The sequence below is a fragment of the Notolabrus celidotus genome, chromosome 14 (assembly GCF_009762535.1).
Source record: "Notolabrus celidotus isolate fNotCel1 chromosome 14, fNotCel1.pri, whole genome shotgun sequence".
Taxonomy (NCBI): domain Eukaryota; kingdom Metazoa; phylum Chordata; class Actinopteri; order Labriformes; family Labridae; genus Notolabrus; species Notolabrus celidotus.
The window spans coordinates 17104732-17222080 of NC_048285.1; the positions used below are offsets into that span (position 1 = coordinate 17104732).

General features: G+C 40.2%; 5 protein-coding genes across 14 annotated transcripts; all 5 read left to right on the forward strand.

Annotated features, from left to right (window-relative positions):
* The first annotated feature begins 3228 nt into the window (after nucleotides 1-3228).
* oafa (OAF homolog a (Drosophila)) lies at nucleotides 3229-20543 on the forward strand. The gene is made up of 4 exons (XM_034701404.1): nucleotides 3229-3985; nucleotides 16238-16372; nucleotides 16461-16641; nucleotides 18688-20543. The coding sequence occupies exons 1-4, from the start codon at nucleotides 3755-3757 to the stop codon at nucleotides 18960-18962; spliced, it is 822 nt and encodes a 273-aa protein (XP_034557295.1). The 5' UTR covers nucleotides 3229-3754; the 3' UTR covers nucleotides 18963-20543.
* A 1508-nt stretch (nucleotides 20544-22051) lies between these two features.
* tlcd5a (TLC domain containing 5a) lies at nucleotides 22052-28899 on the forward strand. 4 transcript variants are annotated; one of them, XM_034701851.1, is made up of 4 exons: nucleotides 22292-22469; nucleotides 25412-25921; nucleotides 26097-26300; nucleotides 26689-28899. In XM_034701851.1, exons 3-4 carry the CDS (start codon nucleotides 26105-26107, stop codon nucleotides 27219-27221), a joined length of 729 nt encoding a protein of 242 aa, XP_034557742.1. In that variant the 5' UTR covers nucleotides 22292-22469; nucleotides 25412-25921; nucleotides 26097-26104; the 3' UTR covers nucleotides 27222-28899. The 4 variants fall into 4 exon arrangements, with proteins under 4 accessions (XP_034557740.1, XP_034557739.1, XP_034557743.1 ...); XM_034701849.1 differs by having other exon boundaries at nucleotides 22052-22469; nucleotides 25412-26300; XM_034701848.1 differs by lacking the exon at nucleotides 25412-25921 and having other exon boundaries at nucleotides 22054-22469.
* Nucleotides 28900-31394: 2495 nt separating this feature from the next.
* Nucleotides 31395-81760, forward strand: arhgef12a (Rho guanine nucleotide exchange factor (GEF) 12a). Its single transcript, XM_034700824.1, is given in 45 exon segments — nucleotides 31395-32803; nucleotides 52436-52456; nucleotides 53374-53465; nucleotides 55629-55694; nucleotides 59455-59553; nucleotides 60695-60744; nucleotides 60972-61029; nucleotides 61114-61286; nucleotides 61616-61693; nucleotides 63091-63210; nucleotides 63614-63721; nucleotides 63892-64008; nucleotides 64229-64330; nucleotides 64514-64624; nucleotides 64726-64824; nucleotides 66015-66057; nucleotides 67377-67482; nucleotides 67601-67738; nucleotides 67830-67862; nucleotides 68426-68540; nucleotides 68629-68737; nucleotides 68824-69027; nucleotides 69118-69256; nucleotides 69346-69378; nucleotides 69490-69641; nucleotides 69827-69973; nucleotides 70818-70903; nucleotides 73004-73129; nucleotides 73337-73418; nucleotides 73421-73450; nucleotides 74613-74713; nucleotides 74874-74951; nucleotides 75098-75173; nucleotides 75281-75448; nucleotides 75671-75758; nucleotides 75856-75933; nucleotides 76029-76123; nucleotides 76240-76443; nucleotides 76542-76778; nucleotides 79697-79737; nucleotides 79739-79832; nucleotides 79835-79875; nucleotides 79878-79928; nucleotides 80053-80128; nucleotides 80517-81760. Coding segments are annotated over 45 exon segments (4431 nt in total). The 5' UTR covers nucleotides 31395-32771; the 3' UTR covers nucleotides 80651-81760.
* Nucleotides 81761-92134: 10374 nt separating this feature from the next.
* Nucleotides 92135-96864, forward strand: LOC117825449 (zinc finger protein 83-like). 6 transcript variants are annotated; one of them, XM_034701304.1, is made up of 3 exons: nucleotides 92193-92211; nucleotides 92311-92370; nucleotides 94909-96864. In XM_034701304.1, the coding sequence occupies exon 3, from the start codon at nucleotides 95584-95586 to the stop codon at nucleotides 96337-96339; it is 756 nt and encodes a 251-aa protein (XP_034557195.1). In that variant the 5' UTR covers nucleotides 92193-92211; nucleotides 92311-92370; nucleotides 94909-95583; the 3' UTR covers nucleotides 96340-96864. The 6 variants fall into 6 exon arrangements, with proteins under 6 accessions (XP_034557196.1, XP_034557195.1, XP_034557199.1 ...); XM_034701308.1 differs by lacking the exon at nucleotides 92193-92211 and having other exon boundaries at nucleotides 92219-92370; nucleotides 94909-95029; nucleotides 95110-96864; XM_034701309.1 differs by lacking the exon at nucleotides 92193-92211 and having other exon boundaries at nucleotides 92219-92370; nucleotides 94909-95025; nucleotides 95110-96864.
* Nucleotides 96865-99304: 2440 nt separating this feature from the next.
* On the forward strand, nucleotides 99305-103106 carry LOC117825448 (zinc finger protein OZF-like). Of its 2 annotated transcripts, none has more exons than XM_034701303.1 (2): nucleotides 99305-99429; nucleotides 101179-103106. In XM_034701303.1, exon 2 carries the CDS (start codon nucleotides 101445-101447, stop codon nucleotides 102726-102728), a length of 1284 nt encoding a protein of 427 aa, XP_034557194.1. In that variant the 5' UTR covers nucleotides 99305-99429; nucleotides 101179-101444; the 3' UTR covers nucleotides 102729-103106. The 2 variants fall into 2 exon arrangements, 1 of the variants encoding a protein (XP_034557194.1); XR_004633846.1 differs by having other exon boundaries at nucleotides 99310-99449; nucleotides 101179-101855.
* The last annotated feature ends 14243 nt before the right edge of the window (nucleotides 103107-117349 follow it).

The following is a 117349-nucleotide window of genomic DNA, read 5'->3' on the forward strand; positions in this document are numbered from 1 at the left end:
AGCATGATTTTGCCTCATGAAAGGTGCAAATACTTCACATGTTTAGCAGTTAAAGTTCAAGTGCACACCAAGGGTTGTTTTTACCGACATGTTGCTCAGTGGTTTCAGACGAAAAATAAGATTCGACATTTTTGTTTAAACTAATATTGTAATGTATTGCTGTTACGAATTCCGTCTCATCACTATCATTTCTCCATCTCTCTTATTCTCCTCTATCCCTCTTTCCAACCCCAACTCGGTCGAGGCAGATGGCTTTCTAACATGAGTCTGGTTCTGCTCAAGGTTTCTGCCTTTTTAACGTTTTTCCTTGCTGTTGCTAGCTAAATACTGCAAGGTGAAATGTTTGGGGGGGATTAAGATGAAATAAGATCAAATACTGTCAGTAAGAGGGTACTGGATTGTATCCTGTCTTGGTGTTGGGTCTTTGTTAATAATTTATCATAGAGTATAGTCCTAAACCTGCTACTGTATGTTTTTAAAAACATCTTGAGATAACTTTTGTTGTGATTTGGCACTATACAAATAAAGATTGATTGATTGATTGATTGATTGATTGATTGATTGATTGATTGATTGATTGATTGATTGATTGATTGATTGATTGATTGATTGATTGATTGATTGATTGATTGATTGATTGATTGATTGGTTTGAGTTTGAGTTTGAAGTCAAATTAACATGATATTCAAATAATTCCTTTATCTGTACTTTCACATCATTTTTTTTATGGAGTCTGTGCATACACTCCTCAAGATTAGGAGGGTTCAGATAAGGAGAATTCCGCAGCTGTGTTGTTTGACTAAAAAGCAAACACATTCAGGAGGTTGACCAGACAAGACTGTGGTGTCTTCTTCACAGGTTTTTGCCGTTAGGAATGCAAACAGATTCACTGTTTCCTTGAAGCAACGTTCAAGAGAATAATCCAGGAAGTTCAAGAAATATAACCATTATAACAAGAGATTGAGAAAATACATCACATTATGGCTAAGTGATATGTACATATAGATTAAACTTGATCTCAGTTTTTCTTTTGCAGTACATTACAAGACAGCATTTGGCATAGTTAACAGGAGACTGCTTATTGTGTCAGGGATTACTGCAGGACAACACAATAGCTAGTTAATCATAAACACCCTCTGTACACTAAAGCTTGTGCCTGTCTTTGCTATCTGCCTGAGTTACTGTTAGCAAACAGCCTCATAGAGCTACTGCACTTTGGACTGCTGTGTGTGTGTGTGTGTGTGTGTGTGTGTGTGTGTGTGTGTGTGTGTGTGTGTGTGTGTGTGTGTGTGTGTGTGTGTGTGTGTGTGTGCATGTGGATGCAGAAGCTAGTGCAACAAGTGAGCACATGACTTTTAACTAAGCTCCAAAACTGTTGTTGCTCCTGATAATAAGAGTGAAGCAAGGAGTTAGGTTTACATGTTTGCAGACAGCCCAGGAGGGTTTAAATCACATTGACTTTGGGGAATCTCATCTCATCACCTCCAGATTTAGTCTGCAGATCTTTAAATGCTCTAAAGTAAGATGTAGACTGAGAATACTCAAGGACTAAACTCCATCACAAAGAGCTATGTTTGCCTGACCTCCACTCCTCCAGTCTATCAGGGTACAGGGCCCGGTTTGGTTTGCCAGGCCTAGGCACAACAATGTTTACTCTGCTTTACAGCCCCTCTGTTTGTTTTCTCCTTCACTGCTCTCTCTCTCTCTCTCTCTCTCTCTCTCTCTCTCTCTCTCTCTCTCTCTCTCTCTCTCTCTCTCTCTCTCTCTCTCAGCAGCACTCAAGACGTCCTGCCACATTCGGGGTCACTTGTGAGCCCACCCAGTTGGAATGGAGTGTGTCAGCCTCCAGTGATAACAACACAACTGTTCAGGTGGTTTACTGCAGGGATGACACACTCCCTTTTTGTAGCACAAACACGCGCACACACACACACACACACACACACACACACACACACACACACACACACACACACACACACACACACACACACACACACACACATGAAGTGATAATCAACCATTTGATTGGGCTCGTAGATCTTCTGTCTGATAGGCAGCCTCACTCTTTCTCTGGTTTATCAAGATTTCCCTCGAGGACATCATAAATAACATGCGTCAGGAATATAAAGCAGTGACTGTGTCTTTTTTGTCTTCCAGAGTTGGAACCGGTTCATCAACCATATGTTGTCATCAAAGGTAACAATTATCGGATAGATTTATTTCTGAAGGTACCTCTCCTGAATTCATAAATAAAAGATGTGACAGATAGATTAGATTCTTAAGGTACACTGACGAAACAAACATGTGGGTGTCTAAATTAAAACGGTACAACTTTAAACCCGTCATAAGCTCAGTGGAACTAAAAAAATGAAATTATACAATGATAGAAGATGTTTGGTTTGCTTATTTGGCTGTAGGTGGTAGACTGCTGTGCTGATTTTCACAGTACAAGTCTAACTTTCACACATTTGTGTCACAAATGAGCCACATAATAAGTTATATGCCCAGAAAGTGTTATAAATATCAGTGTCATACCTGTTGCATCAATACTCTCTGTAAATATACATGTAAATATACAATGCAACAATTCTCCAAGTAGAATTCCATATTTCTATTTATTTTATTATTTAACTACTATCTTTTTAATGTAAAGCTACCTCTGCTACTCACCACTGCACTATTATCGTATTATTTTAGCCTGTACATATTAGTCATGCCTATTTGTTGTTCTTTTGTATTTACAGCTGATGTTATTGTTATTATACTTTTATCTTTATTTGTATTTGTCTTATTCTTATGCCTTGTACGAAGAGAGCACAGCTTACCAAGTCACATTCCTTGTGTGTTCAAGCATACCTGGCCAATAAAGCTGATTCTGATTCTGTTTCTAAATAAACTCAAAATGACATAGTCAAACTCCTATTTTATTTCTTATGCATTTATCATATTATTTTGGACTTTTAAAGAGTTGTTAATTTAAGTAAATATTGCCAGAATTCTTCCACTTGATGTTTGCTTTTGATCACCACCAGCTGCAGCTCACAGTTTGCACACCAGCCTCTTATTTATCCCTACAACCCATGAACAACCCACTCAACACTGTGATTTACAAATCCCAACAACACCTCAGTCATAATTGTTGTGGGGGTATTATTAGTTCAGGCAGCTTGCTGGAGTGCAGGAGAATCACATGAGGCCTTTAAAGGGGGATGGGCAGAGTTTTCAGAGGGTGGTATGGCTTTAAGAGTTTACTACCATCTCTGCACTCACTCAGTCACTCTCTCACACACACACACACAACACAAAGTTTGCAGGCTAAGGCGAGAGCTGGTGGGAAACCGATAGTAAGTGCTTGAATTAACAGATGAAGGTGGGAAGAAGAGGAGGAATATTGCGCAAAAGCAGAACGAGAAGCAACGTCGGAACTTCGCAGAGTTTGTTGAAGAGAAAGTGAAATGCGCATGAGCTAATCAACAACGCCGGAGAGAGATACTTTCAATGGAAGTGAGCTACTAAAGCTCCAGCGGAGTCAAAAGCGCAGATTGGAGCAAGGGGGGACTGTCGTGTGATTCCTATGACCGTGCTCGTTAATCTGGAAAGTGGTGTCACACAGGGGACTACATGAGCTCTTTGAATATGAAGGAAAATACTTTACGCACACTCCAGGACAACAGTTAGGGGATATGAACGCTAACTACTGGATTTCGCTTCGATTTTTTCCTCTTTCAGGTTCAGTTTTGCGTTTTTGGGGATGTTTGCGAGTTGTATCTGTGCGGTTTCAGCTCGGATATTGACCCGGCTCTGCGCCCTGGTGCTGGTGGTCGCTGTGGGATTCGGTTCAGAGCTGCGGGTCCGGGTCCGGCTCACGGACGGACTGGTGACCGAGGAAGTGTTGGAGGCGGACAGTGAGAGGGACTTCATATCGCTCGAGTTCAAGCAGGGAGATGGGACGCTCATCACTTTTGTGGCGGACTTCAAACAGGTGAGAGGTGGTCCTGTTGTTTACTGCTTTAACTCCACTGTGGTGCCTTCAGGGGATGTAGTTCCCCACTCAGTCTGACACCATAATGATACGAGGGGTAGTGGTTACAGTAAGAAAGCCTAACATCAATCTATTCTTGTGAACTCAGCCTGAACCAGAACTTGTAAAAAAAATAGTTAATTTACCCCCAACAATGAGGCAGGGGACCCATTAGTGCTCTGTGAGAGATCCCCATTAAGCCAACCAATTAATTGAGTGTTTCAAAAGTCTGTTACATTATATATATAAAGCATATATGGGATGTAGTTAGATATGTAAAGGCAACTTCATTGGTACAATCCTAGTTGACCCTGTTCCTCTTTTACTTGTGAACCTCCTGGAGCTCTCACATGGACAGCTCATGGTCCCTCGTCTTCATTTTGGGCACCCTTGATTTAATTCAAAGCAATAACCCGTTTCCCTAAATGGAGGTTTCAGGACCAAAACTAATCAAAAAAGGGTGTGTGAGTGATTCACATGACCTAAAAACCCCAAACAGCCAAGTCATGTTTCTACAGAGGGCTGGTTTATATGCATGTGACGACTTGATGAATTCAAGACAGAGGCCTGCTGGCTTAGGAGACATGTTCACCTCTAGTCAAAGAGGCTCACAAATCTGAAGCTTAAAGGAAAATGTCCAAAAAGCTAAATCTCCCCTGAGCGATCACTATAACTCTCTCATGAACTTAAGTAGAACTGTTCATTGATCTTTCTCCATCTCAGTGTGAGTTTTGCTGAGGTCAAGACAGCTGCTGCTCCTTAGATGTGGACATCCACAGACCCTAGTGGCCCTGCTGCTCTCAGGTCCAGAGCTGATCATTAGCCACCATATTTAGCATTCTACTATAAGTAGACTAGCAGATCGAGTTTCCTCCTTGAGTGTCAGTGCTATATCCATGATTTTTTGGGAAGTTGACACTGTTTCACTTTTGACAATGACTGCTCTGAGACACATTAATGTCAGCGCTGGAAGGAAAACTACAACTGCTGTGTGGACAGCCAGGGCGGGTTGGTGGGTGGGTTGGGGAGACTCAGAGAGGCGCACAGAGCAAAGGCATGTGTCTGTGATGGTTGCTGTCACACAGAAGCTGACAGGCTGGCGAGATGTGAAGGGGGAGATTTACCAGGATTAAGTGGGCATGTCTGACCTTTTTGATCTGCACGTCTGGTTCACTAACCAAAACAGCTAATTTCAAGTTGAAAGAGAAGAGACCGTCACCCCCAATCATTGGTGACAAACTGATATAAAGAGATGTACACTGATCTGTGAGGAGGCAGGGAGCCTTCTGCTTGGCGGTGCTGGGGCCTCTATGTCGCTGTGTCCCCTCATGCATGCACATATGGTTCTGTTTATATGAATAAAGCCAGCAGAACCTCTTAGATCACTTAACTTTTCCGCTGCCTGATTTATCTCTTCAGTTGTAGGTCAGCCTCTTTGCCCCCCTCCTCTCTTTCTTCTCCCTCCTGCTCTCCTCTCATTTCTCCTGCATGTGGTTTTCATTCAGCTCTTGTACACTATCTCCAAGATTTATGGAAAGTTGGATGAGCTGTCACTTCCAGCTGCCATGAATATACAGTCCAGCACGTGGGAAGTAGAGCGTTATAACAGGGATGTTAAACACTGGAGATTTTAAATTAAAACAGCTGCCAAAGGTGGATAAGTGTTGTTAAAGTTGAAGTACTCTTTTGAAAGACTAATCACTATCAGCCATCATTAATCTTAACTTTTTTGATCCAGCCGAGACAGTTGATTCCTCTGGGATAAAGTCTGTGTCCAAACAAACGATCAGGTCTTAGAGCTCTGTGAATAATCACCAGACAGCAGTTTTCTTTCTTTTTCTCTGCTTTGTGACTACGTGGCAAAGATGCAATGTTAAATGTTATAGCCATTAGACACTGGCTGAGCGAAAAGGAAGTTTAGTCAACCCTATCCAAGCAGTGATTCACTGTGAGAATCAGCCGTGCTGGGAATTCGGGAGGGTACGGATCATTCTGCCGACAGGGAAAATATGATGTGGTTTAGCTTGCTCCTCACACCTATGCGGATAACATCATCTTTTTAGTTTGTCATTGTTGTTGTGTTGTGTCATTTTTATGAAAGAGGGGCATCATTGGAAAGAGTTTATCCCCCTGGTTATCCTGTAATTGCATGTGTAGGTTGCTCAACTGACTTTTTTTCCGTGTAGGAGAGGGGCTTTTTGCTAGAAACCTCACTATGTCATCCAGTCTGGTTTTACAGTGATGTATTTACAGCTCAAAATTATGTCAAATTGCAACAATCTGTTTGCAGTTCAGTGATATCATGATGACAGCATACAATTTTGCAACACAAGACCAACCTGATGTGCTGTGTAGCCTAAAAGAAGACCGCTCTTATGTTATGTGGGGGTTGACTTTCAGTTCAGATCTGCTCTTTTTTTTTCAGTCCTTCAACAATTTATGGTATAACACAGTCTGAAACCTTGAGCTGAGCATAAACTAAAGTTTTGAGTTTAATCCAAGGGAAATATCTCACATATTTGAAAGGCTGTTTTGGGTCCGTCCAGATGCTGAAAGTTTGTCAGAGAGACTAATCAGTTGTACTCACTGTGTCCTGCTTTTGTGTTCAGACTAGTGGGTTTGATTAATGCAGGGAAGTGAGTGACCACAGGCCTCTTGGATGAGCTAACACTGAAGGGGGGTTTAAGTTCTCAGATGCAGTAGTGCACATTTTGTACATCTACTGCTACTTAAGTATATATTAATCAGTTCTGATTAATTCAAAGAAATATATCGCTAAACATTTGCCAGACATATCATGTTCTAACTGTATACTGTCCACACCAAGATGCCGAAAAAAATGTGACAAAGAGCTTGTGTGCTGTGACCAAATGACTATGATGTTTGATTTTTGGTTTCCCAATATCACTTAATAAATTTTGAGACTAGATTTCAACTGATACCAAAAACCCCCCTTCGCTTACTTTGACTAACATCTAATTTCCACAGATGGCCTGTGCTTTGCATTCCATCACCGCTCTGGAGCTGATTTGTGCCCATTCTAGTCATTGCTTATGTTTCCACAAGGGCGCCCTGCGGCATATCTACGTTTCTTCTAGAAGCATCTCCCTGCTCTGCTAAAGATATGCACTGAGTGTATTTCCAATGGAGCCCGGTCCCTGCATGTGTCAAGTTAAGCAGAGCAGATTGACCCAGACAGGAAGTCAAGTCACAGGAACAAAGTATATGATCTGCTCAATTTCAAAATAAAACACCATGTACCAACCTCTGACTGTATATCAGATTGCATATATAAGAAATGATCATAAACATATATATACAAATTAGACACATTTAAACCTGCAAAAACTGAAACGTTATAATTTTGTAGCATAATCACAGATGGTGGAATCTCAAAAGTCACTGGATAATTTCCAAATGGGCAGTAAATCAACCACGGGCAGGCATTGCAATCAAGCGGCAACCTCTGGTCTTAAGAGGTCAAAGAAGATCTTTGCAGCATAATAAACATGTTTACAGCGTCATTCAAAAGACGGTTTAGGTCTGAGTAGCTAATTTCTCTATCGGCAGACACTGTACATGGGGTGAATTCTTTCCTAACTTGGTATTTTCAAAGATATTAAACTGACGAGTTTTGCCCAAATAAGGACATGGCTGACTTGATTGATAGGCGGGCACCCTGCAGCTGTTAGTGAAAAGGCTAAAGAGCCGCCTCTTTACTTCACATTAGCTGGGACAAAGTTTGGTTGTGTTCAGCATTTCCAATATGGCACCTGCTGACAATTGGTATCCAAAACAGCACTCAGGAACAGATGGGTGACATCACAGATACTACGTCCATTTTTTATGCAGTCTGTGATTGTAAACTGCTGATAGTATGTTGCTCTCTGTACACTGAGTTCAGCTGCTCTGAGCTGCACTATGCTTCAAACATGCTGCGTGTAGCAGGGTGCACTATTGGAAAGGAAAAAAAACATGGTGCCTATGGAACACGATGCTGAGTGTTGAGAATGCTGTACTGCATTGGTTTTATGTAGAAAATTAGCACTGCCAAAGCAACCTGAGGCCCATGCTGATCCTGGTATATCCTAACAGCTGTATTTTATAACTGAAGCTAAGGCTGAAGTTATTCAAATAGCTTGTAACAATGAGAAATCATGCCTCTTTTTTTTAACATTCATTCACTATGCAAGGTATTCTTCTGTGCTGGAAAGGTTGAAATTATCAACATCAGTGTTTATCGCATGTGTGACCCCTTTCTGAGCAAATAGGTCATGAGAGCAACATATGTCTCTGGCCTCTTGACACTTGTTGTCTCACACCACCGTCTTAAATGGATCTGCATCATGTAAACAATGTGATGAGAAGGAGCACGTCAGCTGTTTTGAATAGACGGGTCCTTATTTCATTTTGGCCCAATGAAAGTGGCTTGTCTTTCATCCAGGTGCAGTTTTACCCTCAGGTTACTGCACTGTCGTGCATGTTCTGATTGTCTTCAAAGCACAGAGGCTTCATGGATACACCCAAGCTGTAAGAATGAGCTGTAGATTCTTCACACACCCTCATGTGCTATGTCCAAAGCAGAATGAGAAGCAGGTTGGTCGGCCTTTTTATAAAGCCCTCCCCTTGGGGTATACAGTATCTGTTCTCACACAGCCTTCTCAAACTGTGTCAAACATCAGGACTGTTAAAATGGATTTGGATTCAGGCGTTTACAAGCTATTAGACAAACTCTTTCTGCCCAGCGTGGGAGGCTTGTAACCAACCCATTTTGTTCTTTTTGTTTGTGGGAAATCCACTTGTTTGCCAAATGAAGCAACTGCAAGTCAGTGCAGTGCAGTGCAGTGCAGTCACCACATTTTATGTCTTTTTTTTTTTTCTTTTGGCTGCCACACCTCACCTCTCACTCAGGCTTGAAACTCCATCCTGCTTTGTCACTTGCACAAACTTGTCAAGTCTTTGTAACAGGTAAGTGTCACCTGTTCCGGGAAATGTTGCTGTTGCTTCAGACCCTGTTGATGGGGCATTAACGAAGCACATGGGCTTGCCTTGATGCTATTGTGAAAGGTCAGAGCGAGTCATCTGCGAGTCATTGATAGATAAAATCAACCACGGGATTAGCTGTCCCAGATTGAATGAAAATACGACCAGCTTGCCAGAAAAGACATCCGTTTTCTCCTTTGTAACCCTCATAAATACACAGGTTATCAAGCGTTTTATGAGCAGTACCTTAAAAGACCTTCACTCCTACACAGTTTCACTTCACTATATGGTCCCTTTTTGCGCGGGAGTGATAATCTCCATAGAGAAGCTACTAAAGTAAGAGGTCCTATGAGGTCGCTCTACACGGAAAAACTAATGCACTGATACATTTTTATACCAGAGATTACTTCCAGGTAGATTCTTTTTTTATTGGAAGCTTTTTCTGTGTCCTCTCTCAGCAATGTGTGCAGGCGCTGGATCTTTTCAAAGATGAACCCATGCGCTTAAGTCTTTTCTCCGAGCCACCCTTTGTTCCCCGTTGACTCCCAGTCCTAGAAAAATAGCTGCCTCTGTGGCCTTGTTGTGGCCCTTCAAGGCCCCACATGGGCCCCCTTTGGCCTCTCATGGCCCCTGTTGATGTCTTTATCCATTATCCTCCTCCCACCGGCAGGCCAGATGTTCGTCTGTTTAGCTGCTGATAAAGAAAAAAGCTCTCCATTCCCACAGAAGTGCAAGGAGAGGTCGGAGCAGAGAATGACACATCTTGAGAGTTTTTTCCAGTGATCTGAGACGGTGGACAGCAGTAGTTGTGGCTTGCATAGCATGGAGCATAGTTTGATAATTTCAGGATACCTCAGAGGTTTAAAGGTTGCAACAAAATAGAACTAACAAAGGGTTTACTCGGCCAAAACTTGTCCTGCTTTCAATCTAGTGTCCTGAAATGTCCTTCTGTCAAATTTGTGGCTGTGTCTTTTCAGCTGGCTCAAGTCTGGATACTTTCAAACTCATTTATCCACTGTGTTTGACCTACTATGCAACACTTGTCAGCTCACTCAGCTTTAGTGCTGAAGCTGTAAAGGTCCACACCTGGGATGGTATTGCATCACCTCGATTCTTGTAAAATAAACGGCCCTTGTGTCAGTTTTCCAGTCATAAAACACTGTCTCTGTTGTCAAAGTCCTATAAAAGAAACCCAAAAGTTAAAGAAACAAAACTTGTGACAATAAACTTTCAAAGAATACTGTAGTAAGTAGCAGAATGCATTTGCAGCATTTGCCTTTAAGAATATTTTAGATGTAGTTTTAAGTGTTGTATTATTTTTTAACTTCATTAAAGAGCTGTTTGTGTGTCCCCTGCAACAGGATATGATAGCTGTGGGACAACGGTCAGAGGCTCAATGGGACCGTAGCCATCTCCATTGTTTATGCCTTATCTATCTGCCTCATTTCCTTCCCTGTTAGCACCCACTGTTTGTCTCCCTCTCATTTCCTGAATGCATAATTTCCATAAACTGTTTGGGGTGTCTGGATAATTGTATCCAGATTCTGTGAATGAAAAGTTCCCTAAATGTGGCCTGAACATATTTTGCACAGGTTTTAAAGACTAAATGGTGATTTTGAGCTATTCATTTTCTTGTTTTGTGTGTAACTTCCTTAAAATGTTGGAAAAGTAAGTTACCTTCTATTGTTGTCAAAAGAAAAGCCAAGGAGAACACCTTTCTTCCATGGCCTGAAATGTTATTATTGTCCATTCACTACCACTGTTTGCTAATTGGCTCGCTCCATGGACAGCCAGGTGTGACCCAGCCTCGAATGTGACTCCACATTCCTGCTTTTTTGAGACTGTGTAATTAGCTTCAACTCAAGCATTTCTTAACACAGCAGCTTTTCTCCCGCTCCTTTTGTCCGTGTGAGTGAGTCTCACCCTCTCTCCCTTTTTCTCCCAACATGATCTTTAATCCCTGCCTACACCTGGGGCTCCCCTCTGCCACCAAGGCAAATATCCGCCTCGTCTCCAGACATGGTAGATCTTTATGGTGTTTTTAAAAGAGGGGAGGGTGTGGAGTCCTTTTGAGGTATGAAAATACAGATAATTCATTGTTTATTTTCCACATAAAGAGATCAAATTGAAGCCTAATATAGATGCTGAAACTGTAAACTTAATTAAAAAACTGTAGATTTGGCTCAGGAGCAGTGAGAACAAATTCCAGCCTTTCATCAACTTCTTTTTCTTTTTAATAAGATGCGAGAACTTTTTGGTTCATACTTTAATAGATTGACTGATCAAATAATTACAGACCAACCCAAACACCCACACAGACCCACCATGATCCCAAATGAGTCATCAGAGCGTGGCTGACCAGCAGTACTCCCCAGCCAGCCGGCAGCCTTATCAACAGACAGGGTCTTAGAGGGGATTGGAAAACAGGAAGAGCCTCCCGCACAGGGAATAGCTGCTGGCACACTGTTTGTGTTTGTGTGTGGGTCTGTGTGTGTGTGTGTGTGTACATAAATTAGTGTGTGTTTGAATGTCCACCCTTGCATGCAAGTGTGAGTTGGCACAGTTAGAATGGCCCTGCAGTAGAAGTCATTACAGTCTGATATTTAAACTGCTCTTAGCTAGAGAAAATAACTTTCAGTTCTGGCTTCACACAGCTCCCATTTTCACAGCCAGTACAGCAGGTACAAGCTGAGTGAAAAGAAGGTATTTCGTTAGCTGGGTTACAACTACAGTGACTGAGAATGTGCACTGTAAATGGCACCCTTTGACTGACTGAATAGGCTTTTGTGCACCTCCTAAATAACCTGGCCCACCAAAGGTAACCAGCATTGAAACCGCCCCCCACCTTTCTGCTGTTTAACAGGTCATACTGTGACCCGCTAGTCACTTTTCATGAATACAGACTTGTGTTTGGCCGTTAGCCAGTGGTAGTTTGTCTCCAAATGGACTAAGTCCCGGGTGTCGGGGAGCGATGCTGAGGAATCTGTACTTGTGTTGATTATTTATAGCCGTGCTGACATTTACAGGGCTCTGGTCGGGGAAAACTCAAGGCTACACTGTCCTTTGATTATGGTATTACCCCGTCTTTTTCAAGGCAGGGAAATGTCACCCTTTTAATTCTTAATGTCCGCACCTGGTGATTTTCTCTAAATGTTGGTCTGCAGACCTTTAATTTGACTCAGGTCTGTGAAAATGCACTTTTAGGTGGTGACTCATTCTCCAGATGTAGACCTCACTTCTTTAAGGAGTACTTAGGAATTTAAGTAGCCTTACTTTTTATTTTCAGTCTCTGGCACACCAACTTTGATACCTTGAAGTTGAATCTGTATTTTTCTGCTTGAATGTGTCACTAACTTTCACTTAATCTGCTGAAAAGCAGGATGAAATAGCAGTTACTCCTTCAACTACTGCCGCTCGTCTCGTCTCGTCTTTACCAAACAGGTAGCTGTAGTTTGATCAGTACACATTCTCTCCTGGTGTTTAAATACTGCCAGTCATTACAACAGCAGGTGTAAAATCCCCTTTAATCACACCTCACATGTGTTTCATTCTTTTGCCGCATTCTTTGATTTTACTGCACTCCACACAAATGAGTCAGTGTGTGCATGTGCCAGTGCTGGTTTCAGGCAGGCAGAATTGAGTCTTGTCTTGTCCAAACAAACAACTGAATCCAGCAGCTCCTGTCTGGAGTGAGATGTGGAAATGATGTCATTGTTATTTCTTTTTGCGATTAGTGGCCATGCTGATTATTACCTCAGAAGCACCCAAACCGCTAAGGTATCAACACTGGTTTCTTATTGCTATTTCAAGGCAACTAAATGTTATTTCTAGTGACACATGGCTGGAGACCCTCTCCTGCAGACAGACATAACTTTAATAAGTGCTACCTCTATGACTTGATCATTTTCTTAACATAAGGTTGTCAAAAATGTTCATACTTAAAACATTTTCAAACTTTGTCCTCTTAAACAGTCATTTATTTTTTTATTTTTTAGGTTAGTAGTAGTACAGTAGTATTGAAAAGCGACAGAGTTTTTCTTCAAGAAGAAGAAAAGGTGCGAACAGCAGCATGGACAAAGAGCTAAATTAGAGACAGAGAGAGAGGAAAACAAAGTGATGAAAGTGGAAATTAAGACCTTTTTTCTTCCTTTTTTTTTTACAGCTGTTCTCTATTGTGCAGGAAGGTGCCGCTCATTCTCTTGCAGTCTCGCAGTTTCTCTTGGCACACATTTTACCTTTATGTGTGTTGTAGGCGGACTGAGAGCAGAGGAGAGAGAGTCACCAGGCCCCTTTGTGTTGTCAATTAGTCATAGTTGACAGGAAGTTCCAAATCACTATACAACTATATTGATGCTATAGTATATATTCCCTTAACTGGAGAAGAAGGCCAGCTCAGTCCTGGACCCTGTGGAGGTGGTGGCTGACAGGAGAATTATGGCCAAGCTGTCGTCTCTGATGGACATTTTTTTTCTATATATATTCTTGTTGAAATTCTTGTACTGTACACCTTTTTGTTTGCTGCTGTAACTCCATTTGTTATTATGAACAAGCTAGGACGCAATGTACAGAGGCTACAATCCATCACTGATTTGACTCCAGCCATGATGACCCTTTGCTACATGTCCTCCCCCACTCTCTACTTCCTACATTTTCTGCCTCTCTTCAGCTGGCCCATCATTAAAGGCACAAAATGAAAAATATAAAAATAATACAAATTTGAGTGCTTTATCTCCACAAACACACAAAAAATGTCTTTATTAAGTTTTATTATTGCTTCAACAAAAAGTACATTTCCATATTACTGTGCTTCAGAGTTACTGAAATCTGATATATGTGACAAGAGGCTAATCCATGTGTTATTTATTGCTTAATTTTTCTAAGTGGGTTTGTATGAGGTTCTCTAGGACAGTATATTACCCACAGGGGATCCCTGTCATCTCGCCCCCTCTGTTGAGAAACTAGTCAGAGAACCGGTATGGAAGCTCAGCTATCAACCGCTGCAGCTAATTTAAAAAAGTCCAACCAAAACAGTGTAAGTGTGCTCTATATATAGATTTTTCAGCACTTAACATGCTGTCAGAAAGCCACTTTGCATTTGCACTTCTTGCAAATATCAGCTTTTGCTGTACATAAAGCCAGTATTTTGGACTTTGGTAGCAAATATGACACAGATAGCGTTTTGAAGCACCTCTAGTAGTATCATGCCGAAGAGCACTGCAGGTTGTAATTTCCTCACTCTGCATCACTACTTTGGACAGAGTTAGCACACACTTCCATCTATACAACACAGCTTCGCTAATCCACTGCTAACTGTGGCTACATATTTAACTTAAAGACGTGAGAGGAGTATCCTTTTTTTCCTCATCTTGATCAATTAACGAAAGCAAATAATTGCAAACTAACTTGTTCTGCTAAGATTTTCTGTTGTTTTCAAAAGTTGCTTGTTTTTCCCTTATGCCCTCTATAAACTAGTAAACTTTGACACCCTCTTCCATCTGAAGACAATGTGTCACAGAGGTCACAGAGTTTTTAGTCATAGACTAAAAGACTAGTCACAGACTGTGCTTACAGTGGTCACCACCTTAGTAAGCACAGTTGCCTTCTTCTTGCCCCCATTTGGCCTGAATCCAAAGCAGTGTAGCAGGAGTAGACAATCATTAATGTGGACACATAATTACACAAGAGGAGGAGGAGGAGAAAAGCTCAGCGACTACCATTCAGGAACATCCAAAGGAGCATAGTTGATGGAGCTACCCTGCTTCTCTGTAATTACCCAGAGAGCCCTTGGGCAAATCTATGCGCACGCCATGAATACCTTCCCTCCTCTCTGTGCCTACACTTCCACATGTACACACACACTGCGTCCCAGCGTAGCGCCGTGTGTCTGCAGTATGGGAGGTCTTGAAGTCGTGGCCTCGGCGTGTCCCTACACTCAAGGGGAAACTGCGCCCCTTTCATGCCCCCTGCAGTTTTGACATTCTCTTTAATCATCCGTATTATGTTCTTTTGGTTAAGAAAAACTAGACTTTGGGGATGTCATCACAGCAAGGGAACATCTGAGGTATTTAATTTCAATTTTCTCTGTTCCTTCGATCTTTTGAGTCCTTGTTTTCATGCAACGTTGAGCAGCTCACAGAGACATGAGAGGGTAAGATCTGAGGTTAATATCTTATAAAATCTGCAACTCAAAATGTGCTCTCTAATTTGCTCACCAAAGGTCAAATAGTCTTGCATGACTGTCTTGTGTAATACCCATGCTTGTATTGTACCCCTGCCAAGAACCCTTTTCACAGACCTCTAAGTGGTTCTTTAGGAAGGGAACCAGTGATCATGCAAAGCAGTCTATAAAGAGCTACAGAGCGTAAACACTCCCAAAGCCAGGCTGCATTGCTTCTTTGCCAGTGGGTACACTGTTGCATACAGGAAGCGGGACCAAAGAGCTTAAGGGGGACTCAATGGGGTTATCTCTGGGCTGTTTTATCTGTCCCAGAGTTCCTCCTGCTTAGGAACAGCTTCTCCTCCACAGCCTGTTGGCTTCAGATGGCTGTGTGAAAAGCGGAGGAGGGGGGCTTTGGGACTGTCTATCTACAAGCTGGAGCCAAAGAGTGGAGTTGGGGGTGGGCTAGAGGGTTGTCTGTTGAATTGGGAGACAGGTCTGCTGCTCTACTCTCCCCACTACTGGAGCTTCCCATCATGCTTTGCATGCCCCCTCACACAACTCTTTATGGCCTTGGGTTTGGCGCCAGATCTCTCATACACTTGCCAACAGCAACACATTTTTCTGTGAATTCTCCACTATCACTGTTTTCCCACTTGTACAGTTCCACATAAAACCGAGTGGTTGAATGTTTCAGACTTTTACAGCATGAAAGAAACTTTAGTACATGTGTCAAAACGCATGCCATGGGATTTAATTTGACAGTGCAAAATAACCAGAGCAGGACCAGAGATATGTTGCGCAGACATAAAGACAATAAAAAGGGTCAACAAAGTGTCAGATGAGCATAGTAGCATAAACCCGTCTTTGCTTTTAGTAGACAGATGTTTGAACATCCTTGAGCTCCACATATTGAATTACTTTAAGTGTCTGGAAAATTGAAAGAATATTTGTTCTAATTTGTATGAGCCTACACATATAAACAGTAAGTTATTACAGCCTCACCTCATGCTCCACATCTGTGTCTTCTGGGAATTGTCTGTTTATCATCTCTCACCCATGATGTCTTGCAGGATGTGAAAATATTCCGAGCGCTGATCCTCGGGGAGCTGGAGAGGGGGCAGAACCAGTACCAGGCGCTGTGCTTCATCTCTCGCCTCAACCGCAATGAGATCATCCCCAGCGAGTCCATGGCGCGTCTCAGACAGGTACGACACATACCGCAGCTAAGTGGCACTAATGTCTTTTTTTTGTAAACATGTTCTAATTTCGTCCCGTTTAATTCTCGCTGTGTAGAAAAACCCTCATGCCATTCGCTTGGCTGAGGAGCGGAGAGGCCTGGAGCAGCTGACGATGAGTGCAGCAGTCAATCTAAGCCGGGCCTGGCAACTCAGCTCCCACATCCACAACATGTGCAGCGAAGCCCGGGAAGCCATCTACACCAGAGAGTCTGATGTTAAACACTGGCTGGAAAAAGGTCAGAGGTCACCTCGTCTTGGTTTTTCATGGAAACCTGCATTGCTTAAGCTGTTGTTTTGTTCTGCCTGCTCCTCTATCTCCCTTCCCACTGACACGCTCTATCTCCTCGATACTCCCTATCTCCCCTGTTTCTATCACCCGACAGCTCCTTTCTATTTTGTTACAGTGATATCACATGTGTTTGTCTCTGGCTTCTTCTTGATAAGGCTCCATTACTGTTCCCCAAATCTCTGTTTACCTTTTACTGTTTTTCCTAACATTCCTGATCCATTGTTTACTTTTGCCCTGACTGAAAAAGATTAACAATAAACACAGATTTTGAGGTGAGAGTTATATCTCTCTCAATCAGTAATTCCCATTGACTATATAAACCATGGACGAAGTTGGTGACATCATCCATTGGTTTCTAAATATAATTATTTTCTAATGTTTTAGCTTTATTTTTATTCATTTTATTTTATGTCTTATATTCATGATATTTTATTTTTCTGGTATTTATCTGATTTTATTTATTTTATTGTGATGATTTTGTTTTATTTTATTTTTTCTGATATTTCTCTTATTTTATTGTATTGATTTGATCATCATGATTTCATTTTTTTAATATTTTATAGCACTTTCCTTTCTACTTTGACCTATTGCTGTTGTTTTCTGTCTGCTCTTTTGTAAAGCACTTTGGGCTGCACGCTTGAATATATAAAAGGTGCTATATTAATAAAAACGAGTCTAGTTGAGTAAACACACAGCACATTTACACAATGTTTTAAAAAAACAACATTTATTCTGTTACTCTGACTTAAACTGGACTTCTAAAATACATGTAAACATTTTATTCCCACTGAAATCTTATAGTTGTTGCTTTATTTATTTCTTGCATGTATAAATTTCAATCCATCCCCAACTAGCTCAGGCATTCTTTGCATTCAGTTGTCACGCCAGGCTTCAACCATAGACTGTATTAAAAAAAGACATAGTATCTGTGACGTCACCCATCTGTTCCTGAGCACTGTTTTAAGCCAATCGTAAGCTGGTGCCATACTGGAATTGCTGAACACAACCTAACTTTGTCTGAGCTAGTGTGAGGTACAGAAGCGGGCCTTTAGCCTTTTTGCTAACAGCTACAGGGTGCCTGACTGTCATTTAAGTCAGCCATGTCCATATTTGGGCAAAACTTGTAAGTTTAATATCTTTGAAAATACCGAGTTATCACCCCCACCCCCCACCCACCATACACTGTGTGCCGATAGAGATATTAGCTACTCAGACCTATATCATTTTTTGAACCAGGCTGTAAACATGTTTATTATTGCTGCAAAGATCGTCTTTTTTTGAATGTGTGTGTATGTGGTTTCTGCTGCCAGCTTGAATCGGATGCTTGATGAACTGCAATTTTTAGCACTTCTGCATGGGCTTCATATTTTAAGACCAGAGGTTACCGCTTGGCTTCAACTCTGAAATCAATCAGCATATATTATTTTTGTGCCTCTAAAGTGAAAGTTAAACTTGAAACTTAAATCGAGGTGATGAGAATAGAGAATGATTCATGGTTATTGATTGGGCTGGGATACTCCTAATGTTGGATTGGCTGCTCTAAATATCCCCAGACAATTTGTGACATTATTGTACAACTCTCACTCTCTGGCATACACCTGGATTGAGAACATCTCATTTTCTGTTAAATATAATGTATTTTTGCAGTGGGATCAAGTATCTAAGTAGCAATGAAGTCCACATTATTCTGGCTGAGGAGAATCCTTATGACAGCAGTATTGTCCACTGACACCACTGTTGTAGAGGAAACAATGTTGATGGTCATGCTTCACCAAGCACTCCGCACCATTATCAGCGGAGGGAATCACAGTAGCATCTCCTTTGCATAACAAAGCTGCCCTTTTTACCGCACCACCTCCTCTCTTTGTAGCCACTTGGTTCCCCCTCTCAACTCAATACAGTATCTAATTGAGTGAAATCACACAGAGAATGATAGCCTTCTTTTGTTTTTAATGCTGCGGTAATAATGCACCCTCTCATGTCTGTGTCACAGGAGTGGATGGCTCCATATTCGAGGTCCTGCCCCATACAACAGAGGTGCCCAGCTTTCAGGCGTGTCACTCCACTAAAGACTTGTGGCAACCGTGTCTCTGCACATACAGCCTGCGTCTGGAGTGGTACCCATGTATGCTGAAGTACTGTCGCAGCCGAGACACAACTGGAAGAGGCTCGAACTACAAGTGTGGCATAAAGAGCTGCAGTAAAGGCTACCATTTCACGTACTACGTTCCTCAAAAACAGCTCTGTCTATGGGACGAGGAGACCTAACATTCTGCTCTTAACAAGTTATAAAACGAGAAACACGTTTTCCCTCCGTCAGCTAAGCCGGTGCTTCCCCACCAATGCTTTTCAACGAGCATAGTCACACTGGACTTCAGTTTATGTGATGCTAAGCGAAGCAAGTGGGGAGTTCAGGCAACCAGATGTTCAAGCTGAAGCAGGAAAGAATTCAGGTTCAAAATAAGACCAAACCCTATAAGGAGGCACAGAGACAGCTCATCTTTCTAAGATTAGCTCCTGACTTTGAGACATATCATTGTCAACTATAATGTGACTTTATCACGAAGCTGTCACTTGTGTGCCTTTCTTTTGCTGAGAAATTAATGGAGCAGATGATGACAACTAAAACCTCTCAATCAAGCTACAATGTGCACAGAACTGGACAGTGCATTTCTGGTCTCAAGCAGAGGAACAACAGAGTCTGCGTCCCATCAAAAGAGTCGTACAAATGTGATCTTCCATTCTGGTGAAGGTTAATTTTTTTTGGTCGATTGTTTTATTTTCAAATTTCTGTGATACTGTTTATCGCCAGCTAAATGCTTTTTTTGTTCAACAACATAAGCTGGCTAACAAAGAAAATTATTCTCCAGTGCTGGCTTTATTTATTGAGTTGCAAAGTAAAATTATGGAAGACTATTTTTATATTTTTGTGACAAAAAACTCATCCTGTCTTTTTGCATTAGACAAGCTCTTAAAGTCACATGACTTAGCCACAGGTCCTCAGTAACAAGAAGGTATTGGATGTTTATTCCAGGTTCATCCTTACTTTATGCTATTTAACTGTCAAGTTTTCAAGAAGTACATTTATTATAAAGGATGGTTTTATTTAGGTTTCCACATCAGTAGCCATGAGGAGAGACCTCATGCTTATCAATCATATTCTCAGTCTTTTAAAAAGTTAAAATTAAACCAAAGCCAGAGGAAACACTGTCAAAGAAGGGTGTAATGTCTCTTCACTGTGGTATTTTTCCATTTTTGGTTCACAGAAACTGCAGTGTAGCCTTATTAATGATGTCTACTGCCACCTGCTGGTTAAACAATGTTCCAATGGTTCTGTATTTGCCTAAAACCAGTATCTTGGTTTTTGGTTTTTATGTTAATAGCCAAGTGTTTATAATTTATACAGTACATTTTATATCCCTGATCATTATGTCATGCATAAGCGCTTCTTGAACTTGTGGGACCAAATTTCAGTTTGTGTCTGTTCTTTTGAGCAAATAGTTTGAAGTATAATTTTGGTCTGTCTTACCTCCATCTTCATCTCAGTCTTTACTGCCATATGAAATGTTAATTGTTTTTTATTTTCTGTGTTTGTCATGGTTACTAAAGAACCAAATGAGTGAAACATTTCTATGTGGCCTTTTCCAGTGATCAAGTGCCTTAACATTTCCACTGATATCTTTGCTTTGTAGTTATAGGTTAGGTTCTTAAAAATATTTTTCATATGAAAGAGATCTGACTACATTGCAAAACGTTGCCATAAGGAGAAAATGAAGCAATTAGGTGTTGGACCTTTCAAAAGTTGTGTTTCACACAAATTGTTTCAATAAAGTCTTTCTTTGCACTGCAGCAGTGTTGTAAGTAATGATTGTAAACTCTGTTTTACCTGTGTTGGACTTACAGGAATTTTAAATAAAGATAAGATAATCCTTTAATTGTACCACAACGGGACATTTTCAGTGTTACAGCAGCAAAGTGGTTAGTGTAAACAATAAAGAGCATATAAAATAGTAATTATTAAGAAATTATTAAAAAAAATTAAAAATAGATTAAGCATACCCTAAGAAAAGTATGTGCAGAGTTAAATAAGTCTATTTGCAACATATTTACAAAACCAGAGATAGAGTAAGAAATGTGCACAGACTTGTAACATAGGTTAAAAAACAACGTACAGAACTAAGAAGATAGGTTGAAGGCGTATTGAACATGTTTAGGATTGAGACTTATGCATAGCTTTAAAAACAATAAAAAAATTTGATCCCAAAAAAAAAGGATTGAGACTTATGTAATTGCACGTTAATAAATAGGGGATATTTGAAGGGGTAACATGTATTCATTTATTTATTCATTCATTCAACCATGTATTTTTCTATGCTTTGTTGATAGCTAGTTAGTTAGTTTAGTTTAGTTCAGTTTATTTATTATTCATCGTGTCGTGCACCATAAAGGTGCCCAGCCCATGTGGACTTACAAGACACTACAAAAAAGAAAAAAGAAGAGCAGTTACTACTGCACATATCCAACAATGACCTAAAGTAATTCAAAAGCACAGTGGTACACTTCAGACATTTGACATTGACAACAACTAAATCAGACATAGAGTGTGCTCCTACGGTGCTGAATAGCATTTAACACAAACTGAGCAAACTGAAACACTTTGTGTGTAAACAGGAAGTGAAGTCTATCTTCATCAGACATGGAAAACAAATCAGGACAGTTTTCTGATATTTTGTTGAAAAAGAGGCACCTGAGATCATGATGTGATGGACAGTAGAATAAAAAGTGCATTTCATTTTCAACTTCCTCCAAATCACACAAGGAACACTTTCTCTCCTCCTCTGGAACAGCGTGGAAGAGACCTGTCTCTAATGCCAGAGGAAGGATGCCACATCTCAGCTGAGCACATACAGACCTCTGAGCTCTGGTTAGGTTAAGAGTGACATAAAGCTCTGTCTGATAATTTTTTTTTAACAGACAATATGTTCTTAGTTTGGGTTTACACAGCACTTTGTTTTTGTAAGTGTCAAATAGTTTTGTTTTAATCTGACTCACACTACAAGTTAACTTGTTTCTATAAATATATTGGAGACCTACCTTATCAAATATTTCCGCGTGCTCTGAGGTCCAGGTGTAGCTGTTAGAATAATCCCAGTAGAAGATTTGTTTAGTTAGCCTGTTGTCTGGCATATTAATAAATCTATTCCTATTAGTATTATCAGGGGGTACATCTTCCATTTTGTCCCCCAACAGGAATATACAAAATAATCTAAGAAATGAACTAAAGACTTGAATCAACGACCTGAGGAGGGCAGCAATAAGCCTGCCTTATTCTTCTTCTTTGGATAGACAACTTGGATGTAGTTCCTGCTCCTAAGCACAGGGTGGCGCTGATATTCAGAAAGATGATGCCACTTCTATCGCACAGAGAAGGCTGCAACAAGGATTGGAAACACGCTTACTTACGGTTAAATCTTTTATTTACCTGTCACAATCTATACACTTTATTATCGTCTTTGTTAATTCGTAAAGGACTTAACTTTAAAAGTGTCTACAGTTGCATGTACCTCGACTAATAGAGTGATGGGGGGGGGGGGGGGACGAACTGGAGAGGGATGCTTAGGAAAGCTGCTGTTGTATTCACTGGTGGAGCTCAGGGTTAGGGTAGCATACTGCGTCTAGGAGGAAGCCTTGTACAGTCTCCTCAAGAAGCAAATCTCCACTTGACACTGAAAACCGGGATGTAAATGGAGTGACAGCCACATGAGCAGCCTTAAGGTAAAGCTTATTTTATTTCACTGATGTTAAGAACGTATTACACCCCGTTTTGAAAGAGCTTTGTTAGCCCTTTAATGTTAGCTAGCTGCTGTTTGCTAACTGGAGGGTTGGGTAGTGCTAAATGAGGGATAAACTGACACTTTCAGTTCATAAACATGGACGTTCTGAGTTTAGTTTAGCAGGGAAGTTATCATTAATGCGTAGTTTAATCCAGCTGTTAACCGATTTCCGGATAACGTCATCTCTTACATGTTTCCATGGAAACGGTATTTGAATATTATGGGTTTCCATTTTTCGGTTTGTGTTCATTGAAAGGATATAAACTACCTTTAAAACTAACATAACACACTCACATATAAATCAAATATCAGTCCTTAGAACTCACCTGTGTTACATAACTTTATTTAACCAGGAAGGGTTTAAACAACTTTTCCATGTCAACACTAAGGTCTATTGTTTACACAGCAATGCAGTTGTACCTGTTTTGCATGCCCTGAGGAAAACATGGTTATGGAAATGTACCCAAATTTGGCTGTACATGTAACTTGTGTTTATTTTACATTAACATATGTGTATATATATATAGTTTAGCCCAGAATTATTCATACCCCTGGCAAATTTTGACTTAAAAATACTTTTATACAACCTGTAAATTTTTTCGTCTTTGGAAATGATGGCGTCTCCCAGAAGGTAATAAGACGATGTACAAGAGGCATCGATGTGGAGCAAACTATTTCTCAGCTTTTATTCACATTTGAGCTTCCTCTAATTGCTGATCAGAATTTTGCATATCTCAACTGGTATTTTTGCTCATTCATCTTCAGTGGTGAGCTCCAACTCCTTCAGGTTGGAGGGTTTCCTTGCCACCACCCTGCACCAGCTGTGTGTAAGTTGTGGTCACGTTAAAGTGTAAAGTCCTCCCTAGACCATACGTTGAAACTAGAGACGTAAGGCTAATATTAACTAGTAGACAGTAACGTCCAAACTAACCAAAACATTGTCGCAGATATGACGTTTACACTTCCAGCAACCAATAAGAGGAAAGCAACAATTTTGATGCAGGGGTTGTTCTCTTGTGCTCAACTGTCTCAGAACTGACTAACGGCTGAAACGGACTTCTGCCAACCGCCGCTACTGCCACAGAACAACAACAAAAGGCATCTAAATCTTGATAAAGTGTCACGGTAAGGGGATAACTAAAGCCTAAAGCCTTAATCTATGGTGTGTATAATAACAGTGATATCGAGTGGTAAAATGATCAACTACAACATACATTAATATTCTATAGTGCAAATCTTGGTCATCATATTCTTCCAAGGATGTAATCTCTCGCGGATAACGCGTTGCCGAAGTAATCCAGCTGGGAGAACCCTCTGTATTGATGGTATTTCCTCATCCGCCAAATGACCCCACCTTTCAAAATGACGCTCTTAGCAACCGGTACTCTACAGTGGACTTTACACCTACTAGGAGCCAAGTGTAAGAATTAAGTTGTAACTTGGGCTTACGTTTGAACTATCTCAGCTGGTGCAACACCCAAAATGTTAGTAGAGTGTAAACTCCATCCTAAATGAGAAATTACATTCAAACTAGGCTACGTTTGAACTTACGCACAGCTGGTGCAACAGGCTGCTGATCTTTAGCTCCCCCCACAGAATCTCAATGGGATTCAAGTCAAGACTCTGGCTGGGCCACTGCAAAACGTTAATGTTTTTGTCCACTGACCATTTCTTCACCACTTTTGCCATGTGTTTTGGGTTGTTGTCATGCTGAGATGTCCACTGGTGCCCAAGGCCAAGTTTCTCTGCAGACTGCTTGATGTTGTTGTTGAGAATCTTTTTGTATTGCTCTTTTTTCATGGTGCCCTTTACTGTGATTAGGTTCCCTGGTCCATGGGCTGATAAACACCCCCAAAGAATTAGGTTCCTTCCACCATGTTTGACAGTGGGGATGGTGTTCTTAGGGTTGAAAGCTTCTCCTTTTTTTAACGCCATATGAAGGATACATCATTGTGGCAAAACAATAAAGAATGTATTTAATCTGACCATAAAACAGAAGACCAGAAGTCTTTTCTTTGTCCCGATGAGCATTTGCAAAGGCCAAGCGGGCTTTTGTGTGCCTTATCTGGAGAAGTGGCGTCCTCCTTGGTCTGCCTCCGTGGAACCAAGCAGTGTGCATTGTCCGTTGGACCGTCTGCCTTGAGACGTTGCCACCAGCAGAGCCCAGATTCACCAGGATGGCCTTAGTGTTGATCTTGGATTCTTTTTCACTTCTCTCACTATCCTTCTGGCCAGCATAGGTGTCACTTTTGGCTTCCGACCACGTCCTGAGATTTTCCACAGTGTGGAACGTCTTGTATTTTTTAATAATACGTTGCACTGTAGCCACTGTAACTTGAAAATATTTAGATTTGGCCATATAGCCCTTTCCTAACTTGTGAGCGTCCACAATGTGCAACCACAGGTCCTTAGAGAGCTCCTTTGTCTTAGCCATGACTGTCCACAAACCAACTGCAGAGAGGTGCTGTTTTTCACCTGTTGAGTTCATTAAAACAGCTTTTCCCAATGAATCAGGGTAATTAGGATGCTTCAGAACAGCTTGGACTATTTTGAATGGTATACAACTTTGGATTTTCCCACAGACTGTGACAGTTTGCAAAGGGTATGAATAATTTTGGAAATGACACTTTTTGTTCAAATGTGAATAAAAGCTGAGAAATATTTTTTTCCACAATGATGCCTATTGTACATCGTCTTATTACCTTCTGGGAGACGCCTGTGTCATTTCCAATCAAGAAAAACCTTGCTGGTTGAATAAAAATAACTTTAAGTCAAAATTTGCCAGGGGTATGAATAATTTCGGGCTTAACTGTATATGTAGTTTGTATTGTTTTTTGTTTTTTTATTTCATTACTTCCTCCCCCCTCTCTTTTTTCCTTACAGAGCCAGACCATGGGTTATGATCCTCTTTCCTCTCCTTTATAGTTGTAGAATTGATATCTCTGTACAATTGGTCCAACAAAAACAAACTAGATACCTTAGTTGAGTTGTCCCACTTGACATTCTATGTCAGCTTCAACTCCCTCTGCCATCCTGACTTTCATAACTCCACACAAGTGTTAATTTTGTTGCCCATAACAACAAAGAAAACATCATAATAATAACTGCCAACATGACCTATATTCCACTTTGACATCTGTCTGAGGCCCAGCACCCAGTCACTTCTTATCCAGTTTCAAAACTTGCTGCAAATCTTTGAGACATCTTGTTCCTCAGGGGTGGGTCTGTCCGTCTGCATGGTCTCACCTCCTAGCACAAACGTCACAGCAGAAGAAGAGACGTCCCCCTCACCCCACCAGACCATCAGCCGGCCAACTGTAGTGCTATTATAGTTCAAGCAAAGGCTAATTGTTGTTCACTTACAAAGGATCGCACAGTCCAAGTCTTTGGATGGTAATGCTGTGTCTTTCTACTGTAAACGATATAACAGAGCAAGATGTGCCTCTATGCACTTTTCTCTCACCGTGTGATGTGATTCAAAGTTGACTTGATGACTGCTGACAGGGAAGTTTTTGAAAGACACTGGGAGATGGTTTCAGAGTTTTTTCTTGGCTGCTTTTGTCCGTAGAGAAGAAGATGACACTGCTTGTGGTTTTTGCGCTCCTGTCCCTGTCCTGCTGGGTCTTTTTCTACTTCATCTTGTGTACTGTTAACGGGTCCAGGAGCTATGAGTGGAACTGTCGCCTCGTCACACTGCTGCACGGAATCCTAGCTGTCTGCATCACATCATACATAGGCTATGTGGATGGACCCTGGCCTTTCACTCATCCAGGTAGGATACTTACTAAGCCATCAAGGTATTACCAGTAAGAAATCATCACATTACTAAGGTTGCAATAGAGATACAAACACATTATAACTTCTTAAGCTTTCGACTTAAGAGAAAGAAATGTCTAAAACTGGAAATATTTCTTAAGCATTTTAACTAACAAGCACTTGATTCCATTTTTAGCTGAAAGTGTGTTTTTTTTGGGCCAGATTAAATGATTTCCGTTAAACTTGTAGTCATGGATTGTGCTTTTGTAAATGTTGACTTGTCAAAATGTTTACTCTTGAAATTGCTTCAGGGTGCTTTTTCGTTGTTTGTTTTGTGCTTGTGTTTCAAAAGTATTAAATACGCTCACTGAAACCTGTTTTGTGTTTCTGGTTATGGACACCAGGTACCAAGAATACTCCCCTGCAGATGAGTGCCATGCTGGTGAGCCTGGGCTACTTTTTTTTCGATATGGCCTGGTGTGTGTATTTCCGCACAGAGGGAGCCGTTATGCTGGCCCACCACACCATGAGCATCCTGGGAATCCTGCTGACCCTGTGGCTGGGGGAGTCTGGCATCGAAGGCTGTGCGGTACTCTTTGGCAGTGAAATCACCAACCCCCTGCTGCAGGCACGCTGGTTCCTCAAACAGACAGGACACTACAGGACAGTGCTGGGAGATATTGTGGACATCTCGTTCGTGTCGCTGTTTGTGGTGATGCGAGTCTTTGTGGGAGGCACAATGCTGTACTGTGAGCTGATCTCCCCAAGACCAAGATTCTTTATCAAGTGTGGGGGAGTGGCTATGTACGTTCTGTCCTGGGTGTTTATGGTAGACATTGTTCGATTTGCAATTCGGAAAAGCAAGAGATGGCAGAAAGAGCAGAGGGACCAACAAGAAACAGTGGCAGCAAATGGTTATGAGTTAAAGAAGGACTGAGAGTTTTATGTTGAAGTAAACTGAATTACTCTTTGCCTGAGCTTTTTAATTGAGACACTACAGGAACAATACAAATAAAATGCTCAACTAAAATCAAAAAGGGATGTATCATAGTCAAGGGTTTTTAATGTTTAAGAAAGATCTTGTGACATCAGTCTGTGTATTTTGAATACTAATTTTTATACTTATTGCAGCTAAACACATGATTGATGTGTAACAAGTGCAGTTGACAAACAACACAACTATGTAGTTTATGCCACTGAAAACCAAAGCACTTTCCAGAAACACATGACCAGATGTTGCTTTCCCTTACAGTGGAAAACTGCGGCCTACTCTTACGCGATGTGTTCCTTAAAGAGAATCTGAAGTGCTAGAAGAGAGACAGTTTATGTGTAACGCCCCTGGTGCTTGTGAAACAATTCTAGTCATATCACAAAGTTAGGATCAGTGGGATTCTTTTGGCAGATGTGAAAGGCATACTCAGGGAGATGAAGTCATACCAGGAAGTTTGAGTGAGTTCCAGAAAAATGTTTGAGATGTGTTGGATATCTTTGTTGTGTGATTTATTGTAAGTCTTCTAAGCTTTTATGTGCAGCTTATTTAAAAGACAAACAATAATTTATATTCTCAAATGTACATGATAATATCCAAGCAAGGTAGTTTTACACTGGGTATTCAATTATTTCACTCTCTCATTGGAATATGTAAACATAAATATCCTCTAATGTTTATTTGAACTGAAGTAAACAACAGATATGTACGCTGTACTGACTACCCCAAATCAATGTAATTTAATAAAGCCATGTCTCAGAATCTTTTATCAGGTAAAATTGGACGATGAAATTCAATATACTGTTGGCTATTTCTACAGTTGACATTGTCTTTGTCATGCCCAGTAAACTGTTCAATGTCTACATCCAGCCTTAACGTAAATTAGTAACGTCCAAGCTTCAAGAGCCAATCAATAGTGATTATTGGGTTCTGATAAGACGATACTGAGATGACATTGAGATAATTTCTTAGAAAATGTGTCAACTTTGGTAATTTCTAATATCCAAGAAAGATAATTCATTTGGTTTGCAAGTTTAATTAGTTTTGTTCTTGTTTGGTACTTAATATGTGATTTTGATAACATTTGCCATTTTGTATTAATTGTGAAGAAAATATTCATCAAATTATTGTGGTATTAATTACAACCAGATCGTCCAAAAAGAACACACTTTTTAATCATGGGATGAAGGTGAAGTTGACTTGTTAAGTATAGGGGATATTGTAATTTAGCTAGCTTCATGACTACATTTGCTCTATGTTATTTTCTTTAACATTGGTACCTGCAGCTTGAAAGCCTTTCATTATTAACCTTATTTTGCTACTTAACATTTTATTGAAAATGTATGGGCTGCTCAGAGGGTCACGGTCTGTTTACCTGCATCACTATTACATCCAACAACAACAAAAAAACACTATTAACTGGTGTGTGCCTTAGTTTTATGAATGTACTTTGCTAAATTTGTCATTGTTTTATTGTCTTGGGCTGTATTGTGAACCCTCCAAACATACCTGTAGAATTAATGAAGAGCCAATTTCGGTGTGGAGTTGCCTTTGTAATGCCTGCGTGATGTGAAATAAATATGTTATTGATTGTTTTCATGAACAATAAAAAAAAAAAAGCCACTGAGTTAATGTCAAAATGTCAAGTTAATCTAAGGATGATCTCAATTTCCACAGACTGTATTGTAATACTGTTAATGCACTTCTACTGAAGTTACCTAGACTGTCCACATGATGGTGTCATATCATTTGCAAATAACTGTTCAGTGAGGAAACTTGAGGGGTCACTTAGAAATGCTGATGTTTAGAGAGCAAAACAATGAAACTACTGTTTAGCAAAATGATCAAAAGTGGCCAATTTACTTCTGGATTTTTTAAAGATAAATTCATAACTTGAAATATGTTTCCATATGTTGGAGCATGCAATTTGTTGCGAGACATTGTACACAGTCCATTGTGCATGGCAGGTCTAGTAGTATAGTACAATATTTTGGAGCTGATACAAACAAATGCATGTGCACAAATTTCATTCATGACAGTAAGCACAGGATATATAAGGGTTAATAAGGCTAAGACTGATTCATAGAGACTGCACAAAAGAGTTGTCTTTTTACATCCACCTCCTAATATAACTTAATTTATAACACTGTTTATTTGAAGTACAAAAAATAAAGCAGGCATTCACTAATTGAAAAACATTCTCACAGGACTTTGAATGGAATCAATATAGTATGACTGCATTGATTGGGCTGAATATTGATCTCAGTCTCAAAATCTCTTTGAAGATAATTGTCAAAATTATCAAATACAAAGACATGAAAGAAAACATACAGGCAAACTAATTGCTTCATTTTCTTACATCAATTCTGTTAATCAGTCGTGTACACAACTACACATGCCTACAGTCTGTGGCTTTCTAGTTATTTCTCTGGATGGGTTTTGAAAGTTTCACAGAATAGCAGTGTATTCTTGTGGGTGAGGGACAAAGACTGAGTTGTATGCTGTAAATAATGATCATAATGACTGCTCTCTCAGTCCCAGACCAACCACAGACAGACTGGGTCATGAAAACCATTAAATAAGCATACAACAGCACTCATAATTAAAGGTAGTAAAGAATCACAAGGTGTTTACTTTTGTTTGTCGGTGGAAATATGAAGATAATATATGAAGATTTGACTTCTAGGATTTCACTCGTATAATGGCAGAAAATAGTGAATAGAGGGGTAGGATTAGATAAGTTTTAACTTCTTCCTACGACTTTTCGTACATGCAAAGTAAATTGTTTCTCTGCTTGCTAATATTGATTTTGTTTCTTTTGTAAAACAGTTTTCTTTTCTTTCTTGTATGTTTGTATAACTCTTTCTTCTTTTCTACTTGTATGCTTTTTTTGTTGTTGTATTTTTACTTTGACATGTTTGAAAGAAAGTCATCAAATAAAAAAACAAAAACAAAACAAATAAAAACCACAAGGAAGAAAGTGCCATAAGACATTTTAGACATCAAAAATAGGCTACGTGTTATATTATAAGGATGTTGTCTATTTTATTAAATTCCAATTATTAATTTGTGTCTTAACTACTTCACCAACAATCGTATCACTAAATGTAGTGAGGTTGCAACTTACAATTTCTATTTATATTATTGATTAACGTTGCTATGAATTTCTCAATTTGGTCGGTTAAATCAATAATAATTGTTAAATCTCAATCACTCTCATGGTTTAAAGTGAGGTCTCAACAGCCATATCTGCCACAGAAAAGAAGAAAACATATTTGCTCTCATTTTAGAGGCTAACACCAGTGTTTCTTTGCTTTGAAACACACTTAACAGATTTAAATACAAGAAGAGTAATCGATTAATCGACCAATTCATGGAAATACTCTTATATATGCTTATAAATTAGTTGTCTCTGATGAAAGATTTGAAGGGATACTTTAAAATAAACACAATATTAGTTTTGCAAGCAGTAATTGCAGAATCTTTCCCATAGTTTATTGTCAGTATAAGATAAGATAAGAGATAAGATATACTTTATTTGTCTACCGTTTGGGGAAATTATTTTGTTACAGCAGCTTATAACACGGGACAGGGGAATACAACAATGTACTAACATAGTTCAAAAATATAACAACAGTAATAATAGCAATGACAAGGGTGAAATAAAATAAAATGAAATAGAATAGAATGAAATAAAGTTAAAATAAAATAAAATATGGCAACTATTACAGATATATACACACACAATGCACACTTCTATCTGATAAATAGATAAGGTAAGTTAAGTTAGGTATTATGGTTTTATTCTCAGCAATATCCCCCAACATTACACCAAGAAAACATATGTGCTCTCATTTTAGAGGCTGACACCAGTGTTTCTTTTCTTTGAAACACACTTAATAGATTTAAATACCAGAAGAGTAACCGATTAATCGACCAATTCATGGAAATACTCTTATATATGCGTATAAACTAGTTGTCTCTGAAGGGATACTTTAAAATAAACACCATGTTAGTTTTTCAAGCAGTAATTGCAGAATCTTTCCCTTAGTTTATTGTCAGTATTATGGTTTTATTCTCAGCACTCTCCCCAAACATTACCCCGAAACAGAATGAGTTTTCCTATCTCCCGGCGGAAGTGGTTAGTGGAAGCGGTGGGCTCCAACCAACAGCTAGCTGGCTAGGGCGTTGCTAGCGGCAAGAAAGTAGGATTTGGGTACCTCTCCGCATCTTCTATTCTCGTACAAATAACGTCTTGTGGTGGGAAAAACAGCGCTTAATGTTCGCTGTGGGTTCAACAGCGTCAAGGTGTTTTTTGTCGTTGTTTACAGAGGACTGGTGTTACTTTCTGTCCCGTTAGCTGGCCACATAGCTAGCCTGCTCGCATCCACGGGAATTCTACTGAGAAACGACTGAATTCTGGAAACATGGAGTCAGGGATCGCTGCTGCGTTGAGCTAACCAACTCACTGGATTTTATTTCGTCAAGGATACTTCTTGAGGGACATAATACCGGGATATATCGCAAGAGAGTCAACATTCATGCCGTGTTGTGTATATATTTTTCGGTCGTTAGCCGGCTCATTGTTGTGAACGGGAGTTTGCTTAGTTTGCACTCGGAACAAGAGCATACGAAGCAAAGTTTTTTTCTGCTGAAAGAGCTCATCTGTTTTGTTAGCTGGTAGCTCGCGAGATTCAACAGCTAGCTTGTCCGTGAAGAGGGATTTCTAAGAAAAAAAACATAACGTCCTTTTTTTATATATCGACCACCAAACCAGTGTTGTGTCTGTACTTTTATGTCGATATAACATTAGCTGCAGTTGAGTTGCTGGTGTGTAACACGGGGTCGTTTAAACTCAGTATTGAGCGATTCTCATGGTCACGGGAGAGTCGTCCTCACAGTCACAGAAAGGCATTTCTGGAAGCAGGGAATACCAAATTGGACTGCAGGCATTTCCAGCATCTTCAAAAATCATTTAGGATCCAAGGGTCATTCAGCGGAGCTGGGGTGGTGGCAGACGGACTACATCGCTGGGGCCAAGGTGTCTGTTACATTGGAATACAGATTGTTTACACATTTCGCATCGGCGGAAACTGGGATGTGAATGCACAGGATTCACACAAGGAATTCATACATGCACGATAACTTGTGCCAGCTGGTGCAGTGTATGTATTCTTGTTGCCAAAATATTAGTAGGATATCAAGTGACTGTGCAGCTAATACAGACAGAGGCCCCGATTAATTTTTAAGGTCTGCACTGTAGACATTTTGACAAAGAGTATTAGTGCACAGATAGCATTCAGGCAGTATTTTGTCCCCTGTAGTGTTTGGACGTGCCAGCTGTGCCCTACAATTAATTTATTCTCAACAATACCAGTCCCTAAATCCTCGCCTACTTCAGACGAATGCCAGAGAAGGACGCGCCACTAAATCGCCTCATCACACTCTGGAAAATGTTAATCGGATACAATTTGCTGCAAATCTAGATCCGGAAGCCCAATGAGTGACACACAGTCCAGCTTCACTGACAGGTAATGTATGCAACATTTATATTCTGTCTGTTCCACATATGCACTGTATGTTCAACTATTGTGCGCAAAATTATGTCATAGTTTCTTGATTTGGTTATGATGATGTGAATCTCATACTACTGTTTGATGAAAACATGTTTGACATGCTCCAAGCAAAGCACTTTTTACAATGATGTCCTCAGTAATAACTGGTTTTTACAATCTAATTACCAAGGAAGGACATCAGAGCTTTATGGAAACTCTGCTGATATCAGCATGGGTAATGGAGTCCTCTGCAGACAGTAAAGTACTATACTTGTGTATGAAGTGAGAAGGCCACTGTCTGTGTGTGTGTGTCAGGGGACAGCTACCCTATGATCCTTGCACACCTTACAACATCACCATTACCTCTAAGCCTTTAAAGCTTACCTTCTCCTACGCTTATTAAAACAATCTCTGGATTTAGATAAAACCTAAAGTCGTCGAGTAATCACCTTATCTGAGGAATCTGTTACCTTAAACTCAAAGGTTGGACACTGTTGTTAACACCACCTGGCTAAATAGTGTGCCATGGCCTGAAGATCATGCTAAATCAGCAAAGAGGGATCAGTCTGTCCCATCCCTAATCCAGGGTTCTGATTTTGCATCATTAGAAGCATGAATTCCACTTTGTTTTTGTGCCTTCAGAATAAAGAGGTTTCTATTCTCAGTTTGATGTACTCTGGCAGTGAAACAGAGAAGTGAGGTTGCTGTGTTACGTCATGAGCCGTCCCACCTGAATCCCACATACCTGCGATGAGAGCAGGCCAATGCAGGGGAATGTGGTTGGTGGATTTTCAGGGCAGAAGGAAGCTTTATTGCACAAGTTAAGATTTGAAATATCCTCATGGGCTAGGGCATGAGCTGGAGGCTAAAGCCCAACCCCATTTTACATGAACCCCCCTCCCCCCACTGCAATGGCAACAGTGGCTGGCACCAACTGCTTTTGTGGTACTCTTTATTCTGTGTCATTTGAGACGGTATTACCACAACACTTAGCATGGCACTATCACCAGATCCTGCATGGTTAGCATCATGTTTAGCTTTGCTCCAATCAAAAATATTACAAAGTCTGCTTTTTCAAACCACACTGGCTAACTGTATTTGAGAACCTTCATTGCTGTTAATATAATATGCTATATGCTTCATGGTTTATATAGTATTTATCTCAACTCTGCTTCTGGCTAAGAAGGCTTGAAACCATGCTTCATATATCAGGTGTGCCATCATCTTCCTTTTATAGCTTTTGAGGGAGTTTGTTTTGGTTTTACAGGTTCTGTTTCTTATAAGGTACTTTTTTTTCTCAAACAGGGCATGATCCAGCCCATTATTTTAGTGCAAACAAAAAATAGGACGCAAAATAATTTCAAACAGCATGTAGAGCTTGCAAGCTTAAAAAGAAATGGAAATTTGAGTTGGCTTGTTATTTGAATGATTAATTGGACAGCAGCAGTATTTATGGTTGTTTACCCCAGATAGATTATAAGGTTTTAATTGGTTAATGATGCGTTTTGAGTCCCTCCCTCCCCACCTCCTTCAGTCCATCTACATTTCCCCGTCCTCGCTTTCTACCCCATCCACTCTGTGTTATGTTTTGCATTTTGTTTTTCTCTGTTGGCTACGGTAATAGCATGCTTCCAACATCTATTGGGGTTGGGCCGCCAGCCGATGGGTCAGTTTAGTGTGCTGTTAGCTCTTTGTCATAGAGTTCTGCTGATCTCCACGTTTTTTTCCCACCCCCTCTCCTCTCTGAGGCCCTCCCGGGAAGTGGTGCCGGTGACATCACTAATAGTAAACAATAGCTTTTAGAGGGAGCGAACTGGCTGTATGCTCCTGTGCAGGGCAGGTAGATATAGGGAGGCTGGTTAGAGTGTGACTTCCCTGTTTACCTGATTCCTGGTCGGGGTTCAGTTATCTCTACAGGTTGATAATTCAATTAACAAGTTTGTCATTTACTGATTCATTATTATAGATACTAAATGCAATGATCCATTATGTTTTAAATAGGGCAATTTTGCCAATAAGTTATAATGTGCATTACAACTTAACAGCCTAAGGTGATATCTCCAGCATGTTTATTTAGTCCAATTTAAAAGCCCAGCAACCTTAGAGAGCCAAGTGATATTAGCAAAACTGATGTTTGTCTTAATGCTATTGATTTAACTTCCTCCTGATAGATGTTTTGGTGAGTATTTCTGACAGCTGGCTCCACTTGCATGTACGCTTCTACTCTATCTAGTCAGCACTGATGCTGGGGAAGCTGTGTCAGCTGCTCTGGACTGTGCATTATGGGCATCCAGAAGTCATTTAAAGCTCTAATCAGAGATGTGGATGCTTCAAGCTCAGCAAGCAGCACAGAATGGCGCTATCTGTCAGTACAGTTAATGTGTTTCCAGAGGTTGCTGCTTGGTCAAACATAAATGAGCTAATTGGAAAAAAACGTAATATTGGACTTCAGGAAATATTTATGGTCATGTTGTCCAAAAACAACTGGGAGATTATGTGACACTGAAAAGACTTACTTTGCAGTCTTTGTATCAAGATTCTTAACACTTAAATAATGTAGCCAACTCTACTTATATGGAAATTGTGTTATTTTCCTCAGGGCAGTGATGTTTCAAGATTGCAAACGAATCGCACTTTCTCTCCTAAATTTAAGTCAAGAGTAGAGACAAACCTCTCTGAATAATTTACAACCATACCTTATCCCTTGTTACGATAGCTGTGGGCGTTTTCCTCTGAAATCTTTGTCAGAGCATTTTTTAGGTCACAGCACGCTCTCGTCAGCGTTAATATCACCAGGTTTTTGCCAGCTGATTAATGTTTATTTTAGGGTTATTCTAGGCTCAGCATGTGTCAAATGTGGTCTCTCAACAGTGACCTAGATCATTTGAAATACAAACACAATGCCATAGGAGTTGGGATGCTGTGTAAAATGTTGATAAAAACAGAATTTGATGGTTTGAAAATTATACATGTAACTGAAAACAGTGCTAAATCATCCATCCATCCATTATCTTGACCGCTTATCCCGTTAGGGGTCACGGGGGGCCGGAGCCTATCCCTGGGCAGGTCGCCAACCTATCACAGGGCAAACACAGAGAGACAGACAACCACTCACACCAACACTCACACCTACGGGCAATTCAGAGTGATCAATTAACCTGGAGAGCATGTTTTTAGACTGTGGGAGGAAGCCGGAGTACCCGGAGAGAATCCACACATGCACGGGGAGAACATGCAAACTCCACAGAAGGGCACCTGCCCGGCCGGGGATTTGAACCAGGAACCTTGTAGCTGTGAGGCAACAGCGCTACCCACTGCACCACCGTGCTAAGACATAACAAGTGTTGAACTGAAAAATGTTGTTTTTTGAAGTCTTCTAAATTAGATGCTAGCAATACATTTCCAAACAGTTAGGAAAGGGATTTGTTTATCAATATAATGCCTCACCTCTTCTTTTAACAACACTTTGTAAACATTTGGCAACTTGAGGGACCAGTTTCTGGAGTTTTGAAAATGAAATGTTGCCCCATTCTTTCCCTGATCTAGGATTTTAGCTGCTCAGAAGTTTGGGGTCTCCTTTTGTCATGCATTTATAGTACCATAATGTGTCAAATGTTTTCAATAGGTGACAAATCAGGACTGCATGTAGGCCAGATCAGCACCCAGTCTCTTCTACTATAGAGCTATGCTGTTGGTAATTGTGCAAAATGTAGTTTTGCATCTTCTTGCTGTAATATGCAAAGTCTTCCCTGAAAAAAGCAAAGTCTGGATAGTGGCACATGTTGCTGTAAAACCTGTGTGATTCTGAATTAATGGTGCTTTCCTAGATGTGTACACTAGCCATGCCATGGGTGTATATATGCATCTTCTGGTGGTCCCTCCTCTCGTTACAGTGGAGGAAAAGAATGTCAGATTTTGATTCGCCAGCCCCTTGGAAAGCTTCCACGTTACCTCAGTCCATCTTGAACAGTCTTGGTCCCGAGAAATCGCCAGCATTTCTTGATCGTGTTTATATATGGTTCCCTTTTTGCATGGTTCAGTTTAAAACTGCATCTGTGGTTGCAGTAACAAACTGTGTTGCCACTGCAATGGTTTTCCGACATCATTTTGAGCCCATGCAGTGACTTCCACTGCAGAGTTATGTCTGTTGTTTGCAGTGCTGCCTGAGGGCCCGAAAATCACAGCTATCTACTACCAGTTAATGGCCCCCTGTTGTAAAGAGATTTCTCCAGGTTCCCTGATTCATTTAATGATATCTGGGCCAATATTGGGCTTTTGGCAGATTATCTGTATCCTGTGAACAATTTTTAACCAGGAGGAAAAAATGCCACCCATGGCAGATCTTTATAACAGTGTGGTGCCTTGTTCAGGTATGGTGGCAGTGTGGACAGGAATACCAGAGAAGCAAGAACACCTGTGTAGCCTTACGCAACCAAACACAACAGCTGTGGAATAAATCCTGGCTTTTAGAAAGCTGGTTCTTCTACAATTCAAGAACGACCATTAGGAAAAATCGTAGAAACCCATAGGATCTTTTGCAAGGGCACAGTTTTCCGTCTTAAGTCATAAGTGCAAGAGTATTACAACAAAAAAGGCGATATAACTTTCATGCATGCAGTAAAGGGGAACAGTTTGCTGGCATCTGACTCACTGCATCTAATGGTGTCATATCTTATGATGAGCCTAAGTTTTTGTCACGTTCAAAATAGATATGAATTCTAGTGGTTGGTTACCTTTTGGGTCTAGGACATTTCACTACTATTTTATGAGAGAGAGGACAGTAATAAAGTACCAGTAGGATTATCAACACACATGGGATACTGTAAAGTGAGCAGGTTGTTATGTAAGGGATAATGTATGGTAAGCCATTGGTTATCCCTTCAGGGTGGGAAAGACCCTCCACTTTGTGTCGTGGTCCTGCTCACCCTGTTTTGATTCTATTTAGCAACTAGAAGCGCTCTGACTTCTTTCTTATAGATTCGATATGCACGGTGTATGTGATCAGGTTGTCGCCTTTGCTATTCAGAGTTAATAACTGTGGTCAAGGGGTTTTGACCAATCAGAATCAAGTATTTTTACCACAGCTGGATGATTAGGAAGCAGATTGGAACCCCAACACAGTATTGGTATTGGTATTAAGGCCCTACAATAGTTCAAATAACCTGCAGTCTATTGGATGAATGATCCATTATATGATAATCATACTCGTGCTAAGATTTGAATACCGTTATCTCTGGACATTACACTCAGTGGCTGTTTGACAGTTGTTTTAAGTCTCTGCAGCATTATTTTCTCTTGAAGGGATCTTAACTCAAGGTCAGTTGTTGGTTTAACCTGTCCTGTTTTTGTGCTACTTTGCTCCAGTAATTGTGTCTCTTCACCTTTCATTCTCTGTGCGCTGTCACTGTGAGTCACTTATCACAGCACAATAACTATTTAGAATAATACACACATAACTTCAGATAATTGCTTTTGTCTTATTTCATAACAGTAACAATTAACAGGACCCACTCACTCCAGCCCACACTGTGTATTTTCCAAACATAGAGCTATGCATGTAGGTGTGATCAGGCTAATCTCAAAAACACCAAAACTTGAAGCCTCTACTCATAATCACAAACAGACACGTCATGCATTTGTTTAGATTAACATTTATTTAACAAACCAGCTTAAGGAGACCAATGCAGGTTACATGAAACCAGTCTTACAGCAGAAATGGAGCTTAACATTTTGGACTGTTTTTTCAGTCTACACCAGGTCTTCCTCCCACCCCTGCAAAAAAAAATGGATTAAGCTCACTTTTCCATGAAAGTAACATGCGTTTGTCTGACCAATGCAATTTTGGTCAGAGGAGAGTTCATCAACCAACTGACTTGAGGGGGTCCGCCCAAGTAATAATAGATGTTATCTTCATGCCTTGAACATCTGCCGTCACTGCAGCCAGCCACAGATACTTCCTACAGCTGGCAGTCAAAAACTCTGACTTTGACTGATCAGCTCTTTCCTCCTGCTTCGGTTATCCTAATACAATGTTACAATGTCATTTAGCAGACTGTCTAATGTTCTGTCTAATGTTCCATCCGACACATTAAGCCCATCCTTTTAGCATTGTAAACTATTGTACTAGCGCTAATGAAATGATGCACTTAGGTAATCATTTCCTATTGTGCCACCCTGGAGTGATTTTGCAGACAGTGATGCATTAAATGCAGTGTTCTGGTAATCAATCAATCAATCAACCTTTATTTGTATGGCGCCAAATCACAACAACATTATCTCAAGACGCTTTTACAAACATAGGAGGTCTAGACCACTCTATGTCAAATTATGAACAGAGACCCAACTTCAAGACAGGATAAGACTCAGTCTGACCCCACCTTAATCCATCATGAGCATTGCACATTGCAGTATTTAGCTAGTTACAGTGGCGAGGAAGAACTTCCTTTTAACAGGCAGAAACCTCAGGCAGAACCAGACTCATGTTAGACAGCCATCATGCCTCGACCGAGTTGGGTCTTGAAAGAGGGAAAGAGGATAGTAAGAGAGAGAGGTGATAGTGATGAATAGGTTTTGTTGTTGATGACACGGTTACATTTTGTTATGGCTGGCAGCTTTGTCTTCTTTATGCAGATAAAAAAAGACTCATTGCAATATTTTCTTAGTTATATTCACCACCACATCATTATGCAGAGAAGAAAGTAAAGGTATATTTGTTATGAGAAATTTCATTTTCACCAATTATCCAAGAAGACCCGACGGAAATGATCCACTGATTCTATGATGAACTTGGGTCTCTGTGTTGATCATAGTAGAGATAAAAGATAGTTCCTCATCTTGTTAAAGTCATATGAGTGTAAATGTAAATGTAGATAGAAAGAAAAGGAGATGCCAGGGAGGAAAAGAAACAGGCTACGCCCCAGGGGTGGGGATGTCGTAGAAGTAGGTGAAGTCTGGGCAGAAGCGGGTGCTCTGACTAAGTGCTGGGGGGGAGTTGGGGGATCTTTCACCCAGCCCTGTGATGCTGATGCTTGTGGACACCCTCTTCAATCCTGCCCCGTTAGCCAAGAGAGCTTCAGGGCCCAAACATTACTTTCACTCCACAAAGACAGGATCACTACAATGGAGGAAAAAGAGGACAAGGCCGAGAGAGAGAGAGCGAGAGAGAGAGAGAGAGCTGTCTTGCCCCAGTGTCATGTCCCCACATGTCCATGTAAGGGTTTTGTTGCAATGAACTGGGCTAGTGCCTTCAAGCTAAGTGTGGCACTTGTGGGGCAATGATATTCTGCAGACAGCATACTGGACAATAGATAGGATGCTGGCGATTTATCTTGTGTTTATATTTGAGTGCACATGTTCTCAGTATTCAGTATTTGACACACAAGGAAGTTGATGTTCAAGATGAAGCATCTCTGCTGCAGCTGATTGGATGTGATTTATGTTGCATGTTGAGACTCCTCCTTCCTGAGGGTCCCAGGATAGGGATGCCCTAATTGAATCCTGTCTGTGTGTTTGAGGGGCTCATCTGAAGAGAGAGACCAGCAACCTGCTGCACTGTGATTTATTTTGCACCACCTCTCTGCTGATTAAGAGGCCACTAGATCCATGAAAACAACCCTCCTTTTTCTCCTACAAGAAAACAGATTCTGTCACCAACCTGCATACATGTTGACTTCAAACCACTTTAATAGCAGAAAGATAAAAAAAGAAATGAGGAAGAGAGAGTGCAGACAAGGGTAAATGTCTTCATGTTTTCCCTTAGTGATGAATCACTCTGTAATATTTTAAGTGTCATCCTGCATTCAACAAGCTAGGTTTATTTTAAGAGGTTAGCAAAACAGATGGAACATTTTATATCATTGGAGAGGGTAAGGTAGCAGTGGTGTGCTTTTGCTAAAAGTTGCATCAGACTTAGTACTGTCATGAGTCTGCTTCTTAAAGCCTTTAATTCATCTTAGAGATTTTTACAGGACACTTAAATCGTACGCACAGTCATTCCAGTAGACTCTTTTACCTGCCCTTTATTGTGAGTTACTTCTTGTACAGTCTCTCAGTCTGAAGTGATTCTTCCAGACATTCTCAGGTTATGTTTCAGGGCTCATGACCAGCAGCAGTGTGGACAGCGTAGCACGTGGAACCATCTCTTTTCCTTTCCCAGCCCTGGAGGACAGCAGACAGCATAGCGTGAAGAAATGTCTATCCCCCGGCCCTCATGTCAGGAATCCTGATGAGGTTTATTGGGGCAGAAAGGGCACTGTTTTCCCCCTGAGGCTGTAGCTTGAGCTCCAGAGCTATTGCTCTTGTCTCTCGTCTCTCTTAACACACACCACACCACACCTCTCTCTCTCTCTCTCTCTCTCTCTCTCTCTCTCTCTCCCTCGCTCCGTCTCTCTCTCTCTGGCTCTCGCTCTCTCTCTCTCTCTCGCTGTCGCTCTCTCTCTCTCTCTCTCTCTCTCCCTCTCTCTCCCTCTCTCTCTCTCTGTCTGTCTGCCTGTTTCACACAATTAACATTTCATATCTTTGAATCCATGTCTTACTACATGTCTACAGTACTGAGGTTAGACTCCACTCTAAAGCAGAAGGTGGTTTATAGAAGGAGTTTCACTCCCTGCGTGGGTGTCAGCTACTTCTTTTTCAGTGGCAGGGAGTGGAAAGCTGTGACGTCGCACTGGCTGTGTATTTGTGTGTGCACTGTGCACCCACAATATGTGACTCAGGTATATAGATTAGATAACAGTCTGTGTGTCTGTGTGTCTGTGTGTCTGTGTGTCTGTGTGTCTGTGTGTCTGTGTGTGTGTGTTCTCTCCTATTGGCAGGCTGCAGACATGAATCAGGCTTTTCAAGACACTGTATCATTACACCATTCAGATAGAATCACAGAGCACGTTTTAGAGAGGGGAATGAATGGCTGGCTGAGAAGTGAGGACACTGCCAGTTCCATAGGGTTCTAAGCAGGCTGATGGCATGACTCAGCACAAAACCCAGCTGAGAACATAGGGCCGCTGCCTCCACCACCACCACCGCCGCAGAGTTTCACTTCGGTTCTGCCACGTTCTTCCGGACTGATCTTACATTTGAGGATGTTTTTGCAGCAAGCCAGGTTCACCTCCTGGAATGAAACACACCTTAGTCAGATCTAAGCAGCCTGAAGGCACATCCCAAAACTCTCCAATCCTGTCCTAGTTTCAGACAAACCCCACCTCTCACAGTCCCACCAGTTCTTGGGTTTCTTTGCTTCAAGTAGCAGACTTTAGATTATGACTGCATATCTATATGGTTATAACAGCAGCATTTTCTGACAGGAAAAACACAGACTAAAGCTTACCATTTAGCATTCATCTGCCCACTATATTATAGGTACTACTTTTTTCCCGTGGTGAGTTACAATTGTTTGTTTTGAGTTGCCTATTTGAAAAACTGGATTTACTCTATCGGCTTTTATAGATTCAAAAAGGAACTAAGAATAACTTGAAGTGCTTCCTGTGAATCTTGTACGAATTGGTCTAGTTCCTTATTGTTCACTGTTTTCCTTCCTCTTCAGTTTGGGAGATCCTTTCACAGAAATGGCCGTGTCAGAGTCCTACTCCCTCAGGGCTGTTCGTCCCTCCCTCCTTCCTTCACTGCTTTTTTCTCTCTCCGCACTCTGGTCTGCTCTGGTCCCAGCCTCTCTCGTCTTGCTGCCACTGTTGCTGCAGTTGGCCCAGCTCTGCCACAGTTTTCCATCAAAACACCAAACCTCAATGGAGCATTCAAGCCCAGGCCCGCTCCAGGGCTGCCCCTCCCTCCCATCCCACCCTGTTCTGACTCTGCCTTCTTTCTCCCTTTCTCACTGCCTTCAAATTTAACGGCCCCGTCCAGGAAGAGGTCCTCTCTCAGACTTTGAGACTTTCATCGCTGGATCTGAGAAGTTCAATGAGCTGAGGGAAATTGATTTTTAAATGCCATCTGTAGGTTTACAGAGTTTACTTTTCCCTAGATCTTAAGTCTAAAAATATCAAAACTTAAATCCACAGGAGTAGAGGCTTCAGTTGTTAGTTTTTTTTTCATATGTTTTACCAAGTGAAATAGAGTAGCAGAGCTTCTGTGATCCAGTAACCACCAATACCAATAGTTTCTTTTCTAGGGCTGCAATTCAGGAACATCTTGACCATTTAATAACTTTTAACACAATTTTTTGATTATTTTTTGTTTACAGAAATGTCTGAAATTAGCAAGCGTCAAACTCCGGTCTCAAACGATGAAGCCAATGCGGAAGTGATATAAACTGCAATACATCGAAAATCCGCTTGAGGCTGGCTGCAGAAACACCGGAAACCACATAAATATGAATGGGAAAAAGACGATCTTTGCAGCATTAATAAACATGTTTACAGCCTGGTTCAAAAAACGGCTTGGCCCTACAACGCTAATCTCTCTAATGGCACACACTGTACGGGGGGTGAATTTTTTTCTAATGTGACGGTTAAGAAGATATTAAGATTATGAGTTTTGCCCAAATAAGGACATGACTGACGTGACTCCCGGTCGGGAACACACAGCCATTGGCTAAGAGACTCGCACTACGTCACACTCTGCCTAGTTGAGTTCCACATTACCAATATGGCTGCTGCCGTCGATTTGCTTCAAAACAGCTCTCAGGAACAGATGGGTGACATCACGGATACTACGTCCATATTTTATACAGTCTATGGAAATTAGTAAGGAAAAAAAAAAATAAACAAGGGAAAACAGCTTAATTTTACTTACGTTAAATTTACTCTGATTAAACATTTTACAATTTTCCAAAATTCACATGCGCAAAGCTGGAATCAAAGAGTTTTACATACAAATGACAGAGGACTAATGGATGTTCTAAACTGTTCTGAATTTGTATTTTGCCAATTAGCTTATTGTTATTAGCTCTTGTAATTTAGTGTATAGTAGAGTGTGCAACGTATCATCAGGACACTGAACAATAAAGCACTGTTGTCTACTGGACAGAGAATGCTCCGCTTATGTGGAACCATTGTTGTCATTCAACAGTGATATACTGTTAACTTATGTGAGCTACGACTGTGCGTCAGTGAAACCTTTCAGTAAAATAGAACAAAATTGTTGCCCTGGAAGTGAATTCCTTTAAAATAACCCGTCACCATTGCAGTAACTGGGATTATTACCCATCTAAAATCAGGGCTACTGAAGAAGACGTCTCCTTTGCAGTCAACAACCATATTTCACTTCCCAGAGGCATTTTCAAATACATACCTAAGTGTTTCTGCCATAGAGGCATGTGTGGCCTATTACAACTTCAAGCCTAAGCTAAGGGAAATTGAAGCCTTTTAGCTCCATTCTTAACTAATGACTATGACAGTTACTCATTTTGGACAGTAAATCTGGGGTTAAGGTTAAAAGTGCATGCTGTCCTCTGTATGTTTTTTTAAGGAACTATAATATGGTGGCATATCCCTGCCAAATGTCATTAGAACAAATTATATTCATGCACAAGTCCACAAGATGGACCCGTTTTCTTTGCAAGCACGTTCACAACCATATTTCTCTGCTTGTGTTCAATTTTGCAGCCTGTGAAAGGAAAACTCATGGGGTCATTCATCCAGATTGATGGAGGCAGGCGGAGAAAACATTCACTTTTATATAGATCATGACTATTGATCAGCGATTGGTAGCTCAACATTTAATATAATTAAATCAAAAGTATTTATCTTGTGATCAGAGCTGTTATCAAGTTACATCACATAATCTTTTTAACCATGTTACCTGACTTGGGTCATCAATTTTAAGATGACTGGGCTGTATTAGAGTGGTGAATATAATATTAGCTGAGGATTACCATTTTTTTAGAATAACCATCAAATACAACGTACACCTGGATACTATCTGTACATATATTTGTTAATATGACATGACTGGACATTATCGGAGGTGTGAGCCCTGAGATGATGATAATGATAAGCAGTTGCATTTGGGCTTTGTTTGAATTAAACTACCTCCTCTCAAGCTAGCAGATATTTATTATGTTGCAAGCGCCGTGCTCACTTATATCCATATAAATGAGTACTATAAAGGAGATGTGATTTGATACGTTGGTGTTTTTGTCACAAAAACAGTGAAGGAGGCAGTCTGCAGCTCCTGCTATTAAACAGAATGATCACTGTGAACAGCAGCCTGTACCAGTACCAAAGTCTTTACCATATTCATCATCTCTGCTTTTGGCTCAAAGCCCTGCTTTTCTCTGTTGCCATCCTTTGCCCGTTGAGGAGGAATATAACATTGCAATTTAAATTGTTTGAAGAACAAACTTCAGCATATAGTCATGGTGCGACCATAGACTGTATAAAATATGGACGTAATATCTGTGACGTCACCCATCGTTCCTAAGAGCTGTTTTGAAGCAAATCGACGGCAGCAGCCATATTGGTAATGCGGAACTCAACTAGGCAGAGTGTGACGTAGTGTGAGCCTCTTAGCCAATGGCTGTGTGTTCCCGACCGGGAGTCACGTCAGTCATGTCCTTATTTGGGCAAAACTCGTAATCTTAATATCTTCTTAACCGTCACGTTAGAAAAAAATTCACCCCCCGTACAGTGTGTGACATTAGAGAGATTAGCTTTGTAGGGCCAAGCCGTTTTTTGAACCAGGCTGTAAACATGTTTATTAATGCTGCAAAGATCGTCTTTTTCCCATTCATATCTATGTGGTTTCCGGTGTTTCTGCAGCCAGCCTCAAGCAGATTTTCGATGTATTGCAGTTTATAGCACTTCCGCATTGGCTTCATCATTTGAGACCAGAGTTTGCCGCTTGGGTGCGACACGTTTTCTTTTCACCTAAATGGAGGTTGTGGTCGCTTTGGCAGGCAGGAAGTGATGTTTGACTGCTCTAAACAATTGGTGCAATCATAAAAGAGAGGGACTATTTCACTATTGCCAATTACAACCGGGAATACCACCTGCCTACTAGGGCTGTCAAAATTGCTCAAAAATGACGTTTGAATATTCCCTCAAAAAAAAAACAACAAAGGTTTGAACCATTCGAATATCTATATTTGCGCATTATGTCAATAACAGGTGGGCAAACTAATACAAGGAGACATAACTACTTGTATAGGCATTTTTATTTCAGATTTAACATGGCTAAAACACACCTACACATTACAAAACAAGTAAATGACCTAATGGTCTATACCGTAACATTTTTAAGACCGTAGACCTCTTGCTCGCCACTCCTCTCTCTCTGTGAGCAATGCGCTGAGTGAGTGTTGAGCAAGACTTGTGCGAGCAATTAAAGGTCCCGACTCTTGTCCCTAATATAGGCAGGCTTCCTTCAGTGATTGAAGCAAATATTATTAACATTAATTGAAGTTAAAGTTAAAAACGAAAAAGTAGTCCACTTACATTCTTGGCGCTTGTAAAAAAAAAGAGAGGAAAAACTGCATTTTATCCCAGTGTCACTGATTGTCGGGCTCTTTTAGTCCACTGTCAATGTAGGGTCTTAGGCCTCACAAGTTATTTGCCAAAAACACAAGACAGTCCACATGTGAAGAGGTCCGATCTCTTTTTATTCACTGTATTACCAGCTGAGGAAAAGACGCGTTCAGAGCGAGGATCCGGGGACGGAAAGATTTCTCTCTACCATCTGCTTCACGCTGTGCATGTGTGACTCCTGTGACCTGTCCCTGACCCGTCATGCAGTGCGCCCACTTGCAAAGCAGCCGCCGATGTGTTTTTTTCTACAGTCGAATATTAATTTTCACAATCAAATCTCCGCTTTTTGTTTTTTTTATATATATTTGAACTTAGAATATTCGTTGACAGCCCTACTGAAAAACTACTTACGAAGGGGGGGTGGGGGGCAGGTAGATGACTCTGACTGGTAGATGATTCCAAAGGAGAGGGGCCTGATAACTGAAGGTTCTACCTCCCATACTACTTTTAGAATAAGTTAACATGTCAACCTCAACAAGGATGAAATTAGATTGTTTTTATGAGCTCTTTTTGTACATGTGCATTTATTTTTAGTGCTACCACATGAATTGGCCCTGATTACTTTAATAGTTACTAGGGCTGTTGCTAACAAAATGCTAGTTACTACAGAGCCTTGATGTAAGTATTGAGTTTATGGTGTATATCAGAGGCTTTGAATATCATGTTCTATAAACTGAACTTTCTGTTTCCACATTGTAAGCAACGTCATGTTTTTTTGCTTTCACTTCATTTCAAATAGCTGTCACCATTTCTGTCTCTCACAGTAGCTCTGTGTAAGAGTTTAATAACTTACTGTAGTATTTTGACACAACGTACAGATACTTTCAGCTCTAAAGAGTTCAGTATCACTCAGTGATTGCAATGCGACTTTACAGTCAGCAATCGCTCACTCTGAAGTACAGTTTCTGTTGTACGCATGCAAATGTAACTTCCTCCTCGGATGTTCCCACCGCCTGCCTCCCTTTCACTTCTGCTGTGTGTAGCTGGTGGGTCACTGTGTTGCACTTTTTTTCCTGAGTCTTTCTGTCACACCTAATTAAACGTGTTTAGTGTGGGAGTCAACGTGACAGCCGCACTGTTCGCCCAAGCTGAAAAATGTCCCCAGAGAGAAAGCTCCTATTTTAGTTAACTTGAACCTGCCTTTGATTTAACATGAATATTAAAATCATAGCTGTCATGAAATGCATCCAGGCCATACCTATAGTTTACAATGTTTCAGATCTGCTGTCAGGCCTTGAAGCGGTATGAGTTTGTGTTTTTCTGCTTCAAGTGACAAGGTATCCTTTTTTTAATGGCAAAAAACTAGGGATGCACCGAAATGAAAATTTGTGGCCGAAACCAAAAACTGAAACACAGAAAGAAATTATAATGCCAATTATTAGTACCATTGCATTTATGGCTGCCATAAATTTATGGACTGATTATGACCCGGTTGCACTCCCGGCTGACACCTGACCACATTCACATCATAGACCGTATATAAAATATGGACATAGTATCCGTGACGTCACCCATCTGTTTCTGAAGCGCTGTTTTGAAGCCAATCGTCGTCGGCAGCCATATTGCTGCTGTCGAGCAATTGTGACGTAAAGAGGCGGGCTTTGAGCCTCCTAGCAAACAGCTACAGTGTTCCCGCCTGTCAATCAAGTCAGCTGTGCTTCTCATTAGTAGAGTCGTAATCTTAATATCTTCGAAATTGCTGCCTTAAAAAACTTTTTTGAATTGGTGTGTATGTGGTTTCTGGTACTTCTGGAGCCAGCCTCAAGCGAATCCTTGATGAACTGCAGTTTTTAGCACTCCCGCCCGCATTGGACTCATATTTTTAGACTGGAGGTTGCCGCTTGGTTCATATGCTTATTTTTCTCAATAAGAACGAGTAGACAGAAAACCGGACAATGAGTCTAAAATATGTTTCTGTTCAGTTCCCTTGGTGAAGTCTGAGCCTTCACTTTTATGACTGTGTGTCTGTGGTGATTGTGAGCCTGCTCCAAGCATGTTTCACATTTTGCACGCCTCAATACGATCCGTAGCTATTTAACACTCTCAGTTATATACATTGTGTCGTGAAGGAAAATTTGATTCAGGGGAGAAAAAAATGGATTGGCTTTGTTTTTGACATGGAAAACTTTTACATTATTTTTTTATGAGTAATCGATAATTGATCATTAACATTTCTAAAGATCGATCGTGGAAAATATTTGAAATTTACATCCCTATTGTGTTCTAACCTCAGTAGCCTGGATCATTTCTCGTGCGCGCTGCTTTATTCTCACATCCAAGGAATGATCTTTATAACGTGGATCAAGTACAGTTGCGATGAAGTGCTGAGGATCCGAATCGATCTCAGTGAAACAGACTCTAAGAGTGTACTTTTCATTGGTTTCACTTAGTGGTCGGTCTCCGCTTAGAACACTTTAGTGCTAAAATGAAAGGAACAATGAATGCAGACATGTTGACCCTTATCCAGACAAGACCGTACTGGTCGCAGCTTTTGCTTGCGTCATCTCAACATTCTGTTTAGGCTGCTAATTCGGCGATAAAAGTATTTCGGCCGAAAAATGAAAATGCACTTTCTGGCCATTTTTGGACAACATTTTTCGGTGACTGGATTTTCGGTGCATCCCTACAAAAAACCTCCTGTGTGTTTCATTTTTGAAACTCACATAATAGTAAGCATTGTATTTTTTTAGTACTTCTATTGGTATCCCAAATAATTAATGTGCGTTAATCAATGTGCATTAATCTGAAGACTGAAGACCTCTTTTGTGTAATTGACATAAATGTTGGGAGATTTTCTTTTTCACCTTTAATGAGCCAATAATGTGTTTCTGCCAAGCACCAACCTCCAGCCGCAAGAATTGAAGCCAATGCAGAAATGTTAAGAACTGCAGTTTCTTGAGTGTCTGCTTGAGGCTGGCTCTTGAAGTTCTGGAAAACACATGCACACCAATTCAAAAAAAGCCGATCTTTACAGCAGAAATAAACACGTTTACAGCTTTATAAAAAATTAAGAGTTTAGTTTGAATAGCTCATTTCTCGATAGGCACACTGTACGGGGGGTGAATTTTTTTCATAATACGGCAGTTTGGCCGGTGATATTCAAGAATTCCGGCCATATAGAATAACTCTCGGACATCGGCTCTGAAAGCCCTATCTGCTTAAACTTACATTTACCAGCAATAAAACACTGAAAACACTGACACGGTAACCTGGTGATCAATTGATAAATAATGTGATCAAGCACTGGGAGTCAGCGCATCGATGCCAAACTGCTGCATTGAGAAAGAGGGAGAGAGACAGTATTGTAGCGCACAGACCAGCAGGCCTGGACCTTTTTTTCTCAAAGAGCAGTTTGCCTAATCCGGTTTACAATCACATGGACATTATAGAGCGCTTCATGATTTAATGAGCATTAAAGTTTATGTCATGAAAGAAAGACGATTCAGACAAACACTGGTCAGTAATCATTTTGACCTTTGAAGTTGGTGAAATCATGCACTGAGTAATAAGAAAACACTCCACCTTAAAATGTCCGGCAGCTGTCAAATAGGGGCAGTATCAGAGCTGCATGTTGAATTTATTTATTTTAGTCTAATTTCTGTAGTAATATAAAAGGCAGCAGAGCATCCTCTGGCCATCATCCTGTGAGCCCTGCACTTTTACTCTAACCTGAGCCTCCTCTGGTCCGGGGCCAACAAGGCGTGACCTGCCATGTCTGTCTGATGTCCTCTGTGCCCCTCTGCACCCAACTCTGCTCTGAATTCCGCATGCAAGTAACGGGTGAATGTTCGGTAATGTCCTATGCACAAAGGTAATAATCCACGTCCACGCTATCAGTCCCCTTTAAGTCTTTTGGAAGGTGGCCATCACTGAGTATGTTTTGATATTCATATCTCATCATGCTGGGAGGCTAAACTTAACTAAACTCTTCATAAAGCATGTGATCTTAACCTTCTGTAAACTTGTCAAAGGAAGAGCTGACGTAACACACATTTTTCGCGTTTCCGTCATCAGTGGAGAAGCATTTTCCTGATGTTTTTGAGCATTCAGGTCCAACTGTTTTCTCTGTGCCGTTGTCAATCAGTAAAAGTGACGTTCGGCGTTTGGGTGACACTCAAAAAAACCTGCTGCTTCACTGCAGGGTCATGAACGAATGTTGGTATTTAAAAGTGTAGACTCCGAATATCAAACTAGTCCACTTTTTCACATGCAGTTTACAGTGAAAACCCCCAGCTTAAATCATGAGCAATATGGTTATTTGTATTTGGTATTTTTACCGCCGGACATTTTGGCCGATGATGTCTCTATATGTCGGACAACTGCACGTGAAACTGGCTAATAGCTGGTAAATACCAGCTAACATAAACCAATGGCGGGAACACTGTAGATGTTGGCGAGGAGGCTCAAAACCCAACTCTTTAACTCGCACTAGCTCGACAGAAGTTAGGTTGAGTTCAGCAAATAGTTACTTCTCTTTAAACTTGTTTGTCATGTACAAAACCCTTTTAAACCATCAATACATACAGTACATTTTGTGATGGATGATTCATAGTTCAGGATTATAATAACCAGTCTGCATCATCATCCAGCCCTCAGAAGTTGGTTTCCCTGTCACGTTTTCACTTGTTCCTGCTCAATCACACACAAGAACAACATCTGCCTACTCATTTTCGCCAACCCTGAGCGTTTGCATCATACACATGTCCCAGCTCAGTGTGCGTGTGTGTGTGTGTGTGTGTTTATGTGCTGACTTTTCCATCTCTCCAATTCAGAGGTTTCTTAGGGAGTGGGCTACTTAAAGCTAGTTTTTTTTTTTTTCCCGCTGGAAGCTCTGGAACTTATTACAGTCTGAGGCATTTTCATAAACGGGCCATTCAGCTGCCCCTGCATGGCTCTGAATGGGACACACTGTCGCCAGGAGAAAGAGTTAATGTGGGCTAGTTAGTCGTGAGACCTCCCCATTACAGAAGACTGGTGTTCAGAAATGAGTAGTTATTTGTTCGTATGTTTTGTATTTCACTCTTAGTAAGAAAAGATGTTCTTCTGCTGTGTTTCTTGACTAAGATTGCAGTCTTTTTGATTACTTCCACTTTGTCAAAATTACAGATAACATAATAGTAAAAATGTAAGCTTTATTATAATCATGCAATAAAAAAACTCTCCAGTAAGGGCTTTTCATTCTGCACTGATCAACCATCTGTCTGCCTGTGAAAAGAATGAGCTCTACTGACTGTGCCAACCCCACCAGGGAGAGTGTCGAGCTAAGGGGCTACACAGATAATTAGCAAAGATTTCATGAGTGCTCAAGAGGTTTCCTTTTCAGCTCTAAGTGCATTTACAGATGAAATCTATGTGATTAATATTACCCTTTTAACAGCTTTTAAATTGCCTCTCTTAGGCCCCCTTGGTGAACCTTAAACATAGAGGGGAATTATGTCCTCTAAAAGAGTAGCTTTGTCTTTATTTATTCCTCATGGAGCACTGGAGCTAAAGTTGATTGTTTTGTAAGAGTTTTCAAGACTAGCTAGGTCATGTTGTGTAAGAAGCTTCCTCCCACAGATGCTAATTTGCACTCTTCCCTGTTAAGTGCTGTGTCAAAATCAGGAGGAAGGCCACCAGTCTTAGATAAGAAAATGTAACACTACAGTTATATCCTAGAGATATCATACTCCTACTGAATCAGAAGTGCAGGACCTCCTGTAACTTCCTGAAAATCCTAATCTTTTCTTTAGTGGTGCTTACTATATCCAAAACTTAGTCCGTCACTCCATGACTCTGTAAAGTAATCAGGCTCAAAGAAGGGAAACAGGCCATGGATGTGATTCGGATATGATTATTACAGCAAAGTCGTCATGTCGGTGAGGAAGTAAATTTCGCCGCACACACAAACACACTCAGCTAAGATCTGAGAGGGACATTTGACCTGGAAAGGCTTTAATCTGCGGCGTAAGAACTCTGATGTCGGATGAGGATTAACATGTTTACCACTATACGGGTCTCTGCAGAAGCCTCAGATTGGTCTTGTTTTTTAGCCCCCAGACAGGCATAAACAGCTTCTGTTTACCCCAACACATGAAAAGTCTGTCAAATCCTTTCTTTAAGATACTGACGGCACCTTTGTTTTTTCTTGCAGGTTTCCCAAGAAAGCAAACAGGTAAGAATCCGTTTTTTTTCTCATATTTATTGCAACATCTGCATGCTAATAGGTAGATAATCCAGTGGCCACACACACATGCACACATGCACACATGCACACACGCACACACACACACACACACACACACACACACACACACACACACACACACACACACACACACACACACACACACACACACACCAGTTGTTGATGTACACAGAGCTCCAGATGAAGAAGGATTTACAAGGCCTGCTGTGCTTAAACATAGAAGACTTCAGAGTTTGGACCCTCTCCCCTTCTCTCCCATTCAGTCACACACACACACACACACACACACACACACACACACACACACACACACACACACACACACACACACACACACACACACACACGCATAGAAACAGAGCTTGGGACAAAGGGTTCCCTCTTCTGAGGGCGGCCCATCACTGCCTTTCACTGTGAACAGAACAGTGGCCTTTCACAGTTGGGGCCGGTATAGGCAGAGGCAGCAATACATAGCCTCCCAGGGTTCAAGCTGGAGTCTGGCCTTGTAGCACCTCCTCTGAGGAGCGTCCTTTCTCTGGCCTTGCTCCCTGGGCACTAAGCAGAGCGGCTCCACTTCCTCTCTGGCTGTCACATTATACAGTAGACACACTCAGCATGATTCATACACTAGGAGGTCCTCTAGCCACATTATTCTCAATGCTCAACTGAACAATCGCTGCTTGTGTGTTGGTGTAAGTCCTCTTGAATCCTCACTTGCCTGCAGCTTCTGCTCATGAAGGGTACAAGGGTGGAGAGATGCAATGGCTAGTGCCTGTCAAATAAGGTGGCAGCAAAAGAGTACATTATTGTGGATGTGACGGCACAGAATGGATTTATGCTCATGTGTGTGCACCTGTTTCCCATGTTTGTGTCTCTGTCCACAGAACCAGTAGCATTCTCAGTAAAGACCACCCCCCAGACAAGAAACCCAAAAGTGACAAAACCTCACTTCCCTCCAATGAGTTTGACCCTACAGGTAACGTGTCTTTGTTTTGGTCTCACTTCTCACTCCACCTCTATCACTCTACACAACTGTTTATATTTCTGCCCCATAGGGTTCTCTCTCTCTCTCTCTCTCTCTCTCTCTCTCTCTCTCTCTCTCTCTCTCTCTCTCTCTCTCTCTCTCTCTCTCTCTCTCTCTCTCTCTCTCTCTCTCTCTCTCTCTCTCTCTCTCTCTCTCTCTGAAATACACAAAGTCTCATAAATTAAGTCTGCTGATGATGGTTTACTCCATACACAATGCATGCTGGGATGGTGAGAGGTGGTTTGTCTATCTTGCTCTTAAACTTTGCATTCATTTCAATGGTGTGGTCCTGATCTGAGATTACTGTCTGTGTCTTGTTATTGGGATCTAACAACTTTTTTGAACAGGAGTTGGAAACTTTTTGGCATAATTCTAAAGCACAGAAAGGCTTGGTTACAGGACCCTTAAACCGGCATGTTTAATGTCCACATGGATCTTGTACTTTTACATAAATCAGTGCAGTGACTTTTGTGCACTGGAAGTGATTGGGTGGTCTCAATGCATACTTGAAGGGCACAAAAGCCACTAAGCCTGTTATGCACGCCAGTTTCAAGTTTGTAGCAGGGTGAGAAACAGACTAGTCTGATATGGCGACACTCCTTGCGGTATTTGTCAGTAATCAGGGCAGCATGATTTGAGATATGACTGAAGCTTCTGTATTCAAAACAAGATAGAAAATCCTCTCTGCACCACATGGCGGCTTATCTCTGTGTATGATGCAACACAACATAGACATGGTGTGTTCTCGCAGTGGTTACACAAGATATGCACTGTTACCTTTCAGTGTGTAACACTGCACCAAAATCTCTTCCAACGTATTCTCTGCTGGTTTGGTCTAAATTTGGAGTAATGGAATAGCGTGATTGAAGGCACCCAATTGAAACCTCTATCTTTAGATCATTCTTAAGGTATTATTTCTAGACATGGTTCATGTCTGAATTATTGTCATGAGCTTTTGCATGCCTGCATGCTGTTAGTCTGTGTTTTCTAATCTCTTTTTAGATACTTGCAAGTTGCATGGACTGTATTAAATGTCTTTTTCCTAGATTTTCTTCTAGTTGCACTTTTTCTGTCATCATTTCAGAGTGGTTTGGGTTAATTAGAGGTGGGCAGGAGTGGTAAGATAACAGCTAATATAAGTCGTTGCAATAAGTTATGTGCTATAAAAGATATACTTGACATCAAAGATTAAAGACTGTAAAATGCTGTGAATTCAACTTCATCAGCTGTCTCTATGCACAAATTGATTTCATACTAATTTAGGATTACTGTAGTCCTGATATGGAGGCTAAAGCCTGGTTTATACTTCTGTGACGACCCTTAGCAGCAGTGGTCAACGCAGACATGAGCACGACGTACATCTGCTTCAATGTGTCCCTGACACGCAGCAAAACTTTCCCGAAACGCTTCACGGCAGGTGGTCTCTCTGATAGTAGGTTTCCCTGTTTCCGGCCCCGCTATGTGCAGGGATCCCCAAAATGCTGTAATACAGGAAATACAATGCCCCTGAGTGGACCAATCACAGGGCTTACGGTCCACGTAGTTAGATTTTGGAGGAGGTGCGCGTCGGCTACGTGCGCAGGCCTCTGCATAGGTAGAGGTGCTATGTGTAGGCTATGCCATTCGATGCAGAAGTATAAGCCAGGCTTAAGTCTGAGTTTGGTAAGGCACTCCTGTTTTGGGACGTGAAACTGGATTAATGACAAGTTTCCATTGCATTTTAAAAATGTTATCTGCATTAAGATCACTCCAGCTCATCATTTTAATGTAGGATACAAAGTATGGAAGACTGCCCTCCTTTTACTGAAGTCACAATGATTATAACTCTAAAGTGACTCACAATAGATTTGTAGGTGTTCTTTTTTAAAGGATGCCAGTTCATTTATAGTGACAGCACTCTTGCTGATCCAAACCATGACATCTTCTTCAGATATCTGTTTGTTCATTTGATTTTTTCTCTCCCCATGATTTTTTCTCCCTCATGATTTTCTCTTTCCTGTTTTGTGTTTCCTTTCCTTGTGTTGGTTCTTGTTTTTGTTTGTGCGTGCGTATACGTGTGTTTGTCTGCTGCTGTGCTGTCTGCACTGTGGTCTGCGTGGTGGGGGCTGTGAGCAGAAGCTCTGGTGGTGCAGAAGAGTGGCAGCAGCAGTGTGCTAGCAGAGGGGAAGCCTGAGTCCTGTGGTAAGACGCTACCTGCTGGAATGGCTGGTGTGACAGCTGTATTTATACATCCTGCAGATCCTGGTGTGAAGGTGCCTCTAGATGTTTGTTTGAAGCAGAATGATGGCAAAAGGGTTTCATTTCTCTATCAAATATACACCCTTTTGAGTTGAGCACAGGGTACTAAATTTCAGCTTAGCTAAGTATTTGATTTACCTTATTGATAAACACGTAGAGGAATTAACAGAGGACTGCACTTAAGCAGTTTTTTTCATTTATTTTCAGCTCATTATTTTGTCCATAAAATGTATGTACACTTCTATTTTCCAACTCTTTAATTGAGACCAAAATTATAACACAAATAAGACATTTCCTTTGCGAGCAATACCACAAATAAATACTAAAAGTCCTAGCAATCTAGAGCCTTGCACTTGGATTTTTATCAGCATCTTTACTTGAAAACCTAGTTTGATAAATGCTTTTAGCTCTTCTCTGAACTTTGGATTGTGGTAACAAGAACTGTATTTGTTTAGCACAGAAAAAAGGGTAGTGTCTGAGCTCAAGTGCTCAGTCAAGCACCGTTGCAAGATTCGTTGTTATCAGCCTTTCCACCTCTAAAAATCAAGTTTTGGTCTCGAGTTGAGAGAAATTCTGGGGATTTAAGTGCTGTCAAAAGAATTTGAAAAAGTAAAAAATGTTTTGCCAAATTTCAGCTAAATACATCTTTTCCATCTATGTATAAAGGTAATGTTTGGAATCAATTGTAGAAGACCTCTTTAAATAACTAAGATAGATGTACTGTAATCTCATTCTTGGGCCAGCTCCTCGAACTCCACATTTCCATTTAAGTTATAGTAAAAAAAAATGGTTACATGCTAATCTCTAATAAAATATGTGTTGTATGCTTGTAAGGACATGTGCTGTGAGTAGAGCCTTGTGGAATTAAGGGTTTAGTGATGCATACACATGTTAAGAAGGAGGTCATTATGGAACCTCATTGCCCTTGTGCTGTGACAGCGTCTTCCCAGCCCTGTCCAAGTTCTCTCTCCTTCCTCTTATATCATCAGGGACAGCTTTTTACAATTTCTGCCTTTATACAGGCACAAAAACAGCAAGGAATTGACAAAATACTAATTCTAGTCAGTGCATGACCATACACGTAGCGTAATAACCAAACTGCCTAACTCTGCTGGTGTTTGGTGTCTGTCTTGGGCACAGTTTATCAAGATAATCCTCTACTGTCATATTCAACAAAGTTGAGGTGTGTTCTCTGTACATGTGACTTGGTTATCTTCACTTTGTCTCACCTCAAGAACCTTACAGATGTAGCAGACTTTAGTACACCTTTAAATACTCTGACTTGTGGTGTATTTTTGTATGCAGTAATGTAATGGCTTTGCTTCCTTGTTTTGTATGGTGCAGCAAATGGTTCTGTCAGTGTTAGAGGTCTGTTTTTTCTGAAGAGTACTTTCGCTTGCATTTCAGCAAAGTGTGCTGATTACACACCAGTTAAATCCCTGAATAATACATTAGCTTAGATGGATTGACCTGATCAGTGATCATGTCAGCACTCCAGTTCCTCATGGTTTATAATCAGCAACTAAGAATCTCTAAAACAAAGCCAAGCATGGAGAGAAGGCAAAAGATCAACATCTAGAGGCAAATTCACACCAGCTCTTTTAACCCATATGGCCTCAACTGTTTCCTCGACACCCCTGTCCTCTCCCCTATTCCCCTTCCCCCTGCTCCCTGTGCTCCACCAAACCCTCTCTCTCCCTCTACACCCCTCCCCCCAGCATGAAGCTCTTGCCTCCCCTAACCTATCTACATGTATTAGCCCCTGTTCCTCCACTCTACGCACTCCAACCCCCATCCCACCTCTGCCCTTATTGATCCACTCACCTCTCTGGTTGATGCTGCACTGCTGGGAAATCTCAGATACAACAACAAACGAATTGAATGAATGGATCACCTTACTTGGTTTGAGTTGCTTATAATATATGCTTTTTTAAGAGATGTTTTCAATTAGCATGCTACTATTGTAAAATCCTCTAACTTGTTTCATAGCACAGGACAATATTTTTTCTTTCTAGTTGAGCATTTTGCATTCTTTACATCCTGTTTCCTTTTGTGTGTACTATCCCGTCAGTCTAGTCAGTGTCGGCCAGACGTTAGATAAGCTCTAATCTCTTCTCACCACACTAATGAAACCCCACATAAAAAAACCTGAAAAGTAACATTGCTCCTTCTGGCCTGTGAGACAACAACCAGACGTCTGCAGTGTCGGATCTGTTTTAAAGACAAAGCACTTACATTTTTCAGAGGACTTATCATACTGTTTTTGTTGTCTAGTCAGAGTTATATTATTATGTTAAACTTGTGTTAATGTCAAAAGTATGTCAATCAATCAATCTTTATTTGTATAGCGCCGAATCCCAACAAACGTTATCTAAAGACGCTTTTACAAACATAGAAGATCTAGACAATACTCTATGTTAAATTATTAAAGAAACATCATCATTATCATCAATCATTATTAGAGTCAACATGTGTTGTAGTAGAATAATATTGTTTTCCAGTCGTTGTTAGCTATAACATATAAAAGCACAGGTTAGTAGATGAGAATGATAACCAACAAATGCAGCTGAATTGATAATTATGATCTATACTTTGTCTTATCGTCAGAATAAATTAACATGTCAACCAATCAATCTTTATTTGTATAGCGCCAAATCACAACAAACATTATCTCAAGACGCTTTTACAAACATAGCAGGTCTAGACAATACTGTATGTTAAAGTATTAACAAAGACCCAACATCAAGACAGGATAAGATCCAGTCCCCTCTTACTGACAGGACTCAATGTTATCTCATCTTAATCCACCATGAGCATTGCACCTCGCTTTTTTAGCTAGTTACAGCAGCAAGGAAAAACTTCCTTTCAACACGCAGAAACCTTGAGCAGAACCAGACTCATGTTAGAAAGCCAACTGCTTCGACCGATTTGGGGTTGGAAAGAGGGATAGAGGAGAATAAGAGAGAGAGAGAGAGCGATGATACTATTGAGACAGATAGTAGTAGTAGTAGTAGTAGTAGTAGTAGTAGTAGTAGTAGTAGTAGTAGTAGTAGTAGTAGTAGTAGTAGTAGTAGTAGTAGTAGAAGTAGTAGTTGTATTAGCTGTTGCCGCTGGAGTCTAATAAGTTTGTAGCAGCAGGAGGTCTATGGCAGTGACTCATAGGAACCTATATATAAAATCTTCCTAGAATATTAAGATGTCCTGGCCAATCTTGGAACAAGTGTTCTTTACTGTACATTCAATTCAGTGAAGTCAGTAAACGATGCTGATCTTTTTCCTCTTGTTCATATTGGTTGCAGAGTGATGTCATTTTAAAGCAGTTTCAGTGAAAGTAAAGGGAGTCAATATGGAAAGGGACATGTAATTATGAGATCAACTGCAATTTGTATGTACATGTAGGCGATTTCTGTTTTAGGATACATGTTGAACCTGTCCTCAAGGTTCTATTTATTCCCCTTGGTGAAATCTACTTTTAACAACAAGGCCGTAGAGTATAATACCTTCAAAATAGTGTTGTCACAAAGTTGAACCCCGTTTAAAAATACATCTTGTTAATTATTTAAGATATCTGCTGTATTTTTGGAACAAGGTAAACATTTCAAGGTAGTTGATACAATAGCCTTGGTGAGTTAAACACGTTCAATTAAATTTGGTTGACTTCCTGATCATTTTAAAGACACTGTCCTGTACGTCTCACTTGCAGGTCTGGTCCAACGATGTGTAATCATCCAGAAAGATGAAAACGGCTTTGGGCTCACCGTCAGCGGGGACAACCCAGTGTTTGTGCAGCTTGTCAAAGAAGGTAAGGTGATGTCTCAAAACTTGAAAGGAAGAATAAAAAGACTTCTTCTGCTCTGTGCAATTCTAATAGCGGTGTGGGATCTTCTTTCACACACTGACATCAAACTGTCATGGTTCTGTACTCTGTACTCGCAGATATACGGGTAATTGGGACTCAACAAACAGAACCACTCTGACACTTTCTTAGAGGAGTAGAGCCATTGACTGCATACTTCCTCCTCAGTAGTTTTGCAGTAGTTGCAGCTTCTGCTTTATTGTGTTGTCTCTTTAAGAGGCAAATTTGACAGGATACTTGTGTTGTCCCAGAGCCTGTCTCTGTCTCTTACTGACTGAAATGATGTAGGTTGTTCTCAGGTCACAGAAAATGTTACACAGTCTATTCTTTGGTGGAGAGAGTCAGACAAGGAAGGAACTGATCAAGGACTTTTGTTGAACTGTCATCACTTCTTGGCAGTTTTCAGCTCTCACTCTACGGCACGGTTTGGCTCAACTGTATGAGCATTTACTCAGTTTCATCCGGGTATAACTTGTTTATTTAAACCTGAGAGGCAACTACACTGTTCTCTTTAATGCTGGCATATGAATTTGAAGTAATAAAAACTCAAATTGTAAATCTGAAACACAACTAAACATTACCATCAGACATTGAGAAATCATCTAGTCACAAGTTTGCACTCATGCCAGTCTTTCCCTCTACATTTGACAGACCGATCAGCATCATTATCTTCATTTTTAGTGACACTAATTCAGGTTCCCTACCATTAGAAGACTGATGATGCGAACAGAAGTAAAACTGTATTTGTTGTACAAAATACTTGAGCTGTTTGCTGCTGACTTTAGAGTCAGACGTGGATCTCATAATAACCTGTCTCATGCCTAAATCCTTTTGTTTGGGGTGGAGCTGTGAAACAGGTCCTTCTCGTAATATAACCACTGTTATGGTCTTTCAAAATAGCACTTAAATAGTCACTTTGCAACACCAGGTCTGCAAAGCCTTTATACTGTATTTTTTGTTAAGAAATATTAAAGATTGCTCCATAAAGGTGGATGTATCTTCTGTCGTCACTCCTGTTTCTTCTCATTTTATTTCTTTTACTTGTCCCTCTGTTTTTTTAATGATGTTCTCCCTCTTTGTTTGCCAGATGGGGCTGCTATGCGGGCAGGTGTTCAGACAGGAGACAGGATCATCAAGGTATTTTGCTCATCTGTCTCCATGTATTTAAACTGCAGACGTCACTGTTGTCTTGTCCAAGGCCAGTACTTAGGCTGTAGGCTGCCACCTTCTGGTCACTCCATATTCCCCCTCTCTTCTTCAAGGAATTCAGACACATCTTTGTTACAGCTGGGTTTTAAAGGAAGGTTTTTGACTTTATATGTTTTTTTCTAAATTCTCATACTGATTCTGTTGAATTTTTACAGGTTAACGGGACCCTTGTTACCCATTCTAATCACATAGAGGTGGTGAAGCTTATCAAATGTAAGTTTTTTTCATCTATATTCTGTCAATTTGAAATAAGTGTGAGTGTAAAACTGACACTATGCTTTGATGTTTCAACTCTAGCGGGCTCCTATGTGGCCCTCACAGTGTTGGGGCGTCCCCCAGGACTCCCCCAGATTCCCTTGTCTGAGGCAGAGTCTCAAATGTTGGGCGTAAGCATTTCCTCTCCAAACTCACCAGCAGCAGAGCGCCCCTACAGTCCTCTGGACCGCTTCTCCTCCACTCACACATCATGGGTATGAAAGACATAATGTACTCCCATTGACTTCTAACTGTTATTGTTACTTGCGAGGAATTACCTTGAAATAATCTAACCTTGGGGACCAAGTTGTTCCACTGCTGTGATGGCACTGGAGGTAGTGACAGAGGCTTTACAGAGGCGAGATGGGATCACTGTAAATTACACATTGGGACACTAGTTTTACTCTATTGGGGGATCAATATGACAGTACAAAGGCGTGATGATGTTGGAGCTGCATAACAGCGCTGTTGCAATCTCACATTATGAAAAGGGCTAGTTCCTCAATGTGCTTCTCAATTTTCCATTTTGTTTTCTCTCCTGCAGGATGAGAACAGCAGTGTCTGCAACCAGAGGGTGGACGCATTGCAAAAGATCCTCTTAAAAGAGCAGCAGGAGCTTCAGGTTAGCATAACAATCAATTCCACTAATGTTGTTTCCTCATATGACTGTTCCCAATATATTGAAATACTCAACTATGTTTTGGCATGGGATGTAGCCTGGGTAGAAAATGCAGCAGAAGTTGATAACTCATTTTCTTCTATATTGATACAGCAAAAATTTGGTGGGTCACATTTGCTTATTGTGTACACCAGTGATTTTCAACCACTGTGCCGGGTCACACTAGTGTGCCGTGACAGATCGTCAGGTGTGACGCGGGACATTTTCAAATTTCACTTAATTAGTCCAAAAAAAAATTATTCATATACTGCAAATAATTTGCCATGTAGCACATCTGTGCCTGCAGTGTAGTGACTGGCGGAGTAATTAAATACTTATCAATGTTCTGACCTGCGCTATCCACCCACTGGGTGGCAATAAAGCACACTAACGACCTTGTTAATTTAAGACAATAGAATATATGATGCGCTCAAGAGGTGTATGTGACAAGACGTAGGCGTACAACAGCGATGGATAAATGAAAACTCCAAACTGGGCCCTTGACAAAATTCTAACCCGGATGAAGAGCATAATACAGGTGGTTGAAAAGCCAACTTTTAGGAGAAAAACTACAACAGTGTGTGCGAGAGCCCTCAAAGCTAGCTACTCAGTAGCTGAACCTGTAGCCAAATCAAAAAGCCACACACTGTGGCAGGGACAATAATACTACCTGCAAAAGCTATTGTAAATAAGATGCTTCGCCCTGACTCAGATAAAGAAGTGGCCAAAGTCCCTCTCTCAGATAAATAGATTCATATATTGAAAGACTAAATGTGTCATTTTGTAAAACTTGTGGTTGGTGCTGTGACTCTGGATTTTCTTAATTTAAGTAATGTGCCTTGGCTCAAAAAAGGTTGAAAAACACTGGTGTACACTCTGTACAGTTGCCTGTTTTTGTTCACACATTAAATCAAGGAACAAATGGAATTAATAAAAGAAGACCAGCAGGGTAACGCCTCTTTAATTTTGAGCTAATTTGACATCCATGCCCTCACATATAGCCTCTCTAGGGTAAAGTCCAGATAAGTCAATGGTTGCAGAATGTTTTTCAAAGGGGCTCTAGCTTTTTTGAAACTGTCAACCTTGGAAGGTTATTAATATTGCTGAGATTTTCATCCTTTATGGCACAGAAAAGTCTTGTTTAATTATTTAGCTTGGAATCAATGGCATCAGCCCTGGGTCCACCTGCAGATGTGGAGACTTGATAAAACAGATGTTTTACAATTAGTAATTTCTGAAACGTTCTTTTCTCCTAATTCTTAATTCACAGGAGGCATATTTTTGTTGCCTAAATGTAATCACATAACAGGATACATCAGGTGCTAATGGATTGCTGTGATTTTACAACTCTTGCTCTTTAGGCAATGAAGGAGGAGTACAGCAGGAACCCCTCCCCCAAACTACTGAAAGACATCCAGGAAGCTAAAAAACACATTCCTCAGCTGCAGGGTCAGCTCTTAAAGGCCACAGGGGCATCACAGGTAAAGCAGCAAACCCAACAACTACCTTACTACCTCCACATATTTGCATGAATTCTAGGGATGTCCAGGAACACTGTTCTACAAACGACATTCAAGCAGTCTTTGCATAATTTTGTGTTGTGTGTTCTGGGATCGCTCCAGACAACAGTAATCCTAATCTCATCAGAGGATTAAGCTTTCTCTGTGGGAAGCCAATCTTTTGTGTCTGTGTGACAGCTTATTTTACATACAACACTCACTGAACCTTGTGTTTTGTATGACAGCATAATTCTCTGCGGCCAAATTTTTAAATGAATACCAATGAGATTACAGTCCTTAAATATGTATGTGACTTATTTTACTGTGAGTCTTTGAATCTCATCACAATGTTATTAACAAATGTTTTGTTCACATGAATCTGTAGGAGGCTGTTCCAGGTGGTGATGCAGATGATGGTAGCTTGTATGAAATAGAGCACACCCCTGGCTCAAGAGGAGACAACGTTTCAGACCTGTCCTGGAGCAGCACTCCTGTGAGTTGTCACATATCAGCCCAACTCACCAAAGTAATTGGAATTTCCCTCATAACCCCAAATCATATCCTTAAATGCTATCATGATAACCCAATATTGGAAAAGTCTTGAGTTCTTTAGATAATTCTCTTGTAAAACGTTGTTTATTTTTCGTACCATCCCTCATCCAGATATCTCGGGGATTCGGGCTTGGATCTCCAGACAGCTCGTGCCCCAGCCCAAAGAGCACTCCTAGGAACAGTTTAAATTCCTGCCACTCTCCAGAGGCTGAGGATGCCACTGACCTGGTAACAATACTCAAAGGACATGCAATTTCTGCCTAATACAAACACACATTCTGGGGCTTTAAAGGAGAATGTTTTATGGAAAATCACACATTACAACCAACATTTCAAGGTTTTGGATGAATAACTGTAGTAGTGTTGTTCTCTTGGGTTATAAAAGTCAAAATGAAGAATTTGTTATGTTAAGCATTAACTCAACCCTGCGCCACTGTCTTTCCTCCAGGACTCCTTGTCCCCTACCACAGTAAGCAGTCCCTCTTCCTCCCGCCTCGTCTCCCAAATAATCGGAGCTGAGGATGATTACTTTGATTCAGATCAGGAGCAGGTAATTTAATCCCTCAATGTCAGACTTTGTGTCACTAAAAACAGCCATCACATCCAGTAGTAGAGTATTTAAAAAATGTCCCTATGTTTGCAAGGTCTACATTTTATAATTCAAGTTTATGTTACATGAATTAAAGATACAAATTTGACTCGTTTACAAATTTTTGTGCTGATTTTGTTTCAGACAAATGGCCAGTGTAACACCTTTAACAACATGGATCAGCTCAAGTCTCGGCCCGCCCACCTCGCAGCCTTCCTCCACCATGTCATCTCTCAGTTTGACCCTGCTCCTGTGGTAAGACCCTCCTCCTTAACACTTCTTAATGTTCTGTTTTCATGCAGTCTGATGGCCCTCTCAGCTTTCAGATTTTTATTATACTGATCTTATGTCCTCAGCTGTGCTACCTCTACGCTGACTTCTACAAGCAGACCAACTCCAAAGAGACCAGACGGGTGTTCATGGACCTCCACACTTTTTTCATCGACCGGGGAGCAGTGAGTACTGGATTTGTTATTTGTCCCTCCGAGAGTCTCTCTCTCTCTCTCTCTCTCTCTCTCTTTTTCTCTCTCTCTCTCTGTCTCTCTCTCTCTGTCTCTCTCTCTCTCTGTCTCTCTCTCTCTCTCTCTCTCTCTCTCTCTCTCTCTCTCTGTCTCTCTCTCTCTCTCTCTCTCTCTCTCTCTCTCTCTCTCTCTCTCTCTGTCTCTCTCTCTCTCTCTCTCTCTCTCTCTCTCTCTCTCTCTGTCTCTCTCTCTCTCTCTCTCTCTCTCTCTCTCTCTCTCTCTCTCTCTCTGTCTCTTTATATATATATAGATATATATCTATATATATAGATATATATCTATATATATAGATATATATCTATATGGTGAACTAAGATGAGGTAAGCTTGATTCCTGTCAATAAGAGGGGACTGGATCATATCCTGTCTTGATGTTGGGTCTTAATAATTTAACAGAGTATGGTCTAGACCTGCTCTGTTTGTAAAAGCGTCTTGAGATAATGTTTGTTGTGATTTGGCACTATACAAATAAAGACTGGTTGATAGATTGATTGATATATGACTACATCGCCAGGGCATTCAAAATAAAACTCATTTAAAAAAGGCAAGCCTGTTGTTGCTGTCTTTAATTTATGTCCTTAAATCTGAATAACGGTGCACTTTGTCACATTGCTTGTGGTGTCCTAAAAAGGAGTCTGGCTCACTGCAAATCTACCTATGGGTACAAATAAAGTAACCTTGAACCTTGATCCCATACACCTAAAGGCACTGATGCTTCTTTATGACAAAAATCTATAAGATTATCAAAGATTACTGTGTTTTGTTAGGCCACCTATTTCCTGAGTGACCGTGGGAAAAGCCTGCAAACATTTTACAAAAGATTATGCTTTTTGTTTGTTTGTCTTTTATTTGTTTTACTTTAGTTTACTTTTTGTAGCTGTGGGACTTGAAATTACAAACATGAAGAGATGCGATTTAATGTATTTTCTAGAAAAATGAAAACACTTCCTGATCTGCAAACATATTTCCAGCGGGTGTCATACCCGTGGTACAACTGCCATGATTCCACTCTACTTCAGGGTCACATTACGTCTTTAGTTCTTGTTTTGATTGAGAGACCCCCAGCAAAAAAAAGACATACTGTGTATTGAATACACTTAAGTAATTCTATTTATTTCTTTACAGAATTTAAAAGTTGCTGTCCCTGAAACCATCTCTGCTGATCTTGGTAAGTATCATGCTTTGCTCTATCATTCGGCGGTTGTCTGCCCAGAGTCATTTTGAGTCTATGATTAGTCTGTTGAAGTCACCTTCTGTACTTCTGTTTGCTCACCTCACTCGCTCATAATAGTCCATTTGAATTGATCACATACTTAAAGCTGGGGTTGGTAATCAGATTTAGATACACTTTTTGTCATACTGGTTAAAATGATCTTTATGTCCTGATGGCAATCATTACATAATGTGTTCCTAAAAAAGAGTGAAAAAAAACCTGCTATCTACAGCCGGAGTAAACCTGGGAAAACACTAACCAATCACCGTTTTTTGGCTCCCCAAATTTTAAACCATTCAAATCCCGTCCAGCCGTTCTGCCCTCCTCCTGCGCGTACATTTCCCCGGCATGCACTCCTCCGAGTCCCCGTCTCCTGCCTCTACTTCCCCTGACTCTATTTACTGCCCCTCTCGCTCGTCCTCGGGCCTGTCCCCTCTGACCTGATGAGGTGCTTTGCTCAGGACTGTAGTCCGGATCAGAGTCTAAAAAGCTCTCACCAACAAGCAGAATAATTAATGACGTTCAGTAAGTCCTACAGAAAATATATATTTATTGTAGCGTCCGTCCGGACGCTGTAGTGATTACGAGCCGATTCGTGAACAAGTTTAGTTTTACTAACCGGTCACTGTCGGCCGTGATCACGCCAACCAACAAAACAACAATCAATGTTTGAATGAATGAAAAACTTCTCCTCTTGTCTCTCCTCTCTCCCACTCGCACACTCGACACCTCTCCTGATGCCTTCACTGACCGTCAACACTGTAGGAATGAAGAACATCTACACTGAACACGTTTAACAAACAGTAGAGCTGTTACAGTATTATATGTGTTATAACTTTTCTCCTGATATCGTGTCACCGGGACAAATGGATAATGCTAGCATGATAGTTGTGAGTACTAACAGCAGCCATGTTTGTTTGTGTTTTTAACTTTCACTATGATAATGTTTTGGTGAGGACCGGTTTTGAATCAGTCACAGTCATATGGTCGAGAATCAGCGGTGCTCGTGCATGTGAGCAGGGGGGGCGTCGTTTTGGAGGAGCTCCGAGGGAGGAGGGGAGGGGTTAGACGGAGTCATGAGGAAAAGCTACATTCAAATTCATGCTGGTTTTCCGAGACTACCAACCCTAGCTTTAAGGAACACACTCCCAGAGAAATCGAATGCCCTGATGGTTTGGAAAGAACTGCTTGTTTAGTGAGACCCTGCCACAATCCCTTGAGAGACTTGGCATACAGTTCCATTGAGTGTGTGTGTGTTTGCCTGCGTTTTGCAGATCGGCGGCGGACAGAACTCATCCCAGAGGAAATAAACAGACAACATGTTCAGACGCTGCAGGACTCACTGCTCCCTGACATTCAGAGGAACCTTGAGGATTTCAGGTAGACTGGTCCACTCAGATTTAGAATTTTCTGTCTTTTATTTTTGGTTCTGATTAAACATTGTGTATCCTGCTTGAGTACACTAACTGCAATACATGTCTTGACATGTTACATGTAGGCAAAAGCGCAGTATGGGCCTAACAGTGGCTGAAGCAGAGCTGGCCAGACTGGACCAAGAGAGAGTCAGAGACCGTGTCACTCTTGAGCGAGAGCGCTCCTATGCTGAAAACATCATCACTAAAGTCGAGGAAATTCTGTAAGTACTACATGCTGTGCTTACAGTCATACATCCTTCAAAGGCACTGTTTCTCTTCATCTCATGATTGTCTTCTTTGTATTATTTGTAGGTTAACTACTCAGACCACAGAGGAAGAAAAATGGTGAGCAAACTTGAAAAGTGGAGAAGTTGGTTGATTGAGATGACTATTTCTTAAAGCACATGAATGGGATTGAAACTAGTTCTCACGCTCCCTCGCACCATTTGCGCAGTCAAGGCATTTATGGTGTTAAATGTGTCTCACTGCAAGCTGAAAAGATTAGTGTACCATCCTATATAGTCAGACTTCCTCTGAATAAATTCAAAACGAGATGTTGCTTCTGTAGCTTGTATTTATCTTTGATGTTTAAGAATATAAAACATTCCTCATAGCTCACAAATGAAGCACTTGGGCAGTCTCTGAGATGTAACATCTAATTTAGGCCGTATGTTTTTTGTATTGAATAATTGAAAAGTGTGACTGATTGATACAGTCTTGTTGGAAACGCCATATGGCCGCAGCACATCCCAGATGGTTTGTGTAGAAATGATACGAGTAGGACTGGTATGACATATGGTACAAGTCATAATGTGGACACTTCCTGTTTTAGCATTCTGTTTATTTGTTGACTAGAATTCAGAAAGGAGATTTCAGACTCAAGTGTTGTCCCTTCTGTTTGCATTTAGCACTACAATGCAGTATGTCATCTATACATACATGAAGCACCTTGGTGTGAGGGTAAAGGAACCTCGCAGTCTAGAGTCCAAACGGGTCAGGATCAACTTTCTCCCCAAAATCAAGGTACTTTTGTCTATGCACTTTCTACCTTTGCCCCTTCTCTTTTTCTCCTCCCTATCTACCTGACACAGTCCTTGTTGATAAAATACAGAAAAGCATCAAGACTGAAAAGGAAGGCGGCGAAGAGAAAGTGAAGAAACCCAGATTTCCCAGTATCCTTGGACCCCAGCGGAGACCCAGTCGCATTGAGGCAGCATCAGGTGAGTGAAAACTCCTGAACAAGCCTAAGCTATGTCACCATCTCTAAATCCTTTAATGTTTTGACACCACTTTTCTCTGTGTTCAGTAGGTAAAGCCTTGGATGGCCGTCCCAGGCCTCAGAAACAGTTGTCTCAGCCTACGCTGGGTGCAAGCGATCACTCAGAAGGTGGTCGTCTAAGAGGCAGCCAATCGAGCGAGGGCTCTGAACTCACACACTCCACATCTGTCAACACCTCATCCCCAGGCAGCGCCACCTACAGCTCCGACACAAGCCGAGATGCTGAAATGGGTGAGCCACTGAACAACTCAAGTATACAAATGAATGGAAGAGAAAGAGAAAAACTAATTGTTGGTTTCTTACTTGTTACTTTCCTCTCAGGTGGAACTCCGACCTCAGGCCACTCCAGGCTGAGTGACGGCCTTGCATCTGACCCTCTGGATGGGTTGCCGTACCCTGCATCGCACTTTGACCTTTACAGTCTGGACCAACTGCAAGAGGATGACAGAGAAAGCGATAGGTGTGTTTATAGTCCTATTTGCAGCAATACTTTTGCTTCTTTTTTACAGATGGAACATTTATTTTCAGCATTGATTTTTCTGTTTGTAGAGCCCACGAGGGAACACCAAAGGCTATAAGAAGGTGAGGATGCGATTCAAACTTCAATCCATCTATAAAATAAGACGTGGGAATACACAGTGGTGGGTTTTTTTTATCAGTCAGATGAAAAGCTAACTTTCTGTCTCGGCCTAGGCTTGAGGGACTGGGTACCACTGATGTCCAGAGTGAAGATGATCAGGGAACAGACTCTGAGCACGACCCTCCGAATTGGCAGCAGCTTGTGGGAAGAGAGGTCCTAGTAGGTCTCAGGCCTCAGGAAATCAAGAGACAGGAAGTCATCAATGGTGAGGACATGGTTAACCTGTTCAGATAATATGATGACCTATTAAGTCAGATCTGTTTTCAAAGAATATGTTTCTCTTCTACTGTATGTGTAGGTAAACATTTTTACAAGTTATTGAGTGTTATGATGTGCAGCAGCAGAGCATTTACAATGATCCAACACAACATCTTGACATTGTGCCTGCAGAGCTCTTTTACACCGAGCGAGCACATGTACGGATGCTGAAAGTTTTGGACCACGTTTTCTACCAAAAGCTCTCCAAAGAGGCCATCCTGCCTCCTGCTGACATCAAAAACATCTTTACCAACCTGGAGGAGATTCTACAACTGCATGGTAAGCACACTTAACATGCTGAAATCCATTGATCATCCATATCTGTACAGGACTGCTGTGGAACTATTGTTTAAAAGAAAAAGAAGAAAAATAGTAAGGAGAATTCAAATGAAATCTAGGCTCAAATGAACCACCACAGTTTGATAACTCTGATAATTACCCGGGACTCCCACTAGATCCGTGTCCGGTCCGTCTCTGATCCGCTGCGGTCAGGTTCTGTGCTCTCTCAACCGTCAACACCCACCTGTTGCGTTTTCAGAACACAGCACGGAGCAGGACCGCCGGACGGCTGGAGTCATGTGACCGAGGTTTTCCTGCGGCATTTACTGTATTAATGAATATCCGACTCCTCTCCTCATCCATGTTGTCTTTATTGGCCTCTTAAAACCTCTGACCTGATGACTCCAAGCCTGGCTTCGCTCATTATGACAGTTTGTTGTCTTGGTTAAGTGAAGAACGATCTGGCGATAACACGGAGTGTTTTATTCTGAAAATGAACCAGATGTTTTAAGTTTGTTATGCTACCTGACTTCCTGTCCTGCTTGATCTTCTCTGTTGAGATTGATGTATCGTTCGCCGACATCCAACAAAAATAGAAGTCTTATGTCTCTGATCCGGAGGGTTCCGACCTGCCGGATCAGAGACACAGCCGGAACAACAGAGCGGATTCAGTGGGAGTTAACACATTGACTAGAATAGCAACCTATCAACTCTGGTGCCGTGACGGATCTGAGACGGATCGGACACTGATCCGGTGGAATTTGTCCGTTAGAATTTAAACTGTCATTCTTGTTATCTTACATACACACTCACTGTTTGTTGGTTCCTCTCCTTTGAATTTCAGTTTCAATACTGGAGCAAATGGCAGCTGTTCGGAAGAGGAATGAGTCTTCAGTAATTGATCAGATAGGAGATGACTTGCTCTGCTGGGTGAGTACAATTCTCAGGCTGAGAGATTGTATTTTTTTTCTTACAAACAGTTTATTTTCTTCAAGGTTCGTACAGGTGCTTTAAATCCTTGAAAAGGCTTGCATTTTAATGTTGTGTTTTCCGAGATACAAACACTCCGCCAGTGACAGCGGTGCGGCCGCTACTTGTGCCTGAACATTGAAGGCTTATTAATAACAGTATCAATAACAAAATCAATTTTAACAGAAGAAAAGATATGAAAGAATTAAATGATTTCTCCTTAGAATAGCATTAGGCTGATGTGCCCTGTTAAGTAGGGGTGCAACCATACACAAAATTCACAGTTTGGTTCGGTTCGATACGTTTTTGTCACGGTTTGATACGTTTTCAATACAGAAAGAGAAACTTCCATGGCCTTTTTTACTTGTAGTTTATTGAAATTACCAACATTTGTTTCAGCTCAAAAGCACAGTTTTTAAATTAAATTAAATGTATCAGGGGTCGCTATACCTGACACATGTTCTGCTGTGCATGGGGGGGGTTTCAAATGTGAGTGTGCGTGCGCGATACAGAGAGCAGAGGAGAATTGTGAACGCGTGACCATGTAGAGACAGAAATGACATCCCGTCATGTCAATAAGATAAATAACATAAGGCTATTTAGTCTGTTAAATAAAAAAACAAGGTATAGACCTGATCTATGAGAGAGGGAACCTTAAATCACTTCTGCTTTGACTTCCAAGGGGGGGCGTGACCCGGCGCGCGTATCATGCTGAAGTCTTACACAGCATGCAAGACCACAAGTAATCCGTATACACACTTTAAAAACATATCACCCAGTCTAGCATCACTACAGGACCACGGAACAACTCTGCTCTGCAACCAAAGAGGACACACGTGCTTCCCTCTCGTGAGGGCAAGCGCTTACACACACATACGTGAACATATGAACCCAGCAGACTGTCGTATGGTAAAATATGTATTTCCAGATGAAGCACAGTTAAAACAAACAGGACCAGCTTGGACTAAATGAATGTGGGAGGAGCGCGCAGTTCAGTGGACCTGCGCTCCACAATGCAGCCCGGAGGAGTCCAGCGCAGATCCACTGAACTTTCAGCACAGAGCGCCTCGTCAGAAGTTGATAAAATAAATATAAAATAGCATATTGTTCAGTTCATAAGGCCTACCGAACCGTGACCACTGTATCGAACAGTTCGATACAGATACACGTATTGTTGCAACCCTACTGTTAAGGTCTTAAAATGACATGAGAACAGCTGATATGAATTGGCCCACCCAGTGCAAATCTTCGTGCCTCTCTTACTATATGCCTTGAAAAGTTTGACAAATTACCTTAAAAGTCCCTGAAAAGTACTTGAATTTCACCATGAAAAAAGTGTATGAACTCTGTATATTGGATGAATCTCAAGATGACTGATGTGGTTTAGGAGAATAGTATTTTGCCCATAGAAATTGAACCGTTCCCCTAAATTGATTTATAGTCAAAAATGAAAAGAAAAGGTTGATGTTGGTGTGAGATAGCATTCTGTATCTGCAGTTGTGTTATTATTTGCATGGATACATCAAAATGATCCTTTTTAATTCAGAATAAAGAAGGGGTTATAGGTGTTTTTTACAAACTTAACATCAAATTAAAGACCAACATCCTGAAATGCATAAATCACAGACTTAAGAATAAACTCAAAAGAACAGTGGAAACCATAGCGTTTAATTGAAGCCTCATTCTCTTTTAGTGGTGATGTCAGACAGTGCCCTAGATTCTACTGACATTTTCCTATCTAGTTATCGTGTTTGAAACATTAGATGTGAGTTAGCCACATATCAGCTGGCAGCCTTGTCTGAAATGTTTCTACGGGGGATAAGTAGGGTAAACGGTCCCCTTAGGGTCTGAGCATTGATCGAGTCCACATTAAAAGTTAAGCTGTCTCGTCTACTTCGAAGGGACTTAAGCCTGGCCCCCCTTCTGGGAGTCGCAGCTCATGGTTAAATAGAAAGACATTTCCATGGCAACTAGCCTTGACCCAGATCGACTGGGTGACTGATCACCGTCTCTTCATGTCTCCCTACATCTCTGCCGTGTCCTTGGGTTGGGTGGTTACAGTTCAGCGGTGGAGAGGAGGAGAAGATCAAGCAGGCAGTGGGAACGTTCTGCAGTAACCAGCCATTTGCTCTAGAGATCATCAAGACCAAGCAGAAGAAAGACTCACGCTTTACTTCATTCATTCAGGTACTGAATTCATGCTCATATTCTGTAGAAAATGTAATTATACAAAGCCAAATATGTTAAAAGGAATGTATTTTAACAAGTGATAACTGTAATTTCCCTGCAAAATAACCAACTTTCTTACAATCTAGTCACCTTTCATACTTTTCTTTTTTGCTGTTGTTAGATCACTTAAGTCAAGACAACCTGTCTGTTCTTTATTGCTTATAGGAGGCAGAGAGTAACAGACTGTGTCGCCGACTGCAGCTCAAAGACATCATTCCCGTAGAGATGCTACGGCTCACCAAGTACCCCTGCTACTAGATAACATCGCTAAGTACACAGGTACTGTAGTGCTGCTACACCAATCAGATTTCCTCACAGCAATTTCATTTGTTCACATTTTAACCAGTTCAAGACAAGGTTGTGAGAAAAATTACACTTCACACTGAGATGTAAACATTGTTTAATGAGAAGCTAAACAGAATATTCATGTATATATTAAATTGCTGTATCATACGTTTAATTTGCCTATCAATGACTTCTTGATTATTTGATTAATAACTTATTCTATGAAATTGAAGACAGTTCCAACAAGAAAACCAACAAGTCTTAACATTTAAGAAGTTGGTGGAATGTTTTAGAACTTTTGCTTTAAAAAAAATGTATTTGGATGGATATATGGATTTTTGGTGTAGGACTAATTGCTGCAGATTAGAAGATTTTTACCATGACACTTTGTGTGATTAATGCATTTAGTGAAGCACCTACCTGCCTTCTAGACACACATGCAGCCTTAATAATGTCGTCATACCTGCAGGAAGATCCTCAGAACAAGCTGTGTACAATTCATGCTGGCACAAAAAAAATCTAATCCCTGAGTCAGTCTTAGTCAGTCTCAATTATCAGCCGCTTGCAACATCAAACTTGCTGAAAAGGTAAATAGCTTATCTAACATGGTGCACTTCAAAGGTGATAGTTTTCATATGTTCCCTCCAATGGTACAGTATATTTGTTTTATCTAGCCTGTCTCTACTGAAACCCTCAAAATGTTTGGGTCCTTTGTACTTTTGATTCTTAATGTAATAAAAAATCACTAGAAATGGAAGTCAACTCTGGAAACGGGAGAAAAGTGGGATAAAGATGAAGCATATTGAGTCTCAAGCAAGGTTCAGTGTGGCAGCATGCCAACCATCAGTGAATTACACAGACAAATGAAGAGATTAACATTTTAATGCTCCTGAGGGAGGGTGCACATTTTGGGAAATATCTCGCCCATTATCTGCATCATCATTTCAGTCTTGGCCGGGGTTTGGGCCTCACACAGAGAGAGTACACTAACGATAAAGTACCACTGGCTATTACAGGATCATAATGTCCCCCCTGCTTTGTCATAATTTTTGAGAACGATGGTGTGTTAATGGGAAGAGGAAATATCAATTTGCCGGACAGCCCCCTGCAGAACTAAGGAGGCCTTACTTCTTTTTTATGTCATAATATCTTTCAGACAGCACAGTGGAGAAGGATAAAGTGAAGCAGGCAGCAGACTGCTGTAGGAAGGTCCTCAATCACGTGAACGAGGCTGTGAAGGAATCTGAGGACAAGCAGGTATGATGTCTTTCTGTTTAATGCTATCCTCTAAACTTTGCTCTGCTTGAATTTCAGTCTCCCCCCCAAGTCCATCTATTTTTTTCTGCTCTGCCACAATTCCTCCCATCCCTCCTACTTATCTACTCTCTGTCTCCTCTTCTCTCTATTATTTCTCCAGAGGTTGGAGGACTATCAGAGAAGACTGGACCTCTCTTCTCTAAAGCAGACAGACAACCCCATGATCCTGGAGCTAAAGGTGAGTTATCTACAGTCTCACTGGTCTTACTTGTTATAGACCCACACACACTGTTAGAAATGCAGTAGAATTTGGAAATTGCTCCATTGACGAACAGCAAGTACTTTTATGCTTGACATTAATTTATCTGTTCTACCCTTTAACAGAACTTGGATCTGACCAAGAGGACGATGGTACACGAGGGTCCACTTTCATGGAAAGTTAACAAGGACAAGACAATTGGTACGTAATCAGCATATTATAAGAGTTGGATTGTCCTGCTATCTCCTCCAAAAAGAACCTCCACCAATCTTTAACATGAACCAAAATTATACCCTGTTTCCTTCCAGAGCTGTACACACTCCTCCTGGAGGACATCCTTGTTCTGCTACAGAAACAGGATGAACGTCTGATCCTCAAGTGTCAAAGTAAAAACCTGGCAGGCACAGCAGATACCAAACATACCTTCAGCCCGATCATCAAACTCAACACTGTGCTTGTCCGCTCTGTGGCCACAGGTCAGTTAGGAACCAGTCACTTTTCTTTTTTTATGTACTTCTTTGTCCAAAAATAACAGAACAATTACAGGATAAACCAGGATAAACCAGGATTAGATTATATTATCAACTCTAAAAGCGTCATTCGTTGTAGTATTTTCAAAACAAAGCACCAGGAAATCAGTTGCATGTAGACAAGAATTTTGATAAATCTCCCCTTCTGTCTTTACTCACTCCTGCCAGACAACAAGTCCTTCTTCGTCCTCTCCATGTCAGAGAATGGTGCTCAGATCTATGAGCTCATGGCCCCCACAGTCTCAGAGCAGAGAACGTAAGTAAACACCCTTTTATTTCATCGTTTCATTAGATTTTTACTGCTTCAGCTGTTAAATAGACTCATAACCGTTTTTTTATTTTTATTTCACAAGGTGGCAGCGTTTAATCACCCAGAGAGCTGATGCCATGAAAGTGAAACCTCACAGTGTCATACCATTACCTCAGACTGAGTATGTCTTGTTTTCATCTTTCTAAATTGATCCAACCAGATGGTTTATTCAGGGTTTGAAATTGTTGCTTACATAAGATGTTGCTTGTATGCCAGTGGGGAAAGAGACGGTGTGGAGATCATTACAGCAGGTGTTTCCAGGCTGAGCAGAGACCCCGACTGCACATCCACTGGCAGCACCCAGTCCACAGGTATTCACGGACGCTCATTTCTTTTTATAGTTTTCCTCCACTGTTGCTTTAAATACCTCACCATGCTCAGCTTTAGTGATGATTCATCTATAATAAATGTAATTATCTCCCATCAGAAAAAGGGAGCAGTCCAGCCTCCAGAAGTACGATGCAGAGTTCTGTACCAGGTAGTAATCCATTTGAGGGAGGCAAAACTGAGGAAGAGGAGGAGGAGGAAGGTTTTGTGGACCCAGAGCTGCCTTATCAAATGACTGAGGTTGGGAAAGAAGGAGACTCGTTTGACATGTTTCCCTGCAGAGCTGATGAAGCACTGAAAACATGTAAGCACAAAGCATGGGATAAGTGAAATAACTAGTGCTGTATAAGTAGTGGATATACCAGCTGTACTTATTAACCCTGTACTTACAATTTTCCACAGTGGCAGCATTAAAGCAGGTATTGGTGACCCAATTAATGTCCCAGGAGGCCGCGGAGCAAACCAAACGCTCCACAGGGGCCCGTCTCCTCAGGACCACCTCTCTCCGGACCCCAGTAGACAGCCGTGCTCGGGTGATGATTCACAATGGCTCAGATAAAAGCAGTTCCCAGACAGAGGACCGGACTCAGGACCTGGGCTCTGGAGACACAGGCTTCTTTGATTCTCCTGAAGATTTTGGTGAGTCTAGACAGTTTGAACAGTTGCTTTGTCAAATTCTATGCTGTAGAATTTAACAGACTTAAAAAAACATATAGACTCAACGAAAAAAAAGTAAAGTAAAAACTGAATTAAACAGAAAGATACAGGCAATAAATAAAGGCATACCTTAAAACAGTAATGAATTAATTAATATTTATTTTGGTCATTCATTTAAAAAGAAAGAAGTCTAGAGTTTGTGTGAGTAGTCATCTATCAAATACAAATAGCACAATTTTACATGTTCATACTGATTTGTTTCACACAATAAAATTCACAAAAAAACAACAATGACCAAAAAAGGAATAGGCCCAGGCTTATTTTTGCCTCTCCTGTACAATCCATGATATTACCCAAAAACATCAGCAGTACCAGAAAAGAAAGTAACAAAAGCAGTTTTTATACATTACACTCCTTAATTCTTATAAGTGCCCGAGCACTGACTGGAGGAGGGGCTAATTGTATCTTAAAGCTAGGGTTGGTAGTCTCGGAAAACCAGCATGAATTTGAATGTAGCTTTTCCTCATGACTCCGTCTAACCCCTCCCCTCCTTCCTTGGAGCTCCTCAAAAACGACGCCCCCCCGCTCACATGCACGAGCGCCGCTGACTTGCGACCATATGATCGTGACTGATTCAAAACCGGTCCTCACCAAAACATTATCATAGTGAAAGTTAATAACACAACACATATATAATACTGTAACAGCTCTACTGTTTGTTAAACCTGTTCAGTGTAGATGTTCTTAATTCCTACAGTGTTGACGGTTAGTGAAGGCATCAGGAGAGGTGTAGAGTGTGCGAGCAGGAGAGAGGAGAGACAAGAGGAGAAGTTCTTCATTCATTGAAAGATTGATTGTTGCTTTGTTGGTTGGCGTGATCACGGCCGACAGTGACCGGTTAGTAAAACTCAACGTGTTCACGAATCGGCTTGTCATCACTACAGCGTCCGGACGGACGCTACAACATCTACATTTTCTGTAGGACTTAGTAAATGTCATTCATTCTTTTGCTTGTCAGAGCCCCCGTGGTGAGAGCTTTTTAGACTCTGATCCGGACTACAGTCCTGAGCAAAGCACCTCATCGGGTCAGAGGGGACAGGTCCGAGGTCAAGCAGTCAGTAGAGTCAGGGGAAGTAGAGGCAGGAGACGGGGACTCGGAGGAGTGCACGCTAGGGAAATGTACGCGCAGGAGGAGGGCAGAAAGGCAGGACGGGATTTGAATGGTTTAAAATTTGGGGAGCCAAAAAACGGTGATTGGTTGGTGTTTTCCCAGGTTTACTCCGGCTGTAGATAGCAGCTTTTTTCACTCTTTTTTAGGAACACATTATGTATTGAATCCAAATTTGATTACCAACCCCAGCTTTAAAGGATTATTTTTTATATTATATTATTCATTGTATATGGTATTCATTATTCATTTGTATTATAAGGCTTTTTGAAACTACTCATTAGTCACTGAGGCTGTTTCATGTTTTGACTCCTAATACTGAAACACATCTGCATTTTATGTTGGTTCTAGCTATACATGTTTCAAACACACATGTCCCTCTGAAATAATAACGTCCTTCTCTTAATTTAAACAAACGTTGAATACAAACAGGATTAGTATTTCTAATGTTTCTAAAGACACAATGTCTTAAACTTTTAAAGTGCAAAATCGGATGAATAATTGATTAGTAGATTCCTGGTAATGAGATTTATGTATTATTCTTATAGCTTTTATCTGGGAGTTTGATGACAGGATCTAAGTTTGTTTATATACATTTCCCCAGACCTCAACACAGTATGTCATATATGTCATATATGAGTGAATAATACAATATATGTAGACATTTGTTATTCAATAGATGTTTTATTCAACATAGATACCAATAGATTTAGATAGTTTCACATATCAGCCCCCATTCTCGCCTCCTCACTGGCTCCCTGTCCATTTTAGAATTCAATTTTAGATTTTAATGTTTGTTTTGCAGTCACTACATGGTCTGGCACCTCAGATATCTCTGATCTTGTAAAAATCTCCGCCCCCTCCAGAGCACTGAGGTCTGTTGACCAAATGCGTCTCGTTGTGCCAAAAAGCCGACAAAAGACAAGGGGAGACCGAGCTTTTTCAGTGGAAGCTCCTAAGTTGTGGAATGATCTACCCACCTAAGTTAAAATGGCCCCCACCCTGGATACTTTTAAATCTTGCTTAAAAACTCACTTTTACTCCCTGACTTTAATACAGCATGAGAGTTTAAGTTGGGTCTCTGTGTGTCTTTTAATTGACTGTATTTTAAATGGTACTATTATTTATTTCTACTGTTTATATTTGTTGTGCAGCACTTTGGGAACCTTGTTGTTTTTTTAAAATGTGCTATATAAATAAAATGGATTGGATTTGGATTGAAATGTATGAGAAAGTCAGGAGGATTCAGGCTACACACTGGTTGGTAGGGGACAAGAATTCAGGCTTATAACAACTTTGAAGGAAAGAACTGAAATCATGAAATCATTCAAAAAAAGAAGTGGGTATCTTGGAATAAGGTGCATCCAAATTAGAGTAATGCATTGATATATTTGCTGGCATTGATATGTTTTATCTTCTGAGACAAATAGCAAGACTTGAGAGGATTGGACCTTGCGCTATGTGAATTTGGAGGTACAGCTGTGCAGAATTAGAGTAGAAATTAATACTTTAATATTATTCAAGTATCTGTGTAATGTGGGCAAGTTGGAGCACATACTCAGAGAGAATGAAGTGGTCCCAGTATTGACCCCTGAGGGACTCCACAAATTATTAAGTAGTGAAAGAATATTCACTGATTAAGATGTGCAGTCTGCTTGGTCTCTCTGTCACTTCCTTATCCTAGTGAATTTACAAAGCACTAATAGTTAAAAGGCCTTTTTGATTCTCTCAGCAGGATATTTGGTCCTGGAGGGTTATGGTGGACCAGGGGAGGAGCAGCACAGATGATGAAATATGGCTTCACACCACAGGAAAGCAGGCTGCGGACATCACAAGGCTGTCCGCCGACTCTGGGATCAACTTGAGGTTTCCTCTACGTCGCAGGCCGGCAGCCTCTCCTCTTTTAGTCAGACAGGTTCCTGTCTCACCTTCGAAATCTTCAGGCAAACCTCAACTATCTAAAGGTATCCTATCAGTTCTATGTAGCAACATGCATACGGATAACAATGTATATATGTTTTTTTTTTTTGTACACATTGCTGTCAAATTAATTTAATCATCATACTTTGAATTGTGTTTCTCTTTCAGGAGGTGGAGGCAAAGTACAATGTTCTAATACGCCAAAGGCCAGAGAGGGCAGCAGCAGACACAGATGGAAACAAAGGTACAGTATCTCCATTCACACTCACTCTCAGCAGATCAATCAATCAATCTTATTGTATTGCGCCAAATCGCTTTTACAAACATAGCAGGGTTAGACCGTACTCTGTTAAATTATTAACAAAGACCCAACATCAAGACAGGATACAAACCATTCCCCTCATACTGACAGGACTCTGATCTTGATCTCATCTTAATCCACCATGAGCATTGCACCTCACAGTAGTTAGCTAGTTACAGCGGCAAGGAAAACTTCCTTTTAACAGGCAGAAACCCTCGAGCAGAACCAGACTTGTGTTATACAGCCAGCAGATACATAACAAGATCGTAATATGTGTGTCATTTCCTTTATGTGTCCATTTTCTCATCCCACAATTCAATTCTCTCCACAGATAAAGATAGTGGAAGTCTGTGCATCAGCTTTTGGCTCTGGTCCCAAAGAGGAAGTACCAACTCGAGTCCTGTTCTGTTTCTTGTGTCCTGGACTTTTTTAGGACATCCTATAAGCTTGTCCTCTCACTGCTGAACCCCTCCTGTTTTCTATCACCATTCCCCTGTGGTCACCACAGAGAATGAGAGACTTGAGAGAAAGCGGAATTGTTTGAACGGGGGGGAGTCATCTCTCTGATGCTGTGCCCCCTTCATTCAGCACAAGGCAATCAGGGAAGTGGGAATGCCCCCCGAACCTTAACCCTCCACCATCTATCACCCATTTTCCTGGATCTCCCTGCAAGAAAGAGAACTTATACCAAAATGTACAAAGATGTGTGTTTAGAATATATATATATGAAACACAAAACAAGAAAGGAAAATTTTAAGATAATGTATTAAGATTTTTTTTATCCCGAGATGTATTTATTTTCTTCTTTTCATTTTTTTAAGTGTTTCCCACATTGCTTGCATGCTTTTGGCCATGGTGTTAACCTTTTTGGCTGCTTTTCCTGCTTCAGTCATACAGGGTCAGTGTGAGTGTTGAGTGCACGCTAGCATTCAAGCAATGCTAGCCTAGCATACCCTGATGAAATGGCAGGAATATATTCAGACTGATAGAGCCCAGAGTTGCACTGGTGATAGAAAGATCCTATTGTGTTTAAAACTCTTGAATTGTGTTGAAGTCTAGAAATTCTGATGAATTTCTAGGTGTGGTGTTAACTAGAATGAAGAGTCTGAAGGCTCTGATCTGGTCCTGTTGCATTTCTGTGCTGCCCCCTTTCTCCTCCCTCTCCTCACTGTTGAGATGTATTTTGTCTCCTGTCCTTGCCTCCTTTCCTTTGTTTGATTCTGCCACTTCTTTCCGCTCTGAACACTATGGGTGTAATCCTTTTCTTTTCCTCACAGCCCAGTGGCTTTCATGCTTATTTATCCCCTCCCCACACTCTATATGTCATGCTTTTTTGTACTGCCTTTGGGTATCTTTCCCCTTTTCCCCTCTTCTTCGAGGAGCGACCATGCTCTTTCTGTATCAGGCTGCTGACAGAACTGCTGCTTCTTTCTGCTACTGTTGGCATTGCTGATCTGACTGCCTGATACTCTAATAATGTCATGAAGTTCAACATATACTGTAAAATGATCAAGTTGGAAGGTTATGCATTACTTTAATAACTAAATGGTGCCATGACACATTCAAAAAGGAAAACATTCATGTTTCCAGTTTCTTTCCCCCCTATTCTGTATAGTGATACTTAATAATATTTTAGGTTGCGTTTGCTGGAAAACACTTAAAATCCTCTCAATGTTTGGCCCCAATGTTCCGGTTAAAACAAAAAATGTTGTGTACACTGCTACATTAGAGGTGTTTCTAAAAAATGTTTTCCTTTTTTTTGTTCTAGACTTTATTTTCAATCAAAAGTAACCACAGGGGTAACGCAATTTGGTTTGTGCTAGCATAACTGCTAACCAGCTAATTAGCAAAGTTTTAAACTCTGATGACTAAGGTCCAGTAGCCTGTTGCACCAGCTGTGCATAAACTCAAACGTAGCCTAGTTTGAACATAATTTAGGATGAAGTTTACACTCTAGTAACGTTTTGGGTGTTGCACCAGCTGAAATAGTTCCAACGTTAGCCTAAGTTACAACTTAATTCTTACACTTGGCTCCCAGAAGATGTAAAGTCATCCGTAGAGTAGGGGAGAACAGGGTTGGTTGTCACACTTTTTACTGTTTTAATGATTGCTCATCAAAACATCTTTCAATAGTCTTTTTTTATTTTTATTTAACCTTTATTTAAATAGGTAAAACCCATTGAGATCAGGATCTCTTCCACGAGGGTGACCTGGCCAAGAGGTCAACAGCACATGTCATAAAAACAGTCACACGAAAATGACAGTACAAATTAAAACGTACAATTTATAAATGCATAGTGTTTTACAGTATGAATAAGAGGTGTGGAAGCTGTAACAAAACAACAAACAATAATTTAAGGTTTAAAACACATAGAACGGAAGGCTCCAAGTGTCATAAGTTTCAATTTAGTCTGTAGAGCATTCCATGCCATGGGGGCAGCCAAGCTGAAAGCCCTTTTTCCGAATTCAGTCCTTACCCGAGGAACAGATAAAACAAGAGTAGTGTTGGAACGCAAGGTATAGGAACTGATTTTTCTCTGCACTAAAGCGCACAAATGGTGAGGAATCAAGCCTAAAAGAGCCTTATAGATTAGGGTCAGCCAGTGTTTATATCTGCAAATTTGATTTCACATACAAATCACAATGGTGGGTGAGACGACTACAGCCAGTGACAAATCTCAGTGCTGAATGAAAACGGTGTCCAAAGACTGGAGACAAATTGGATGACGCACTCAGATAAAGCACGTCCCGTAGTCAAGAATGGGTAAGAAGGTCGCTTGTCTACTAGTTTCTTTCTGACCCTGAGAGAGAAGCAGGTTCTGTTTCTAAAAAGAACCCAAGCTTCACACGAAGTTTAGTACGCAAATTATTAATCTGGGCTTTAAATGAAATCTCCTGATCTAGGATAAATCCCCAAGTACTTGTAATTTAAAACCCGCTCTATAGGATTTCCTTTGGATGTAACAACATTTGTAGTGGTCTGTGGTAGCGCCTTTGAGTGAGAGAAAACCATGAACTTGGTTTTATCTGTATTTAAAACCAGTTTTAGATCATTCAGATGAGACTGGATAACATTAAATTGAAGCTTAAGGTGTTGGCTTGAAATGTGTATTCCTCTCATTTTCCAACTCATTGTAACAAAGAGGCAATTAACTATCAAAGACACTCTGACACTTTGTGACAACCGACCCTGTCACAGGGATGGTTGTCACACTATGGGGATGGTTGTCACACACTATGGGGTTGTCACACACTATGGGGTTGGTTGTCACACTATGGGGATGGTTATCACAATGGTATTTCAATTGGAAAAATATTTTTGAAAAGGCAAGAAGGCAGAACTAAATTTGAAAGTTTAATTGCACTGACAAGTGATAGGCCTACATAACTTAATGCATTTTAACATAAAATGAGCAAGGAACATGAAAAACACATCTTTAGACCAGCCTATATAACGACATAAAGAACAAAACAAATAGGCCTAACAATAATGGCCGACTCAACTAGGCTACATGCAGTCACTGTCTGAGTTACATTGATGGCAAATGTAGGGTCTGCGCACTCCAACTCATTTCACCATGCATAGGGGTTGGTTGTTACATGTGACAACCAATCCCAAAGAGAATGTGACGACCAACCCCAACTGGAATTTTTTGCTAGCATCAAGGCTAACAACCATTTTAAAACTAGTCAGCTAGCTAATAAAAATCTAAACTATAGCTTTCCCCTCACACTTTGTAAGAGTAACACTTGTTTTGTTATAAACCCATCGTTTAAAAGCCTAGAAGAAAAATACTGAGGAGCTGAATATTTACAATTTGACATGAAAAACACAAAAAGTCATCTCACCTCAAGTTCAGATGTTGTACTCCAGAGAAGATTATGTAGGTGAGCTCTGATCCTAATTCTGGAAATGTCCTCTGGTGGCGAGATGTAACAAGCGTGCCAACCAACCCCGTTCTCCCCTATGCTATTACAAAGAGATTATATATAATATATATATATATATATATAATATATATATATATATATTGTATTTTTTTTCATTTTGGTTGAATGATTGTATACTAGACTCCAATAACACACAGTTTAACTGGTTTCATTCTGTTGCTTTTAGTTATAGAATGTAATGTAGACTTTCCACTGTATTACAGCCTTAATTAGTCATGGACACAGAGTCAGAAACATGGACTTATGAAAGATGGCTTGTTCACTAACTTTAATGATACTTAGCTGTGAAACGTTTTCATCTAAAGCAATTTAAAGTTTAAAACTGTGCCTGAAATCTTAGGCAACAAAGACATTTTGGAGCAATTCACTAGGATCCTCATGGTCAATAGTTTCCACTTAACAGAATGAAATTCTTTATGGGGACTTTTGTAGCACTAAATGTGATGATGGTGGATTGTTTAAAGTACCTTTTGAAGTGGCTTGATCAAGGACACCAGGGAAAGTGGCGGTCATTACCAGCAGGTGGCAATCTTACACCATTACACGTCCAAGACAAGAAGACCCACCCGAAACTGCAGTGACATCAGTGTTTTAAATAATCAAGGAAGCATATTTTTTTAGAGACATTTGACTCTAGTCTCTGACTAATACATGAGTATATTAAGAGGGGCTTAGAGATGCATTAGTTTGCCTCCTGAAGAAGTAAAGAGAATTCTACACAGGACTGTGCAACATTTGTGTGACTTCAATGAGTTTACTGCTCTTGACAGTGAAAGAGAAACATCAGTGTTATGCTTGGCATTAATTTTGCCTTGGAGAGAGAGAGAGAGAGAGAGAGTGAGAGAGAAACAGCAGGAGGATACCTCAGTCTGAATAACATGTTCCTCTTCTGTTCTCTGCATCACCCTTACTGTAGACACGCTGCAGTGAAACAGAGCACAGAGAATGATGGGGAGAGATTGAGAGGATGTGTTTTGAGGAGACAATGAGAACCCAGACAAGGTATGAATGGAAAAGGGGTTTAAAAACAAAAGAAGAGACTATAAATTAAAAGCAAAAGAAAGGAAGTGGCAAGAGACAGAGTGAAATGAAGGCACAGCGGAAAGGGGATGGTAATTGATTGTCTCTTTTCTCCACAACCTGTCACTGCGCTAATTGGAGTGGCAAAGACAAAGAGGAGAAAGGTGTCAGTCACATCAGGGTCTTTCAGGAGAGCAGTTCATGTCAAGCTTGGATAAGACAAACCTTCACCCACAGCCTACCCTTCAGCTCTGCTAGAGTGCTTTGTGAGTAAGGAATAAAATGAAGCTTTATCCTTGCGAGGGAATCTGAAATTTGGTCCCAAGACCTGCATTGTTAATGTTTTCCCCCCACCAGCTCTTTTCAAGTCTGATGAGTTCACCTGATTTACTTCACCTCAAAGATCTGGGAAATCTTAATGATAGCAGAGTGTGTCATCTTGCTTGTTGCCATGGGGCTTAATTTCAAGATAATGATGCTCAACTAAATAACTCACTCACAACAGGAAACAAACAGCACTCATTTCCTGTCATATCTCCCCAAATAGCCATGCTGTATTAATCTTCGAAATAATGTGCGTTACCTGACCTAAAGTTTCCTAAACATAGACATACATTCACTTATATGTGCATGTTTCTGTCCAATAGAGTAAGTTAATACATCTAAAAGTGCATCTATTACAATTCTGATGCTTATATTTTCACACCAGCTTGCAGCACATGGGCAGGAAGGGCCCATTCTCTGCTCTGCATGCTATTGGCAGGTTTTGTGGCTGATCATCAATCCCTGTTTGCAGTGGCATGCTCAAACGCGCATCCTGAGCTGTTGCGTTATCAATGTATCGTTCAATCACCACTGCGATCAGCAAGACTGTGTGAGGTCACACTTAAGTTTGGCGAAAAAATAATGACATACCTTCAGTAGGGGAGAACGGGGTTGGTTGTCACACTTTTACTGTTTTGATGATTGCTCATCATCAAAACATCTTCAATAGTCATTCCTAAATTAAATTGAAGCTTAAGGTGTTGGCTTGAAATGTGTATCCCTCTCATTTTCCAACTCATTGTAACAAAGAGGCAATTAACTATCAAAGACATCTGACACATTGTGACAACCAATCCTATCACAGGGATGGTTGTCACCACTATGGGGTTGGTTGTCACAATGGTGTTTCAATGAGAAAAATTTTAAAAAAGGCAAGAAGGCAGAACTAAATTTGAAAGTTGAATTGCAATGACAAGTGATAGCCCTAAATACCTTCATGGATTTTAACAAAGAATGAGCAAGGAACAGGAAAACACATTTTAGGCCAGCCTATATAACAACAAAAGAAAAAAACAAATAGGCGGAACAATAATGGCCTACTCAACTAGGCTACATGCAGTCACTGTCTGAGTTACAGTGATGGCAAATGTAGGGTCTGCACACTCCAACTCATTTCACCATGCATGATTTTGCCAACATAGGGGTTGGTTGTCACATGTAACAACTAACCCCTAAGAGAATGTGACGACCAAGTCCTCTCGCCTCAAGTTCAGCTGTCTTACTCCAGAGAAGACTATGTAGATGAGCTCTGATCCTAATTCTGGAAATTTCCATGCCCCAATTTGTGAGACAGCGCCCTCTGGTGGCGAGATATACGAGTGTGCCAACCAACCCATGGGACTACCAACCCCGTTCTCCCCTACTTCTGTGCAGTCATATTGGGTTTGTTTTATTGTTCATCCCTGCCTGGTTTCACAGAGCTTATCAGAAACTATTACATTTTAAACTGGGGAGCAAAATACAATATACTGCTTCCAAAACATAAAAGTTGGATTAAAGTAAACATTCTGCTCAGATGTTGATTTATGACTGTTGCCGTTCTCTTTTGGGAGGTGGGAGGAAATATGTTTGTAACTGCTTGCCCAACCAGTCTCCTCTGTTGGATTTTAAATTAGGGATAGGGCATGATTTTTGAATGCTCGAATATTCCTTCACTTATTAAATATTGAAGAGTTAATGTAAATATTCTCTCATTTAAAAAGTAAAAGTTTTCATCGTTTTCACCGGTGGCTGGTTGTAATACATTATTCCCGCCAAACGGTGACTGAAGAGGGTCTTAAAGGTGACATATCATGCTCTTTTTCATCAATATATATTGGTCTAAGAGGTCCCCAAAACATGTCTTTAAAGTTTATGCTCAAAACAACACTTTGAAATCAGATTTTGGCATGCCTGTAAACCCCTCTTTTTCAGCCCTGCTCAGAACAGGCTGTTTTCTGTGTCTGTGCCTTTAAATGAGAATGAGCTCTCTGATCACGCCCCCTCAGGAAGTGGATGTGGCCTTGGCTGTCCAGCACGTTGATCTAATGTTTACACGTTGGCTGAATATACACGGCTGCTCACAGACCCACGTTACTTCAACCCTCTGAATTTGATCCAGAATCTGATCCTGATGGAGAGGCACCTGCAGCAGGACCTTTCTGAATGATTGGTCACAGATTTTGTGTTTCTTGCTGTTTTATTTGTCAGTATGTCGACGTGTGTCTTGGTACACAGCTACGAATATGTAGCTATGTGGCTATGCTAACTAGCACTAGCACTTTTCCATGAAAAATAAAAATCATCCACTAGATCTTCAAATCTGCAGACGTGGGGAGTAGCATGCAGCCTACAACTAGCATGCCTCCCTCCTAAGCTCCTTGTTAGCACACGTGTGAAGGTAATGAAAAACGGAGGAGTTGAGTTGTATTTTATACAGTCTATGGGCTGAACAAGCTCCGAGCTCTGACTTCTGTTACAGACCGGATGTCGTTATGATGTATGAAAAAGACTGAAAACTGAAACGGCTCGTTTCAGCACACATTTACAGAAAGGTGGAGAAATCAGAACAGGGGCAGAATGGATTTTTTCATTTTTGGGGGGTTTGTAGACATGCCAGGTAGAGAACCATTAAAAAGTCGATTTTGCATGATATGTCACCTTTATAGCTGTTTACGAACCACATCAAGTAAAACAGGAGGAGAAGAATGTTGACTTCGTTAGATAGCAAAAGAAGAAGAAAAACATTTGCAACAGTCGCTGGAAATTCGCGTGTAGTGCTGTGAGATTCAGAAACCGAGAAAACTGCAGAGACTGAGCATGGCCGTAAAATGTAAACATACAAGCCACGGTGCACACTGGCATAAGGCTCAAAACAGATGCTGCCAGTGACCGCTACTAGCGGCTCCTCGTCCCGGTGCTGGTTCGCTGCCACATAAATGGACTGTTCGAGAGCTCGATTGCGAATAATCGCTGAATTAATGCCAGTGATTATCGACAAGTATTTTGGCTTGAAATGCCCATCACTATTTTAAAAACATATTTTATTGCAAATTCTCACATTTTATTAAACATTCCAAGTAAATAAATTAAAGCTGTTTTTTAAGTTATCTTGTAAAAAGTCTGTTTAAAATATACCTATCAAATGTCTGTGATGGACTGACAGTACGTCAGTCCATCACAGACATTTGATGATTCCTTGTAACATGGTTGCCTCAATTAAAAGCTGTTTCTCAAACAGGAACTCCTGACCTTCTGGGATTGATTTTCATGCTGCAGGTCTCCCCCTTTCATCAAGCAGGAGCCAATATCAGATAGATTGCATTTGAGATCAGCTCTCTCTACTCTCTTGTCTGAGTAATCCATGGCCTCTCCTGAGTGATTACTGTCCCAAGCACAACAATGAGTCAGGCCAAGGATGTGCGACGCTGACGGTGAGAGATAAATGAACTGACTTCTTCAAATAGGGAAAATATGCTCAGAAATGCACTGCTGAAAGAGCACACAGTCCTGTCTGCCAACCCAAGAAAAGAATACCTGAATCTATTCATTTTTCCGGTGGGAGACTCTTCATAATATACCTATCCAATAATAAAAAGCCACCTGTGGAATGACTTGGCATTAACCCTGTCTAATTACCACATCGCACCTTGATGGAGTATCTGGGTAAAAAGCTTCCTGCAGGCCAGCTGGCATGAGGCCCCCCAATTGCTGTAAAAGAGAAACCAGAGACAGCTCCACACAGCCTCTGAGCTGTTGAACTGTGATCTGGGACTGAGCTTAACGTAGCTCAGGGCTGTGGCAGAAATCGATGGCTCTTTTGGCAGGCGTGTTTTTGCTGATTTTGGTGACCAGTAGTGGAAAGGTACACAGCTGCTGTCCTGCCAGGTTGATTCTGTAGAGAGTGAAAGTCTGGTTTTAGTAACCAGTGCCACGCAAACAAAGAGAAAAAGAAAGAATGAAATCAGAAATGAAAAGGAGTAAGGTGTCTACAGCTTAGATGTGTTGATGGAAAAATGCCTGGAGGCAGCTGTTTCTATCCTCTGGGTACCTAACTGGACCACAGCCTCTTGTAGATGACTTCGGTGTTCCTGCCCCAGTGCAGTTTTTTTGTCCAAGTGCACCCCAGGTACTTGTAGTCTTCCCCAATGTCCACACTGACCCCCTGGATAGAAACAGGAGTCACTGGTGTGTTGCCCCCCCTAAGATCCACAATCCTTGGTCTTTGCCCACCACAGCACTGTACTCAGCCTCCTAACCCTTCCTGATGCATCCAACTACAGCAGAGTCATCTGAAAACTTCTGAAGGTGGCAGGACTCTGTGTTGTAGTTGAAGTCTGTAGTGTAGAGGGTGAAGAGGAAAGGAGACTTCTCCAGGATGCTTCAAAGAATTTGTTATTTATGCCCTTGTATCTCTATGTTTCAAAACTGTCATTTAATGTCACTTTTTAAGCTGCATCTCAATATATACGAATCAGTAATGCGCGCCTGTCTATTATTCTTGAATGGATGCTAAGGGACCAAGCTGGGGTCAGGTTGTTTAATCTACCTGACATGCGTCTGCAGACGATCAATAATGCTCCAATGCTACTGCCAACATCAGGAAGGAATGAATCCACTTGAAGAACAGAAAAAGAGAGCACAGACGGAAATAGAACAACAACAAAACCTGACTAGAATTGAAAATGACTCTTTGTTTAGTCATCTGTTGCTGTTCTCTCCGCAGGCTGGAGGCCCCAAACTAGTCACTTGGAACACTAGCGTGTCCTACTGTCCGCCTTTAGCTAATTTTCTCAAAGTCAAACGAAAGCACTTTTCTTAGTGAAAGCTCTGTCTAGAAATGTTTGCTGTGTCTGAAAATACTGCAAAATCAAATGGGGTAGTTTGATTTGAGTCAGTAGTAGTATCTGTAGCAGTTGATACAGATAGAGGTTGAACAGGTTGTTGAACTCAGCAAAATTATTTTTCCCCTCAATGTCATTTTGAACTGGGATCATCTGTATTGGTGTTAATCCTTGAAAATGCAAGTGTAGTATGATAGTGACATGTTGGTGAAAGTTGGTCTATTGAATTTATATATCAGAAATGCCAGATAATACAAAGTAATACAGTATCAATGGACAAAAAGGTGTTATATTTTCATAAATCCGGTTACAGCATTGATGTATCAGATAAAAGGTTAAAAAAAAACACTTGAACACATAATTTTTCTATCCTGGAGAAGGTAATAGAAGTAGCTACGACTAAGACATCTTCTTTCTATTCTCTGTTGCTACTCCATTCATGGTGGTGGTTAACCCTCCTGTTATGCGTGTTTCTTAGGGACAGCAATAATGTTCGTGGGTCAACTTGACCTGGGGCATGTTTAATTATCCAGAAGTTTCAGAACTCAAAAAAATCCCAATAAACATTTTTTGATCTCATTATTAACTCCATTACTAACCATTTAAATCAATATTTAGTGCAGTGGTGTTCTTTAACTCTCACAGATCATGGTTCCATGAGGATAATTCACTAATTTTCATGACAATTCATGTTAAAGCTTTTTTAATGTACATTTGAAAGACCTAAATATAAATACAATAGTTTTACATGACACAGATTTTAGTTTATTTCATTTGGATTTTTATTAATTTTTTTTATGTAGTGATGTTGATAAATTAACAGGAGACACCTCTTCCGTCACATGCTGCCCAGGTTTTGATGCTGTATTTAGCTGGCTTGGAAGGTATATATTGCCTAAAATGGAAGGAACCTCTGAATGCCTCTAGCCTTTCCTCCACTGTGACATTAGGGCCTGGTTTATAGAGTAGTGGAAGTTACTCTATCCACTTGTCCCTCACAGTTCTAATGGCTGACAGCTTGTCTCTTTTCAATCTCAGCTCCTGCAGTCAAATTCCCAAGTGTCTTTGGGCAAGTCACTGAACCCCAAACTGCTCCCTCAGTTGTTCAGCGTTGTATGAAAGTCTAGAATAAGATTAGCTAATACTGATGGTCCCTTACGAAAGCAACCTCTACCATCATTGGGTGAGCGAGTAATGTAAAAGAGCTTTGAGTGGTCAGAAGACTGGAAAAGAGATATATGAGTACAAGTCCATTTACCATTTACTATTTATCATGACCTGCTCAAAAGCTGACTTGATGTCTGTTACACGAGTCCCTGCTATCCTAGTGGCTCTGTCTTTATAATGTTTTCTGTAGACAGTTTTGCCTGACATATATTTGGGGATGAAGATCGCTGTATTTCCCCATTTTGGATGTGAATGTCTGCTTGGAGGAATATGAATATCTGTTTCCTCATTTGGTTCATAATCAGAATCATCAGACTCAGAATTGACCACAAGATGGTCTTCATCTTCAGACACACCCTCCTCTCTTTCACTGTCATGATCAAAGAGGAGTGCCTGAACATAACAGGAAGGTTAATAAAACACAATTTAAAAAATGAACAGTAAACAGACACTACACCACCTTTAGACAGTAGATATTACTCTGTTTTCCGTGAAGCCCGGTGCAGTTTACAAGACCTATCAGTGTCTGCACACTTATCACACCATTTTATAAAATTGTAAAATGACCGTTAAAAAAACAACAAAGATGTCAAAACTGCATGTTCACCATGATATTCACTGATAATGTGTGTTCAGTTGTTAATCTATTGTTTCCGTTTACTGCTGCGATAGAGTTGAGCTTTTATTTTGAAGGCAGATTTTCAACGTTCATACCGGAAGTCCGTGTGGGAGAAAATGCTGGTAGGTTTCCCAGACGCGTGCTGTGCACATCTTTTTACCATGCTTTTTACTCATCCATCTCTCCTTCATTTACACTGCTTGTACCATTCGGGGTCGCAGGGGCTTGGAGTCTATCTCATCTGTCATTAGGCGTGAGGCGGGGTCCACCCTGGACATGTGGTAAGGCTACTAAAGGGTATCGTTTCTCTCCTGTTGCATACTGTAGCAGCTAGTTGGAAGCTAGAAAATACGGTGGCCCTGAGAGCTCACAGCACTGCAACTTAAGAAAACACATGCAAAAAGACAAAACACAAGCAAATGAAGAAAACATCTCCATCAGTTTGACAACAGATGCGCAGCCTTAAGAAAACGTGCTGCAAAGACCACAACACAACAGAAGTGTTTCAAGAGGACACTTAAAAGTGATGCACACGTCCGGACACGCTTGTTGTTGACGCGGATTTTGAGTCACAGCGCTATTAAGGTTCTCTTTGGAAAATGAGATAAAAAAGTAAGTGTTTGTTATTTATTTTAACAATGTGATCGCATGATTCAGCCGATTGCAGTGATCTGCTGTTAAACCACAAGCATGTCCGTATGTGTGCATCACTTTTAAGTGTCCTCTGGAAACACTTCTGTTGTGTTGTGGTCTTTGCAGCGCGTTTTCTTAAGGCTGCGCATGTGTTGTCAAATTGATATTTTCTTAATTTGCTTGTGTTTTGTCTTTTTGCATGTGTTTTCTTAAGTTGCAGTGCTGTGAGCTCTCAGGGCCACCGTATTTTCTAGCTTCCAACTAGCTGCTACAGCATGCAACAGGAGAGAAACGTGCTTTGTTGGTTGGAGTGATCACGGCCGACAGTGACCGGTTATTAAAGATCAATGTGTACACGAATCAGCTCGTCATCTCGTATATGTATATGTACATATAAATATACATTTTCTGTAGGACTTACTAAATGTCATTCAATCTTCTGCTTGTCAGAGCCCCCGTGGTGAGAGCTTTTTAGACTCTGATCCGGACTACAGTCCTGAGCAAAGCACCTCATCGTACACGCCGGGGAAATGTACGCGCAGGAGGCGGGCAGAATGGCAGGACGGGATTTGATTGGTTTAAAAATTTGGGACCCAATAACGGTGATTGGTTGGTGTTTTCCCAGGTTTACTCCGGCTGTAGATAGCAGCTTTTTTTGGCTCTTTTTAAGGAACACATTATGTATAGATTGCCATCAGGACATAAAGATCATTTTAACCAGTATGACAAAAATGTATCTAAATCTGATTACCAACCCCAGCTTTTAGTTGCATTGCTGTGAGCTCTCAGGGCCACCGAAAGAAAAAGAAAAACACATTTTTTGGGACTGTTGTGGTTTTTCTTGTAGGTTGGAGTGAAGGTGAAAGATTTAACTTTTGTTTTTGTGTATTTGTTGTGTGAGTGGAAAAATGCTGTCCTGCAATTTGCTTAGCCCCCTCTAGCTTAGCCTTCAAGCTAATTCTTTGTGTTATTGAGATCTGTAAGGTACTTTTGTAATACTTGGCTGCAGTTTGGAGACAGGCTTATCAACATTGACAACTTAACTCATTTTTGTTTACATAGCACCTTTCACACATTCAAGCATGAAGCCCAAAGTGCCTCACAAAAGATCAGAGACAGAAAACCACAGCCACAGATAAAATGATACAAGACTAGAACAAGATAGAGGGATGTGAAATGAAGTACTTAATAAAAAATAAATTAAACAAATAAATAAGTTAATAAAATAAATACCAGAGGAATAAAATAAAGTAATAAAAAGAACATAGAATAAAAATGATGCTAAAACAATGACCATAATGGTAATAATGTAGTCCAGTGCTAAAAAGAAGTTACTCCATGTTAAAAGACAGAATAAAAAGGTATGTCTTTATTTTACTTTTAAAAACACCCAAGGACCTTGCCTTTTAATGTCATAAAAAGGCTCTCTGGCCGGCACTTTCAGAGGGACACGTGAGGAACATTTAAATGGGAAGCAATCGAGGTCCTCAGTGATCCTGGTGGAACACAAAATGACGGGGATCAGTGGTGTATGGAGGAGCAAGGCTGTTAAGAGCTTTAAAAACAAGTAAAGTACTTTAAAATCAATTCTAAAATAACCAGGTTACCAAAACTCTGGCAGCAGCATTCTGAATGAGTTGCAGTTTTTCCAGTGACTTTTTGGGCAAACCAGTTAAAAGGGAGTTACAATAATCAATATGGTGGTGATAAAAGCATGCATTAAGATGTCAAGCGTCTTTTAGAGATAAAGACAACAAAAGGTAATATAGGCAACATTCATTAAAAAACCCTGATGGTATTACAAGAATTATGGGGACAAATCTCAGGCACTTGATCACTGCAAGCAGCCGAGCTTAGCACACAACATCTGACACGGTTTTGTCCTCAATGCATTGAAAGTACTCCAAAAGTCATGAAAATGTTTTAGCCTGAGTAATCAAACATGGTTTTGCAATCATCACGATTATAATGCAGTCATAAAACAACCTTTGTAATGTATAAAATCACACGAACATTCTTTTGAAATGTGTGTTGTATGTATTGCTACCCATTAAACACCCAAAACAGTAACAAAAGTAAGAAAGTATGTAAAGAGTGCTGAACAAGACTTATGCAAGCAATTAAAGGTCCCAGACATCATTATTATAATATGGTATTGCATTAATGTATTTGTTTGTTTCTTGCAGATGTCTAGAAGCTAATAAGGATGAAACACGAGTCAAATCAGTCTGTAGCAGGAGTACCCAGGGAGTAAAACAGGAGGTGCTCTTGACCAATAAGGAGGGAGAACCACTTCAAGGACTGTAGGTAACTGATAATGTGCTCCTTTGGACTTGTGAAGAGTGATGACAATGAAGAGAAAATTAATTGCAAGCACCTTTTTCAAGCAAAACAGTAGGGAGCGGAGTGGTGACTCTTTCAGCCAGCATCTCAACCAAATATGGCAACAAAAGCCAATGGAGAGAACTGTAGAGGATCGGAAGCCGATAGGAACTTGGATCCACTTATCCATCTACAGCCAGAGACAGACAACAAGGCCTGCAAAACATGTGAGACTGAAGATTGGCAGAAACCTTTGTCAGATTCTGAACATGAAGCTGAAGACTTGGACAATGGTTGGAGGAAAACAAGCACACCTAATTCAAGTTCAAACACTCATGAGCTTAATGTAAACAATACAAAATCAAACGATGTTAAGAACTCTTGTTGCTTCCCTAAGATTTGTTCAAGACTTGAACAAAAATGTCTGAAGAGCCAACATAGATCCAGGAGAGACATTAACAAAGTAAAACCTATTACTTGTGAGGTTTGTGGAAAGACCTTTGTCCAACAAAAAAATGCAGAGAAACACTTAAGTTGTGATGTTTGTAGAAATGTGCTTGGACCTCAACAGAATATTGAGGAACATATCGCAGTTCATACAGGGGAGATGCCCTTTAGTTGTAATGTGTGGGAAGAGATTTAACAAGCGACCATACATGAAGAAACACATGAGAGTCCATACTGGGGAGAAACCCTATAGTTGTGATGTTTGTGGGAAGAGATTTTCCCAACACCATCATGTTAAGGAACACATGACAGTCCATACAGGGGAGAAACCATATAGTTGTGATGTTTGTGGGAAGAGATTTACACGACAACCACACGTTGAGTGCCACATGAGATCCCATTCAGGAGAGAAACCTTACGGTTGTGATGTTTGTGGAAAGAAATTTACACAACCACAACATCTTAAGAAACACGCAGCAGTTCATACAGAAGAGAAACCATTTGGTTGTGATGTTTGTGGGAGGACATTTAAACATCAACAAGATGTTAAGAAACACATGAAATCTCACACAGGAGAGAAGCCCTTTGATTGTGGTGTTTGCGGTAAGAGATTCTCTCAACAACTGAATGTCAAGGTACATATGAGATTGCATACTGGAGAGAAACCCTACAGTTGTGATGTTTGTGGGAAGAAATTTACTCAACCACAACATCTTAAGAAACACATGACAGTCCATACTGGTGAGAAACCCTTTAATTGTAACATTTGTGGAAAGGAATTTAAATATCAACAAAGTTTTAAAAGACACATGACAATCCATACAGGAGATTTCCAAGGGGGTCCATAAGGGAGTGAAACCCTGTAGTTGTAATGTTTGTGGTAAGAAATTCAAATGAAAGACATTTGAGATTCCAAAGTGGAAAGAAACCTTAAAGTTGTTGTCCTTGCTTTGCTGGAATAACATTTTGATTGAACAAGGTATCAAGAGACGCATGCAAATCCAGACAGAAGAAAACCTGTATGGCTGAAGTAGTGGGGAAGAGATTTTCACTACCAAAATGTGTCAAGGAAACAGAGGATCCATGCAAAGAAAACTAAGGTGTCAGTCTTGTTGTATCATCTTATCAGTCAAACTGCCCAAGACTCATATGTAATATTGGAAAGTAATGTTATATTGGATGCAAAGCTGGTGAGCTCTTGAATGAGCTTGAATGCCTTTCAATAGCACAGCTCCATACAGCTCTTGTTCATATACAGGACAAGATACAGTAGAAATAAAAATGGTAAAAAAAGTTGATCACTAAAAACCTACTTGTCTAAAGATTTGTTTTCTGTTGCCATGTTTTTGCATAATAATGACAAAAAATGTAAATTGCCATTGATATGTGTTAAGCAGTGATTTCAAACCACTGTGCTGTGGCACACTAGTGTGGCCGTGACAGATCGTAAGGTGTGCCGTGGGACATTATCAAATTTCCACTTAATAGTCCAAAAAATATTATTAATGATTAAATACTTGTCCATGTACTGACCTGCGCTAACCCGCCACCTGGGTGGCAATGAAGCACACTAATGACCTTGTTAATTTAAGACAATAGAATTAATGATGTGCGTGAGGGTGTATGTGACAAGACGTAGGCGTACAACAGCGATGGATAATATTCAAATAGGAAAAATAAAAAACTCCAACTGGGTCCTGGACAAAATTCTAACCGGATGAAAATGTGTAATATGGGGTGGTTGAAAAGGCAACTTAAATGAGAAAAACTACTTCGGTGTCTGCGAGAGCTCTCAAAGCTAGTTACTTCATAGCTGAACTCTTAGCCAAATCAAAAAAGCCACACATTGTGGCAGAGACATAATAATACCTGCAAAAGCTATTGTAAATAAGATGCTTCACCCTGACACAGTTAAGAAGTAGCCAAAGTCCCTCTCTCAGATAAATAGATCCATATATTGAGAGACTAATGTGTCATTTTGTAACACTTCTGGTTGGTGGTGTGACTCAGGATTGTTTTAATGTATGAAATGTGCCTTGGCTCAAAAAAGGTTGAAAAACCACTGTGTTAGGTAACTTAATATTCAATAACTGTGCTTTTTGACAGTTGTTTTTCAACTTCCAGGGTTAAGTAATACACAGAGCAGCAAGTTTTCTCTCTTCCAAACATATGAACAATAAGAACAATACAACTCCTAAGATCTTACTGACTCTACCAAGAGATCATGAGCTCACTCTTACATCTGGCATGATCTGGTGATTTAATGTCTAAGCCAGTGGTGTCCAAACTTTTTTCAAAGAGGGCCACATTTGATGTTGTCAGAATACCTCAGGGCCAGTGGCTGCTACTGAGACTTTAGGAATAATAAAGTAATATATGAAATCTCTGTTTAATAACAATTATTATACTTTTTTCCTCAATAAATCAGTAACTAGGTTGTCCTCAGTTCTCCACAAGCCATGTAAACATTAGCAAACTTATCTTTTTCTGGAGGAAAATTGTTTTTTATTAGGGTCGGGCACATATCACCCTTTTCTAATTCTTGTAAAATCCATTGGAGAAACCAAGATGGCACTTTTTTGTTTTCTTTTTTTACAATTACCTGAATGTTAGGGCATCCAGAGCACCTTTGTTTTTTTACATTTAATATATTTGAGGGGCATCCAGATGGCTCTTTTCTTACATTTAATACATTTGAGGGGCCATCCAGAGAGCCCTTTTTCTTATGTTTAAAAATTGGAGGGGCAGAACACTATTTTACGAGTTCTTCACTGGAAGAGCATCTACAACAGGCATGTCCAAAGTACGGCCCAGGGGCCAATCGCGGCCCAAGGTCCATTATTTATGGCCCCAAGCTTCCATCTTAAAACGTGTATTTATAGCAAATAAATTGATCACATTCTGAATCATCAGCACTGGGAATTCTGCAAGACGGCCTTAAAGAAGAAAACACAATAACTCTTAAAGTTGACAGTTTTTTCAAATTAATGTTTTTGTCATGATGTGAAAATGTTCTTGATGAACACTAAAAGTTCAGAAGACACAAATAGGACACAAGACAAGATCAAAATTATGAAATTGTACAGAAAGGCCAAATTTGGTGCATAAAAAATGTTCAAAATAATTATTTTGTTCTAAAAATGTTGTCTGCTGGTCAGAAAAGTCTAAAAGATCAGAATCAGAATCAGAATCAGAATCAGCTTTATTGGCCAGGTATGCTTGAACACATAAGGGAATTTGACTTAGGTAAACTGTGCTCTCTTTGTTACAAGGCATAAGAATAAGACCTACAAATAAAAATAAAATAAAAATAATAATAACAATCAGCTATAAATACAAAAGAACAACAAATAGGCATGGCTAATATGTACAGGCTAAACTAATATGATAAAAGTGCATGAAACATCATGAAAAAGAAGTGTGATGAAATCCAGCCATAGAGAAATAATGAGAATATTTTTCCAACATTGGCCGACCATAATGAAAAACATTTTCCTCCAGAAGAAGATAAAGTTTGCCAATGTTTATGTGGCTTGTGGAGAACCGAGGACTTCCTAGTTACTGATTTATTGAGGAAAAAAAATGTTATTAAATAGAGTTCATATATAGCTTTTATGATTACTAAGTCTCAGTAGGAGCCACTCGCCCTTAGGTATTCTGACAGTATCAAATGTGGCCCTCTTTGAAAAACCCTGGACACCCCTGATCTACAAGAACAACCATTTGTTTGGCAGGACAACAGATAAAGGTAATTTGATCCCTTTGAGCTTTTATTTTGAAGGATGGTTTCCACGTACCCCTCCGGAAATAAGTAGAATCCAAACAACCATGCTTGAGCTTCTGCTATCCATGCATCCCTCAACCCTTCATCTGAACCACTTGCGACGGTTCGTGGTCGCAGGGGGGCTCGAGCCGATCCATCTGCCGTTGGCTATGAGGTGATGTCCAGCCTGGACAGGTCGTGGAACTATTTAATCCTTTAAGAGTCTCGTTCTGGTCCCGTTGCGCTCTGTAGCATCTCGTTGGAAGGTGTAAACGTAAAGAAAGCACTGAGCTTTTGGGACCATTACTGTATGGTGTTGGTCAATACGAGTTTGCGACAATACCAATGTCTAAAACGTTTAGCTGCTGAAGATATTGTACTTATTATTGGGACAACGGTGGTAGCATTAGCATACTTGCGCTAGCATAACGCTGTAATGTAGTTTGGTAAACTTTCCTGAGCTACAAGCGAATGCTAACGTTAGCTGACAGTAAATTACAAATGTAGCTCCAAAGCTCAGTGTGGTTTTTTTGACAGGTAGTCTTTTTATAGCAAGGTTAATTTAATTTAATTGTATCAATGTGGGACATGGGATGAACAGTAGATTTTTACTTCGTGGTATGTGGTAGGACCAATTTATTTAAAGCGTTTAACCACTTTTTTTTTTAAACACAATGTGCCTTAATTTTGAACTTTGTTGTCGTAGTGAATGGGATGCTGGTGCATGAAAACTTTCAAAGCTTGCAAGTCAATGATCTGTAGAAAAACAATACTGCAAACGGGTCATTGACATGACGTGCATATTTTTGTGTCCGAATCCATTATTTTCTTTTGAAATAATTTGTTATTTTTAAGACATACATCAATTGATTCTATAAAACCTGCTTATTTGAATACAATTTCAGTACATTCAAATATTGAGATTTATTTATTTTTAAGTATCTCAAACCCTGAAAATATCAGGTAGCGCAACCGTCCGAGCAAGTGAACTGACTTAAAATACTATTAAAAAAATATTTTAATAATAATAATAAATTCAAATTAAAACACCATGGCATGATTTTACATATAAGAGCTTTGAAATAAACATAATTTCATAAATATCAATAGTTTAAAGGCACCTAAGGTTATTTAAAAACTTTTGTCCAGTAATTTGCATGTTCTCAAATGTCAGGGTGGCACCACCGTACTCATGGAGCTATTATTTTGAAAGTAAGTAGTTATAATGGACTTCAACATATTAAATCATTCAGAGGACCCCAACTAATTATCATGTCTGAGTTAAAAGGTTTGTAGATGTCTCTTAAATAATAATAGAAAAGCTTTTATCAACTTATAGGTGGACGGTAACACTTTCCATGTCAGGTGGTACAACCAACCTAAAACTGAAAAAAAACATTTTATACCTGGCCAATAGAATGCAAAAAATCCTCATATATTGTAAATAAAAAAAGACTCACAAAGTAAAAATGTGTAAAGCACTGTAACCACTCTAAGGTATACTTCCTAAAACTTTCAGTTAGAATAAATGATAGGTAAGTATATATTTTGACAAATATCTGGTTGCGCCACCTGACATTTTTTGGGTGTTCAAGTTCAGAAAAGGGTAAAAAAAGAAAACAATTTAAACACTTAAAAAAACGTAATGTGTTCAAACAAGCCTTGTTTGAACACATTATTCCAGACAAAAAAATATGCATTGCAACCATTCTGGAAATACTTAAAAAAAAAAAAAACTTTGTTGAGGCTTATTTGTCAGCGACCCATTTGTTAATATCCTTTTTGATTTTTGACAATATTTTGCCACATTTCTACTGAACAATAACTCCTGAGGAAGCATTACAATTCCATCTGACCTACAATCGTTATAGTGGACAAATTATGGTTTATGTATAGCCATAATGTCTTTATGTGTTCCTTGCAGATGTCTAGCAGCTAATACGGGTTAAAGAAGAGGTTCTCCTTCAGTCAAACCATAGTCTGGAGCAGGAGGACCTGGGGAGCCAACACAGTGAAAAGAAACAGGAGGAGCTCTTGACCAATCAGGATGGAGAACCACTTCAAGGGCTGTTGGTAGCTGATCATTTGTTGGATCCATGTAAAGACAGTGAAGAGAACTCATTTCATACGACTTTGTTCAAGCAAAACAGTAGGGAGGTGATGCTTTTAGCCAGCAACTCAGCCGATTAGATGTCAACAAAGGCCAATGGAGTGGACTGTAGAGGATCAAAACCTGGGATGAGCTTGGACCAACATATGCATCTACAATCAGATACAGACAACAAGGCCTGCAAAACTTGTGAGAATGATGATTGGCAGAAACCTTTGTCAGATTCTGAACATGAATCTGAAGATGTGGACAATGATTGGAGTAAGACCAGGGAGCTTAATTCAGGTTCAAACTCCCGAGAACTTAATGTGAATGATGCAAGATTGAATGATGCTGAGAATTCTCATTACATCCCTAAGATCTCTACAAGATTTGACCAAAAGTGCCAGGAGAAGCCCATAAAAATCAGCTGCAGAGCGAAACCCTTTACTTGTGAGGTTTGTGGTAAAGGCTTTGTACGACAAATAAATGCAGAGAAACACAAAATGGTCCATACAGAGGAGAAATCCTTTAGTTGCGATGTCTGTGGGAAGATGCTTGGAGGACAGCAGAATGTTGAGGTACATATGAGGATCCATACGGGGGAGAAACCCTTTAGTTGTGATGTTTGTGGGAAGAGATTTAGACAGCGAGACCATGCTATGAAACACACAAGAGTACATACAGGGGAGAAACCATTTAGTTGTGATGTTTGTGGGAAGAGCTTCTTTCAAAAGTACAATGTTAAGAAACACATGAGAGTCCATACAGGAGAGAAACCGTTTAGTTGTGACATTTGTGGAAAGAGATTTAGTCAGCGGAATCAAGCTGAGAAACACATGCTGATCCATACAGGAGAGAAACCCTTTGTGTGTGATGCTTGTGGAAAGAGATTTAATCAGCAACAACAATTAAAGAAACACATGACAGTCCATACATTAGAGAAACCGTTTGGTTGTGATGTTTGTGGGAAGACGTATAAATATCATCAACATGCCAAGCAACACATGATATCCCATACTGGAGAGAAACCCTTTAGTTGTGATATTTGTGGAAAGGCATTTAAACATAAACAATTACTCAAAGACCATACGAAATCCCATACAGGAGAGAAACGGTATGGATGTGATGTTTGTGGAAAGAGATTTACACAACAACAACATGTTAAAAAACACATGACAGTCCATACAGGAGAGAAAGCCTTTCCTTGTGATGTTTGTGGGAAGAGATTTACTCAGCAACAACATGTTAAAACACACATGACAGTCCATATAGAAGAGAAACCATTCAGTTGTAATGTTTGTGGGAAGACATTTAAGCATAAACAACATCTTAGGAAACACATGAAAATTCATACAAGAAATACACAGAAATCTGTAGAGTAGAGAAACCCCTTTTCTGCAGTTTAGTGGGCATACATGAAAGGGAATCGGTTGAGTCGGTAACATATCTTGTTTTTATCACTTGAGGCTTTTGTTTAAGATTAAATCGGTTTTATCTTTTAATGATTTTGAGAGAGTTATACATGCTTTTATTTCAACTCGACTGGACTATTGCAATGCACTTTATGTCGGCGTTAACCAGGCCTCCCTGGCACGCCTTCAGCTAGTTCAGAATACTGCTGCTCGGCTTTTAACTGGCACCCGCAAGCGAGAGCACATAACCCCCATCCTCGCCTCCCTCCACTGGCTCCCTGTTCATTTTAGGATTCTTGTAAGTTATATTTTTGGCCCCATTGCCTCTCACAGGACAGCTGAAGAGAGACAGGAAATGCGGGGAGAGAGCGGGGGAAGACATGCAGGAGATGGTCGACCGGCCGGGAATCGGAACCGGCAACCCCTGCGACGAGGACTGCAGCCTCTGTATCTGGGGCGCTTAGACCGCTAGGCCACCAGCGCCCCAATTTTAGGATTCATTTTAAGATTTTATTGTTTGTTTTTAAATCTTTAAATGGAATCGGCCCACAGTACATCTCCGACCTCCTGCAAAGCTACACTCCCCTCGAGGTCTTTGAGGTCTACAGGACAGCAGCTTCTTTTGGTCCCTAAGACCAGGCTGAAAACCAGGGGGTGGCCGTGCCTTCTCAGCAGTGGCCCCCAAACTGTGTAACGAGCTGCAACCCCCCATGTTAGATTGTCCCCAACATTACCGACTTTTAAATCCCGCCTTAAAACATATTTTTACTCCTTGGCTTTTAACCCAGCGTGAGAGTTGTGTGGTCTCAGTCTCTGTCTGTTCTTCTATTGGATTTTTATTTGCTCTTACAGTGTTTTTATTCTTTTTAAGTTTTCACTTGTTTTATCATGATTCTTTAACTTTATTCTATTTTATTCTCTGTGTGTTTTAACTTATTTTATCTTACTTTGCAGCACTTTGCTAAACTTGTTTTTTTTTTTTATTATTTGCTATATAAATAAAGTGGATTGGATTGGACCAGATATGCTGCTGTCAACCTGCCAGACTTCAACTGCTACAATCATAGTCATAATATTCTCATTATTATTTTTCATATTGTTTCTTTAAGTGGATAATGTCTGTTTATTTTTGCAGTGCGTTTGTCTTCCTCTCCCTGTAATGCCCGAATTGTACCGGATCAGTGTCCGGTCTGTCTCCAATCCTTCACAGCACCGGAGTCTATAAGTTTCTATTGTAGTCAATGTGTTAACTCCCACTGGATCTGCTCCGTTGCATACCGGCTGCGTCTCTGATCTGACACACCGGAGCCCTCCGGATCAGATACACAAGACTTCTATATTTGCCGGATGTAAAACGAAATTAAAACATCCAGTTCATTTCAGAATAAAACACTCTGTGTTATCACCAGATCGTATTTCACTAATGACAACAAAACGTCATAATGAGGCGAACCAGGCCTGGAGTCAACAGGTCAGAGGTTTTCATAGGACGATAAAGACAACATGGATGAGGAGAGGAGGAGGATATTAATCAATTACCACAGGAAAACCTCGGTCACGTGACTCCAGCTGTCGGAGATGGACTGGACATAGATCCGGGGGGGAAGTCTGGGGTTAGTCTTCTTATATCTTTTTCTTCTCGTTCTCTTTCTATCCTGCTGTCTCAGCCCACTGGGTCAAACACCTGTGTGTGTGTGTGTGTGTGTGTGTGTGTGTGTGTGTGTGTGTGTGTGTGTGTGTGGGGGCGTGTGTGCGTGCTTGTGTGTGGGCGTGTGGGCGTGCTTGTGTGTGGGCGTGTGTGGGCGTGTGAGCGCGCCTGGTAAAATGTAGTTTTGTCTTGCCTGTTGTCAAAACCTTAGTTGTGGTGGAATCGTACTGGGTACCTCTTAACAAGGACATAAAGATCACAGTTAAAGTCTACTCTTTACTTTAAGTGTCATTATGGAATTTTGCTTTGAATGTTATGTAATTCAAAAACATGGTAAAACAATACATTTAATGACAGTTGATGGGAAAAACCCTTCCTTTGTCAAATATATTTTTGACATTTGATAGCATTTCATTTAAACCCAAACCACATTTTTAGGAAATAACTGACCACAACACAAGAAGATTAAAATTCAGAACCATATTACCCCTTTGGCCCGCCATAGCTGCCTATTCACCGTGCGGAAATAGTGCGCTCTGTTTTCTCATTCAAAACACGAGCGGGCTATGTGTATACAAATGTGCACCCCTGATAGCTCTACAGAACGGAGAGGGACAGCGGATTACTGGCGTTGTTTACCTGGTGAAAGGAGAAACTTATGGAGAGGGAAAGTTTGGTGTGTGCCGATGTGTGAGCAGCAACAAAGTTTTCTCCTGAACATGATCGAAGCACACTGCAACCCACAAGAGGCAACTGGCCATATCTAGTTCAACAGCCTAGAGCCTTTGCATACACTTTTACATTTGTGAAGATCTATGAGGATTTCATGTTTAAATAATGAGGTCATGCTGATATGCCATCTTTATCTTTGACTGATGGTTAAGAAAATATTTATTTTAACACATTTCCTGCCTCATCTAGACTCCAGAGAAGTATGCAGTATTCAGTAAGCAGCAGAAAGCGAGACAGGGATGTTAATAGCGTTTCCATCTATATTGTAGCACTGTCACAGTGGAATTCAATGTCTGTTCATCCACCACCAAACATTTATTAAAGGTGAAGGCTGATATAACTCCTCATGATAGATGTGAGAATCAAAATTTACGGTTATTTATGATCCATTATTGATATAAGATTAAATAAGCTTGCCTCAAGTGGGACTCATTGAGGTGGTACTCATTGTTACCATTACATTATACATGACCAAAATGGAAACGTGTTGAGATATATAAAGGAAAATGTCCTGTGAATGCGTTGTTATATAGGAGAGAACTCTGCCAGTGAGAGCAGGATACCAACACACCCTTGTCTCACCCAGTTTTCAACACCTTCATATTCCATACTGTATTCCATTCAGTATTTATTATTATTATTATTATTATTATTATTATTATTATTATTATTATTATTATTATTATTATATTTTATTTTATTCCATTCCATTCCATTCCATTCAGTATTTTATTTACTGATCCTATTGAATTTCTATCCAGGTCTAGTCTGCGCGTTAATTAGTCTGCCAGCTTTAGGTGTAATTTCTTGGACCTACACTGATAATAAAGGGATTTGTTTTAACCTCCCATTATTGTATTATTTTCACATTGTTGCTACAGCACCATGTCTTTGGAATGATATATTATATTAATGTATTCGTTGACTGAAAGAACCAAGCTTCAATTAAATATACTTTTGCTCATTTTCTCTATTTATTTTGGTAATAGCAGAACATATTCAATGTTTTTGGCTAAACTCTGTAATGCCAGTAAGTAATAAATTGCTGCTTGACTTCTCATAACTGTAATATAATCTAAACACCCTCACACGCTCACCATCAGCAGATATGAGAATGATTCCTATAGACATGAACAAGAACAGAAGGCATAAATTCACTGTCTGTGTTAATACAGCTCAGTGCAGAGCAGGGATAGATGCTGGCTGTCAAAATAGCCACTGAACTGAACCCATTTGCTGTGCAGTGCTGCAGCTTATGTGTGCAAGGACAATATTCAAGCAAATCTGATGTTTCACTTCAGCCACAGACTTGGAGTTGTGCATGTCTTGATGTGAAATAGGTTGTTAATGAGGCATGGAAGAAAATCTGACTTGTGGAACTGGCACATTGACAGCTGCATAGGAGCAAAGCACAGCACAGTATGATTAAGTGTGAGCCATCTAGTCCCGAGCTGCAGTGAAACTGTAGAACAAGTCACAGAAAAAAATTAGAAACACAGCCATATAGAAAAATGGATGCGTTCAAACATCCATTCATGCCTTGTCACAAAAGAGTCTGCCCCTGTCTCTCAGCCAAGTAACATTAGGAGGAGTAACTTCTGTACATCTTGATTTATGTTTAGATGACCATGTCTGCCTTGAAACAAAATATATTTTAATGTGAGCCAATTTATAATAAGGCAGCACACTGACACTGCAGTAGGTATTACTGACAATGTGTAAAATCTTCAGAGAGCTACAGCGCTGTGTGGGAGTGGGAGTGATGTGAACAAGGCTGTTGATGGTAAAATGGCAGGACAAGGATACAGTCACCTCACTATGATGGAAATAAGGGCAAGAGGCGCAGGCCACAATGGCTGACACATTTATGCTGAAGTCAGAAAGTGGGAATATTGATTGGAGAAAGCTGGAGAGGTGCAATAACAGGGAATAAAATGTACTGTCCAGTCACAACATGGATTGTCAGCAATTTCCCTCATTAGCATTCAAAGCATTATTCTATTGACAGCAGTTTTGGCCCCCTAACCTGGGAGGTTCTTTTTCTCTGAGAGGACTGGCGTGAACCCTGGACTGAACTTCACACACCAGAATCAAAGATTGCTCATCAATGTGGGTAAATCTGGTCTCTAATTGTTCCATCGATCCGCTGTGAGAGCTAAAGGCCTTAATAACCAGTTTTGTTTTCCAATTAGTGTGTTAATGTGAGTGATGCAGTCTGTTACATCACATGAAAGACTGGCTTTTTTTTTTTTACTGTGCCTGTGATCTGATTTGGGTGTAGAAAAATTGATGTCCAACATCTCTGTGCACCACATCTCTGTGTGACTTTTTTTTCCTCTCCTTGATCACATGATGAAGAGTGAATTTGACTCTGAACCTGCAGGTATGCTGCAGGAATCCTGTGATCTAAAGACTTGTCTGTAAGAAGTGTCAGCTTTCAGTCCGTGACACACATGGGGCTTCCTCTTTAATGGGATACAGTTCCAGCTTTAGCAGAGCTGAGGAGGCTAGAATGTGAAACAGTGTCTCGTTAAAGGATTTTTGTCATACTTGCTCTACAATTATTTTGCTGTGCTATGAAATATGTTTGTACATTCAACAATAAAAAGCAGCGCAGATGGCATTTCGTAGCTGCTGGGGCGTATGTCTGATGCCACATAAACATTGTCAGGTTACTGTCATAACACGGCCATGACAAAAGATGGGAAGGTAACATAAGTTGGAAGGTGTTCATTTGTGCTATAGATCTGACAGGACACAGCAATCATCTCCTCTAACACCCTAAAGAAAACATAACATTTTAGTACACATAAAACTCAAGCATTCTCTAACCCTAAGCAGCCTTCTCACCCCCCATCCCTCAAGGTACTCCTGTAGTCTGCACTGTGACTGACTGACTTACTGACTGACTGACTGACTGACTGACTGACTGACTGACTGACTGACTGACTGGCTGAAGCCGCCCCTCAAACAGAAAGCAGGCTAATGGCTCTATCTTTCTTCCAGTGGCCTGAGAGGTTGAAAAGAAAAACAATAGAGATGAAAGAAAAAAGTTGGAGTGTGTATGATAAGGAATAAAGCACTGAAGAGGAGTAGAATCACAAGAATTTGGAGGAGCAAATCAGCTCCCTCTCCATGTTGGTGTCACAGTGAGGCCAAAGAAAACACTAACTGCATGTGACAGCCCTGAAAGCAATCATACAAATAGACGCTGAATGAGTCATGTGCTGCAGTGGATCTGCCTCTTTGTAGAAAAGCTGTTTCTGAGCATGATGAGTACCTGACGGGGAAACAGAGTTACGTGCATTATTTGGATAATTTTGTCTGTCGTAGGAGACCATTACCTAGGCACACAGAAGAGCTATGCTGCTCTCAGCTAAGAAGAAATGGCAGCTAAGTGTTTCTCTTACTCATTCCAAGGCAGTAGAAATGAGCAATGAGGACAGGTGGGAGTGTTTAAGCAACTGTAATAGTTTGAGGGAGAGCTCAAACCACTGTTTGTGGGACGTCTGGTATGAGACTGATATTGAGTAGCTGCACAAATACAAAAACTCAGAAATGCTGAAGTGAATAAGATCAAATAGTGATCCTTGAATAAATGTCCTAACCCCTGAATCACTCACCTTTATGTTCACCTGCCATCGCAAAGATGTAGCATGCTTCTTAGCTGCCCTTTCAGGTACAACCATCCGTCTCAGTATGACTCAAATACGTGCTGCTTTGAATCATTGTCAGTTTGATTTTGGGAAGATTCACCTGCACGCTAACATGCACAAGACCCTCTTTTATCCTTGTTTCCTTCAGCTCTGGAATAATCTAATCCAGGTGTCTGTCACCAGTCCTGGATAAAGTAGGGGTTAAAAACACAGACAGATTTTCTCCTCCATCTGGAATAGACTCTACATTGACATGGTCTATTTTTGTTATCAGAGGATCACATCAGTAGCCTGGGACAGACTGGGACTGTAAGTGCATGATCCCTTTGAATATAAAAATGAATGACTATTCCTGATTACCCAAACAAGCTGTCTTTTGTAAACCAGGAGCTTCTGCTTGGAAAGAGGAGAACGAAGTGGAGTATATTATTTTGAAGGGCCAAAATACCTCAACGCTTGACTAAAGCCCATGTGCTGTTGAGCTGTTGTGAGAGGCAGAACCACCTTTTATCCCATTTCAAGGTGAAGGTGTTAATGTAGAGAGTACAAGCCTCTCTGTGGGCCATCACTTAATAGGTGCCCTCCTCTTACTTCACATATCTGCAAAATAGTGCCCTTGTGAACCGGTTTAGCTGGATTAGCAGGGCCCTGAACTGGAGTCATTCTCTACAGAACCCCCTGGCGAACTTCTGCTCCAGTAGGTATTGAGAGACAGCTCACCTTCAGGCCTTACCAAGGATTATTAACGTCCACTGAATTTGTGCCCTTTTCAAAAGCCAGCAGGAGGCTGTCAGACGAGTTAAGTATGTGGTAGGGCTGACCCCATCTGCAGCGATTGATAGCCAAGCTTCTGTTCCACTTCACTGGCGGCTTTCTCAACAAAGAGGCTCCCCTGTTGCTAATACACTTTATATTGACAAGTACCTCATACACTCCTACTTAAATATATAAATAATAAAAACAAACTAGGGGGTCCTCCCCCAGAAAAATGTTGAGCATCAAGCACTTAATTCCATCGTGGTGAATATTTGTGACCAATTGTAGTGGAAATTAAATCATTAAAAAGGAAAACACAAAACTATTGATATCATTAATATATCATCACATCATTAACTACTAATGGTAACTAGAGGGCAATTTTTTTACATTGAATTCACGCACATCCAAACGGCACTTATGTGGAATCAATCCAATTAAGAGGGACCTAGAGGACACTTTTTAATAATTTATTGACTTTAAGGCATCAAGGGGGCACTTTTTTAGGTTTTGTACATTGGAGGGGCATCCAGAGGGCACAATTTCGTGCATTTTTCAACAAAAGAGAAGGCAATTTGTAATAACAATGATGCTTTATTATTATCACAAAATGTTATCACAACTGTTTGACCCCTTTTAATAATTTTCGTGTGAATAGATTAAAAAATAATACTTCAGAATGGCCCATGATAGTCTACATCAGTGGTCCAAACATTTTTCAAAGAGGGCCACATTTGACGTCAGAACAACTCAGGGCCAGGGCAGGGCAAGGGTAGGGCAAAAATGTGGGAAAAACATTGTTTCATCACACTTCTTTTTCATGTCGTTTTTAAGACTTTTCTGACCAGCAGACAACATTTTAAGAACTAAATAATTATTTTCCTGTGTTTTGAACATTTTTTATGCACCAAATTTTGCCTTTTCTGTACAATTTCATAATTTTGATCTTGTCTTGTGTCCTCTTTTGTGTCTTCTGAACTTTGAGTGTTCATCAAGAACATTTTCACATCATGATAAAAACATGAATGTGAAAACCTGTCAACTTTAAGAGTTCTTGTGTTTCTTATTTTTTGTCTTCTTGCAGAATTCCAATAGCTTTGGCTTTAGACAAGTAGTCCATTTGAAGCTTTTTGAGATGTTTCTGGATTGACTTTAGTTTTGTTTGTGTACTTGAAAGAAACTGTAAATGTACAGATGATTCAGAATGTGATTAATTTCTGTGCTATAAATAGCATGTTTTAAGATGGAAGCTTGGGGCCATAAATAAATGGACCTTGGGCCGCAATTGGGCCCCTGGGCCGTACTTTGGACATGCCTGGTCCACATTTTTGCCTTAACTTTGAGAAGTATATTCGCAAAAGTTTCTCCCAAGAAAATCACCTGCCCACAAACAAACGCCCACTGAAGGTGAGGGAGTGTCTACATTTTTTCAGTCTGCGTGGACCTCTTTCACTCTGTTGTGGATGCCTTGAATTCGCTTCAACATAATCCAGTACACAGCCTGACGAATAATGTCGTTTATGTGTCAGGCTTCTTTCACGTCACGTGAGCTCTTGTGTTGAAGAAACACTCCGGAATCTTCATTGCTCCTTTGAATGCATCAAAGAGCGTTTTCTTCTGTTAATCTCGTCAATGGCATCAAGAACGGCACAAAAAAAGAAAAAAAAACAAAACACAAAAACTTAATCTCCTCCGACTGGGAGTGAGTGCGCAGGAGGAAAGGATGGGACGTTGCCTGCACCTTCGCCTGCTCTACATCTTTCACCGGACAGAGCAGTGGATACAGCAGACTGTGCAGGACTACTTCTACAACACAAGGTGTGACAGAGAGGTTTAGAATTGACGTTTTTTTAAGTAGACCTACCTTATTATATCTACTGCGTGGCTTTTCTTTGGCTCTTCCAACCGGGATGAAGTATACACAGCATCACCGGCATCCTTGGAATAAGCCTTATAACGAGAGACCTTCTATTTCAATAGGTTTATTATCTGACTAAGGAAGCGGTGAAGACTAAACTGGGAATTTAAAACTATTTGCGGGGTGGAAAACAGTTTTTTGAGGGGGACCAAGTGAGGAAGGATATTTTTCTAACTATTTGGGACGTGGATACTTCGGATTTACAAGACGCATGTAACAATGATTGATTTGATTCTGCAAAGATCAGATTTAGCTGGACTGCTGTGTTGAACTGATGACGTTACTTGCACATCTGCCCACTAAGTCTCGGTGGGGGAGGGAGGCGCGGAACAAGAACCAGCGAATTACACGGAGTTAAATAGAAATTACGCTTTTCTTGCAAAGCGTTGTATTTCTACTGGAAACACACCACAACCATGGTCGTGGGAAGTATAGGGGCGCTGAGGGTGCTGCAGCACCCACTGTTGGAAAAGGCATCACACATTTTTTTCTGGATGCATAAATAAGTTGAAACAAATACATTAATTAACACAATAAATCAGTTTTTTTTCATTGTATTATTTTCTGAAAATGTAATACCTGAGGAAGATTTGAGAAATAATTATAGCAATTTTAAATAATTATTCATTTTAAAATAACCTGATGCATGGGCCGTGTGTGTGAGCCTGCTTAAAAACTAAACGTATTTGGATAAGTTCTGTTCAATGCACTTTACTGCCTTTTGGGCCTGTTTTACCAGGTTTGGCTTGTATGCTCTTTGCTCTACACCGGGGTATGGAGGTTGCAATTTGTGAATTTATAATGAAAAGTTATCTTGAAAGCTTGTATTCAAACCAGATAGATAAAAATAAAATGTATGTGCGCTATAGCCTATCAGTTGCATAAGTAACCTAAATGCAAAAAGAAAAAAAAATTGCACCTCTTACCACAGTACCCCCAACTTAAAGCCACTTCCCACAGCTCTGACCACAACTAAAGGGATTCTCTTCTGTATGGACCCTCATCTGTTTGAAGGCATATATTTGGAGAGTGAAGATCTTACCAAAAAACTCAAGAAAAAGGTTTTCTTCTGATGGCTCTCTTAGGTCTCTCTTGGCACTTTTGGCACAGTTTGAACTTGAATTACGTGGCCTGGTCTTGCTCCAACCATTGTCCATGTCTTAAGCTTCATGTTCAGAAACTTAAATGTTTGTGCCAATCAGCCAAGTTTTGCAGGACTTGTAGGAAAATGTAAACACACGAGTAAGAAAAATAAGGATTTTCCTATATAATTTTAAGAATTATTACACAGATTTCTGAGTTTTTGGTGATATTTTAGCTGACATCACATATTAGGGGTCCCCCTTGTTCACAAAATTATTTCTTACTCATTATGTATATGAATACCTTAAATTCCATAACTTCACAAAATAAAATAATAATACAAACTGATATTGTTTTGACAATCACTATCATGAGATATTTTGCTTTTAATGGTCTTGTTTTAAGAGCAAATATATGAAGGTAAATATGTTGCAAAATGCACAAGCTTGTAGACTTGATTTGAGACCCTGCAGAATACGATTTGAGAACTTGTGGATCAAAAGTCTGAATTTGTATGTTTCATTTTTCACTTGTAAAAAAATACACACACACACACACACACACACACACACACACACACACACACACACACACACACACACACACACACGTTATGTGACTGCTAACAGTGATAGATGAGATTCACTTAAAGTGGACTGTTACAAATCCAGCAATTCATCAAGGAATGATTTGGCACTCCTTCTAGATTTGAAGGATGTACAGTTAAAAAGAAGATTAATGATAGATTATTGTTGGGGACCCACATGAGCTAATTTCTGGCACCACCTTGTGGTTCAGTGGTTTGGCACCACTCATGGCACCCACAGGTGTTGCAGTTATCTTAATGCATTAAAGATGCAATCAGTATGTATTTAATTATTTGTTTATTTACCTTTAAGAAGTGATATACAGTCAAGTGATGGAGTGGCAGACTGCTGAGTTGTTGATAGCTTTTGACACTATTGTTGTAAATGTTCATTACTGCAAATCAAACATCTATGTAATGCCATTGTTTTGTTGCTTCCTCTGCAATCCTGTTTAATGGTTATGGAGCATTATAAATATCAGAACTTGTATTATAATCTGCCAAGCAATATCTGATAGTATTTTGTACACACCTACAATGTATGTTGGTAATTTATCTACCTTTTCAGCAAAATATTTACCAAGAACTTTTTGGCAGATGCCTAGTAACCACCTGTTAGTTCTACGCTGGTGCCAGCTGATGCCGGCATGTCTGCAAGCTCAAGTACTTTGTGTTGATGCCAAAATAAATAAATGCTGCATCAAGAACAGAAACTGCTTTGCCAGGTTTTCAGAATTAGATACGTGGGACACAGATTAAACGTTCATTAATTAGGATAGTGACTATCTTGGATTTGTTTTATGACATTTTAATGGCTTCTGTTGTAAGCTTCTCAAAACTCACAAAAAGTGGAAAATCCCAGGCGTACACTTAAAATATTCAGTGACGGTGGAATTTATTAGTAGCTGGCCTCCCAAAGTGAAATGCAAAACTACACACAGGGCCCAAAGCAGCCCACTTAACTCCTGTAGCCCCTCCCACTGGGAATAAATAATGACATAGCTTTTAACAATATTTAAAGCATTTTAAACAGTTAAACCTTAAAACAATACACAATGATTAAAAAAAATGCTGGTTTTTAATTTCACCTTAAATACACATATTTTAAGAGTTACATGACAACAAAACCAAAATATTAAATTGCATAAGTCATGTGACCACTTTTGCCATATCTGCCTAGTAACTCTGTGGAAAATATGCACTGTTTCCTTTTTTTGTCTGGAAACTAATTATTTATTAAATAAGCATAGTCATGAATATACAATGTGAAACAACACAGACCTTAATGTTTAAAGACCGATCTGGATAAGAGTTAGTGATATTTGGAAATCCTCTTTCTTTATTAAAAATCCAAGATCAGAACAGTAAACAAAACAGAAGATCCGTTTCAGTGAATAGAGAAATGAACTGGCCAGGATAGCTTCCTTTGAACAGCTTATATACAGAATCAACAATAGCACCAAATATTCAGATCAATATGGGGTCCTTATTTGGAAAAAATTGGTGAAGGTGACTATGTGCAATTAATTTGTCTTCTATGTCTGATGAACATCATTATGAAATGTAATATTGTGGCATGAAATACGATATATGTTAACCTCTAAACATCACCGAGAAAATTAGGAATGCTATTTTTCTTTCTTTCTTTATTTTGTATTGTTTATTATTATTATTATTATTATTATTATTATTATTATTATTATTATTATTATTATTATTATTATTATTATTATTATATGTTTTGTTTTGTCTTGTTTTGGGCTTTTTTCTCTATTTTCTTTTTGTTGGTTTTGTTTTACTTATAGATAATTTGTCAACCTGTGGTGAAATGGAAATACTAAAAAAGTTGAATGACAAAAAAAAAAAATCCAAGATCAGGTGATCCGGTTAAATTTTTGCTTGGTTTTCAAGGAAAATTTGGACTTGATCAACCTCAAAGTGATACAAACTCTATAGGAATTCTAATGCTCTAAATAGATAACATGAGCATACTACATACTATGTAACTGGAGGAGCCCAGTCTACAGAAACTGAAAATTCCTGTCTGTTGTTTTGAAATAAATCATTTATTGTTTTATGCTGATGCCACTTGTGATTTTTTTTATTAGGACAGGATACTTTATATTATTTATGACCAAAAAATCTATACTTATATAATATAATAATATATTCTATAGTATATAATATATTACATCTACTATGTCACTGTAGCAACACAGCATTCAACTGCTAAAACTATTTAAAATGTCTAAATAATTAATATCATTGAAAAAGACATTTCTAGGCCAACTGTTTGATTCAAATAAAAGTTTTAATACATTTTGTTCCTCCAATCCAGTCAGAAACAAGCCTGCTGCTGGGATCAGGGTAATCCAGATTTTGTGACAGTACAAACTGAAGGTTGTACACATATTTTACTGTAGGAAATATCTGTAATTAATTTTACGGACATAATACGACTTGAAGTCGTTATTCAGAGTGCTTTCAACGCATTATGTGAGCGCATTATAGAAAGGAGTTAATCAAGCTTCGACTTGAGGCTGGCTGCAGAAGCATCAGAAAACACATTCACAGACATTCAAAAAGATGATCTTTACATCAAGAATAAACATGTTTACACCCTTTATCTATCAGCACACACTGTACTGGGGTTGAATTATTTCATGTCTTGTTTTTTTTTAAGTCATGAAAAGTAGGAGTTTTGCCTAATAAGGGCATGGCTGACTTGACTGACAGTTGTAGTTTCTGGTGATATTGAATAGTATTTTTTGCTATGAATGCCCATCCATAAAACTAAGTGCTCTCAATCAGATGCATTGCATTAGTTCTTGCAGTAATGCAAAAACATCCTTCTGCCATTCCCGATCAAGTTTTTACTAGAAGTTTATATGAGGTTAAGAGCATCAGAAACAACAATAAACTAGGTCATTTCTGTCAGAGCAGAGGTTTTCTGTCCCCTTTCGTCACTTCAGGGTTCTGTCAGATCACATCAGCTCAGATGTTTTTCCTGTCTACAACAGTATTTGTTCTTTGGCATACAAACAAGATAAATATTTGTCGTACATCTCCTTTTATTTTTAGGTATGTACCATGACTCTGCTGACAGTTGGCAGTGAAGAATTAATTAATTTATATATATATATATATATATATATATATATATATATATATATATATATATATATACAAATACACATACATACATACATACATACACACATACTTACATACATACATACATACATACATACATACATACATACATACATACATACACACATACATACTTACATACATACACACATACATACATACATACATACATACATACATACATACATACATACATACATACATACATACATACATACATACATACACACCATACATACATACAAACATACACACATACATACATACATACATACATACACACACACACACATACATACATACATACACACACACATACACACACACATACTTACATACATACATACACACATACATACACACATACATACATACATACATACATACATACATACATACATACATACATACATACATACTTACATACATACATACACACATACATACACACACACATACACACACATACACATACATACATACATACCGTACCCCTGTTTCCTCCCCAGAACTTCTTCCAGTACCAATGGCATGAGGTAAGATCAAGTGACAAGGATGCATGGGTATGCATCTGATATAAGTAGGTGAAATTTGATTTCATAGACAAAATGCAGTGAGAGTAAGAAAGAACACATTGAGATAGCTTCTTTAAGAATAACTAGATCTAATAATAAATAAGGAGTTGCCAGTTGTTGGAGACGAAAACACTTACAGAAATATAAAATAAAATATATACATAAAATAATGATATCAATAGTAGTGATAATAATAATATTGATAATAAAGAATAAAATAAAAACAAACAAGAATAAAAGGGGAAAAGACGAGAGAAATTGTGCTCCCCGTGTTTGGTTTTTGGCTCTTCTCTTCTTAATATTTCTAATATATATATAAATGAGTTTACTGTACGAAAGTTTAAGAGAACGATGTATTTTTTATTTATTTCTAAAAATCATTTTACAATAATAATTAAGAAAAGTAAAGTGATAAGGAGTGAAAATCAGAAGAACTCAACCTGGAGGATGTGTCGTGAGAATAAGGTTGTGGCAGAGTGGTTGG

Bases quoted from the DNA above. Each gene is read 5' to 3' on its own strand.
- oafa (XM_034701404.1), top strand. From the start codon at position 3,755: ATGTTTGCGAGTTGTATCTGTGCGGTTTCAGCTCGGATATTGACCCGG. The intron at 3,986-16,237 runs GTGAGAGGTGGT...GATGTCTTGCAG, and splicing joins TTGTGGCGGACTTCAAACAG to GATGTGAAAATATTCCGAGC. The intron at 16,642-18,687 runs GTCAGAGGTCAC...TCTGTGTCACAG, and splicing joins TAAACACTGGCTGGAAAAAG to GAGTGGATGGCTCCATATTC.
- LOC117825449 (XM_034701305.1), top strand. From the start codon at position 95,584: ATGTTTGTAGAAATGTGCTTGGACCTCAACAGAATATTGAGGAACATA.
- LOC117825448 (XM_034701303.1), top strand. From the start codon at position 101,445: ATGTCAACAAAGGCCAATGGAGTGGACTGTAGAGGATCAAAACCTGGG.
- tlcd5a (XM_034701849.1), top strand. From the start codon at position 26,105: ATGACACTGCTTGTGGTTTTTGCGCTCCTGTCCCTGTCCTGCTGGGTC. The intron at 26,301-26,688 runs GTAGGATACTTA...TATGGACACCAG, and splicing joins CTGGCCTTTCACTCATCCAG to GTACCAAGAATACTCCCCTG.